General features: G+C 37.4%; 4 protein-coding genes across 6 annotated transcripts; 1 reads left to right on the top strand and 3 right to left on the bottom strand.

Moving 5' to 3' along the window:
- The first annotated feature begins 31,559 nt into the window (after nt 1-31,559).
- On the top strand, nt 31,560-46,532 carry LOC137238060 (estradiol 17-beta-dehydrogenase 11). 2 transcript variants are annotated; one of them, XM_067762625.1, is made up of 6 exons: nt 31,563-31,834; nt 44,019-44,174; nt 45,580-45,756; nt 45,838-45,910; nt 45,980-46,286; nt 46,360-46,532. In XM_067762625.1, the coding sequence occupies exons 1-6, from the start codon at nt 31,676-31,678 to the stop codon at nt 46,454-46,456; spliced, it is 969 nt and encodes a 322-aa protein (XP_067618726.1). In that variant the 5' UTR covers nt 31,563-31,675; the 3' UTR covers nt 46,457-46,532. The 2 variants fall into 2 exon arrangements, with proteins under 2 accessions (XP_067618727.1, XP_067618726.1); XM_067762626.1 differs by lacking the exon at nt 44,019-44,174 and having other exon boundaries at nt 31,560-31,834.
- A 31,881-nt stretch (nt 46,533-78,413) lies between these two features.
- Nucleotides 78,414-80,045, bottom strand: LOC137244681 (uncharacterized). Its single transcript, XM_067774051.1, has 2 exons — nt 79,085-80,045; nt 78,414-79,022 (listed from the first exon to the last, which is right to left on the bottom strand). Exons 1-2 carry the CDS (start codon nt 79,862-79,864, stop codon nt 78,807-78,809), a joined length of 996 nt encoding a protein of 331 aa, XP_067630152.1. The 5' UTR covers nt 79,865-80,045; the 3' UTR covers nt 78,414-78,806.
- A 3,650-nt stretch (nt 80,046-83,695) lies between these two features.
- On the bottom strand, nt 83,696-142,182 carry LOC137238059 (estradiol 17-beta-dehydrogenase 11). Of its 2 annotated transcripts, XM_067762623.1 has the most exons (7): nt 141,002-142,163; nt 98,581-98,736; nt 94,796-94,972; nt 94,654-94,726; nt 91,813-91,990; nt 88,113-88,238; nt 83,696-84,229 (listed from the first exon to the last, which is right to left on the bottom strand). In XM_067762623.1, the coding sequence occupies exons 1-7, from the start codon at nt 141,374-141,376 to the stop codon at nt 84,142-84,144; spliced, it is 1,173 nt and encodes a 390-aa protein (XP_067618724.1). In that variant the 5' UTR covers nt 141,377-142,163; the 3' UTR covers nt 83,696-84,141. The 2 variants fall into 2 exon arrangements, with proteins under 2 accessions (XP_067618724.1, XP_067618725.1); XM_067762624.1 differs by lacking the exon at nt 88,113-88,238 and having other exon boundaries at nt 141,002-142,182.
- On the bottom strand, nt 114,105-115,759 carry LOC137244675 (uncharacterized). The gene is made up of 3 exons (XM_067774037.1): nt 115,513-115,759; nt 114,936; nt 114,105-114,622 (listed from the first exon to the last, which is right to left on the bottom strand). The coding sequence occupies exons 1-3, from the start codon at nt 115,699-115,701 to the stop codon at nt 114,105-114,107; spliced, it is 708 nt and encodes a 235-aa protein (XP_067630138.1). The 5' UTR covers nt 115,702-115,759.
- Nucleotides 142,183-144,179: the final 1,997 nt, after the last annotated feature.

Genomic DNA, 144,179 nt, shown 5'->3' with positions numbered 1-144,179 from the left:
ATTGAAAATTTATCGATTTATTATCGAATATTAATCCATTGTTTTAGCAAAAATTAAACGATATTTTGTCAAAATGTTATCAATTTGTTATAGACGCATTACCAATTTGTTGTTTATATGTTATCGACGTGTTATCGATTTGTTATCAAAACATCTACTTTCGATTTGTTAACGTCGGCCCGTGTGCAACATCCGGCTTCGTATTAGGCCAAGCCCACTTTTTTGTAGAGATTGGGGCTTAGATAGACAAAGTACTATCTCCATTTTTTAAAGTTATCCTCCAAAAAATAGATATTGTTTTCGAAGTTCGAAATTCTACATTTCGAAATTTAATTTTTTTTTGCGTTCAGCAAATTAAAAAAGTAAAAATCTGGTCGTGGTCCGCCCATTTACACCACATACTCTGCAACAATTGCAAGGGTTCAACGTAATTTCATTCGATTTTCCCTCCTACCTGTTCATTTTGCTAATCCCCTACCACCCTATATAAGCAAGTGCATGCTTATAAACGTTATGCCACTGCATGCCAGACGTTCAGTACAACATTTAATGTTTATTTACGATATTATCTCTGGTACTATTGATTGCTCAGCTCTGTTGGGGCAGTTAAATTTTCTTGTTCCTAGTAGATCTCTAAGCTCCCATAATATATTCTATCTTGAAGCACTGAGAACCAATTACCTTAGCTTTGCCCCTCTCATAAGAGACCACGAAGATTTAAATTTCTAGAAGGACAAATCTTGACTTTACAATGCCCAGGCCTTTGTTTAAGTTACGTATTGGGTCTTACTGTCGAGAAAATTTACCTTATCCTTGAAATAATTTTAGTTATTTAGTACGAAGTTAATTTGTAAACTTGTAAATCTAGTCAGTAAGGTTTCTGGCATTGACTCAATAAATATGAATATGAATATGAACCTCATATTTCCGAATGTTCGCAAGCCATACAAAAATTTTTAATATTGCTATGAAGGTGGTTAAATGACCTTTATTTTGATGTGCATATCTTTAAACTTTATGAAGAAAAATTTGGCAAAACCCTTGTTTAAGCGAAAAAGGTCCTTTTTTTACCAAACATTCATTTTAACCAACACAATTTCCAGCTGGTAAAACTACTGAATATTAAACAAATCATAAACTTACATTAAATGTGCTATTTTCAAATCAAAGCTCTGCGTTTTTATACTTATTAGCTCTTAACAGTACTTATGTCCACTGTGCTTCCCTACAAATGATGGTCATCAAGTCTGCGATGTTTTACAATAAGTAAATGAGAATAGCATCAATTATCCGGACACTCGAAAGATGATAAAAAGCGAACAAAAACCTTAGATACTAATGCTGCGATTGCTTGGGTGCGTTAAAGATTGTTATTACACTAAGGTTCTTGGAAATCAGCGTGATGGCAATTTTCGAGAGTATGTCAACAACCTATGGGAGGCGTTTTCAAAAACACACGTTCATATGTCTTAAAAGTGCTTTTGATGCATGCTCATCTCGACTGGTTAGAGAGACAACTTTCTACCGAATCCCATGAACAAGGAGAACGCTCCCACCAAACAGCTATACGAATGCAGTCTCGATGCAAAAGCAAAAAGCTAAACGCCATGATAGCTGATATATGTTGGTGGGTTAAGATTGCTGAGGAAAGCTTGGACGAGGACGAGAACGAAATTGATGGTGACCAAGGCCATAGTACAGGTTTACAAATATGATATGTATGAGAAGGAAACAATTCCTTAATCTTTCTAACACACTGCCGTTTGACACTTCCGTCAGGGTTGCTGTCGTGGAAAGCGACGCAGGGAAACAAAAAAAGGAGCGGTTATCAGATATGGGTTGCTGTGATGGTAAATTTTTTTGAACGAATTTAGTATGAAAATGTAGTACGCCTATATGGGTCCTACAGAAAATATATAAAAGTCTTGAATATAGGTATCTGAGGACGCGTAGTTATTCCAGTATTAAGAATACAAACACGGGTGCTAAGTTTTTCTACCCGTTCAAAAGTTCTCCGCGAAAAACAGTTTGGAACCGAGGTCGACGGCAATAACCCGTCCACAAATGTGGAAAGAGAAATGAAAAGACGCGTTTTGTCCTATTATCAATAGTCCAAAGGCGAAAAAGTATTCGAATAATAAAGGCCATTTAACCTCCTTCACAGCTATACTAAGAGTTTTGATATGTGTAGCGAAAATTCGGAAATATCAGGTTTTTCATATTTTCTAAGTCTGACTTTTCCCCTCGTATAACAGCTGTTATACTAAATTTCTCAAAAAAAGAATTCTGCCCTTCAAAGGAGGGACAAGAGCGGACCACGACCACATTTTGACTTTTTTAATCTACTGAACGCGTTAACAACAAAAAAAAAATTTCGAAATGTAGAATTTCGAACTTCGAGGAGGCTAACTTTGGAAAACGAAGATAGTACTTTTTATACTAAAGCCTCAATCTCCTCAAAAAAGGTGGTTTTTTCCAATACCCAGAAAAAATTGATTTTGCCGCATAGTGTATGTTATGAAATGAATACTGGTGAAACCACGATATAAAATCGATGAAAAATCTGTAATCCGTCGATAAAAGGCCAATAAGATGCCGATAACAAGCCCAAAGAAACCGATGAATCAGCGATAACAAACCGAAGGAAACCGATAACTCAGCGATTATAATTCGTTTTTGATAATAAGTATATATTCCAATTTTACCATACGTTCATCGCAATCTTATGCATGTCAGCAACATCGCCACAATCACGCAAGATGTTGCATTTGTGAATACAAAGAAACTTCAGACTGAGCAATTGAAGTTTATTTCGCCTTGCCTATTCACATACAAAATTTCGCGAAACACTGTTACAAACATTCTCACTATACAAGAAAAATACTTGCTAACATATTTTGTATTCTATTCATTTGTTAAATTGCAGCTTTTATTTGTGAAAAATTTTTGGAAAACTACCAACAAGTGGGAAAAATAATTTCACTTGCAAAGTGTGTAAGCACCCTTAACCAAATCAAAGTCTTCTTCTTATGATTTGCTTGCAACAAAAGTTGGCAGATGGCGCTGGTGGCGCTCGATCTGCCGTTCTCCATAAAATGACGTTCAATCTACTCATAGTGCATAACATTGTGTTAAACGCATCTATATGAAAAACTGTTTATGTGACGCGGCTTTAACTTACCTTTTTGTGGGTCCAATGAAAATGCCAGCTTACGAGAAGCAAATTCCCTTTAGAATCATATTCCTATCCGGACAAAATACATATTAATGGCTCAGTTTATGTTACCCAACCGAAACTCACATAAGAAAAGTTCAAATTATTACTCGAAACATTCCTAAAAATTCTATAAAACTTTTTATATGCATTAAGAAAAGTCGCTTAAAAATGTAGACTTTCAAAAATTTCCCACTCCTTCAATAACCAAAAAGATGATAAAAAAATTTTAAGGACTACCTTTATATAAATGGACCAAAAAATAGAAGGCAATATTTCCTTTAATACAGACATAGTCTTGTCGAATTTTGACTAAAAAACTTTATTAACTTTAACCCAAAATTCTTTTACAAGAGCTATTGTTAAAGTTTTTAGTCAAAATTTAACAAGACTATATCTGTATTAAAGGAAAAATTGCCTTCTATTTTTTGGTCCATTTATATAACGGTAGTCCTTAAAATTTTTTATCATCTTTTTATTTTCAATTTTTTAGTAGTGCCTACAAAAAGGCAATTGCAACTTTGATTAGTAATTTAAGTAATTCCTAAGTGAAAATTCTTGTCTTTATTTATTTGTTCAAATAGCAAGATTTAATAGAATTAGTGGAATTTTCGCTTACAACACTGGCAAAAACAACAGACATCGCATCATAACAAGAGAATTCCACCTCGTTTGTCAGCTACGTAATTTGCACAACTCAAAATCGTGGGGAAATTCGCATTCGCCTGAAAGTCTAAAAGAATCGTGGTGAAAGTCGCGAACGCCTAAAAGTATACAAGGACGGGCATTGAGTTGGGCCTTCAACGAGGTGGAATTCTACAACGCCTGCAACACTCAGGAGGCTAGCCATGAAGGTATGGCTTAATCTTCCAAATAGTTCGACTTGTGCCTTACGTAGCTCAAATTTTTTGATCAAACATTGCACTGTCACCGAGTTTTAAACTATATTTCAGGTTTGAAGTCTCCAGGAAGATTCCCAATTTAAAACTATATATCTAATATATAAAACTCAATATCTCGATCCATGCGCCACCTAGTGGAATTTGTTTAATAAAATATTGCTTTGTCACCGGGTTCTGATTTACGGCTCAAGTTTCATATCTCCAGCTCACCGGGAAGTTACTCAAAAATCGATTGCAAGATTCCCCTCGTTTTTCAAGGATTTGTAGTTATCTTACTTAGCGCGCCGCCTAGCAGAATTTTGTTTTCTGTAAATTGTCACCTGGTCTCGAACTATGTGCTAAGTTACAAGTCTCTAGGTAACCGGGAAGTTAGATAAAAATGGATGGAAATATTCCCAAATTAAAATAAATTTTCCTAACCTATCCCCCGATTTACACGGTACTTGTTTTACACGATTTCGCTTTTACACGGTTCATAAATCAGCAAAATTTGAAAAACTCCGAAGATTCACAAATCATTAAAAACCTTTTTGAGTCCCCTTGGCAACACTGATTGCAATATTGAGGGATTCCCCTTATTGTGAATATGTATGTACATAACCAAACACAGAGTAGATATGTAGTTCATGTGGAAGGAAAATCGCTTGATGAAAATTTTAACAAAAAGCCATAATTTTTACTATTATTGCGAGTTTTTTTGGTTTGAACTGGTAAGTTATCGATTGAAATATCTTTTCGTGAACCTTCATTAAGATGTATTAGTTTTGTTTTATTTAAATAAATGACTGAATTGGGTAGTTTTTTCACTTTACACGGTTTTTGTATAGGAAAACGAAGATTTGACTTTACACGGTTTTGTCTGGAACCGATCTTCCGTGTAAATAGGGGGATTGGTGTATCTCGATCCATGCGCCACCTAACGGCATTTTTTTTTTTTTTTGATCAAATGTTGCATTGTCACCGAGTTCAGACCCACGGCCCAAGCTTCAAGTCTCTAGTTCACCGGCAAGTTACTCAAAAATCGATCGCAAAATTCCCCTCGTTTTTCAGGGATTTGTAGCTATCTCAATTAGCGTGCCACCTAGCGGAACTTTGTTTTCTATAAATTACATTGTTACTGGGTCTCGAACTATATGCGATGCTACAAGTCTCTAGGTAATCGGGAAGTTAGTTAAAAATGGATTGAAAAATTCCCAAATTAAAATTAATTTTCGTAATATCTCGATCCATTCGCTACCTAGCGGACTGTTTTTGATAAAATATTGCATTGTCACCGGTTCTGACCCTCAGCCCAAGTTTCAATTCTCTAGCTCACCGAGAAGTTACTTAAAAATCGATTGCAAGATTCCCTGCGTTTTATCAGGGATATTTTCGTTTATCTCGCTTCGTCTGCCACCTGGCGGCATTTTGTTTTCCACGAATTGTAGTGCCATCGACTCGCAAGCTTTGTGCTAAGCTTCAAGTTTCTATATCACCGAGAAGTTAGTTAAAAGTCGATCGCAAAATTTCCATTTTAAAATTAATTTTCTATATATCTCGATCCGGCCCCACCTAGCGGATTTTTTTTTTTTTTTCACTTGCATTGTAATGTCTCTCAGATCTGAACTATGTTCTAAGTATCAAGTGTCTAGCTCAACGGGAAATTACCGAAAAAGACTTTTCCGTGGGTCAAAAATTCGTATGGAAATGACGGGACAAACATGAAAGCGACTTAATATAAAGGTAATAATAAAAAAAATCATTTTTTGTTTAACTTTCACTTTTTCTACGTATTTGTTTTTTCTTATATATGTGAAAGTGTATATTTCCCTTTTCGTTTGTCCCCGCCCTCTTCATTACCCATCCCAAATGACGCATTTCGGAAGCCACGGTTTGATTATAATCTCATTTCGTGTTTGACTTACCGCTTCACTGACAAGCTGAGTGATCACCGCGTTTGGCTGTTTTTATGGGTTTTGTGTACTTTCACACCAAAGTATCAACCCTTCTTGCATTAGTTGTCATTCAACAAGAAAGTTCGTTGTTGTTGTTTTTTGCTGATTAACATCGGTGGCACAATGGGCGTTTCTGGTTTGCGTGCGGGTTTGACTCATTTTACTTGCACATTTCTCAATCGATATTTACGCGCGCGCTGACAAACAAGACATTTCCGCTCGCAAGCACCCCTAATCAATCGGAAAGGAGTTAATTACTGCCACACTAACACAACAAATGGGAACTAAGTAAATAATTATTTGTTTACAAGCAAAATGCAAGAGGAATTTCTATAAAGCTATAAAATGAGTAGGGATTGATTGGCGTGAGAAAGTGTCAACAATGCTTAATTAGCTGCCAGACAATGGACTCCAAAAGATTATAATCCCCAATGTATGCACAAAGTTATAAGCAATACAAACAAGCAGCCGAGAATTCTTCAGAAATGCCTTGGATTCTTAAGCCTTAATATACTTGAGTACTTATGCAAATACATAACAAAAGTCATTTACAATATTTACTTAAATTATACGCATATGTACTTACATACATATGGAGTATTATTGACCGATTCCCACCTTAACACAGGAGACTTTATTTTATATAATTGTTTCATAGAAGAAGTCGTTAATATTTTATTCTACTTATTAATTAACATATTTTGGGAATTCGTTGCGCATATTAAATTATAGGGACTTAAATTGATTTTCGATACGATACGATGCATATCGCTAATTTTTCGGTGTGCGAATGAGGGAGGTTTTGGCCACTTGACCTCCAGAACGTATAACGAGCGAACACGTTTTAATATTAGAGATGTTTAGTTTTTTGAACCTAATTATCGAAGTGAGTGAACGAATTTTGTTGTTGTTGTTGCTATTGCTGTAGCGATGAAGACACTAGCCGAAGGTTTTGGGGAGTGTTATTCATGTTGATGGTTGTATTCCGGTGCGTTCCAGTAACAAGCACAATTAAGATACAAGCCCGCCCATCTCGGGAACGATTTAATATGGCCATATGGAACCTTCTAGGTCATCCCTCCCCCTCCCCCCACCGCCTAGTTCCATGAAACTTGTGGTCGCCAGAACCTTGGTTGCTAAAGAAACAGGATTCGCTACGGGTAGGTGAGTTTGACTATTGGGTTCGAGAAGCTATAAATTGCGCTGGCAACCTTTTGAAAGGTTGCGCTACTCAACCACTCTAATCACTTGGGTATTTAAGTCGCCTCTTATGATAGGCATACCTGCCGCGGGTATATCCTAAGCTTCATAATCTGCTGGGGTAACGAACTTTGAAGTTGTAAGGAATAAGTTGGACACGCGAGCAAATGACCTAAGAAAAAATGAGGATTACGAACCACCTCAAAAATCGAAGCGACTTGGCTTACGAACTACCTTGGTAAAACTTGAAACGGTTCACGAGCCGTTTTCTTGGTACCTCTTAATTGCTAAACCAGTTCGTTTTGGCGGCCGTCGTGGTGTGATGGGAGCGTGCTCCGCCTACCACACCGAAGATCCGGCAAAGCAGCATCAATATTTTAGAAACAAGGTTTTTCATTTAGAAGAAAATGTCTCTAAACGGTGTCGCCCCTCGACAGTGTTTGGCAAGCACTCCGAGTGTATTTCTACCTTGAAAAGCTCTCAGTGAAAACTCATCTGCCTTTTTGATGCCGTTCGGAGTCGGCATAAAACGAATAGGTCCCATCCCGCCAATTTGTAGGAAAAATTAAAAATTAACCACTGCGATTTCTTATGGCAAATATTGTACCCAAATGACTCACTGTTACAAAAGTACCTTGGAATGCAATTCCTCAGATATAAGATAACATTACCGGGGCTTTCAATAATGCCACTAAATGGGCGATAACTTCATCAAAGTACGTCCAGCTAGATGGATCGGCATAGAAATTACTTCACAATGAAAACTGCATTACGCAAAGAAATTAGTTTTTAGAAGTACGCCGCAGGGTAGGGTGTTATTACCTCTGCTGAGGACGCTGGTTATCACAACTGCGCAGAGGGTTTGGCGAGGGATCCCTCAAATTTATGTAAATGATGTTTCAGTTGTTGTAAGTGGATAATATCTTCCAACTATAATACACCTGAGGTGTATAATGTATCGGATTGGCTCAAGCTAGGAGAACCTTCTTCAAGAAATTAGAGATGGTTTGTAGGCAACAAATTTTAAGCATAACAATAGGGTTGCAAACAACCAAACCGATCCTTGATCTTGTTTACTAAGGTGCATAGTGTTCCGAAATGGCCCAATCAGTGCTAAGCATAACGATAGGATTGCAAACAATGGCTGCTGGAGCGCAGATGCCACATATGTCAGCAACATATGGACGAAGAGACAACCTGATCCTATACCTGCATTTTTTTGGGGGATTCAATAGTTAGAAGACTGGCGCAAAGACGCTCAAATGGCGGACGAAGCGGTACAGTTTACATTTATGGCTCCAAGATAGTGGCAGGGGAGGGTCTGCGGGATACTCTGCTGATTCAGAGAAAGTGGGGGCCTCTGTGAGTAGAGAAAAGCAATAGGGCAATGACTTTATCGCACTTCTTGTTTTAAATTATCTTCAAGTATCGCTTAGCATGCAGAACTGGCTTTGTCCTGTGGAATCAAAAAAAGGTCTTTGTGATTAACCGGCAATTAATGAAAGTGGCGTAAGATGATTTTTGTTCAATGATAGACAACTTTTCTTCTCAATTCCTTACTCACTACTGTTTTTCGAATAGACAATGTCCTCTACGTCCACCACCTCTTCAATTGTCACAAGCCCTTTGTAATCCCATATATCCACTCCAAGGTAGGCTGGTTTTGAGTTGTCCGAACTTATTTCCCAGCCTCCAGTTATAGATATCGCGCGAAATGACAGCAAATGGCCTGTAAAGATATTTTCTAACTGTGATGAAGCTGGTGGTTCTGATAATAAATAAGAAAGTGGCACACGTTTAATTTCTTTTCTCGAAGTATTCCCCAAAGTCCAAAATGGTTTCATAGTGGAAGACTTTTTATAAAAAATATCTAGGTGTTCCACTGTTTGTAAATTTAGCACAAAATTATTTGTTCTACACAGTCTCCCATTACAAGCTTCTGAGTAGATTTACGCTTTTGGAATGATGATGCTGAAATGATTCTACTGGAACCTTATGGGGTCTGTGCAAACATGTCATTAACCCGGCTACCTTTAACTGTGGCACGTTATATTTCAATCAGTGATGGCAAAATGAAAAATCTACTTCCTTAATGAAGTAGCGATTTGAGCCTTATCATTCATCATAAACTGGCGCCTAAACGATTTTGGCCGTTTCGTAACAAGTCACGCTATTAATGAAGACAATTAAGAGCACCAAGGCAGGTAGAGTCTTCCTCCACTTGTCACCCCCAACTCAGTGAAGGTTTCTCCATTCCTCAGTATCTAAACTGCGTTATCGACTCAAATACTTCATGCGGATTTTCCTTGTCCATTGCCATAACATGATCTGCTAAACGAAGCCTATGGGTTTTTATTCGCTTCATTATTATCATATCTGCGTAGAACCCACTCAGCTCGTCATCATACCTCCTTCGATACTCAGCGTCGGTATTACGGTGAGAAACATAAATCTTCCGGAGAACTTTTCTCTCAAACACTCCAAAAGCCATTTCATCTTCTCTCCACAGCGTCCATGATTTTGAGCTATATTACATCAGAAGAGGTATGATGAGCGACTTGAAGATCCGGGTTTTACTTTTCGATTGCCTACTTAGCCCAAAGTAGCACCTGTTGACAAGATTTATTCCCCTTTTGATTTCTAAGCTGACATTGTTTTTGTTGTTAATGCTCGTTTCTAAAAGGACGAAATCTTTCACAATCTCGAATTGATATCCATCAACAGTGAAGTGGTTGCCAAGGCGCGAATAGGCCGAGTCTTTATTGGATGAGAACAAGTACTTCGTCCTTTCTGGCCGACTTTATTGCTTCTTTATCTAATCCCGAGAAGGCAGACCTCCAATAATATCAATTCCATCACTCCAAATGCCAATAATTGTACGCTTTTATAATACTTAGATTGTATCAACACCGTTGTGTTCTGGGGTTAGAATTATCTTCTTAAGCACTATGTTAAAGAAATCGAAAGAGAGTCGCCTTGCCTGAAACCTTGTTTGGCTTTGAATGGCTCGTAGAGGTCCTTCGCAATCCTTATGGAGCTGTTGGTGTTGCTCAACGTCTTTTGGCAAACCCTTATTAGTTTTGCAATGAACTTAAATTCAGACACAGCAGAATACAGCGACTTGAACCTACCATAAACTATTGTGGACCCTGTCGGTCGCGTGATCATTTGGATATTTAAAATTCATTATGAACAAAATTGTGGTAGCCCCATTGGATATAAACATTTTAGTATGATAATTGGGTAAGTAGGTACATACATACTTACATATTTATTACAAAAAGTTTAAATGTAAATTCATTGAAGAGTATTTTGCATATTTTCCTCCAGCAGCTGCTGTCGGGTTGCAATAAAATTTATATTTATTTAAATAAAGTTTTGGTTGTTACAATTGCTGAAAAATATTCAGAGTGATTTCAAAACGAACATTCAGCGCATTTTAAGCGTGTTTTTCTTCGTTGGAACGGCAAAGATAACACAGTCTCAATTGTTCATATATGTACCTATGTAGATATGAGCTTTGCATATTTGCAGCCATATGTACATATGCACTACAAACGCACACACACATACGTATACATATGTACGTAGTTGGCGCACTCAATTGGAGTACAAAACATTTGCGAAATTAAAATTTCTGCACTCTCAACTAACCGCCAAAATGAACATATTGTATTGTTCTTACATATCCTTTTGCGACGACGACACCCACACATTTTACAACTACAAAAAATGCAGCTCCGACAGTTGGCTCGGAAATTTTACTTGCATTAATTTTCGCTAAATGAACTAACTGCATGCATAACATTAGCGCTGAGCAAAATTTTGCGAAAAGTGTGTATGGGGGCGACTGAAATATTTTCCTAGCCGGAAAGTCTTCGTATAATATGACCTAGCCAGTGAGGGCTTTTATTTTCTGCAGTATCCTCATATCCGCCTAAAGCTCATACAGCTTATGATTATACATATTTCGCTACTCGCCATCGGCATCACGATCAAGATCATAAATCTTCCCAAGAACTTTTCTCTCGCACACTCCAAGAGCCATTTCATCTTCTCTCGACAATGTCCATGATTCTGAGCCATACAACCGGACAGGTATGATGAGCGACTTTTAGAGCGGGATTTTTGGTCGTAGAGAGTTGAATCTAATTTTATGTTACCTACTCAGCCCAAAGTAACACGTGTTGGTCATAGTTATTCTCCGTTTTAAATCTAAGTTGGCATTGTTTTCGCTGTTGATGCAGCTTTACAGAAAGTCCTACACCGATCCATTCCTGGATGACAGCATGTAATCGTTCTCGTCTTCGCTTACCGCCAAATATATTCTAGGGAAAGCTGAACTCTCGGCGCGGTCAGTAATATTAATTTAATCAGCATACGCCAGCAGCTGTACGCTCTTATAATAGAATGTGCCATCAAGGTTTAGTTCTGCTACTAGAATTATCTTCTCCAACATTAGGTTAAAGAAATCGCATGAAGGAGAGTTGCCTTGTTTGAATCGCTCGGAAAATGGCTTTTCAATCCTTACGGAGCTGCTCAACGTCATTTGGCAAAACCTTATAACTTTGCAAAGAACTTAAGTCCAGATATAGCAGCATTGTCAAATGCTGCTTTGAAGTCGACGAGATCATTTATTAGGTAAAATATCTGAAAAATAAAACACTAATTAAGGCTGCTTTTGGTGAAAATTGTGCATTTCCAATCAAACATTTTATATTAGAACATCCCTAGTATGTACATATCTCTACGTATGACTATTAGCGGTTTGATAAGCGCGAATGCTCGTAATGTTTTTGCCTGTTAAAGTTTTTTACCGTTCTTTGTTCTCTATCTGGCCACATCCGCACAGTGGTACCAAATTGGACTTAATAATCCACTAGGGATTTTATTTCATGTGATTTGATATATGAGTTTTTTATACTCAGTTGAGCAGAGCTCACAGAGTATATTAAGTTTGATTGGATAACGGTTGGTTGTACATATATAAAGGAATCGAGATAGATATAGACTTCCATATATCAAAATAATCAGGATCGAAAAAAATTTTGATTGAGCCATGTCCGTCCGTCCGTCCGTCCGTCCGTTAACACGATAACTTGAGTAAATTTTGAGGTATCTTGATGAAATTCGGTATGTAGGTTCCTAAGCACTCATCTCAGATCGCTATTTAAAATGAACGATATTGGACTATAACCACGCCCACTTTTTCGATATCGAAAATTTCGAAAAACCGAAAAATTGCGATAATTCATTACAAAAGACAGATAAAGCGACGAAACTTGGTAGATGAGTTGAACTTATGACGCAAAATAGAAAATTAGTAAAATTTTGGACAATGGGCGTGGCACCGCCCACTTTTAAAATAAGGTAATTTAAAACTTTTGCAAGCTGTAATTTGGCAGTCGTTGAAGATATCATGATGAAATTTGGCAGGAACGTTACTCCTATTACTATATGTATGCTTGATAAAAATTAGCAAAATCGGAGGAGGACCACGCCCACTTTTAAAAAAAAAAATTTTTTGAGTAAAATTTTAACAAAAAATTTAATATCTTTACAGTATATAAGTAAATTATGTCAACATTCAACTCCAGTAATGATATAGTGCAACAAAATACAAAAATAAAAGAAAATTTCAAAATGGGCGTGGCTCCGCCCTTTTTCATTTAATTTGTCTAGGATACTTTTAACGCCATAAGTCGAACAAAAATTAACCAATCCTTTTGAAATTTGGTAGGGGCATAGATTTTATGACGTTAACTCTTTTCTGTGAAAATGGGCGAAATCGGTTGATGCCACGCCCAGTTTTTATACACAGTCGTCCGTCTGTCCTTCCGCATGGCCGTTAACTCGATAACTTGAGCAAAAATCGACATATCTTTAATGAACTTAGTTCACGTGCTTACTTGAACGCATTTTATCTTGGTATGAAAAATGAACGAAATCCGCCTATGACCACGCCCACTTTTTCGATATCGAAAATTACGAAAAATGAAAGAAATTCCATAATTCTATACCAAATACGAAAAAGGGATGAAACATGGTAAGGTAATTGGACTGTTTTATTGAAGCGAAATATAACTTTAGAAAAAACTTTATAAAATGGTTGTGACACCTACCATATTAAGTAGAAGAAAATGAAAAATTTCTGCAGGGCGAAATAAAAAACCCTTAAAATCTTGGCAGGTATTACATATATAAATAAATTAGCGGTATCCAACAGATGATGTTCTGGGTCACCCTGGTCCACATTTTGGTCGATATCTGGAAAACGCCTTCACATATACAACTAACACCACTCCCTTTTAAAATACTCATTAACTCCTTTCGTTTGATACCCATATTGCACAAACGAATTCTAGAGTCACCCCTGGTCCACCTTTATGGCGATATCTCGAAACGGCGTCCACCTATGGAACTAAGGATTACTCCCTTTTAAAATACTTATTAACACCTTTCTTTTGCTACCCATATTGTACAAACAAATTCTAGAGTCACCCCTGGTCCACCTTTATGGCGATATTTCGAAAATGCGACCACCTATACAACAACCACCAATCCATTTTAAAACCCTCATTAATACCTTTAATTTGATACCCATATCGTACAAACACATTCTAGAGTCACCCCTGGCCCACCTTTATGACGATATTTCGAAACGGCGTCCACCTATAGAACTAAGGCCCACTCCCTTTTAAAATACTCATTAGCACCTTTCATTTGATACCCATATCGTACAAACATATTCTAAAGTCACCCCTGGTCCACCTTTATTGCGATATCTCGAAAAGGCGAACACCTATAGAACGAAGGCCCACTCCCTTTTAAAAATACTCATTAACATGTTTCATTTGATGCCCATATCGTACTAACAAAGTTTAGAGTCACCCCTGGCCCACCTTTATGACGATATCTCGAAACGGCGTCCACCTATGGAACTAAGGATTACTCCCTTTTAAAATACTCATTAACACCTTTCTTTTGATACCCATATTGTACAAACAAATTCTAGAGTCACCCCTGGTCCACATTTATGACGATATTTCGAAAATGCGACCACCTATACAACAACCACCACTCCCTTTTAAAACCCTCATTAATACCTTTAATTTGATACCCATATCGTACAAACACATTCTAGAGTCACCCCTGGTCCACCTTTATGGCGATATTTTGAAACGGCGTCCACCAATAGAATTAAGGCCCACTCCCTTTTAAAATACTCATTAGCACCTTTCGTTTGATGCCCATATTGTACAAACAAATTCTAGGGTCACCCATGGTCCACCTTTATGGCGATATCTCGAAACGGCGTCCACCTATGGGACTAAGGATTACTCCCTTTTAAAATACTTATTAACACCTTTCTTTTGATACCCATATTGTACAAACAAATTCTAGGGTCACCCCTGGTCCACTTTTATGGCGATATCTCGAAACGGCGTCCACCTATGGGACTAAGGATTACTCCCTTTTAAAATACTCATTAACACCTTTCATTTGATACCCATATCGTACAAACGCATTCTAGAGTCACCCCTGGTCCACCTTTCTGGCGATATCTCGAAACGGCGTCCACCTATGGGACTAAGGATTATTCCCTTTTAAAATACTCATTAACACCTTTCATTTGATACCCATATCGTACAAACGCATTCTAGAGTCACCCCTGTTCCACCTTTATGGCGATATCTCGAAAAGGCGACCACCTATACAACTACCACCACTCCCTTTTAAAACCCTCATTAATACCTTTAAAATGATACCCATATCGTACAAACACATTCTAGAGTCAACCCTGGTCCACCTTTATGGCGATATTTAGAAAGCGCATCCACCTATAAAACTAAGGCCCACTCCCTTTTAAAATACTTATTAACACCATTCGTTTGATGCCCATATTGTACAAACAAATTCTAGGGTCACCCCTGGTCCACCTTTGTGGCGATATCTCGAAACGGCGTCCACCTATGGAACTAAGGATTACTCCCTTTTAAAATACTCATTAACACCTTTAATTTGATACCCATATCGTACAAACGCATTCTAGAGTCAACCCTGATCCACCTTTATGGCTATATCCCTAAATGGCATCCACCTATAGAACTATGGCCCACTCCCTCATAAAATACCCTTTAATGCCTTTCATTTGATACACATGTCATACAAACACATTCCAGGGTTTCCCTCGGTTCATTTTCCTACATGGTTATTTTCCCTTATGTTGTCGCCATAGCTCTCAACTGAGTATGTAATGTTCGGTTACACCCGAACTTAACCTTCCTTACTTGTTTTCTTTACATGTTAATTTTTACGCAAAGTGTACAGAAATGAGTTTTAAGAATAAATGTTTTTACTGTAGGAAAATGACCTAGAGAGGGGGATGAAAACAGAGAATGAAAGGAAGGGTAGGAAAAAGACAGATGAGGGAAATAGACGCCGAGAGAATGAAGAAAAGGAAAGAGGTGAAAATGGAGGGAGGGAGCGAGAGAGGGCGATACAGAGAGATTAAGAGATAAAAATCTCTTTGAAACTTTGCATTTATATTTAAGTTAGGACAGAACAACGTTTGTCGAGTTTGCTAGGGCAAGCATACGAAGAGAGCCCATTTCACAAAACTGCAAGTCTTGTGATAAAGTAAATTTGTTCTGAAAAATTTACCTTTTTAAAAGAAATCTACTTGTACTACAGGACTTTTATGCCATGTGAAATGTTGACAAGGTATTGCTTTGTTTTAAATTGTAGCACAAAAGAATCTATGCGGTTTATCGGTTAATTTGCCTAAGAAAATTTGTGTGTGTTACTAAAAATTTAATTACAATGATGAACACGTGTACTAGAACGTTTGGTTTACAACGAACAAACACACAAACTATTTTTCTTTCGCAAACTCAATTTTTCCTTAACAGTTTTGGTAACGTTAGAAATGTTTTGGTTTTAGAACGAAATCACTTATTTTCCAAGTTAATTGCAAATAAGAAATATTTCAATCGAGTTATTCGGTTTTGATTTTTAGCCATGTAAGCAACAATTTTTTGATTTTGCATCACATTATGGTAAATTTCCACACCCTTTTTATCACCTCTTCACCATTTTTAAAAAAATTTGCGTAACAAATAGCTAAGCTTTAAAATGGAAATAATGGCTTTAAAACCGGAGCTCTGTGTATTACACCAAAAACTTATTTAGTAACTCTACTTTCTTAGATTCGAGGTGCGGGGATTAATGGAACATGCAATTTTACTTCAGTAAAGTGTACGACTAAAGACTGAGTGGGAGCCAAGAAGTGTCTGAAATATCTTGGACTAAACATTTGTTTTGAGTACGTAAGTTATACCTCGGCGTAAGCTCCTCTATTATAAGCTGCCACTTCTGTCATTTAAAATTAAATCTTTGAAATGGGATTTCCAATGCATGTAAACGGTTGCTGGCTATTTGCTTTGCTGTCCGGATACTAGCTGTTTGCTGTTTTCAGTCGTGTAATTCCGTGCTCGGTGTAAACCATTTGGTTCGTCAATGAACCTGTTGATATCTTTGACGGAGCGTTTGGCCACTTCCTGAAGTCCCGACTGTACGTAACTGCCAATAGTTTGAAACCTAGTGTGTGCTTGAGCTGGGCATTCTCGAATGACTGTTTCTTTGCTACACTACTCGCCGCATTTCTTGCAAATGGTAATAAAAGGCATCCTTATTCTGTCAACATGCAGACCAAGCAGCTAATTTCCAATGATTGTGGCAGTGATTCAAAAGATTTATTTTCTTGAAATTTTTCTGGTCTTCTGTTTTTCTACCATCGTAAGTTGGGATGTTGTATTAAAGATAGAAACCAACCTGGCTCACGCCGGTTTGAAGTCAGATCATGTAGGAATTTAAAAGTCGAACAGACTTATCATTTAAACAACTACACCTAAACTATATCTTAATCCAATATCGAGGTCTGCTGGTGATCGCTATATCCTGGAAATTGCTTTGTATGTTACTTTCAATAACGAGAGTGGATGATGCGTCTCAACTGCCCGCTGCAGTATCCACCCGCAGCCATTCCAAGTTTGGCTGCCTTCTCGTTGCCTTATGACTAGGAACCCATATAAGTGTTATATTAGTTAGCAGCGGCTTCAAGCGACCTCTTGCAGTTTCTGGCGGCCTTAGACGATGTGATGAGGGAGTTGAGCGCCATAAGCGCTACTTGAATGCTTGAGTAAATGCACACGCCATGCTCTCTTACTGTGCTCTCCGACGGGGAGAATAGGCCGTATCTATACACAGAACGTGTGAAGGTCCAGAGATAGCTAATTTAGGAGCACATTTAGTGCTTCTGATTTAATGGTACTTAGCATATTTACACTCCAATCCAATAATATGATCAAGTAACTTGTTTTTTGTTGAATATTTTTTTTTAATATTTAGAGTTTGCTTTCTGTTTTTATACCCAGCGTCCTTTGCACACTGAGTATATTAACTTTGATTGGATAACGGTTGGTTGTACAGGTATAAAGGAATCGAGATAGATATAGGCTTCCATTTATCAAAATCATCAGTGTCGAAAAAAAATTTGATTGAGCTATGTCCGTCCGTCCGTCCGTCTGTCCGTTAACACGATAAAAAAAAATAAAAAATAAAAAAATAACACGATAACTTGAGTAAATATTGAGATATCTTCACCAAATTTGGTACACGATCTTATTTGCATTCAGAATAGATTGGTGTTGAAAATTAGCGAAATCGGATGATAATCTGGCCCACTTTTTATATATATAACATTTTTAAAAACACAAAAAACTTGAGTATTTAGTAAATAATACACCTAGCATTTTGAAATTTGACATGTGGACTGATATTGAAATATATTGAATTTTTAAAAATTTGTTTAAAACGGGCGTGGCACCGCCCACTTGTGATAAAATCAATTTTACAAATATTATTAATCAAAAATCGTTAAACCTATCGTAACAAAATTCGGCAGAGAGGTTGCCTTTACTGTAAGGAATGCTTTGAAGAAAAATTAACGAAATCGGTTAAGGACCACACCCACTTTTATATAAAAGATTATTAAAAGGGTCGTGGATGAATAAAATAAGCTATATCTTTGCAAAAAAGAGCTTTGTACCAATGGTACTTCATTTCCCAAGTTGATTTGTAACAATTATTAAGAAAAACTTCAAATTCAAAATATGGGCGTGGGACCGCCCCGTTTATGACTAAGCAATTTTCTTTGTTTTGGGAGCCATAATTCGAAGAACAATTAACGAATTGTAATAAAATTTGGTACACAAATTTTCCCTATAGCAGGAAATATTTCTAGAAAAAATGGACGAGATCGGTGAAAGACGATGGCAACTTAGATATAAAACAAGTTTAAAAGGGTCGTAGACTAGAATAATAAGCTATAACTTAGCAAAAAATAGTTTCCAATTAATGATATTTCACTTATCAAGTTTTATTGTAAGAGGAAATGGGAAGAATTTTTTTTTAAAACGGGCGGTGCCACGTGTTATGTAGAAAAGTAATTTATCTGAAATGAAATGTGGAATTGAAGCTCACGCTGAGTATATAATGTTCGGTTACACCCGAACTTAGCCACCTTTACTTGTTTTTTTTCGTGTTGGAATAACGGTAAAAGTGTTTCGAAAAAGTTTTTTTTGTCTATTTTATTCAAAGAAGCATAAATATAAATTCGTGCCTAAACTAAGTTCCTCTGAATATCAAAAGGCTTAATAAAAAACGTCAAGAACGGATTATGCTTTAGTGGATTATGAACTGTAAATGCCCATTTGGTACCACTGTGCGCCACGGCGCAGCATTTAGCGTGCTTACCTTACATACCAGCGATCTTGGGGTCGAACTATTAGGCTAGAAAGGTCGAGGAAAAGTTGCAGCATGAAACTGCTGCTGAAGCTCGGCCTAAAACTGGTTGGAATTAAGTCTGTGCAAAACTATTACTATTATTACTTTCCTTCAATTTTTTTTCAGGTATCTATTCCTTAAAATAGCTTGGGCTTTAAAGATTTCTTGGCATTCCTTTATTGCGTATACTTCTATACTAATAACTTGTTGTTGTCTGCAAAAACCAGCTGTTTAATTTAAGATTTTAAGTTGATTGTAATGGTATTAACGAGTTACATAACAATTTATAAAATTACTATAAAACTTGAATAATTTTTTTAGATATTTTATTGAAATTTGTTTTGGCTTTTTACTTGTATACCAAATCGCCAATACTTCATCAATGTATCACCAGATAAGTCGCCAACAAAATTCTGATGAAAACTAAACCTAAAAACTAATTTTACCTTCATAATATCAATGGCGATTTAAAGCGTGAGTTTAGGTTAAAACTACATTTTATTATAGTAGCGTACACGACAGACGTTGTCCTGCCTACAGTTGAAAAGTTAACCTCCCTTTCCCTTATAACTCTCTACATTAGTGTTAGAATACTAATTTTTATTTTATTTATCCTTCTTATTCCTTTCCTTACCTTATTCCCCCATCTCCATTGCATTCTATTTCTTCTTCTCTCTCCCACTCCTAAACCCATTCCTACTTCCACTCCCACCCCCACTGACCCCACACTCACTACCGATTTTATTCCTGCTCCCACTCTCACCCTTATTTTTATTCCCACGTCAACTCACTCTTCATTACCCACCTGAATCAACACATATAAGGGATCTATATACCAAACATTGGATGCCACCCGCAAATAATTAAGGAGACATAGCGGATTAAATTTCCTGCTCCCACTTCTGCGCCCTTTACTTCTCCCACTCATACATGGAATTTATATACTACATAGCAAATTTTAAATTTTGTTTCACTCCCGCTTTCATCCTCACTTCACTTCCACTCTCATTTCCTTTTCTTCTACCTCACCCACCTCAACTGTCTCATATATGGAATCTACATATAAAAAAGGTTACTCCTAAATATAATTACGGAGATATAGCGAATTTAATTTGCTTCACTCCCACTCTCATTCCACTGTCACTTAAATTTTCATTCACACTTTTACTCCCTCTGCCTTTTATATAGCTTTTTTCTGACAATTGTAAGACTGTGTACGAGCTTTTTCAAAATGTGGGACGATGTCGGTGCCAATTCCAGACTATTTTCGTATTGTTTTTGGCGTAACTGCTGCATAATATTTTGAATCATATGTGATTCATATCGGGAATTATACATAATACCGCTGCTAAAGCCTGGACAACCAACCAACATAGGAGAATCTTATCATCCGATATCTTTCCTACCCCAAGTATCCAAGAAACTTGAAGTCGTTCTGCTTCCCTTTGTTTTGCAAATTTTCGTCTTGACAACTATCAGCATGGCTTTCGAAAACTACATAGCACTACCACCGCGCTAAACGCCATCAACCCGCAGATAAATTGAGGATGGAATCAAAAACCCCACCACAGAACAGCACTCGCAACGCTAGACTTATCAAAAGCTTTTGATACAGTCAACCACTGCACGTTACTACAAGACTTGGAGGGGTCCTCCCTTCCTCCGAGTCTCAAAAGGTGGACAGCAAATTATCTGTATGGTCGGCAACCATCGGTGCAATTCAGGAACGCAACATCTAAACACAGAAGAATTAAACAAAGGGTACCACAGGATGGTGTCTTATCCCCGCTTTTGTTTAAGTTCTACGTATCGAAGCTCCCTTCGCCACCAGAAGGAGACACCATTGCATGCTACGTCGATGACTGCACGATAATGGTTACAAGTCTCGGCCCACCCATTGATGAGCTATGAAATAAAATAAATAGCTATCTCCCTCTGGATACTGTAACAGGTTAAACTCTCTATCCAGAATCTGCTACGACATACATAAAGTATGACCTGCTTGCAATGTGTCCCCATATGACACAACCATCTGTTGAATTGTAATGTGGAACCAACGCCTCTAACACTCCTCTCACTCTGGTCCGCCCCTGTTTAAACTGTAAGTTTCCTTGGACTCCCTTTAGAAAATATTGATGACAATTTATGAGTGGTCGCACCTATTGGATGGGGCGAAGCACTGCTACAAGTGGAATAGAAGCTCGGCCCAAAAACTCTTTGGAGGTTATTGCGCTGCATTTATTTATTTTTTCCACCTGATGACGGTCTCGATAAGTGACATTCAGAGTATGATTTTCACCTTCTTCGTCCAAACTAGTCTTTATGGCATTTTTGTTTGTGTTAATGCCAGTTAGCAAAAAAACAAAGTATTTTACTATTTCGTAATTATGGCTGCCAACATTGGCGTAATTTCGTTATTTTTTTTATTCGTTTTCCTGTTTGAAATAAGAAGAACTTATGGTACCATAGAATCGGAGAGGATTTTCTCAATTCTGCCTGAATTGATAGTCTTGCTCAAAATCATTTTGCACAGCCCTATAAGTTTTACGGGGAAACTGAGTTCAGACGTAGCTACATATGGGTAGCTCCCTTCCGTGCTGTCGACGTCGGCTTAAAAATTGACGAACATTTGATGTGTGTCAATAGTTTTTTTGCCGGTTTTTTCCTAATAGCGTTTTCTTTTCTAGCTATAGTGTTAAGCTTTTTGTACGCCGCGAAAGGGTTGTTGTTCTATTCTAAAAAACGGGCAACGCCTTTACGGGGTATTTCGTTCTTTTGTGAAAATTGTTGCCTGCTCGCAACGCAAAAGCGTTGCACTTATACCCTGTATAAAGCTGTATTCATTGGTGCCGTTTGTCGTATCGCTGTAGTCGTATCCCTAACGTAATCAGCTGTTTATCGTTACGACGGTAAACCAAAAACCAATTGGTTGGCTACGATACGGTTACGACCTTAAGCGCCAAATACACGACACGAACATTTCCGCGAACATTCCGCAATCTTGTTTGCAGCTCTGGCCATACACCATACGAACTTTTGGCCGAACATTAGTTCCCTTTCAGACAGCGATGAATACGGACAACAATTGTGCTGCAGCAATATTGCTCGCTGTGGCAATTAAGCGTAAAAAAAAAGAGAGAAGATCGCAAAAAAAGAATTTTGTGCAAAGAATGGTTTAAAAAACCAACACCAGACTTCAAACTATCTCTCTTTTTTTTTTTTGATTCACGCCGGTATTCCGCCCGCAAACTACTTATTTTTTTTATAACTGTAATCATTATTCTTTTTAATTCTATTAAAATAATCGTTGCTTTTTACTTGCCACATTGATGGCAAAGATTTATACATTTCAATAAATTCACTCAGAAATTTTTTATTGTCCATTTTACTTTTCCGCGCACGTCAGTTCCGTTCAGAAATTACTACGATTATGAGCTATTTCGCCATACACGCACGAACAGTTCGCGCAAATGTTCGCCAAAAATCAAAATATTTTAATTTTTGGCGAACATTTGCGCGAACTGGCAAACACCACCATACACGACAGAAAAGGTCGCAGAAACATGACATAACGGACGTCAGTTCCGTTCAGAATTTACTACGATTATGAGCTATTTCGCCATACACGCACGAACAGTTCGCGCAAATGTTCGCCAAAAATCAAAATATTTTAATTTTTGGCGAACATTTGCGCGAACTGGCAAACACCACCATACACGACAGAAAAAGTCGCAGAAACATGACATAACGGGAATGTTCGCGGAAATGTTCGTGTCGTGTATTTGGCGCTTTAGCAGCACCAATAATCGATTGCATTGATTCTCATAAGGTTGGTCGAATCTGCTGGTATAATGTTACCGATACTGTTACCGATAAAGCACCAATGTCTGCAGTTTAAAATGGCGGTGTGGCAGTGCAACTCTGTGAAACACTCAATTCGCTCTTGAGTTCCACATATACTCTGTTAATATGACTGTAGCTCAACTACCAGATTGCGCATTCACGAGTTCAAAATTGCTTCGTTCTGCGCAGCTACGTCACAGTTGACTGTTTGAGCGAATGAAAGAAAGAGAGAAAAAACAAGAGGTAAAGAAAGATGACGTAAGAATTGCCCATAAAAAAGAGATGATCTAATGTTTACATGCGCAATGCGCAATCTTCTTGTGTGATTTGTGATATGTGTGAATATGGTGAGATCAAATGTTCTTTGTATCCACTATAAATGTTGACAATTTTCTGGGGTAGGAGTAACACTATTAAGGCTTTACCATTTACTTAGGCAACAATTTATTTCAGAAAAGAAAACGCTATAAGTTTTTTATAAAAGGGCCGAAACAAGAGAACAAGGAATACATGTAATGTAATCCCGAAAATCCCGGTAGACCAAACTCGAATAAAATAGCATCCCATACGTATTCAATATTAAAGTATCAAATTGAAGCAAATTTTATGCATATCAACTAAAAAATATTCTTATTAAAAGCTGTGTTTTTTTAAATATTCATAGTTTGATAATGCCTGAATATTAGTTTTAGTCAATGAGTCTTATCTATCGCATCACAAATTGTTCTAAAAGAGTTTCTAATAAGTATCTGATGTGGATGAGGATTGGCATGGATTCATTTATAATATTTTCAGTATTATAATACAACTGGTTGAAGTCATCATCAGGGACATATGGATATGTGTGATCGACAGTAAATTGAATTCGAAATATCGACCAAATAAATTATAAATGAAAATAAGCACAAAAAAAAATAAGTTTTATTCATCTGTGAAGCCTTATAGCTCAACAAATCTAACAATTTAAATAATATAATTTTAGGGATTTGCAACTAATTGTTGAGATTATTTCCATTGAGGCAAAGATGTAATCCCTCACACCTAGTGACAATTTATTAAATTACGGGAAAAATTCCAACATAAGATGAAAAACGGTCTGTATGGGGAAGCACGGATCATAGTGTTTAAAAAAATTTTTACAGAAGGCTGAATAGTGAGCTAACTTTTTAAGATACTTCCCATTGAGCTGCAAATTGTATACATAGTTCAGATAACCGAGACACGAAAAAAAGGTGAAAAAAGTCCGCAATGTGGAGCACGGCTCAACATAACTAGAAAATTCGTAACTTGGAATTTTGTGACCGATTTTGATGGAAAAAGAGAGTCGAGTAAATATCGCAAAAAGTTCCTCGAGGGGGCTCGCGGATCAATGTATTTAGAAAACTCTAACCCAAGGGAATGAAGATAAAAAACATTTTTAATTAGTATTAGGGATGAAAGCTTACCAAATTTCAAAAGTATGCAAACCTGATTTAGGCCGGGTTTGTCAGTTAAACTACGCTTAAACTTATGCTGCAGTTTTTTCAGTCACTTTAACTATAGTTTAAGCTGATATTAAGTGGCCGATCTGACTACACCTGTCAGAACTCTAGTTAACCTATCGGTGATTTGCGTTCGTTCGAATTGGCGTCGAATATACTCTACAAGCATTTGGGTTTGAGTGCCATTAGAGCTCATGTCGATAACTAGTATACCTCTAAAATCTCAAGAGCTATTATGAAACAGTGGCTCAACTTGAGGATCATAAGACATCATCCCGTCGCAAAGATCCTGACCCAGATAAATAAATTTGAATGCAAATACAACAACAACGATTTGAGCCAGAAAAATCTATATAGAAGTCTGGTTCAATTTGTGAGCCAGATGATTTGATAATTTCTAGTCTTTAGTTTGGCAACGCTAACTTTCATAAACCTACTTTTTCAAAAATAGATGTCACTGCTCAGCTTTTCGCCGTATGAGTTAAATGAAACACGGCGGCGATATCTGTCTATAACAACTCATGTGTACAAAAAATCACGCCCTCTGCTTCTCAAGTCTCTCAATGTTCGTCAGCATTCCCGTTAAAATTAAGCGTGACACGGAGCTAAAAAACTCACTGCATGATGACTATAGTGTACTCAGCAAAAGAGGAAATCTTCTATCTTAAATCTTATAAAATAAAGTAACTAAATGCCATGTATGCACATAACTTAACACAGAATGCTCCGATTTTACAACGGTTTTTTGCATTTGAAAGCTTAGCTACGTGACATGGTACAGTTAATATAATTTGAAGGTATATATTATAGGGGCGTTGCAAATTGCCAAAATGTAGTAAAAAATCATAAAATTTCTGTTTACACAGCTATAAATCATAAACGGATGGATAAATTTAAAAAATTCTACTTTTCAGTAAAACTTTGAAATATTTACCTTCGATCTACATCAAAAAAAAATTCTTGATTCCTTTCTTATATCAGCCAAATTGTTTAAACAAAAGTAACATTTTTATCAAAAAATGCGTATGTGTGTTTGTTCGCGCTAATTGCTTTTGAGTGAGGCTTGATGCGACACATACATACGTACATATATAGCATTCGCTGCGTTATTTAACTTCGAGCGTAGGTTTATAGGTATGTATGGATGTACATCACTACATAACATAAAACAAAGTCGCTTTTTCTGTCCCTATGTCCCTTTGAATGCTTAAACCTTTAAAAATACGCAACGGATTTTGATGCGCTTTTTTTAATAGATAAAGAGTGATTGAAGAGGAAGTAACGTGGACAGACATAGGCTAATTTTATCCCGTTCTTGATAGGGTCTTGAGATCAAAACGTGGACCTGGGTAATCCTGGGATATGTTTGTGCAATATGGGTATCTAATGTAAGCTGTTTATGAGTACTTTGATACGGGGTATTTTTCGTACACGCGGGTAGCTAGGGTCTCGAGATATAAGCGAAAACGTGGACGCTGATACCCCTAGAATGTTTTTATAGAATATGGATAACAAATGAAAGCAGAGTTAGACGGAAAAAGCTTATTAAAATTTATGTAGATAGACCAAATTTAGGATTGAACAACGTCTGACGGTTCTGCTAGTTTTTTATAAAACGAAAAATGCTATTACTTAAGTTGAAAAATGGTAGTTCCCAACTTGTTGTTATTTGATTGGGCTCAAGTGTAAGATACCAAGACTATAGTATTTTCAAGAAAGTAAAATAAAATATATACGATTTTTTTTCTTAAATTAAGCTATGAATCAGGTATTTATTTTTCACAATAAATACTGTTTGCTTTGTACATTTCCGAAAATCTCTTAAAGGTTGGATAATAATTTATTAAATTTTAATGAGCTCGAGGCAGTTTAAAAAATTGAAACACAGTTTAAATTTTTATATTTCAATTTTATTTGGTCGATATTTCGATCTCATTCTGAGATCATCCTCAGGAAACAATTGAATATGTTTTACCGGTAAACATATTCAATTGTTTCCTGAGGATGATCTCAGAATGAGATCGAAATATCGACCAAATAAAATTGAAATATAAAAATTTAAACTGTGTTTCAATTTTTTAAACTGCCTCGAGCTCATTAAAATTTAATAAATTATAATATTTGAAGGCAAATAAAAATATTTTTAAAATGTTGGATAATAATTTGATAATGATAATAACGTTGGAGGTCAACTCGGGAGCTCTAAAGTTTACAAAATTTCTCAAAGGTTGGATAGTGATAAAGTTGGATATCACCTCTGGAACTAGTAATATGTTTCGATAGAGAAATATTTTTTCCATGTTTGTTGGGTAAACAAAATCCAGCTGTTGCCGTATCTACAAATTATCTAGATAATAACAAACCAATGTTGCCGTATAAAAAAGCCTACCCCCAAGGCGGCCTTAAACTGTGACTGAAAATTTCTCAGTGGTTTAACTGGAGTTAAAATTTGACTAGAGTTTAAACAAACTTAGTTTAAGCTTAGCTTAACCAACTACTGAAAAACCAGGCCTTAGTATTAGTATGAATAAATACGTCGAAATACCTACCCTAAAGAGGGATCACCCTTATGTGAAGTGGTAAATACAATAAGCAAATAACAGATAAAAAAACTTATTGACACACATTTTTATTTACCGTGTAAACTAAAACAAAATCAGAATAGTCATGTAAATGTTTAAATGCATCGTAATTATGTAAACCTCTTAAATGTGATTTTTGTTTACACGGTTTATAAGCATCACGATGCACTTAAGAGCTTAACATACTAATACCCTGCACATACTCATAAAAAACAAGTAAGGAAGGCTAAGTTCGGGTGTAACCGAACATTACATACTCAGCTGAGAGCTTTGGAGACAAAATTAGGGAAAATCACCACTTAGCAAAATTAACCTATGGTAACCCTGGAATGTGTTTGTATGACATGGGTTTCAAATGGAAGGTATTAAAGAGTATTTTAAAAGGGAGTGGGCCATAGTTCTATAGGCGGATGCCATTTCAGGATATCGCCATAAAGGTGGACCAGGGGTGACTGTAGAATATGTGTTGTACGATATGGGAATGAAAGGTGTTAAAGAGTATTTTAAAAGGGAGTGGACCTTAGTTCTATAGGTGGACGCCTTTTCGAGATATCGCCATAAAGGTGGACAAGGGTTACTCTAGAATGTGTTTGTACGATATGGGTATCAGATTAAAGGTATTAATGAGGGTTTTAAAAGGGAGTTGCCCTTAGTAGTATATCTGAAGGCTTTTTCGAGATGTCGACCAAAATGTGGACCAGGGTGACCCAGAACATCATCTGTCGGGTACCGCTAATTTATTTATATATGTAATACCAAGAACAGTATTCCTGCCAAGATTCCAAGGGCGTTTGATTTCGCCCTGCAGAACTTTTTTCATTTTCTTCTACTTAATATGGTAGGTGTCACACCCATTTTACAAAGTTTTTTTTTAAGTAACATTTTGCGTCAATAAACCAATCCAATTACCATGTTTCATCTCTTTTTTCATATTTGGTACAGAATTATGGCATTTTTTTCATTTTTCGTAATTTTCGATATCGAAAAATTGGGCGTGGTCATAGTCTGATTTCGGCCATTTTTTATACCAAGATAAAGTGAGGAAAATTTTTGTTCGACTTATGGCATTAAAAGTATCCTAGACAAAGTAAATGAAAAAGGGCGGAGCCACGCCCATTTGGAAATTTTCTTTAATTTTTGTATTTTGTTGCACCATATCATTACTGCAGTTGAATGGTGACATAATTTAATTATATACTGTAAAAATATTAAATGTTTTGTTAAAATTTGACTTAAAAAAAATTTTTTAAGTGGGCGTGGTCGTTCTCCGATTTTAGTAATTTTTATTAGGCATACATACAGTAATAGGAGTAACGTTCCTGCCATTTTTCATCATGATATCTTCAACGACTACCAAATTACAGCTTGCAAAACTTATAAATTACCTTCTTTTAAAAGTGGGCGGTGCTACGCCCCTTTTCCAAAATTTTACTAATTTTCTATTCTGCGTCATAAGTTCAACTCATCTACCAAGTTTCATCGCTTTATCCGTCTTTTGTAATGAATTATCGCACTTTTTGTGTTTTTCGAAATTTTCGATATCGCAAAAGTGGGCGTGGTTATAGTCCGATTTCCTTCATTTTAAATAGCGATCTGAGAGGAGTGCCCAGGAACCTACGTACCGAATTTCATCAAGATACCTCAAAATTTACTCAAGTTATCGTGTTAACGGACGGACGGACGGACGGACATGGCTCAATAAAATTTTTTTTCGATACTGATGATTTTGATATATGGAAGTCTATATCTATCTCGATTCCTTTATACCTGTACAACCAACCGTTATCCAAACAAAGTTAATATACTCTGTGAGCTCTGCTCAACTGAGTATAAAAATACAAATACGAGCGTGCTTTTACAATATGAAGTGTTTCCATAATTATAAAATACAGTAATATTAATTATAAAATTTACAATAATCATTAATTGGGTCTACCATTTAGATGTCGCACGATATACCACATATTGTTTTTTTGAGATAACTGGTGTATTAAGGTAAGTAGCGAGGCATATTACGCCTTGATCCGACTAAACTTTAAAGCCTAATCACAATATATGTATTTTTTAAAACGACCCATAAGCGAAATGTATAAAGATTGCGCATGTTGCCCAGAGTGCATAAATGAAGCGAGAGTTGGGATCGAGGATACCTGAGCTTTTGGTGCAACCACACTCATGCAAAATTTAGCCGTTAAATTAAAAATGTTTCCAACAATTTTTACTCCAAACACAAACTTCCGAAAAGACATACAAAAATACTGTAAGACAGTGAAATTATACTCTTTTCGAGTCACGTCAATGGTGGATCGGATTGATTTATTGTATTTATTTTTTTTTAATGTTTGACAGTTTAATATTGATCGTTTGAGTGAAAAAAAGTTTTCCCTAGGTAGTCGTAAAGTACGATTCCGCCCCTGCATACCTAGAATTTTGAATGCACCCTCAAAATTCGGAGTAAGGGGACAATAGTTATAATTTTTTTTTTAATTTTTCCTTTTGAATAACCGTTTTCGGTTTACCAGTGTACATAACATTAAAGAATCGAACTCCTCGTCGCCGTGTTTGAATAGCTCCGCAGCTGCGCGCAGGCAATCCATTAGCGCCCGCGGCCTTTTTTTTTTAATGAGGTTATTGCTATTCTGACTTCATCATAATCGGGTGGGGGGACATGTATTCCATCATCATCGACTTCGGGGTCGGATACGTCATCCATGTGCGATAAATCGCTGTCTCCAGTTAGGAGAGCAGAGAAGTGTTCCCCCCATAATCTAAGTACTCTCTAGACATCGGTTACAAGGTCGCCATGTTCATTCTTACAAGAGTTTGTCCCGGGCTTAAAACCTTCTCTCTGTCGCCGAATTTTTGGTAAAATTTTCGGGCTTTATTCTTGGTGACTAGCAGCTCAAGCTCCTCACACTCTCGCCTTTCTGCCTCTGCTTTTTTCTTCCTGAATAGGCGCCTCGCTCCCCTTTTCAACTCACGATAGCGTTCATACGCTGCTCCTGTTGCGCTTGCCTTTAACGCAGCCGTGTAGAGAGGGTATTTTCTTTCGGTTGTAACGCGGCATTCTTCATAGTACCAGTTGTGTTTTCGTGGTCGCCGGTTGCCAATTCTTTCCTCGGCGGTAGCTTTTCGACCTCTGCCTTTCCTAGTGTTTTTTGTTCTTTGGTCTTAGCCGCGCAGAGGCGGGCGCATATATTGGCTGCGACGAGATAATGGTCCGAGTCGCTGGAGGCATGCCGTCGGTCTATCACAACCTGGTCTATCTGATTGCGAATATTTCGATCGGGGGCAGCCATGTAGTTTGATGTATCTATTAATGCATGAACCTCGTGCTGGAGAAGTTAGGATAAGTTTCGTTGTGTAGGCTGAACTTTCCGACTGTGGGACCAAAAACACCTTCTTTGCCCACCCATGCATTAAAGTCGCCAAGCACAAGTTTTTTATAATGGTAGGGGCAGCGATCGCATGTGCTTTTATTCGGATAGCGGCGAGACGTTCGTCCACAGGTCACTCCAATAGATGTCACAATTTTTAATCTTCTTTCTTCTTTGCTTAATCCAAGGCATTTCTTGGATGACAGTGATGTCAGATTTTGCTTTGACGAGGACATCAACCAGCTGGGCATCTTCACCAATCCCATTTAGGGTGCGGACGTTCTAGTTGCATACCCTCAAATGATCCTCTTTCAAACGTTTGCCATGCTTGGTTTTTCCTTTTATTGGAATGTGGTTTGACGTGGTGGGTCCCAGGCCCACCGCACAACTCGCTCAGCTGGGATGAACATATTATTTGCACGTGATCCAAGACAGACACGCACTTGCAGCCCCAGCTAGCCCTTAAACCATGTATGTCAGAGTGGCCTAGCCAGGTTGTCGCCTTCTCACATTGTATATGTAAGGCGCGATAACCTCCGAAGGGATCTAAGGCCGAGCTTCTCTTCCAATTTGCGTCGTGCTCCTCTTGATTTTCTCTACAAATTGGCCGGGCGGGACCTACATGTTTTATGCCTACCCCGAACGGCATCTGCAAGGCAGATGAGTTTTCACTGAGAGCTTTTCATGGCAGAAATATACCCGTAGCGCTTGCCAAACACTGCCGATGGGCGACCCCGCTTAGAAAAATTTTCTCCGAATTGAAAAACCTTATTTCTAAAATTTTGATGTTGCTTTGCGCGGGGTGTGAACCTAGGGCATATGATGTGGTAGGCGGAGCACGCTACCAGCAAACCACGTTGCCCACCTTCTCACATTAGCTCACCACTAAACAGATGTTCAGTACCTACCCAGAGGATACTTGGCCGCAAGCGACCGGAAATAGCTGCTTGAACCGCATGCAAAAGAATCGCTCTGGTCATTCCCAGGTGAATGGCGGTTCCCAGGTGAATGGCGGTCAAAATCTTTCCACACTTTCGTGGAATTCTTCACACGGTTCCACCCTCCTAATAATAATTTAATTAAAATAAAATCAAACCAATGCCCCACAATGACCTACACCAGAACGTGTTTTTGTTTAATTAGCGCTTGAAAAGGCAAAATATAATTTTTTTGCAGTATCAACGCTCATTATTAGATGAGCTCTAGGAGCGTTAAGTGCAACGATTAACTGTGTTGTTAAGCTAGTAGTAGTAGTATAATTATTTTTTTATTTCTAACTAAGAATTTTTGAAATAATGCCTAGCGAAATGTATATCAAAGTGCGCGCATTGCTTTACAATATTCTAATTGTCTTATTATGTCCACTAATAGTCACAGTTTTCGCTTTAAAATATCTCTATGAGACTTTTATAAAGAAAAACGAGTTAAAAAATATTGCCGGTGAAGTAGCTGTGGTAAATGCATGTGTTTAGATTACAACGTATCTATCTGATACTACCTTATTAAGCTTTGGAAAACGGGAAAAAATTGTTCAACACTGTAAAATCAAAGAAAGTGGATATAGGAAAAAGAAGGTGTCATGAAACAGTCGTAAAAATGTCTCAATCGGCTATGGCAGTTTTTCCACAGAATTTGTATGTTCCCAAACAATCGATATTAAGGGGCATATTATTTATAAAGTAACGAGTCATATTTTCTCGTGTGAACAAGAATTCGTAGCATATAAGAGCAATAATTCACATCAGTGATTGACAGTTAACCTTGAGTACCTAGTATTATATAGTGGTGACGGCATAATACATACACAATCTGGCCCTACATTTGTAGCTAATCCCCTTCTCGATATAAGTAATTACATATTTATAGCCAGATATTGTGATTAAACTTTTGTGCACTGCGATCTGATTTATATATACGTGCTTTTAACGTGCCCAGTACCTGCTTTTTTATGCTCAACTTCACGGTGTTAAACACAATTATTCTAATTGCATTAACAGTGGCCCAACGAACGGTTCCCTGTTCCTACCCCAAAACAGTTGATTGCACGACCGTTTTGGTGCCAAACAAGTTTGTAATCGGTTGTACAATTCCAAGGTCTTATATTGGTAAGATTTTAGCAAGGCATCTCGACCTTGAGTTTCATTACCACTTGGGACAGCGCCAGATACGTGATACAATTCCACAATTTTAACAAAGGTATTATGGAATGTGAACAACCTTTTCTGAGTACTAATTAAGAGATGTAATTACAACCTTTTCTATCACAATAAATGAATATTCGTTCGAGTATACTACCTTAAGCCTCAACTACCAACCTAATACACACATATCCGATACGGCATAGAATAACGCAGTTTCTAACATTTCAAACAGAAGAGTGAGCAAATATCAGCTGTTGTCAGCATTTACTCGAAAGGTATACTCTGGGGTTACAATTTAGGAAAGTGATCTGCAGCAGAATCTGCGAAAAATGTATGCTTATGTTAGAAGAAGACTGCATTACTCTGAAGAGAATGCTTTATTGTCAACTTTGAAAGCTGAAAAGACCGCTAGAGCAGAGCATTCCAGAGAATATTAAACGGTATTTCACCGTCAATTTCGCAAAAGCGATAGGTTTGTAACTCCGATTGGTTAAACCTTCTTAAGGTAATTTTCACCTTTTCTAGTCAAGTTAGAATTTATCTGGAGGCAGATATCTTCATTTGACATTTTTTTTTAGAAAACAAATCACAAAAATATACTTGTTGCGTTCCAATGGAGCGTGATCCAGATACGGATAGAGATTTAACATGCAAATGCAAAAACAATGTGATCAATATGAATCAATTTGTTGTCACATTTGCATGTTAAATTTCTATCCATATCTGGATAACGCTTCATTGGACCGCGAGGATTGTGAACACAAGAAAACCAATAAAGCAGCTGACTTTTGTTTACACTTTTGGCTTGCACTTAACTGATTTAATTCGCATCGAGAAAACCAAAAATACATAGTGACTAACTGAAGATGGTGAAAACGGTCCTTAGGTAATATTGTATTTTTGACCCACATTGCCCCCTTCCGAGTAATGCCCAACTCTGGAGTGGATAGCCATGGTATTTTGATCGCATTTTAGAATCGGTATAACTAGCGCGAGCATATTCTATACACCTAACCCGCAGAGGGACGGAGTCATTAAAAGCTTCTCAGCAAAAATTCTATCCTGCACATTATGTTCGGATTCGGAAAGCGAAGCTCGGCCTAAAATTTCCTCGAATTGTATATGTATTATTTGTACATCCATACGAACACTATAAATATCAATAAAAATATGATTAAAAAAAATTATAAATTAATCTCTCGAAAATTTATTGAATGAACCATTGAACCGCGGGAAAAATTTGCTCCTTTTGCGGTTCAGATAAAACAATTGTGGACGATTTTGATTCGGTTACCGATTCAGTTAACAGTGTTTAACAGGAAAAATCGGGATTCCGCTTCCAATCCGCTTCGTTTAAAAACCGGTTATAAACAATGAAACTTTTTTCAATATTTAAAAAGTTGTGTGCTCAATTGAGGAAAAAGTTCTGTAGCGATAACTTAATCCATTTTGACATGTTCTGTATAAATTTTATTGAGTGCACTGAAATAAAAAATTTAATTGAAGAAGTTATAGGCTAAAAATAAAATTACTTTGTTTAACAGTGTGTTAAAAACAAAATATATGTATCTAAGTATTCTAGCCCTGGAGCAACATTTTAAGTATCTTCAGGATACGGTCTAATGTAGTTGCCTACCTACTTACATGCATAATGTTAATGTTATATATTTAAAACATTCACGTCTGTATAAACAATTGATAAAGTGATAATAAGGAAACTATTTTTAATTTGCTCTATTAACATGCAAAATATTATTAGAAATATTCTGAATGCAAAATTTATTTATACTCGCACACTAACCATGGATCGCTGATAATGCATGCTTTTATAATATTTACGTATACGTAAATATGTTTTAAATATTTGTGTTTCTTTTTCCATAAAACCATTTTACACTGTTAATAATTGTTTTTTCTTTGGTATGTTAAGACTACAAAATTGTGCATTCGAAATTGAATTCAAGGCCGTACCAATACTTTCTTTGCGATAGTTATTGTTTTGGTAAAATTTTACTAATTAATTTTGTTTCTTAAATTATATTGGCAAACAGAAATGTTTAGACAATAATTCGCTTTTTTCGTGAGTCCTTAACCGTAACTCATTAAAGCGCTTTAGTTCCGCTGTGTCAACCATTTGATTATCTTAAAGCCGGTTTGTGCGTCTGCCAAACTCCTACGTATATCTATCCTGTTCACCTACTATTTTTACACAAGGTTAAGACACCTGTTGTAAAGACCATTGTGAACGAGGTTCAGAGAATACATTAGAGATTACACCAAAAAAATACGGAACCCAAACATTATACCCGAGTCTAACGTCGCGAATCACATGGTCGAGAATGATTGCTCGCCAGCAAACATCAATAAAACAGTTAGGGTTCTTCACAAACAAGCAAAAGGCCGACGTCTCAACGTACTCGAATACATGGAAATCTACAAACAGAAAACATTCGACAGTAGAATAATAAACGAACAGATAAACACAATTTCTGACACAATATTCCAGCCTTTAAAACTTGTTTACAAGAAACAAAGTAATCACACAGGTAAAACAGACAAACACACAACAACAAATAACCACAAAACGATTAACACACCAAAGCAATACGGATTTTTACCTGCCCCAGTCAGCCACACAAATCGATCAGTAAAAACCACCCTCGGTTCTGAATGAAAACACAGCCATACACATAACTAAATATACCCAAGCATCAATTTTGACAATACCTGCTCATGTGCCTACGAACTATAAATACAGGACAAACGACAACAACAGATCAGAACGAAAATCGACACTGATGACGGCACAACGCCGAAACCGGTTTGTCTCAAAACCAAATTTGACAAGGGATGACGGAAAATCGTTCCAATATACATCACTTAAATGTAATTTGATAATTTCACCAAATATCCTATTTTTGGTTCGAAAATGGCGGCCGCCGTTGTGTGATGGTAGCGTGCTCCTCCTACCACACCCAAGATCCGGTTTCACGCCCCGGGCAAAGCAACATCAAAATTTTGGAAACAAGTTTTTTCAATTATAAAAAAATGTTCCTAAGCCCTTCGTGTGTTTGGTGTTCGACAAGCAGTCCGAGTATATTCCTGCCATGAAAAGCTCTCAGTGAAAACTCATGCTTGCAGATGCCGTTCGGAGTCGGCGTAAAGCAAGTAGGTCCCGTCACGCCAATTTGTATGAAAGATTAAAAGAAGCGCGAGGCAAATTGGAAGAGAAGCTCAGCCTAAAATCTCTTCGGAGGTTATCGCGCCTAACATTTGGTTCGAAGTCGGACTATGCAAAATTATTTCTTTATTTGACTTGAAAGAAATCGAATATACAATTGCGAAAACGAAAATAGCAATGCAAATTATTACCGAATTTCGTCGATTAAATTATAATTCTTTTTTATAGTTTCGGAAAACACTTCCATAAATTTAAAATTTTGTATGTAGAGTTTTCAGAATTTTTTTAAGAAATCAATTCAAGTACAAATTGGAGTTTTAAAAATCCGTCTTAATTTTTGAAAATTGACTTTCGAAGAGTGTTTAAAACATTCTTCCATATAAAAATCAAGTTATGCGACCTTCGTATGGAATAAAATTGTCAAAAATGAACAGAATTTTGAGAGACTTGTTTTTAATGAAAATAAAATTTATTGGTTTAAAAAACTGTAAACTCAAAAAAATTCTAAAAAATGTATATAAAAAATTTTAAATTAAAATCTGGGGCGAACTTTTGCGACCTCTTTATTTTGTACTGAAACCAGCCCAGTCTAATTTACATACAGAAAACATATTTGAAAATTTTTGACTTGGTTTTAGTTGCTAATAGACACTTCCCCATATACATATACATATGTGAACTCTGCAGGCCTAGGTACTATTTATAGCTAAAACTAAAGTCAATAACGGGTTGTGTTATATTCCCAGCTGTACTAGTAAACAAGTCATTATAACATAAAATCTTCCGAATAACGTTCCTTTCGAACGCTCTCCATCTTTTCTCGACACCATCCACGATTCCCAGCCATATACACATCGGGACAGATATGATGAGCGACTTGTAGAGCATGATTTTTGTTCGTCGAGAGAGAACTTTACTTGTCATTTGGCTACTCAGTACAAAGTAGCATTTGTGGGCAAGAGTTATTCTCCGTTTGATTTCTAGGCTGACATTGTTTTTGTTGTTATTGCTTTTTCTAAAATATCCCAAATTATTCACAGTGCCGAATTTATATCCGTCAACAGTGACGTGGCTGCCAAAGCGCAAATGCGCGGATTCTTGGCTGACGGCAAGTACTTCGCCTAGTCCTTATTAGACCCAAGATCCTCTTTTTTGCTTTTTTATATGATCCCGAGAAAGCAGAACTCCCAGTACGTTTGGTCACGCCAATAATATCTGTTTTTTTACATATTTATACAATTTCAAAACTTTTAAATTTACTAGTTAAAGAGAAATTGCTTAGGCCCACTTGCACAAGGGCAAGTTGAATTTTTAACTCAGTGTTAAGCTGACATGAGAGGTTAAACTCATACATTTTCGAAAAGTTTTTAAATTTACTCTGAGGTAAAAAAATAACCAGCCATTCTGCTTAAAGTCTTAAAGTTACTAAAGAATAACCCCATATTTATAAGTTGTACATTTCAGCTTTCATATCATTTAATGATCCTAACATTTCCCTTTAAATCAATCCAGCTTTGTGGGTATATAATGTTCGGTTTGGCCCAAAACTCACACTTCCTTACTATATTAAAGCTACTAGCATTGCGAATTCATTCATAGAAGCTCACAATCTCCCCTAGTTTTTTACTTGATCGATTCCTTACTTACAAAGCACCCTGTAAAATTAAACATATTCACGTAGGTGCAAGTTTAAAGTGCAAGTTACCACTTTTGAATGACAAAGATATGGGACATGTAAATCTTAAACAATACAATATTATTACCGTTACTGTATATTAATTATAATGGGATTTGAACTTTATATCTACAAATCAGTATCGTTTAATATTTTTATGGCCATAAATAGTCTCCATTTAACAAATAACTAGAAAAACCAGTCACTCTTTGCTGTAGCTAATTGAAAAGCAAATATAATAATAAGTATAAATTGAACACAGCATTAAACAAACAAACATAAATATGTAAAACTGAGCCCGAGTTTACAAAGCTTCTCATTCGCAATGAAAATTAAACTTAAAAAACAAATCTACATAACACACAAATTAATATAGAGTAGAGTTGTCACGAATATTCGGCAACTATTCGGTATTCGGCCTATTCGGCCACTTTTTTGCTATTCAAATCATGTAAAAAAGACACGTTATATTACTCAAAATTATGTATTTATTTCCAAATTACAACACTTTAGTATTTAAAATTCATCAGTGGATATGATGATATGATGGATATGATGGATAAAAACAAGCTTTTCAGCATTTTTGGGTAGCAAACGATTACGCTTTTCATCGCAAATTGTACCAGCCTCAGAAAATAACCTCTCACTATACACGCTACTTCCAGGAGAAGAAAGATAAACTTTAGCAAATTTCGAAAAGTTTGGGTATTGTTTTTCCGATCTAGGCGAATAAAAATCCAACTCGTTTGCGACAGCATTCTTCTCCACGTCCTCCTCATCATTAGCATTTCACATATTATCTGTAGCGACTTCCTCAAAGCAGTTCCAGAAACTGTCGTGTATTTCAGTAGTCCTATCATTTTCATTTAAGTTTCTTTTCTTATGAACTGGAGAAGAATCCTCATCGGTACTACTAGATTCATCACAACTAAGATTCATCATAACTAACTCGCCCCGACAAGCATCTATTTCGTGCCGAATATTCGGCGGCTTAATATTCGGCGCTTCGGCCGACAGCGTTGCCGAATATTAGGTATTCGGTATTCGGCCAATTCACTATTCGTGGCATCTCTAATATAGAGACAGAATGTCCCAATTGTGTTGTTAGTGTAGAAATTAGACAAACTGAATTAAGCAAGGAAACAAATTCAAGCAGCACGGTGTGCCTGAAGCAAGTTTAATTGAAGGGTAAAAGCACAACCGATTTTCTCGTGGATTCTTATTTTATGGACCAAATTAAGTCATAATCCAAAATTTAAGCTTTTTGTACAGAGCCGTTTTTGAGAAAATTCGATTTAAATTTTGAAAATTACAAAAAATCAGTACTAACTTTTTTGATATAAGATCAATGGATTTTGTGTTTGTGTCACATAATTGTCATATGAACTGTCTGTACCTTAATAGTCTTGTCTACGTAAATAATTTTCTAGAATAAATTCCTTTGTTTACACATTTCGATTCTCGGAAAAGTTTCTATGTTCAGTGTATGAGAATTATATATTCAGTCCACATTACCTCCAAAATCTCAAGAACATTTAGTAGTCGATTTGATGAAAAATATTACTTTGAATTCGAATAATAATGTGCAAAAAAACCGTGGTGCTGAAATTACTTTATCTCAAAAGGTCGGTCGACCACTAAGGGTAACCTTCAATAATAAAACTGAAAATAAACAAAAACCTATTAAAAGTGAAGATGTTTTGAAAATCGGGACAGAATTTGGACTTTCAAATAATATTGTTGTTGGCGTAGCCTCAGCGTTGCGTAGAACTACCAGAAATAGAAAAATGTTCGCGCCACAAATGAGAGATAAACTGCGTACTATGAGACACTCATTGGACAACTATTTTATGGTAAAGGAGTGCAATGTCATTCGTGCAAAAGAGAATAATAAGAAGATTAAGAGTACAGAAACATTAGCGTATTGTAGTAGCATTGATGGGTTTTTAGACGTGATTCGTGAAAAGAGAGGTGTAAATGAAACGCATTTGAACTTTGTACAAGGTAGCTGGTATTCCATTCAAGTTTAAGGATACTGGCGTAAAGAAATTGTTTTTGCTTGGAATTGTCGCTCATACTGAAGAAAATTATGAAAACGTAGATATGTTGTGGTCATTACTACAGATAGGTGGATATGAGGCGACTATAGCAACGGACTTGAAATTGGCGAACATTCTCACAGGAATTGCGTCCCATTCTAGTTCTTTCCCGTGTACATGGTGTTCTGCTCACAAGGACCACCTAGATATTTGCGGAGAATACAGAACTGTAGAAACTTGTGCTAAAAATTATACTGCTTGGCGGGAGAGTGGTAGTTAGAAAGTTCAAGCAAAAAACCATGAAAATTGTGTGCATGTACCCATTATTTCTAGTAAAAAAGATACACAAATAATAGACATTATTCCTCCACCTGAACTTCATTTAATGTTAGGAGTCGTCAACACACTTTAAAAGCATATGAGCAAGGAGTTCAAAAAAGATGCTGCGGAATGGGTTAAAAAATGTAATGTTAGCCAGCAGTTTATTCATGGCGGATACGGCTTTGCAGAAAACGCGTGTCGAACACTTTTGAAGAAAGTGGATATCTTGCGTAGCTCTTGTTCTTTGGGATGCTTGAAATATGTTTGCTGCTTTGCCGACTTCAATAATGTAATAACTTCATGTTTTTCCACTGATCTCAAAACAACTTATGAAGAAGATATAAAAAATTCGCAAAAAGCTACAAAGATTTGGCGATTTCTGTCACTCCTAAGGTTCATGCTGTCGTTTTTCATGTTCCTGAGTTTTGTAAAAGAACACAGCAAGGTCTTGGATTTTATAGCGAGCAAGCTATGGAATCAGTACACGCTGATTTCAAAACGATTTGGAAAAATTACAAGGATCCAAAAGACCATACAGATTATGGAAGAAGACTACTCCAAGCAGTGCGAGAGTATAATTCAAGGCACATATAATAATGTAATGTTCCCTGTAGTTAAAGTCATTGCTTTTTTTCTTAAGATTTCTAAACAATTCTAATAAAAGGATATAATTTATGAATTTCTTATGGACACATGGTTCCAGAAAAAATTAATTATTTACATACTTTTACGTTTTCACATTAAAAAAAAATTGGTAAAAATGATAGAATCCATGGATCTTATATCAAAAAAGTTAGTACTGATTTTTTGCTATTTTCAAAATTTAAATCGAATTTTCTCAAAAACGGCTCTGTAGAAAAAGCTTAAATTTTGGATTCTGACTTAATTTGGTCCATAAAATAAGAATCCACGAGAAAATCGGTTGTGCTTTGACCCTTCAATTAAACTTGCTTCAGGCACATCGTGGCAGGATAGCCTAGTGGTTAAGACAACTGCAGTTTCACCGTGTGATTCGCGGTTCGACTCGGTGAAATCTTTGATAATAGTACGAAATTGCCCGATAATGATTACGTGGCGGTTTTCGAAATGGTACCACCGCAATATGCCAGTAAACGTTTCTTTCTTCCTTTTCAGTTTCTCTTAGAATAACATAATAATTGAATATTCAGTTATTATAAGCCGGTGTTAAGCTCATGAATTCTTAAATAATAAGTATATATTGAACAAACCATTAAACAAACAAACATAGAAAAGCAATCACATCCAGTAGATATATATGTATATACTTACTTAGTTACTTACTTAGCGATCTAAACAGTCAAGACTGCCCCACACAGCAAGCCAGTCCCTTATTTTCCGCGATACCTGTCGCCAATTGGAAACACGAAGAGAATTGAAATCGCTTTCTAAAATTTCGTTCCGATCGAGTGGGAGCATCTCCCTTCCGCTGCTTCCATAGTCGAGTGCCGGATCAACTTTATCTATTTCAACACATATCCTAACCAACGCTGTCACTGGGTTTCGATTGATTGAAATATATCAATGTCTGTGTAAAACTGATATAGACCATTAAATCTTTCTCGTTACTCACCAAAATAAACGCGTAGAAGTTAATAGATCTTTTATCAAAATTATCAGCATCGAAAAAGATTTTTAATTGGGACATGTCCATCCGTCCGCCCGTTGTTAACACGATAACTTTAGTAAAAGATTAGAAATGTTCACAAAATTTTGTATACTGGCTAATCTGGTTCCAGAATAGAAGGCATTGTGAATGGGTGAAATCAATCTATAACCGCGCCTTAGATATCTAATATTTCGAAAACTAGAAAAATTGTGATAATTCATTATCAATGACCTATGAATTTATCGAACTTCATATTTGACTTGACTTTACGACGGCGACCACCGTGGTGTGATGGTAGCGTGCTCCGCCTACCACACCGTATGCCCTGGGTTCACACCCCGGGCAAAGCAAATGAAAAGCTCTCAGTGAAAACTCATCTGCCTTGTAGATGCCGTTCGGAGTCATCATAAAACAAGTAGGTCCCGTCCGGCCAATTTGTAGGGAAAATACAATAGGAGCACGACGCAAAATTGGAAGAGAAGCCCGGCCTTAGATCTCTTTGGAGGTTATCGCGCCTTACATTTTTATTTTTTTATGACGCAAAATAGAAAATTGGTAAAGTTTTTCAAAACAAGCTTTTAGAAGAAAACAACTACGGAAGTCTAAGTTCGGGTGAAACCGAACATTACATACCCAGCTGTACACTTGAAATACTGTTGTTGCTTGTTTTGCGTGCTTAATATTGTTACAAGGCTGCGCAATAATACATATACATATGGTTCTATTCTGAACTAATTTGTCTTCGAGTTATGGCTCCCGAAACATAGAAAATTGCTTATTCATAAAAGGGGTGGTGCCACGCCCATTTTTTTAAATTTGAGGTTTTTCCTATTTTTTGTTATAAATCTGCTTGGGGAAATGAAATACCATTGATATAAAGCTCTTTTTTGCAAAGATATAGTTTATTCTATTCGTCCACGACCCTTTTAAAAATATTTTATATAAAAGTGGGCGTGGTCTTTAACTGATTTCGTTAATTTTTTTCAAAGAATTCCTTATAGTAAAGGTAACCTCTCTGCCGAATTTTGTTTTGTAGGTTTAACGAGTTTTGATTTATGATTAATAATATTTGTAAAATTGATTTTATCACAAGTGGGCAGTGCCACGCCCATTTTACATTTTTTGTCAAATTTTTATCGAGAGTCTCAATATCAGTCCACATGACGAATTTCAACATTCTAGGTGGATTATTTACTAAATAATCAGGTTTTTTGTGTTTTCCAAAATGTTATATATATAAAAAGTGGGCGTGGTTATCATCCGATTTCTCTCATTTTCAATACCAATCTATTCTGGGTCCAGATAAGCTCGTGCACCAAATTTGGTGAAGATATCTCAATATTTACTCAAGTTATCGAATTAACGGACAGACGGGCGGACGGACATGGCTTAATCAAATTTGTTTTCGATACTGATGATTTTGTTATATGGAGGTCTATATCTATCTCGATTCCTTTATACCTGTACAATCAACCGTTATCCAATCAAAGTTATAATACCCTGTGTACAAGTACAGCTGGGTATAAAAATGTTAATTTTTACATGCTGTAAATCAAAATCCATTAAAGATATGTTGAAATAGGGCAGGAATGTTTTCTCATCTATTTAATATATGTATATGGGGTATTCCATCCCATTTCGACCAATTTTGAACCCGAACCCTTTAGAATTGGCTGAAAGTTTTTCTTCTTTTTCTAGCTTACGAAAGACGTTTTTCAGAATTTTTTAAAATTTTTTTATTCAACTCAAAAAAAGTTATGAATTTAAAAAAAAACACCGTTTTTTTTTTTCAAAATACTTTAACTTTTTCAAAAATTGACCGTTTGGGATCTTTTTTTTTTTAATTTGCATTTTAAATGTACTTTTCGGAAAAAATACAAAATAATATATAAAGAAAAGAATACTTAAAAATCATTTTCTTACATTTTTTTGTTATATAAATAAAATTGATAAAAAAATTTTTATTTTTGAAATTTTTTTTTCAATTAAATAAAAAAAAATGTAAAAAAAAATCGGCCCACTCCGGGATTAGTGGGGATGATTGCGGAATTGATTGAAGTTTTTTATGAGAAAAAAAAAATGGCGAAATTCGAAAAATCTCGAAAAACTGAAAAATTAAAAAAAAAACTTTAAAAATTTTTTTGTATTTTTTCCGAAAAGTACATTTAAAACCAAATTTAAAAAAAAAAAAAAGATCCCAAATGATCAATTTTTGAAAAAGGTATAGCATTTTGAAAAAAAACGGTGTTTTTTTTTAAATTCATAACTTTTTTTGAGTTGGATGAAAAAATTTTAAAAAATTCTGAAAAACGTCTTTCGTAAGCTAGAAAAAGAAGAAAAACTTTCAGGCAATTCTAAAGGGGTCGGGTTCAAAATTGGTCGAAATGGGATGGAATACCCCATATATATATACTAACGGATTTAACCGGCCATAATAGTTTAAACGGCTAGCGCCAATTAAGTAATTAAGTAAGTTATGGATTGAACCGAACGGCACCTGCCAAAGCAGATGGGATATAGTTAATAGATACCCTCAAAGGGCTCCCTGACCGTTTCCGAATGTCAGCCGCTGTTGGAAAATACGTTCTAACTAAATTTAATGCAAACTTTAAAACTTATCACTGATTTTCCCTCTCGTTTTCTCTTTAACTAAGGTCACTGGAGCAGCTGGTGGACTTGGTAAATGTATTGCTGTGGAATTGGCAGCGAAAGGATGTCATGTCGCAATATGTGATATCAATTATGCATTGGCAGAGTCTACAGCAAAAGAAATCGCCAGTAAATATGGTGTTACGGCGAAGGCTTATCAGGTAAATACATGTATATATAGATCTAAGGGGCGACTAACCCAAATACACTTCCATCAGAAAACGTGAAAGCTGACTGAATCTTCCATACGCGGTAGGGTTAAAAAATTTCACAAAGGGTCTCTCTTAAGTGGGTAGCTTATGATAAGAAGAGGTTCTGTGAACAAAAATGTTCTTTATCCTTTTCAATACGCTTAAATTATTTTTTATCGTGGCTAAGTTATTTGAAATGCGGGTTTTAAATTGCAACATATATTTTCGTTTGCAAGAACTCAGTAATTCCGTCCAATGTTTTCGTTGACCTCTTCAGTCCTTTTTATATAGTAGCGAATTGCACCAGTCCTGGGGCAGAATTATGCGTTTAACTGATATTTTAAATATTGTTATATCCAACAAATGCCAAGACCGGTAACATTTGCAGACTTTAGTCGCGTTCTAAACTAGCCCACTCCAAGGTGGTTCCGAGATATTCGCAGCCTTTGAAAGATTAATTTAAATACCCCGCAGAAAAATGGGATATAGTTACGCAAAGCGACAGTACACACACTACGGGATAGTTGGCAGACCAACAGCGCAGAGGTCTTAGCTCTATCTATTGAAATTAATTAATACAAGGTTGCGGCTATTTCAAAACCTCCTGATTAGGAAGTAGTTAAGAACCAGGTCAAATGGTATATTCACAATCTCCTAGGACATCACAATATTAAAAGTGTCGATTGAAAGTATGCACTGCGAATGGACAGAACTCGAACTGGTTGCGTCTCTTAATGCGATAGTCCTGCAAGGTAGATATAGCTCAGATTTAAGTGCTGTTGGTACAAGTGTGCCTGTCAACTGTCCCGCTGTTCATCCGATTTGCGTCAGTTCGCAGGTAGTCGATAGTCATTAACCTATAGTGCGATACTGTGGCTTAGCTTGACTGTTTCTCATTTTTTTTTTTGGAGTTTGGAGAAAAGATGAGCCTACAACTCATTTAGTGCTACTAAAAATAGCACAATGCAAAGAACTGTTCACAAAAACGTAGCCATCACCATTTGATATCTTCCATTGCATATAAACAAATACACAAAGTATGTCTGTACGAAAGAATACAGCACAAGACAATCGGGATAAAAGTGTACAACAACAAAGATGCGTCTTTGGCCGAACCTGTTTTTAAGCAGATCTATCATATAAGGAACTCAGGTCCGAATCCTACTCCCGGGGTAAAAGTCTCTCAAGAGATTTACAAGGTAATATCTAAGCAACTGTCGTATTGTCCGTCTGACTGTCGCGTTGGTTAAATTTTTTGCAAATATTTAACGATATAAAAACTCGTTTCGAAACTCTCCTAAACATAACGGTGGCGGCTAATATTCAGTAGATCTACGTTTTTACAAAAAAACAAAAATGTCTTATATCTTTTTAGGTAGATGTCACTAAGAACAAGGATATTGAGGAGCTCAATGAAAAATTAACGAAAGATATAGGCGCAGCCACAATTTTAGTCAACAATGCGGGCATACTTTTACACTCAGATCCGTTTAATCCACGTGTAGAAGATTTACAACTAATGGTGAATGTGAATTTTATGTCACATTTCTTGGTAAGTGAAGAACGCTTTATGATATACGTACATGATGACATGCTAATCTAACAAAATCGGTTTGAATAAAAAAATTTCTAGACAAATCGCGTGTTCATGAAAAATATGAAGGAAGCAAAAAGAGGGCATATTGTTGCAATCAGCTCTGTGTCAGGTACACATTTTTCAATTAAATAGCATATTCATTTATTAATTCTTTATTTTTCTTACTTAATACTTCAAGGCCTAGTCATACTGCCTTTTAGCGAACCCTATTGCAGTTGCAAAACTGGTGTACGCACCCTAATGCGCAGCTTACGTGCCGAATTGATGATTGAAAATATGAAGTACATCGATTGCACTACGGTGTTTCCTTACTTCCTAGATACGCATGGTACTGTTAAGCAATTGGCTGCTGATAGTGGATTCGCAGATGTGTATCCAGCTTTAAAAGGTGAAGAGGTTGCCAAGAGAGTAGTACAAGGTATGTTACGCCGTGAAGTGGAGATTACGATTCCAGGTTTAATGATGCTCACCTATCGTCTAGTAGGGTAGGTAAAATGCATTGAGAGAATATAAAAGTAATTATGAATTTTCGTACTTATTAAACTATTCTGTTTGCAGACTTTTGCCAGCTAAAGCTCAGGACTGGTTGTTGTATATGTGGTGTAGCAATATTTCTTCTTATAGTCGCGTTATTCAAGCATTGAAAAAGGAATAGGGAACTTCTTTCATGTTGAAATGTGAAATCTAAAATGAAAGTCATTAAATAAATATAGTTCTCTTTATTTTTCTTATCCCGTTTGTTAATTGCTGGTGTAAAAGCTTCTGTAAAACCAGAAATGGGGATTAATTTTGAGGTTATGAAATAAAGCATATTTACTTTGACTTTGAAAGTGATTTCCAGCTCGTAATTCTCTAGCAAAGATTTAAGACTAATAATATCACTCGTCGTTGCTTTGTAAATTTTTACGGCGAATGATTAATTGGTATATATCGTTCAGCGAAAATGCGAAGCTGTCACGTAGAGCACCAGTTTCGCACTACAGGTTTAATGACTACCTACGAATTGGTGCTAATCAGATGAAGAATGAAATAACTGTTCTTGTAGCAACAGCGCTTAAGTCTGAGTTAAAGTATTTTGATTAATTATTCAAATGCAGTGACTGCTTCAAAACCACCCACTATTGAATCAGTTAAGAACGCGTTCAAATGATCTGTAAGGGGAGACAATTGCCATATCGCAGGGCATCACAATACTAAAAGTGTCAGTTGAAAGCACTGCGAGGAAACAGAATTAAAACTACCACCGTCTCTTAGTGAATAGGTGCGCGCTAGATCGGAACAAGTCCGCTTCGCTGCAGGGTAATGTAAAGGTTTCATCGGAATCTATTGTCGGATTTTCAACATCTCTTTTGCAAACTGATATTCCTACTCACTCGATATCTGAGCAATACAAAGTGGGTTTCTTAACACATGAAATGAGCCTTTAATAAAAAATTGGCTACCGGAAGATCTCTGGTAGCATGAGGGCTCAAAATTTCTTCAATTCAGTGCATTCAAAACATTTTAAACTCCAGCTACAACCCCAGTTAGGATAAAAGTAACAGGGTTTGTAGCACCAAATGGGTCAATGACCAAGCAATACTGTTCGATTACAGGATTAATATAAAGGCCAGAGCTAAGGAGACATCATTCGCCTCTCGCCCTCGCCATTGGTTGTGCACCACTTTTAAGCTCGTAACGTGATAATTGTATAAGGTATTGGTCTAATAGAGTGCATTAACTATGACTAACTCTGCCAAGCACTTAGAAATCATGCAACATACTCTACTGTGACATGAGTCACGCCCCATGACTAAATAAAGCATGAAATTTGCGCTTGCCAACTAGTGGAATTCCAGCATTCTTGGTAGCGTGCAAAGCAGATTACTGTATCCCGTGCGCTTAATCATGAACGTAGGAGCAGGAAGGTATGAAGCTCAGCGAGGTCGAAGCTGGATGGTGAGAATTGGGATGAGCCATACTACGTTTAGTGCTCGAGGTAACCCGTAGGTTCCGTAGGTGTAATTACTGTTGCCTGCCTGCTTAAAAGGATGACATTAAGGAACAACGTATGCGACGCGATCCGATGCTGTTAAGGTCACAATATATACTCAGGCAGAAGCGATAAAATCACCATATCAACTAAGGAAGTCTAAGAATTGGGCTGGGGTGGGCCACACGACGCCCTAAATAAATGTCATCTCTTGATCAGAATTGATACCTGCGTGCTAGGCATTGCAAACGACAGGAAATTTCTTGGGTCACGTGTTGTATATTTTTTGTTGAGGCAATTAAGGGACCTTTGCCAAGGTGGCGAAATTTGTCTGAGCAGCTGCTCACCCGAGCACGGTTATCTGAGATAAATTGGTTTTAAGAAAACCTAATTAACTCGTAACAAATATTAACGAGTTATAAGTGCTATGAAGTCTTTTCGATTTTTAATAATCGACACTAACCCGAAACTGTTTGGTATCGGCTTTTTACCGAATCGCTATAACCATGTTTGTTAACGAAAACAAAGTTTTATATATGAACTATCAGGTTGTTATCGATGGGTTACGGGCACGTTATCAATTAGTTATCGCCGTGTTTTCGGATTGTTTTTGAAGAGGTTACGCTTTGTTATCGGCTTCTTATGGATTTGTTATCGAGATGATATCGGTTTTCTTGAGATGAGTTCGACAACCGTTTTTAGGGGTAACAAATCGAAACACGCCGGAATCTAACCGGTTTCCCATCGATAACAAGTCAATGTCAAGTTGATAACATGCCGATAACAAATCAACAACGCGAAGATAACACTTCGATATCAGTCTGATAACTCATCGATAACAAACAGATAACCCTGACTACCTACGCAGCCAAGGTACAAAACGCAATCGAGACGTTACTGATTTGCTATGCTATGGTGAAAAAATATGCTACAGTTTTTGATGTTGCGTATATGGAATAACGTAGCAAATGCTTACTCGTATATGTTAGTTGTATAAATATACTACACTACTTTGCAAACGTAATGATGCTCGACCATTTCCACAAAATCTTGAAACCCCTAATATAGTTTTTTTTTTTAAATGCTCTAGCATTTACTCTGAAAGAAATATACTTGGTCAAATCTAACAGAAAAATTTGCCCACATTTGCATTTTTCTTGAAGTGTATTTTTGAATCCAAAGTGCGATTACCTTAAACAAATACAAAACGGCCCAAGTCACATCAAAAAACACAAATCCTGCATTAGAGGTCAGAGACCCTCAACACAACATAAAAAACTAGAAGGCAAAAAAAATAACAACAAATCAACCAGCAAACAACAGTTGAAGCCATCCACGCACGTACCTACTTTGCTGTTGCTATTTTTGGCTACAAAGAAACGGTTGCGCATGAGCCCTGCAGCATAAATTCACATTACAAATCGAGTGCAATAACGCATATAAAATATGCACACACTCATACATATGTAAATAGAAATAGATGGAGCGAGGGAGACGATTATGTTGAACCACTGCTATAAAGCGCATAAACGTCAGGTGCCGTTACCATCACAGATGCTGGAGCTACGAGATTGTTGGAGCTGCTGATGGTGTTGTTGTCGTAACCGTTGCCGTTGCCGTTGCCTATTATATACGAGTACACTAATTGTCATTTACTAGCGCTGGGGGTCTTTTGAAAAAGCAGCTATTTGATTTACCAATACGAATCCAAATGTCATAATTGTAATTAGAATTTCAGTGAGTCGGGAGTTGAGTGCGTCCACAAGTGCAACTTTGGGGATGTAAGCGTATGCACATATGAATACCATAATAATACGTTGAAGAAGTTTATGTAGATACTTACTAATATGTATATTAGGGTAGGTCAGTTTGCATAAAACCATTTTGCATCTTTTCTAGAATAAAACTCCATGCATGTTTGTCAGACTTTGCTTCAATGACTCCACCGATATCCTATATATTTTTCACAAACCTTCAGCTTTTACTTGTAATTTCAATACCCAGCATTTTTAACGTCAATGGCGATGCTCTGACACCCGCACTAATTTTGTCGGCCGCTGTGCCTGCCTCAATGGCTAATAAAGAAAGTTGCCTAGTCTCGTGTAATGCTCCTCGGCAATACGTTATTACGTTATTACGCAGACGGTTGAAGGGAAGGGAGTACAAATATGTTGATGACGGAGGCTCCCACGGACATTCTTAAAATTCGATTGTATTAATATAAATGTTGAAAATAAACTGCATTTGCTCATTTTTATCAACCTTATCCTAATCTGAGAGAAAAGATTCCCTATGGAAGCTCAAACAGGTTTGACTGTGCAATATCATACACCCACCGTTTTTTTGGCGTCAGTTAGAAATATCAAGAGAACTGGAATCGTTTTCAGTTCTGTTTTTCATACTACGCACTATATATATCCAACGGTTCCCTTTTCAAAAAAAGGGAGGAATAAAAAGATAGGGAGCTCGCTCAGACACATTAAAAATAATTTGCGGAAAAGCCGCGGGAGTCTTTCAACGTCAACACTATGAGTTTTACCGGCTTGACAAGTGTGTTTCAAAGGTTTTCGCTATTCGGGTGGCATTTAAAGCATAACTGAATACAAATGGTACCGAAAACAGTGACGATTTCTTTCCCGATAACCAGGTGACTCTTCGTCAGAGGGTGACCCATGGAGCGAGCTGGCGAGCTGATTATCGGATTTGGGTCGTCGAAACATACTGGGCAACGAAATGGCCGATGAGCTAGTACGGCGTGGATTAACTCTAGATATCGCAGGTGAAAAAGAAGCCTTCCCACTCTTGTGACTGACCAATAGTCTCATCCCCCAGTAAAGGTTCAGCGAGGATAACTATATGTAGGTGTAAACGTTTGCAGTACCGTAGAGTTCCAGAAGCATCTGTACATTTTACAAAGAAAAACAATGCTAAGCCATACTTAAGGTGCACATAAGGAATATATCAACATTAGTTGCGGTACTCACTAGCCTCTCGCCAAATGGATTTCAGGAGCAGGCATGGAACGGGAGCGCGAATAGTGCACAATACCTCATATTGCAGCAGCAATAAGAAAGGGGCGTTCACTCTCTTCTATTTCAGTGAAAAGTCAACTCGCTTCCCTTTCAAACTCGCAGAAAAGTTCTTATTATTCTGTCAGACGGCAGAAGTATGCAGCACATTTTGAAGAGAAGCTCGCAGCTTGTAGTTTGTTGCAATTGGTAGTGATCCGAGTGTACATATAACGCACTGGAGGTATGCCGCCCGTCTACCGTTGCGTAGACCGATGAATCTGTTTATACCCAGTTGAGCAGAGCTCACAGAGTATATTAACTTTGATTGGAAAACGGTTGGTTGTACAGGTATAAAGGAATCGAGATAGATATAGAATTCCATATATCAAAATCATCAGTATCGAAAAAAAATTTGATTGAGCCATGTCCGTCCGTCCGTCTGTCCGTAAACACGATAACTTGAGTAAATTTTGAGTTATCTTGATGAAATTTGATATGCAGGTTCCACTCATCTCAGATCGCTATTTAAAATGAACGATATCGGACTATAACCACGCCCACTTTTTCGATATCGAAAATTTCGAAAAACCGAAAAAGTGTGATAATTCATTACCAAAGACGGATAAAGCGATGAAACTTGGTAGGTGAGTTGAACTTATAACGGAGAATAGAAAATTAGTAAAATTTTGGACAATGGGCGTAGCACCGCCCACTTTTAAAAGAAGGTAATTTAGAAGTTTTGCAAGCTGTAATTTCGCAGTCGTTGAAGATATCATGATGAAATTTGGCAGAAACGTTACTCCTATTACCATATGTATGCTTAATAAAAATGAGCAAAATCGGAGAACGACCACGCCCACTTTAAAAAAAAAAAAATTTTAATTCAAATTTTAACAAAAAATTTAATATCTTTACAGTGTATAAGTAAATTATGTCAACATTCAACTCCAGTAATAATATGGTGCAACAAAATACAAAAATAAAAGAAAATTTAAAAATGAGCGTGGCTCCGCCCTTTTTCATTTAATTTGTCTAGGATACTTTTAATTCCATAAGTCGAACAAACATTCACCAACCAGTGTGAAATTTGGCAGGGGCTTAGATCCTAGGACGGTACCTGTTTTCTGTGAAAAAGGGCGAAATCGGTTGAAGGCACGCCCAGTTTTTATACACAGTCGGCCGTCTGTCCTTCCGCTCGGCCGTTAACACGGTAACTTTAGCAAAAATTGATATATCTTAACTAAACTTAGTTCATGTACTTATATGAAGTCACTTTATCTTGGTATAAAATATGGCTGAAAGCCGACTATGACCACGCCCCCTTTTCCGATATCGAAAATTACGAAAAATGAAAAAAATGCCATAATTCAATACCAAACACGAAAAAAGAGATGAAACATGGTAACTGATTGCTTTTTGACGCAAAATATAACTTTAGAAAAAACTTTGTAAAATGGGCGTGACACCTACCATATTAAGTAGAAGAAAATGAAAAAGTTCTGCAGGGCGAAATCAAAAGCCCTTAGAATCTTAGCAGGAATACTCTTGGTGGTATTACATATATAAATAAATTAGCGGTACCCGACAGATGATGTTCTCGGTCACCCTGGTCCACATTTTGGTCGATATCTCGAAAACGCCTTCACATATACAACTACCACCACTCTCTTTTAAAATACTCATTAATACCTTTCATTTGATGCCCATATCGTACCAACAAATTCTAGGGTCACCCCAGGTCCACCTTTATAGCGATATCTCGAAAAGGCGTCCACCTATAGAACTAAGGGCCATGCCCTTTTAAAATACTCATTATCACCTTTCGTTTCACACCCATATTGCACAAACGCATTCTAGAGTCACCCCTGGTCTACCTTTATGGCGATATCTCGAAAAGGCGTCTACCTACAGAACTAAGGCCCACTCCCTTTTAAAATACCCATCGACACCTTTCATTTGATACCCATATCGGTCATACAAATTCTAGAGTCACCCCTGGTCCACCTTTATGACGATTTCTCGAAAAGGCGTCCACCTATAGAACTATGGCCCACTCCCTCTTAAAATACTCTTTAATACCTTCCATTTGATACACATGTCATACAACCACTTTCCAGGGTTACCCTAGGTTCTTTTTCCTACATGGTGATTTTCCCTTATTTTGTCTCCATAGATCCCAGCTGAGTATGTAATGTTCGGTTACACCCGAACTTAGCCTTCCTTACTTGTTATGTCTAACTTTGATGCTAGGCCCACCCTATTATAGATATCAATAAATAATTCCTGTTTCAGTTCAATGTCCATAGCCACTTGCACAAGCTGTTTATATTAGGGGGGCTATAGGCATATTGCATGTCTTTTGATATGACAAGTGTATTTGAAATGTACCTTTACGTCATCGTTCCACTTTTTTGTTGTTAGCTCCAATTACTCCTATAGTAGTAGTATCTTCTAATAATTCCAGCGCTTTTTATAGGTTTCCTATTAAGTATTTTATTAATTACAAAAAACTAGAGAAAACTGCTAACGCACTATGTGCGACCGGGGGGTCTCCTTCGCTGGAAACTCATTCAAGTTTTTTTTTACAACCAATAATAAGTTTACGTTATTGATTTATGCATTCGGTACATATGCGGCATTGCGACGTGTACTACAGTTGCCATAAGAGCAAAAGTCCAATTTAGTTCCAAGGTGTTGGTTTCATGGTTGGAAAGAAACTTCGGCACCAAGTACTATGCTTCACGGCTCTGAACAAGCAAAACTCCACGATCCGCATCACGGAAAGTTTGTTTTTGTCTATAAAGCAATTATACTACAATGTTTACGACAACGATAAGACCCCTTCTAGCAGCAGGTATGAACCGCGACGGTACAATCTATTGTAAGATCATACAATTGCTAGCGTATGCTGATTGCATTGATATCTTTGGCCTTAACAAACGTGCCGTTAGTTCTGCCTTTCCTTGATTTAATAAAGAGGAAAACAAACAGGTCTTGTGGTAAATTAGGGAGAAACTCTTTTGCTGGTCCAATCCACGCCTCTGTTGACAGATGTCTATATCTTCTCTCTGGAATCAACATTAACAGCGAAAACAATGTCAGCTTAGAAACCAAACGGAGAATAACTCTTGCCAACGAGTTCTTTTCGGAAAAGGTATACAATTATTCTATTGACAAAAAAAATGTTTGATGTACTGCTCGAAATAATGGAATTTGTCGAGAAGAGGATGTTGGAGTGTTTGAAAGAAAAGTTCTCCAGGAAACTTTCGACAGTGTCCGTTATGCCAACGGCGACTATCGAGTGAAGTATTAAGATCAGATATCTGAGCTTCATGGAGATACGTGCAACGAATTAAAATTTAAAGGTCATATTATGCTAATGGACGAAGACTCTATCGAGATCCGTATTTTAAAAGCAGAGAAAAGAAGAGACCTCCCCGGAGTTGAGGGGCATAGATTGAGAAGGACTTCATCCCCCTTGGTGCTCCCAACTAGCGTAAGCTATCACGAAACAAAAATGACTGGTGTGATTTGTTCTAAAATGGCTAAAATCACCTATGAGGTTAAGGGTCAATTAATGATGATAATCAAAAAATGCTTCTCTTTATTATGCTCAGCTCTGTACAAGGTATATTAATGTTATGCACCTAACGGTACGTTTTAACGGCAAAAACGAATTGAAAACAAGTAAAGGTGTCTAAGTTCGGGTGTAACCGAACATTATATACTCTACGTGAGCTTCAATGGTACATTTCATTTCAGATAAATTACTTTTCTACATAACACGTGGCATCGCCCGTTTAAAAAAAAATTCTTCCCATTTCCTTTTTACAGTAAAAATTGATAAGTAAAATATCATTGATTCAAAACTATTTTTTGCTAAGTTATAGCTTATTATTCTAGTCTACGACCCTTTAAAACTTGTTTTATATCTAAGTTGTCATGGTCTTTAACCGATCCCGTCCATTTTTACTAGAAATACTTCCTGCTATAAGGAAAATATGTATGTGTACCCAATTTTGTTACGATATGTAAACTTTTCTTCGAATTATAGCTCCCGAAACATAATTTGAATTTTTTACTATTTATTGTTATAAATCCACTTGGGATATGATGCAAAGCTATAAGCTTATTTTATTCGTCCACGACCCTTTTAAAAATCTTTTATATAAAAGTGGGCGTGGTCCTAAACCGATTCCGTTAATTTTTCTTCATAGCATTCCTTATAGTAAAGGCAACCTCTCAGCCGAATTTTGTAACGATAGGTTTAACGATTTTTGATTAATAATATTTGTAAAATTGATTTTATCACAAGTGGGCTGTGCCACGGCCGTTTTAAATTTTTTTTTTAAATTCACTATATTTCAATATCAGTCCACATGTCAAATTTCAACATTCTAGGTATATTGTTTACTAAATACTCAGGTTTTTTGTGTTTTCCAAAATGTTATATATATAAACGTATTATAGAACATCATACTTAAACTTCTAAACCAATCTTTCTGAAATTTTGTAGACTTATTTTTAAGAGCTTGGCGAAGGACACTGTGTCTTGTAGCCGTTACGACGTTATCACCTATTTGAATTTTTAAAAAAATTATTTAATATTTGCCAATGTGAGTATAAACTTAAAACTTCGTGGTTATTATCCGATTTCGCTCATTTTCACCACCAATCTATTCTGGGTGCAGATAAGATCGTGTACCAAATTTGATGAAGATATCTCAATATTTACTCAAGTTATCGTGTTAACGAACATGGCTCAATCAAATTTTTTTTCGACATTGATGATTTTGATATATGGAAGTCTATATCTATCTCTATTCCTTTATACCTGTACAACCAACCGTTATCCAATCAAAGTTAATATACTCTGTGAGTTCTGCTCAACTGAGTATAAAAAGATTCATCGGTCTACGCAACGGTAGACGGGCGGCATACCTCCAGTGCGTTAGATGTACACTCGGACACTACCAATTTCAACAAACTACAAGCTACGAGCTTCTCTTCAAAATTTTCTTCGTACAAAGTATTTAGGAGTTATAATAGATAGTAAGTTGTTGTGGATACTCCATGTGGAAGAGAGAGCGAGGAAAGACTCCACGGCATTGTGCAGGCAAGAGGGTGATAAAATGCACGTGGGACCTTTCACCCAAACTCTTTATTTCGGTATTTGCCCATATTTTACTATGGAGCTCTTGTTTGATGGATATACACACAAAAAAGTATGTATACCAAAACATTTAAAACCTACCTCGGCAACAGCATTCTACACGCCTGCAGACCCAATGGCCGAAAACATCGCGTTTATATATTAGGGGACTCTTTGGGGACTCTCGATACATGGTTTAAAGTTTGTTTTCATGATTTTTTCGGCAAGAATATCGGAAGAACTGCCGCCACATCTGTTCGTTGTTTTCGAAATTATTTCAAGATCATTGAAAAAAAAGTATTTCAGGTCCCTACTTACTTTAGAAATCCATAATATACATCCTTCTGTTTATCACTTTGTGCCTATCTCCGCAAAATATTTCCCAATTTGTTCAGACTATTTCAAAATTATTTTCTGGACGGTCTCGGTACTATTTTCAAGATCATATTTCGGCATATAGTGTAAACTGGGGCGCGGGTATACGAATATGTGAAAGATGAACATACGCTTAAATCTATAAAAAATTGACGTCTCATTAACATTTAACGCAAGATCTTAATTACGTCAGCAGTTTGGCAGTAGATACAACTAATTAAGTGTACCTTATTGTACTTTTCTATGGAAATATCATTTTAAAAAGCTTTATAAGCCATTTGTATTTGCTGTCAATATGTATTTCAATTAGTTTTAGCAGGCTATTATGAACCGAGTGAAAAACAAGTAAGGAAGGTTAAGTTCGGGTGTAACCGAACATTACATACTCAGTTGAGAGCTATGGTGACAACATAAGGGAAAATAACCATGTAGGAAAATGAACCGAGGGAAACCGTGGAATGTGTTTGTATGACATGTGTATCAAATGAAAGACATTAAAGAGTATTTTATGACGGAGTGGGCCATAGTTCTATAGGTGGACGCCGTTTCGAAATATCGCCATAAAGGTGGACCAGGGGTGACCCTAGAATTTGTTTGTACAATATGGATATCAAAAGAAAGGTGTTAATGAGTATTTTAAAAGGGAGTAATCCTTAGTTCCATAGGTGGACGCCGTTTCGAGATATCGCCATAAAGGTGGACCAGGGGTGACCCTAGAATTTGTTTGTACAATATGGGTATCAAAAGAAATGTGTTAATGAGTATTTTAAAAGGGAGTAATCCTTAGTTCCATAGGTGGACGCCGTTTCGAGATATCGCCATAAAGGTGGACCAGGGGTGACCCTAGAAATTGTTTGTACAATATGGGTATCAAAAGAAAGGTGTTAATGAGTATTTTAAAAGGGAGTAATCCTTAGTTCCATAGGTGGACGCTGTTTCGAGATATCGCCATAAAGGTGGACCAGGGGTGACCCTAGAATTTGTTTGTACAATATGGGTACCAAAAGAAAGGTGTTAATGAGTATTTTAAAAGGGAGTAATCCTTAGTTCCATAGGTGGACGCCGTTTCGAGATATCGCCATAAAGGTGGACCAGGGGTGACCCTAGAATTTGTTTGTACAATATGGGTATCAAAAGAAAGGTGTTAATGAGTATTTTAAAAGGGAGTAATCCTTAGTTCCATAGGTGGACGCCGTTTCAAGATATCGCCATAAAGGTGGACCAGGGGTGACCCTAGAATTTGTTTGTACAATATGGGCATCAAACGAAAGGTGTTAATGAGTATTTTAAAAGGGAGTGGGCCTTAGTTCTATAGGTGGACGCCGTTTCGAAATATCGCCATAAAGGTGAACCAGGGGTGACCCTAGAATTTGTTTGTACAATATGGGTATCAAAAGAAAGGTGTTAATGAGTATTTTAAAAGGGAGTAATCCTTAGTTCCATAGGTGGACGCCGTTTCGAGATATCGCCATAAAGGTGGACCAGGGGTGACCCTAGAATTTGTTTGTACAATATGGGTATCAAAAGAAAGGTGTTAATGAGTATTTTAAAAGGGAGTAATCCTTAGTTCCATAGGTGGACGCCGTTTCGAGATATCGCCATAAAGGTGGAGCAGGGGTGACCCTAGAATTTGTTTGTACAATATGGGTATCAAAAGAAAGATATTAATGAGTATTTTAAAAGGGAGTAATCCTTAGTTCCATAGGTGGACGCCGTTTCGAGATATCGCCATAAAGGTGGACCAGGGGTGACCCTAGAATTTGTTTGTACAATATGGGTATCAAAAGAAAGGTGTTAATGAGTATTTTAAAAGGGAGTAATCCTTAGTTCCATAGGTGGACGCCGTTTCGAGATATCGCCATAAAGGTGGACCAGGGGTGACCCTAGAATTTGTTTGTACAATATGGGTATCAAAAGAAAGGTGTTAATGAGTATTTTAAAAGGGAGTAATCCTTAGTTCCATAGGTGGACGCCGTTTCGAGATATCGCCATAAAGGTGGACCAGGGGTGACCCTAGAATTTGTTTGTACAATATGGGTATCAAAAGAAAGGTGTTAATGAGTATTTTAAAAGGGAGTAATCCTTAGTTCCATAGGTGGACGCCGTTTCGAGATATCGCCATAAAGGTGGACCAGGGGTGACCCTAGAATTTGTTTGTACAATATGGGTATCAAAAGAAAGGTGTTAATGAGTATTTTAAAAGGGAGTAATCCTTAGTTCCATAGGTGGACGCCGTTTCGAGATATCGCCATAAAGGTGGACCAGGGGTGACCCTAGAATTTGTTTGTACAATATGGGCATCAAACGAAAGGTGTTAATGAGTATTTTAAAAGGGAGTGGGCCTTAGTTCTATAGGTGGACGCCGTTTCGAAATATCGCCATAAAGGTGAACCAGGGGTGACCCTAGAATTTGTTTGTACAATATGGGTATCAAAAGAAAGGTGTTAATGAGTATTTTAAAAGGGAGTAATCCTTAGTTCCATAGGTGGACGCCGTTTCGAGATATCGCCATAAAGGTGGACCAGGGGTGACCCTAGAATTTGTTTGTACAATATGGGTATCAAAAGAAAGGTGTTAATGAGTATTTTAAAAGGGAGTAATCCTTAGTTCCATAGGTGGACGCCGTTTCGAGATATCGCCATAAAGGTGGAGCAGGGGTGACCCTAGAATTTGTTTGTACAATATGGGTATCAAAAGAAAGATATTAATGAGTATTTTAAAAGGGAGTAATCCTTAGTTCCATAGGTGGACGCCGTTTCGAGATATCGCCATAAAGGTGGACCAGGGGTGACCCTAGAATTTGTTTGTACAATATGGGTATCAAAAGAAAGGTGTTAATGAGTATTTTAAAAGGGAGTAATCCTTAGTTCCATAGGTGGACGCCGTTTCGAGATATCGCCATAAAGGTGGACCAGGGGTGACCCTAGAATTTGTTTGTACAATATGGGTATCAAAAGAAAGGTGTTAATGAGTATTTTAAAAGGGAGTAATCCTTAGTTCCATAGGTGGACGCCGTTTCGAGATATCGCCATAAAGGTGGACCAGGGGTGACCCTAGAATTTGTTTGTACAATATGGGTATCAAAAGAAAGGTGTTAATGAGTATTTTAAAAGGGAGTAATCCTTAGTTCCATAGGTGGACGCCGTTTCGAGATATCGCCATAAAGGTGGACCAGGGGTGACCCTAGAATTTGTTTGTACAATATGGGTATCAAAAGAAAGGTGTTAATGAGTATTTTAAAAGGGAGTAATCCTTAGTTCCATAGGTGGACGCCGTTTCGAGATATCGCCATAAAGGTGGACCAGGGGTGACCCTAGAATTTGTTTGTACAATATGGGTATCCAAAGAAAGAAAGGTGTTAATGAGTATTTTAAAAGGGAGTAATCCTTAGTTCCATAGGTGGACGCCGTTTCGAGATATCGCCATAAAGGTGGACCAGGGGTGACCCTAGAATTTGTTTGTACAATATGGGCATCAAACGAAAAGTGTTAATGAGTATTTTAAAAGGGAGTGGGCCGCAGTTCCATAGGTGGACGCCGTTTCGAAATATCGCCATAAAGGTGGACCAGGGGTGACTCTAGAATGTGTTTGCATGATATGGGTATCAAATTAGAGGTATTAATTAGGGTTCTAAAAGGGAGTGGTGGTTGTTGTATAGGTGGTCGCATGTGGTGGACCAGGGGTGACCCTAGAATTTGTTTGTACAATATGGGTACCAAAAGAAAGGAGTTAATGAGTATTTTAAAAGGGAGTAATCCTTAGTTCCATAGGTGGACGCCGTTTCGAGATATCGCCATAAAGGTGGAGCAGAGGTGACCCTAGAATTTGTTTGTACAATATGGGTATCAAAAGAAAGGTATTAATGAGTATTTTAAAAGGGAGTAATCCTTAGTTCCATAGGTGGACGCCGTTTCGAGATACCGCTATAAAGGTGGACCAGAGGTGACTCTAGAATTCGTTTATGCAATATGGGTATCAAACGAAAGGTGTTAATGAGTATTTTAAAAGGGAGAGGGCCTTAGTTCTATAGGTGTTCGCCTTTTCGAGATATCGCCATAAAGGTGGACCAGGCGTGACTCTAGACTTTGTTTGTACGATATGGGTATCAAATGAAAGGTGTTAATGAGTATTTTTAAAAGGGAGTGGGCCTTCGTTCTATAGGTGTTCGCCTTTTCGAGATATCGCCATAAAGGTGGACCAGGTGTGACTCTAGACTTTGTTATACGATATGGGTATCAAATGAAAGGTGTTAATGAGTATTTTTAAAAGGGAGTGGGCCTTCGTTCTATAGTTGTTCGCCTTTTCGAGATATCGCCATAAAGGTGGACCAGGGGTGACTCTAGAATGTGTTTGTACGATATGGGTATCAAATTAAAGGTATTAATGAGAGTTTTAAAAGGGAGTGGTGGTAGTTATATATTTGAAGGCGTTTTCCAGATATCGACCAAAATGTGGACCAGGGTGACCCAGAATATCATCTGTTGGATACCGCTAATTTATTTATATATGTAATACCTGCCACGATTTTAAGGGTTTTTTATTTCGCCCTGCAGAACTTTTTTTCTTCTACTTAATATGGTAGGTGTCACAACCATTTTATAAAGTTTTTTCTAAAGTTATATTTCGCGTCAATAAACCAATCCAATTACCTCACCATGTTTCATCCCTTTTTTCGTATTTGGTATAGAATTATGGCATTTTTTTAATTTTTCGTAATTTTCGATATCGAAAAAGTGGGCGTGGTCATTGTCGGATTTCGTTCATTTTTCAAACCAAGATAAAGTGAGTTCAAGTAAGTATGTAACTAAGTTCATTAAAGATATGTCGATTTTTGCTCAAGTTATCGTGTTAACGGGCATGCGGAAGGACAGACGAACGACTGTGTATAAAAAATGGGCGTGGCATCAACCGATTTCGCCCGTTTTCACAGAAAACAGTTAACATCATAAAATCTATGCCCCTACCAAATTTCAAAAGGATTGGTTAATTTTTGTTCGACTTATGGCGTTAAAAGTATCCTAGACAAATTAAATGAAAAAGGGCGGAGCCACGCCCATTTTGAAATTTTCTTTTATTTTTGTATTTTTTTGCACCATATCGTTAATGGAGTTGAAGGTTGACATAATTTACTTATATACTGTGAAGATATTAAATTTTTTGTTAAAATTTTACTTTAAAAATTTTTTTTTTTTTAAAAGTGGGCGTGGTCCTTCTCCGATTTTGCTAATTTTTATTAGGCGTACATATAGTAATAGGAGTAATGTCCCTGCCAAATTTCATCATGATATCTTCAACGACTGACAAATTACAGCTTGCAAAACTTATAAATTACCTTCTTTAAAAGTGGGCGGTGCCACGCCCATTGTCCAAAATTTTACTAGTTTTCTATTCCGCGTCATAAATTCAACTTATCTACCAAGTTTCGTCGCTTTATCTGTCTTTTTTAATGAATTATCGCACTTTTTCGGTTTTTCGAAATTGTCGATATCGAAAAAGTGGGCGTGGTTATAGTCCGATATCGTTCATTTTAAATAGCGATCTGAGATGAGTGCTCAGGAACCTGCATACCAAATTTCAGCAAGATACCTCAAAATTTACTCAAGTTATCGTGTTAACGGACGGACGGACGGACGGACATGGCTCAATCAAATTTTTTTTCGATCCTGATTATTTTGATATATGGAAGTCTATATATATCTCGATTCCTTTATATATGTACAACCAACCGTTATCCAATCAAACTTAATATACTCTGTGAACTCTGCTCAACTGAGTATAACAAACAAGATTTTCTTTGTATAGCTTTTATTTAAATTAAGATGTAGGTAGTCTACATCCGCAAAGCAACATCAAAATTTTGGAAACAAGTCTTTTTTTTTTTAATTAGAAGAAAATTCTTCTAATGGGGTCGCCACTCAGCGGTGTTTGGCAAGCAGTCCGAGTGTATTTCTGCCATAAAAATCTCTCAGTGGAAACTCATCTGCCCTGCAGATGCCATTCGGAGTTGGCATAAAACAAGTAGATCCAGTTCAGCCGCTTTGTAGGAAAAATTAAAAAGGAGCACGACGCAAATAGGAAGAGAAGCTCGGCCTAAAATCTCTTCGGAGGTTATTGCGCCTTGCATTTATTTATTTATTTTTTTTTTTTTTATTATAGACCGAGTGTTTGCTTATTTTTTAGTCACATGACTCAATTAGGTATAAATGGGGCCCACAAAATTGATCTCGGTATACTTTATAGTTAAAAAGTGGTGCAAAAGGTGTTAAAATAAAATGAATTCTCGAATTCATTTAGCTATCCTGTTTTTCGGGCTAATTTGCCAACTGACCTTTGCTGATGCGCAGTTTCGCATTAAAAATGGTGCAAATACAGAAATAGAACAGAGCGCACATTCGGTAGCCATATATGTTTGTTGCAAGTATACTTGCGTTGGTTCCTTAGTGAGTCCGCAATTTGTGATTACTGCTGCGCACTGCGTAGTACACCAAGAGGAAAAACTGGGGAACATCAAGCTTCGTGCAGGTGTAGCCGATATCAAGACAAGTGCGGGGCAACGACGCGATGTGGCGTATATACGTTATGATGGTGGTTATGATAAACAAACAGAATTCATGGATATAGCCGTGGTTAAAGCGGCTAAAAGGTTTGACCTGAATGTTCACGTAGATCCTATTGGTTTTTGCGATGCCGATTTAAAATCGGGAACAACGCTACGACTTAGTGGTTGGGGTGCGGAAATTGGTTTTAATAATGTTCTCCAAACTGCTGAAATGCCTATAGTAGAAATTGAAGATTGCAAAAGTATTTATGCGAATAAACCCGACCCCGAAATTGTACCAGAAACAATCATTTGTGCTGGACTTGGTGTAAGTGATGTGTGCCCAGGAGATTCTGGAGCAGGCGCTCTTGTAAATGGACGACTTTGTGCGGTGGTAATAAGTGGTTGCTTTAGCCCCACTATTCCGAGCTTATTTATAGATATAACAAATGAAAGAGTTCAAGACTTTCTAAAAAGAGAATTGAGGGGTTTAGTTATAAATTGAATGTTGAGTGGAATATCACCCTAATCCGCCTGAACGCCGAATTTCGAAATATTTTGAGATATGGCGTATTCGAAACAGTAGTGGAGATATGGTAATATTCCACTCAGCAGTCGAAATGGTGGTATTTTTTTTCTTGTATTATGTACAAATAAATTGTTATTATTGCGATTAAATATTTTTGATTATATGCAATGAAAGTGTGACGCATGTAAAAGACTTAAGTTATGAGGCCAAACTTTGATCACAACTTTAAAGTTCCCTTGTGTATGAACAGATCATGTGATATTAAAAAAAATATCGGCATAACTACTTAAAGGCCCTGGCAAACTCCGTGTAAGATAGCTGATCCAACCAACCTTCTAGAAATCTATGTAATCGGTTCTTGAAGCCATAGAATAAGGCGTTGCTCATAACGATGCGGTAGCCAAGCAATTAGGTTTGGTTTTTCGGCATTCCATAATCCATAAATTTTTGCGTTGTACTTAAAAACAAATACTTGGCGTTATTATACTCCAAGGAGATGTAAGGGTAACCTTAGCTTACATTTGGGTTGTGCTTCTTTTTAGAAATACTCTCGAAGCGTTTACAAAACCACTGCTGAGAGGCGACGTCGCTTAGAAGAGCTTGTTGTCTAATTGAAACAACGCTATAATTTCTAAGTTGTTGAAGTTGCTTTGGCGGGACTGTAGCCCAAAAACATCAGTGTGTTTGGCGGAGCACGCAAGCTATCACCATCTCAGCAAACACAGTTTCTAACTTTAGAGAAATATTTTGATTTTATAACTCATCAAAAGTTTTTAATATAATTAAACAATCCCAATTGAATAGATTTGAAATAATTGCATTTAATTGTGCTCCAATTGAAAATTCGCACTTGAAACCAATTAGAAATTGACGTTACAATTCGATTAGAATTTTAACACTTTTCTCGATATCGAGAACAAAGTCCGCGTAAAGGTCCATAAATCTTTCGAAGAACTTACCTTTCGAACACTCCCAGAGCCGCTTTATCTGATGTTGTCATGGTCCATGCTTCTGTACCTGGACTTGTAGAGCATGATTTTCGTTTGCCGAGAGAGGACTTTACTTTTCAATTGCCTTCCTAGTCCAAAGTAGTATTTATTGGCAAGAGTGATTATTCGCTGGATTTCAGGGATGATGTTGTTGCTAGTGTTGATGCTGGTTCCCAAATAAACAAAGTATTTTGCTATTTCGAAATTATGGCTGCCAACAGTAGCGTGGTTGCCAAGGCCCATATACGCTGACTCTTTGCTCGATCACAGCAGGTACTTCGTTTTGTCCTCATTCACCACCAAACCCATCTTTACCGTTTCTTTTTCCAGTTTGGAGTAAACAGAACTAACGGCGCGTGTGTTTAGGCCGATGATATCAATGTCATCAGCATATGCCAGTAATTGTACGCTTTTATAGAATATTGTTCCAGAGCGGTTAAATTCTGCAGCTAGTATAATTTTCTCCAGCATCAAATTAAAGAAATCGCCTGATAGGTGGTTACCCTGTCTGAAGCCTCGTTTAGTTTCGAACGGCTCGGTCCTTCCTAATTCTGACTGAGCTGATGGTGTTGATCAATGTCAATTTGCACAGCCGTATAAGTTTTGTGGGGAAACCAAATTCAGACATAGCGACATATAGGCAGCTCCTTTTCGTGCTGTCGAAGGCGGCTTAGTCCAGCGAATTAAGACGCAGCGCTGGCTAGGCCATGTTATGCGAATGAAAAATGACGCTCCCGCCAAGAAAGTGTTTCTATCGGAACCCGCCCATGGAAGCAGAGGTAAAGGGCGGCCTCCACTCCGCTGAAAGGGCCAGGTGGAAAACTATTTACATTCCAATGGTGTGAGCAATTGGCGCTATAAGGCAAATATGTGTACACAATTTCATTACGATATGTTAATTTTTCTTTGAGTTATGGCTCCCGAAATATAGAAAATTGCTTAATCATAAAAGGGGCGGTGCCGCGCCCATTTTTTCAAATTTGAAGCTTGTGCTATTTATAGTTATAAATCCACCTGGGAAATCAAATATCATTGATATAAAGCTCTTTTTTGCAAAGATATAATTTATTTTATTCGTCCACGACCCTTTTACAATATTTTATATAAAAGTAGGCGTGGTCCTTAACCGATTTCGTTAATTTTTCTTCAAAGCATTCCTTATAGTAAGGGCAACCTCTCTGCCGAATTTTGTTACGATAGGTTTAACGATTTTTGTTTAATGATTAATAATATTTGTAAAATTGATTTTATCACAAGCGGGCGGTGCCACGCCCGTTTTAAAAAATGTTTTCACATTTTTATCAAGAGTCTTCTAATTGAAAAACCTTGTTTCTAAAATTGTAATGTTGCTTTGTCCGGGTTGTCAACCCAGGATCTTCGGTGCGGTGGGCGGAGCACGCTACCATCACACAACTGTGCACGTGAATATACATTTATGTTCATGAGAAAGTATTTTTTATCGCAACCCGCCTATGAAGAGAAGAAGACGGCGGCCCCTACTCCACTGGAAGGACCAAGTGGAAAAAGGTTTAAATTATATTGGTGTGACAAAAGGGCGCCAGTAAACCCAGCGAAGTAGAGACTGGCGTGCCTCGTCAGACGATCATAACCGTTTAAACGGTTAAGCGCTAAATAAGTGAATAAGTAGTGAGAGTCTTACCAAATTGTTCTTAATTTTTGCTGCTACCCAGTGTGTTGCGTACACAAGGGTAGGGTATCACTATGAAATTGATGAAAAAATTATAAATATGTATAGTAGTTATCGGTAGGTTCAATGAAACGGCTAATGATCGGCCTATACAGACAATGCCGATCCACTGGGTAATGCTTTAAGCCGTTGTTGTAGCGATAAGGTTGCTCCCCGAAGGCTATGGAGAATGTTGTCGATGTGATGGTCCTTGGCTTTTAAGGTGCTAGCCCGACCATCTCGGGAACGATTTAAATGGCCACATTAAACCTTCAGGCCATCCCTCCCTCCTCACCCCCAAGTTCCATGAGGAGCTTGGGTAGCCAGAGCCTCGTCTGTTAGTGAAACAGGATTCGCCGCGGATAGGTGAGGTTGGCAATTGGGTTTGGAGCTTTTAGTTCGTACTAACCGATGCTTATTATCCAGCCGGGTCCTGTTATGTATGTAAGAAAGTGAGTATCTATGCACTATCCAATTTGAGCTTTAGGTTGCCATGCAATATTGCAACTGTAAAATATGTCAAACAAACACCCCTACACATAGACAAAGGATTGCTGTGTTGACTTCCGCTTTTGGTTAAATTAAAATTTTAATTAACAATACATAAATATGCAGCCTTTTTGCGCTATCACATATAAGTTGATGCATATGGCTATGTACACGTACACAGAGATACATTTATATCTACATAAATGCATAAGTTGAATATGGATACTCCAAATGTGTCCATGTATAAATGTGAAAATGAATATGTATGAATTTACCTCTCACATCGCCATCGCTATGGCATGCATAACTAAAATAAAAGTTGTTACGCAAATTTTCACCTCTCTGATGGATAGAAATTGTCAAAGGTGAATGAGTTTGACAGCCATTTTGCAGCACATTCATTAGAATATTGAAATCGATTTTGCCTTGTTTCTAACATAAATTGAGCTTAGTAGTGCAAAAAATCTACGTTTTGAAATACATAAATTGTTTATGTAGTATACTAGAGTGGTACGTTCAATACGAGGATATTACAATAGCTCTTTTAGCCAGCTGCTGATTTGACTGGTACTGAGTTTGGTTTCAATGAAGTGATTATAACCAGATATCTCAAACTTAGTTATCTTTTGAAGATAAGTTTTACAATAGTATCACATTTCTTAAAAAATGCTACGAATTTCTAACTACTTATATCGCCAACAAATGCGACTCAGTACACAATTGAAAACAAAAAAAATTATAATTCAATTCAATATAAAATTTATTTATAGTACGGACCAACTAGAAGGCAGAAGCTTTTCTCTTGCGCAGTCGCCGAGCCGCTTCATATGATCCCATATATCATTCGAAGAACTTTTCCCACGAACACTCTTCTAGCCGCCTCCTCTGATGTTGTTATCATCCATACTTCTGTACTATATACCATAACGGTACGCTAAGTGAGAAAGGACTTCACTTTTAAATTGTCTACGAAGTCAAAAGTAGATTTATTGACAAAAGTGATTCTCCGCTGGATTTCCAGACCTACGTTGTTATCTTATTTGTGCTAAATCAGTTGCCCAAATAACTGAAGTCATGTTTCGTTTTGTGTTGATTTTCCGGCAGGATAGTTAATCGATGTATATTGGAACGATTTTTCGTCATCCCTCGCAAATTTGTTTTGGAGAAAAACATCGAGACTGATGATAGCGCAACGCCGAAACCGGTTTGTTACCAAACCAAATTTGACCAGGGATGACGGAAAATTGTTCAATATACCTGAAGTCTTGTACTTTGCTCGCTTTGCTGTATTTTGTATTTTAGAGTAACTCCAGTTTTATTCCTAACAGCTTGACTTTTTTTCCACTGAACACAAGGCTTTTTTTCCCGACTTTGTAGGTATACGAGAAATTTTATTGTGCTTTCCTGTCTAAATTTTTCTTGACCAACCAAGAGACCTACATAAATTATACAGAAACCTTTTTTTTGCATGTTTATTACATTAGGCCTTTTTTAGTTTTTAGGTAGGATAATTAACATTGTTACTATGAAAGTTGTGATTAGATAAAGTTTTTCCTAACACTCGCAATGGCTCATGCTCACTCGGTTTTGCCCAGGGATTGTAACTTTTTTATTTAAACTCAAATGTAAACAAGTAAGGAAGGTTAAGTTCGGGTGTAGCCGAACATTACATACTCAGTTGAGAGCTATGGTGACAACATAAGGGAAAATAACCATGTAGGAAAATGAGGGAAACCCTGGAATGTTTTTGAATGACATGTTTATCAAATGAAAGGTATTAAAGAGTATTTTATGAGGGAGTGGGCCATAGTTCTATAGGTGGACGCCATTTAGGGATATCGCCATAAAGGTGGATCAGGGTTGACTCTAGGATTTGTTTGCAAGATATGGGTATCAAATTAAAGGTATTAATGAGGGTTTTAAAAGGGAGTGGTGGTAGTTGTATAGGTGGTCGCCTTTTCGTGATATCGCCATAAAGGTGGACCAGGGATGACTCTAGAATACGTTTGTACAATATGGGTATCAAACGAAAGGTGTTAATGAGTATTTTTAAAAGGGAGTGGGCCTTTATTCCATAGGTGGACGCCGTTTCGACATATCGCCATAAAGGTGGACCAGGGGTGACTCTAGAATGTGTTTGTACGATATTGGTATCAAATTAAAGGTATTAATGAGAGTTTTAAAAGGGAGTGGTGGTATTTGTATTTGTGAAGGCGTTTTCCAGATATCGACCAAAATGTGGACCAGGGTGACCCAGAACATCATCTGTTGGATACCGCTAATTTATTTATATATGTAATACCTGCCAAGATTTCAAGGGTGTTTTATTTCGCCCTGCAGAACTTTTTCATTTTCTTCTACTTAATATGGTATGTGTCACAACCATTTTACAATGTTTTTTCTAAAGTTATATTTCGCGTCAATAAACCAATCCAATTGCCATATTTCATCCCTTTTTTCTTATTTGGTATAGAATTATGGCATTTTTCCATTTTTCGTAATTTTCGATATCGAAAAAGTGGGCGTGGTTATAGTCGGATTTCGTTCATTTTTTATACCAAGATAAAGTGAGTTCCGTTAAGTAAGTGAACTAAGTTCAGTAAAGATATGTCGATTTTTGCTCAGGTTATCGTGTGAACGGCCATGCGGAAGGACAGACGGACGACTGTGTATAAAAACTGGGCGTGGCTTTAACCGATTTCGCCCATTTTCACAGAAAACAGTTAACGTCATAAAATCTATGCCCCCTCCCAAATTTCAAAAGGATTGGTACATTTTTGTTCGACCTATGGCATTAAAAGTATCCTAGAGAAATTAAATGAAAAAGGGCGGAGCCACGCTCATTTTGAAATTTTATTTTATTTTTGTATTTTGTTGCACCATATCATTACTGGAGTTGAATGTTGACATAATTTGTAAAGATATTAAATTTTTTGTTAAAATTTTACTTTAAAAAAAAATTTTTTTAAAGTGGGCGTGGTCCTTCTCCGATTTTGTTAATTTTTATTAAGCGTACATATAGTAATAGGGGTAACTTTCCTGCCAAATTTCATCATGATATCTTCAACGACTGCCAAATTACAGCTTGCAAAATTTTTAAATTACTTTCTTTTAAAAGTGGGCGGTGTCACGCCCATTGTCCAAAATTTTACAAATTTTCTATTCTGTGGCATAAGTTCAACTCACCTACCAAGTTTCATCGCTTTATCTGTCTTTGGTAATGAATTATTGCACTTTTTCGGTTTTTCGAAATTTTCGATATCGAAAAAGTGGGCGTGGTTATAGTCCGATATCGTTCATTTTAAATAACGATTTGATATGAGTGCTCAGGAACCTACGTACCAAATTTCACCAAGATACCTCAGAATTTACTCAAGTTATCGTGTTAACGGGCGGACGGACGGACGGACATGGCTCAATCAAATTTTTTTCGATCCTGATGATTTTGATATATGGAAGTCTATATCTATCTCGATTCATTTATACCTGTACAACCAACCGTTATCCAATCAAACTTAATATACTCTGTGAGCTCTGCTCAACTGAGTATAAAAAACAGTTTTACTGTGTGACTTTTATTTAAAATATAAGTTAAAAGCAATAGTTAAAATTTTGACTTTTCCACTCGGGACTATCAATCGGTACTGTTGAGTGATCATTCTAGGACCATTTTGGACCTGTTATCAGTATCCCACCGGGACTATTTAAGGAACTAGTATTTCGGGATCAATTTGGGATTGATATATGGGTTAATTCAGGACCCTTTCGAAATCATATGAGAACTATTTCTGAATTACTCCAGGAAGATTTCTTCGCTGTTTTAGGATTGTTTTCGGGTTTATTTCGGAATAATTCCAGAACCGTTTCGAAAATTTCAGCGTCATTTCGGCTTCATTTTGAGATCAATTCGGCACTCTGGCACACTGATGTCTTCGGGGCTGTTTCGAAATCGCTTTAGTTCCATTTCGGGATCGTTTTCGGTATCAATTTGTAAATATTTCGGGATCATATGAATGAAATGAAGGAATGGAATTATTTCAGTACTTTTTCGGAATTATTTATGCATAAATTGGAAGCCACCACAATCCCATTTCGGCATACGTTTAGGAGATCGATTCGATGACGGAAGAACGGGAGCTGGCATTTATGGGCCTAACTTCAAGAAATTGGTACCAATGGGATGGTACCCCAGCATATTTCAGGCAGAGATCTATGCAATAGAAGGCTGTGGTAGAGAATCTCTGAAGAGCCCTTTTGTGGACTTACAAAAGCACATACCAAAGAAACTATTAATTACATGGGAAACTAAATAATTCAGACGTCACTGGATTGACTGCCCAGGGCAAAAACTGTTTACACTTCTGGCGATGAAAGTATCAGCCAAACTCATTAATCTAAGCAGAGAGTACCTAAGAACTCTCACTGGGTACTATACGCGACACTGTGGTCTACGATATCACCTTAGTAAGTTAAATCTATCCGATACCCAAATTTGTCGTTTCTGTGAGCTGGAGCATGAAACGCCGGTTCTTATTCTCTGCGAATGCGTCGCTCTGGCTAGGCAGAGGCTCTCCTATCTAGGTGGCGTGACTCTTCATCCCTATGTGATATGTAGCAAAAAGCCTGAAGAGGTACTTGGATGCATCAAAAGCCTCCACATACAAAATTTGGCTGAAAGGTCATACACAATAGATCTGCACAAAGGTCTCAGTGCTTCCAGACCTGGTAATAATAATAATCAAGCATATGCAGAATATTCGTAAAAGCCAACAATTGGGACTTTGGACTCAGATATGTGGCTCGAAAGATATACAAACGCAAAATTGTTCCACCAATAGGTGGTATCGTACCCACTTATATCAAACTTCCTTTATAAAAGTTAAGTACCCAGGATAATTTGACAAAGTTATATTTGCTTCTATGGATATTTTCATGTTTACTTTTGATAAGAATTCCGAATTCATCCCATTAATAATACCTTAATTACCAGTGCCGATGTGACTCTTAAATCAATTTCCCAACGGTTCTGGAATGATCACCAAAACTGTTGTGAAAACAATGTCAAAGTGTTACTGAAATAGTTTAAAAAATAATCTACAAATCATTCCAAAATGATACTGACATAGACCTCAATTGTTACGAAAGTGCATCTAATTAACCCAAAAAAAAAACTCCCAGAATTATTCTAATATAGTCAGGAAATGATCCCAACATTTGTTTACTACTTAGATCTGAACTTTAAAGCCCCGAAAATAATCGACTTTTGGATCGTTTCGGCGTTGCCGTCACTTTGCAATAACGTATGTTGGAAACTTCTCTGCCACAATGAGTTTGAAAACAAAAAAAAAAAACATTGCAATTTTTGTCATGATGAGAAATGAAAATAAAAAACTTCCAAATTCTTAAAGAAAGATATTTAGGCTGCTCATTGTGCCTCTTATTTGGCTTGGGTAATTTACTAAGTGGTAAAATTTAGACATTTTATCACACTGTAAATTTTTTTAATCACTTTGCATGGAAATCAAAAATACCACTTTTGCTTATGTTTATTTCACTGACTAATTTGGAAAAACTTAAAAGCCGACTGAAATAGAACAACACAAATTAAATTCTTAAGTAATTTAACTAACTTAAAATTTATATAATGAACAAATAAAATCATAAAAATTATGTAGTTTTTATAAATTGTGAATAACAAAACATTTACAAATATAGGGATGCTCACAATCTTAATTTGGTAATTTGGATAGTTTAACAATTTTTATACACAGCGTGCTTTGCACACAGAGTATATTAACTTTGGTATATTACGGTTGATTGTAACGGCATAAACGACTCGAGATAAATATAGACTTCTATATATCAAAATGCTTAGGATGAAAAAAAGGAAATGATATACTCATGTCCGTCCGTCCGTCTCTCCGTAATCACAATAACATGAGTAATTATTGAGATATCTTATTGATTGGTATATGGCTTCTTTGACACCCATCACCCCCATCGCTTTTTAAAATGAGCAAAATTGGATGATAACCACGCCCACTTTTTATATGTATAACATTTTGGAAAGCACGAAAACCCTGATTATTAAGTAAATGATACACCTAGAATGCTGAAATTTGATGTGTGAACTGATATTGAGACTATTGATAATAATTTGAAAACATTTTTGAAAATACGCGTGGCACCGCCCATTTGTGATAAAATCAATTCGAAAAATATTATTAATCATAATTCAAAAACCGTTAAACATTTCATAACAAAATTCGACAGAGAGGTTGCCCTTACTATAAGGAATGCTTCGAAGAAAAATTTACGAAATAGGTAAAAGACCACGCCCACTTTTATACAAAACAAGTAAGGAAGGCTAAGTTCGGGTGTAACCGAACATTACATACTCAGCTGAGAGCTGTGGAGACAAAATAAGGGAAAATCACCAAGTAGGAAAATGAACCTAGGGTAACCCTGGAATGTGTTTTTATGGCATGTGTATCAAATGGAAGCTATTAAAGATTATTTTAAGAGGGAGTAGGCCATAGTTCTATGGATGGGCGCCATTTAGGGATATCGCCATAAAGGTGGACCAGGGGTGACTCTAGAATGCGTTTGTAAGATATGGGTATCAAATGAAAGTTGTTAAGGAGTATTTTAAAACGGAGTGGTGGTAGTTGTATATGTGAAGGCGTTTTCGAGATATTGACCAAAATGTGGACCAGGGTGACCCAGAACATCATCTGTGGGGTACCGCTAATTTATTTATATATTTAATACCACGAACAGCATTCCTGCCAAGATTCCAAGGGCTTTTGATTTCGCCCTGCAGAACTTTTCATTTTCTCCTACTTAATATGGTAGGTGTCACACCCATTTTGCAAAGTTTTTTTCTAAAGTTATATTTTGCGTCATACTCTAATCCAATTACCATGTTTCATACCTTTTTTCGTATTTGGTATAGAATTATGGCATTTTTTTCATTTTTCGTAATTTTCGATATCGGAAAAGTGGGCGTGGTCATATTCGGATTTCGGCCATATTTTACACCAAGTGACATCAGATAAGTACTTGAACTAAGTTTAGTTAAGATATATTGTTTTTTGCGCAAGTTATCGTGTTAACGGCCGAGCGGAAGGACAGACGGTCGACTGTGTATAAAAAATGGGCGCGGCTTCAACCGATTTCGCCCATTTTCACAGAAAACAGTTACCGTTATAGAATCTATGCCCACGCCAAATTTCACAAAGATTGTTAAATTTTTGTTCGACTAATGGCATTAAAAGTATTCTAGACGAATTAAATGAAAAAGGGCGGAGTTACGCCCATTTTGAAATTTTCCTTTATATTTGTAATTTGTTGCACCATATCATTACTGGAGTCGAATGTTGACATAATTTACTTTTATACTGTAAAGATATTAAATTTTTTGTTAAAGTTTCACTTTAAAAAAAATTTTTTTTTAAAAGTGGGTGAGTTCGTCATCCGATTTCGCTAATTTTTATTTAACACACATATAGTAATAGGAGTAACGTGCCTACCAAATTTCATCATGATATCTTCAACGACTGCCAAATTACAGCTTACAAAACTTTTAAATTACCTTCTTTTAAAAGTGGGCGGTGCCATGCCCATTGTCCAAAATTTTTCTAATTTTCTATTTTGCGTCATAAGGTCAACGCACCTACCAAGTTTCGTCGCTTTACCCGTCTTTGGTAATGAATTATCCTACTTTTTCTGTTTTTCGAAATTTTCGATATCGAAAAAGTGGGCGTGGTTGTAGTCCGATTTCGTTCATTTTAAGTAACGATCTGAGATGAGCGCCAGGAATCTACGTACTAAATTTCATCAAGATACCTCAAAATTTACTCAAGTTATCGTGTTTACAGACGGACGGACATGGCTAAACGAATTTCTTTTTTCAACCCAGATCATTTTGATATATAGAAGTCTATATCTATCTCGATTAGTTTATGCCGTTACGGTTTACCGTTATGCGAACAAAGTTAATATACTCTGTCAGCCCTGCTGAGCTGAGTTAGGCTTGGCAGCGCCCCTTTTATGACTAAGCAATTTTCTATGTTCCGGTAGCTATAACTCGAGCTTAATATCAATAGTATTTTACTTGCTAAATGAAATTATAACAAAATTTTTGAAAATATTAAAATTTTTGAAAATGGTCGTGGCACTGTCCCTTTTTTGACAAGCAAGTTTCTATTTTTCCGGAGCCATAACTCGATGAAAAAATGATATATCGTAATAAAATTGGGAATACATACTTTCTTTATAGCAGGAAATATTTCTAGTAAAGACCACACCCACTTCTATATAAAAATTGTTTAAAAGGGTAGTAGACTAGAATAATAAGCTATATCTTAGCAAAAAATAGTTTTGTGCAAATGATATTTCAGGTACAAAGTTTTATTTTAAGAGGAAATTTGGAGAATTTTTTTTTAAATGGGCGGTGCCACGCCCTTACATCGATCTAGCATTATACAACATTTCTATAACCTCAAAAAAAAACTACCTCGTAACAAAATTGGAAAAAGTTATTTATCTGAAATGAACTGTACAATTGAAACTCACGCTGAGTATATAATGTTCGGTTACACCCGAACTTAGACACCCTTTCTTGTTGATATTAAAAAGCGACTTTGAGTACCCTATTTAATTCCAATTGAACATTGTAGGTTGGAAATGAACCTTACTTTTCCCTATTTGAAGAATCCCTAAAAACCAACTGACAACGCAAATGAAAACGTAAGTTTTTGAGTTTTTTGTGTTGCTTTGGCATTGTCGTTGCGTTTGCTGAAGATTAAGAACAAAGCCATTAAGGCGTGTATGTTCGACGCCAAAGTCGGTTGTGTTTGGGGCTTAAAATTTATCTGCCTTATAAACATGAGATTTGTTCAAAAAAAGTTTTTAAAAGTGCGTTGGAACATAGTTTAAAGTCATAATAGTTTAGAAAAAATCGAACTTATTGAAACAAATAACAATAAATAATCAATTCAACGATTACGTTCGTTCACTTGTTCACGTCCATCATAATGTCGAATATGGTTCAAGTAGTACGATTACGTATGTAATATTCCGAAAACCGAGTCGTATGATCACGGATGTTACGATTTGGCCCCAAGTCAAAATATATTGAGTTTATGTGTAGATAGGAGATTTTTAGAATAAGGTGTGTTTTCTAACAGGCGATATAGTGCATGGAATATCCACTCATCATTAGATATTTTACGATTACATATGTTTATTTTATTCACAAAAATGAATATTTATTTTATTTTGCTGTCTGGAAATATCAAAAATAGTTATTATAGCTCTCTTTAGAAATTAACTATTAAGTACGCGACCTGCTTTTGTGAAATTACTTATCAGAAGTTGCAACCACTTAAGAGTTCGGTATGCAAAATTCTTCCACACTTATTGATATCAGAGGCCGAGGTGATTATGAGTTTTGTTAAGAAAATCAAAATTTTAGAATTATTTTTTAAATTATATGATAACATGAGTAAGGAAGTCTAAGTTCGGGCGTAACCGGACATTACATACTCAGCTGAGAGCTTTGGAGACAAAATAAGGGGAAAAAACCATGTAAGAAAATGAACCTAGGGTAACCCTGGAATGTGTTTGTATGATATGGGTATAAAATGGAAGGTATTAGAGAGTATTTTAAGAGGGTGTGGGCCACGTGGACGCTTTTTCGAGATATCGACATTAAGGTCGACCAGGGGTGACTCTAGAATGTGTTTGTACGATATGGGTATCAAACGAAATGTGTTAATGAGTATTTTAAAAGGAAGTGGGTCTTAGTTCTATAGGTGGACGCCTTTTCGAGATATGGCCATAAAGGTGGACCAGGGGTGACTCTAGAATGTGTTTGTGCGATATGGGTATCAAATGAAACGTGTTAATGAGTATTTAAAAAGGGAGTAGCCCTTATTTGCATATGTGAAGGCGTTTTCGAGATATCGACCAAAATGTGGACCAGGGTGACCCAGAACATCATCTGCCGGGTACCGCAAATTTATTTATATATGTAATACCACGAACAGTATTCCTGCCATCATTCCAAGGGCTTTTGATTTCGCCTTGCAGAACTTTTTCATTTTCTTCTACTTGATATGGTATGTTTTACACCCATTTTACAAAGTTTTTTCTAAAGTTATGTACACTTTGCGTCAAAAAACCAATCCAGTCACCATTTTTCATCGCTTTTTTCGTATTTGGTATTGAATTTAATACCAAGATAAAGTGAGTTCAGATAAGTACGTGAACTAAGTTTAGTAAAGATATATCGATTTTTGCTCAAGTTATTGTATTACCGGCCGAGCGGAAGGGCAGACGGTGGACTGTGTATAAAAACTGGGCATAGCTTTAACCGATTTTCACAGAAAGCAGTTATCGTCATAGAAGTTATGTCCTAACCAAATTTCATAAGGATTGGTAAATTTTTGTTCGACTTTTGGCATTAAAAGTATCCTAGACAAATTAAATGAAAAAGGGCGGACCCACGCCCATTTTGAAATTTTCTTTTATTTTTGTATTTTGTTGCACCATATCATTACTGGAGTTGAATGTTGACATAATTTACTTATATACTGTAAAGATATTCAATTTTTTGTTAAAATTTGACTTAAATTTTTTTTTTAAGTGGGCGTGTTCGTCATCCAATTTTACAAATTTTTATTTATATGTATGTGATAGGAGTAACGCTCCTGCCAAATTTGATCATGATATCCTCAACGACTGCCAAATTACAGCTTGCAAAACTTTTAAATTACCTCCTTTTGAAAGTGGGCGGTGCCACTCCCATTGTCCAAAATTTTACTAATTTTCTATTCTGCGTCATAAGGTCCACCCACCTACCAAGCTTCATGGCTTTATCCGTCTTTGGTAATGAATTATCGCACTTTTTCGGTTCTTGGAAATTTTCGATTTTGCAAAAGTGGGCGTGGTTATAGTCCGATTTCATTCATTTTAAATAGAAATTTGAGATGAGTACCCAGGAACCTACATACCAAATTTCATTAAGATACCTCCAAATTTACTCAAGTTATCGTGTTAACGGACGGACGGACATGTCTAAATGAATTTCTTTTCCCGCCCAGATCATTTTGATATATAGAAGTCTATATAGTCTTTACTTTTATATAAGCATTGTATAGTTTTGAATTTTCTTTTTGCTGTTTTCTTATGAGGAATTCTGTAAACTTAGCTTTTGTATTCTTTCTTCAAATTGTTTCATGACTTAATTTAGTCAATTTATTTTTGAAATATCTTATTCTCATTTTAAATAAATTTTTTTATATATATCTTGTATTCTTTTTTTTTTGTGTACACCCCACTACTACTATTTATACAATGGAATTTGTTAAAACATGATGTGACATACAACACTATTTTTATTATATAAAATAGACATGTAAAATTAAGATATCGAATATGTACATACGCCTATGAGAATAATGAAATAAATAATAATCTAATCTAATAATCTATCTCGATTAGTTTATGCCGTTACTGGGTACCGTTATGCGAACAAAGTTAATATACTCTGTGAGCTCTGCACAGCTGAGTATAAAAATAATATAAATAACAATTATGTTAGACAAATATAGTTTAGCTCCTGGTGTTACTTTTATGCAGGGCTGTTCAAAATTGTTTATATTGAAGTGCAAATCACAATACATATAAAAAATTATATGTAAATATATGAAACTTTTTTAAATTCACAAAAAAAAAAATATTTTAAATGTTTAGAAATGTTGGTGGTCCTTTTAATGAATAAATTTGGAATTAAAGTTTTTCTCAGTGCTACAATATTTTTGAAAAAAATTTTGTTGTCGATTTGTTAGTGTAAATTTTAATATCATACCGAAGTACCTTGGTTTTATATGGAAGTGCTTTTTCTTTGCACTTTCATATGAATTTCAGGCATTTTCATATGAATCGAATTTATATGTATGTGAGGGCTTATGGGAGTCTATGGATTTTTTTTTTTTTTATTCAAAGTGTGAATTTGTATCTGTGCCTATTCTTCAGGGCAAAACAAAAGTTCTATAAGTGTATAGGTCCCTGATTAACATTTTTGAATATTCACTCGCAGATTTCGCTTTGATATTCTTCAGATTATTGCGACAGCATGTAATTAAGATAGGCGTTTTTGTCGATTCATACGTAAACAAAAAAGAAACAAAAAAATGATAACAAATTTTTTATTCAATTCTTAGTGAAAGAATAATATTCCTCCACGAGCTTGTTAACTAATTGACCATTGTTTGTGCGGTTGCATGAGTAAAGCATTTAGCCTGTGAACGATGAACGCAGCTACGACGCTCATAGTGCCAGGTAAAATGCAAAGGGCATTGTAAGATTATCAGGTAACCATTGGAACAGTAGTAATAATAGCTGCAATTACGTGAATGTGGTATATAGTCAAAGACACCGGGATTACAAATCAAGCGTACTTGCTGATGGTACTGAAAATAAAATAAAATATTATTAGACACTGACGACGCGTTTCCGTGATTTAACGACTCACTGGACAATAGGGGTTAAGCTGGCGTTCACAACGAGATAACGTTTGATTAAAGTAAGTATACTGCGGACAAATCATCGGTATAGCAATGCCATTGTAACAGGTGTAGTATGAAGAGCAAGATTGGGTGTTGGGTAAGTAGCTAATGTTGTCGGATCCGTAGCGTAGTGGACATCGTGGTGGTAGAGCGTACGTTGCTATATTAGCGCCCGTATAACCCATATCAATGGCACTTAGTGCCAAGCCTGTTACAATTTCACCAAACACGGCGGATTTTGGTGGTTGCTTTTTAACTTGCTGCTGAGCAACCAAGGCATTCAACTTGATATTAATATTATTATTGGGATTGTTTGGTGCATTTTTGTTAATGTTGTTTTTGTTATTGGTATTTTTAATGTCATTTATGTTTGAGATATTTTGTTTCAAATGTGCTCCATCTAACGCGACTACTTGAGTCTCTAAATCACTCTGACTATCTGAATTTTCTTTACTATCCGTACCGCTGGTCACTTCTGTCGGCTTATCAATGCTGCATACAACCGCTGACGGTTCGTCACATTTTCCTGCTTTAATATTGAAATAGTAATCACCTAGGCACTCACCATCAAAAGAATAATCGCCATCACAATAAATATATTTAGCGCAGTTTTCGTAGCTTACTACGAACTTTTGGTTTTTGTCATCTCCATCACATTCACGATATAATTCGCCGCTCACTAAATATATGATAATTACGATGTGAACAAAGAATATTGCTTTAAGTTTGCATTTATTCAAAAGCATTGTCTTGTGGTTGTCTAAATTATATGTCAAGATTTGCTAAAACTAAACCGCTTTATAAAAGACAAACTTGTAGTCTTCACTTCATGAGTGTCGCCAGAAAACTGAAACACCTAACAAAATTTTCAAAAAAAAATTTTATTTCCACGTTTCACTACCTTTATATTCCTTAATTTGTTGCTTGTAAGTACAAATGTTATACCGAAATTTGTACACATAAGTCATCATGATTATATCGAAAGACACACAAATTAGCGAAACTATCTAAAATATTCATTCTTCAACAATGCACGAAACATTGTTCCATTTTTATTACCATTTATAAAATAAGAATATCATCCTCTAGGGCAGAAGTTACACTTTATTTTACATATGTTTTCGGATATTGTTGCCCCACAGACTTACGAATGTACGTATCAGTAATTGCTGAGCTGCGCATTCGTCTTCAAACAGTACTAATCCTAAATGATGTCCAGCTAAAACACTGTTCACTTGGACAGTTTCGTAGACCGTTGTGTTACCACATTAGCGAGAGATGTTACTGGCTTCCATTCATTTACCAAATAACTTCATGCCAACAACAAAGTTGCGAATGATCTATATCGCTTATTTTCTCCAGACTGTAGCATTAGTTACCACTGAGATATTTACGACTTGTCCTCACAAAGGCTGAACCCCCAGCGGGTTAGGGGCTTAGAATATACCCGCAGCAGATATGCCTGTCGTAAGAGGCGACTGAAATACCAAATTGATTCAAGAGATTGTGTAGCGCCATTTATAGCTTCTCCAACCTCACCTACCCGTGACGAATCCTGTTTCTTTAGCAACCGAGGCTCTGGCAAGCCCAATTTCCGCATGGATCTAGGGGGTTGGAAGGCGGAATGGTCTAGAAAGTGTCAAGTGGTCGTATTAAGAATAGTTCCCGAGATGGTCGAGCTAGTACATTAATGGTTATTGTTACCGGAACGTACCAGATCTGCATCCGGCAAAGGACCATCAGCTTGCCAAAATCACCAAAACCTTTGGAAAGTGCTCTTATCTCTACAACAACGATCTCAATATAAAGTGACTTGATTATTCCTCCACATAGCTAACACAGATGGGACTGTCGACTTATAAAATCATATTAGAACATGCGGTTTCTCATTGCATACTCCAGTCAATTTAACACACCAACTGCCATCGCTAGATGAACTTTAATAAAGAAAACCTTTCACTGAATCATAAATAAACTGGTTAGAAATACCTTTACAGATGGCAAAGAGCCATGGGAAATCTAAAGTCCCTTACTGCCCAGAATATCAGCGTCACAATTGCCAGGGGGTTTTCCATGCCCCGATACCCAGTTAATAGTAAGTTCGGTTCTACCGTTTACCCGGAGCTTCTGGTAAAGGCCCCCCTTCTTTTCTTACCATACTTGTTCCAGCCGTGACCAAGATCATCGGACTTCCACCTCATAATACATCCTTAGCGGTATAGGAATAGGGAATCTAGGAAAGTGAGCGAAGCCAGCTCAAAGTAGTCCATATTGCTGGTGATGAAGTCGAAGCCGATAGTCACCGTGGATTGGGGGTAGCGTGCTCGCTTTCCAACCCGACGATCCTGCGTTTTGAGGCCAGCTGTTTCAATCAGAAAACATTTTTTATAAGCTGGGTCGCTCTTTGGCAGTGATTTGACAAACACAGTGAATGTATTTCTGTCAGAAAGACGTCTCAGAGAAAATGCATCTGCTTGCAGATGCCGTTCGGAATCGGTATAAAATATGTAGGTCCCGTTCCGCCAATTATTAGGGAAATTTAAATAGGAACACGATGCAAATTGAAAGAGAAGCTCGGCCTAAATTTCTTTGTATTTTTTTAATTTTTTTTTTGTTGCCTACTGTCCTTCGCTTAAAGATTTTCTGTAGAGTGCCATTGGGCTAACTTTTAGGTAGCTTGCAAAATCCAGTTAATTTTGCTTGATCAGAAACAATCCGACGTTCTTCCTTGGTGCTGAAATTTCGAAGCTATACAATGGTGGTTTCCCCCGTTTTCCTTGGTCAAGAGGACAGGTCAGCTTAACAAGACTCTGTGTTCACGTCTACTGCTTCGTAAATATTTAGCGACGAGCTTAACTTGCGAGGAATGCTTACTCAGTTTTCTTGTAGAAATGTTTCGACCCATCCCATAGGTATGATAAGATGACCAAAGGAAAGTTGTGGTTTCAATTGGGTTCTACCAAAGAAACATGGGAAATACATTGCGTATGTCAGGGTTGATTCTGGATAAGTAAGAGTTTAACTTATTACAGTATCCAGATCGAAGTTGCGCCAGAGTGACACGCCGTCTCCATGTGAAGTATGCTTTCTTCTACTGTTAGTTTCGTTTGTCTCTGAGAACGGGGTTCGCCGGTTATTTATCGGCATACGATTTTGCCGACTCATTGTGGATAGCGATGAAGGCCTGGTTATGCCCATCTGATTGAAACGGCTTGAGTCCAGATTTTTTGTAGTTCTCGGAGAGATGCTTATAATCGTAATCCATGAAAAATTATTATCGGAAATCAGAGCTAATTTTGATATACATAGTACACACATGTGTATTTTCATCATAAATATATAATAATAAACATGGTTCAACTAAATGATTGGCTCATCAGTACAGAAATAAAATATGTTAGTTCAGATTGTCAAAATCTGCGTGTTGGTGTTATGCGAATGGAATGGTATGAAAACATAAAACTTAGCAGTTTTTGTATGTTGTAAGAAAATGTTGCCAATGTGTTGGTTACATTTTGAGTTTGCCATCTCCTTTTGACAATCCCATCGACCATGCAATGACAAAAATGAAATCAGCTGATGAGATGAACTAACCATATAATTGAGCCATGAATAATAAATAAGAAATTTTTCAGAATTGTTTTAATTATTAGCACTTACAAATTAATATTGTATGCCAGTTTTCTAACAACGCTGTTTTAATCCTTGACATTTTTCGTCTGTTGTTGATGTTTTTGTTGTAGCGATAAAGACACTCCCCGAAGGTTGTAGTGAGTGTTATCAATGCGGTACGTTTCGGTGACAAGAACCATTAAGCTACATGCCCGAACGTCTTGGTAACGATTGAATATGACCACATTAAGCCTTCTATTCAATTCCAACCCCACTCCCTAGTTCTCATTGATGAGCAAACACCGCCCATGGGCTTAAGGAGTCATCTACGTAAGCATTATAAGAAAATACAGCACCTGACTACACAGCCGTATGAAGCCAAAACACACAAGCAGGTCCTCTCTGAACTCCACAAACAGGCATCGGACCGCTATGTTAGGAATTGCCCGGTGAATCCTGTACTCAGAAAAGAATACCCTCATCTTACAGAAGAGGAACGCACACTCCCTAGGGAAACGCGAGTCAGTCTAGCTCAACTTCGATCCGGATACTGTAACAGGTTAAACTCTTACCTATCCAGAATCAACCCCGGCATACAAAATGTATGCCCTGTTTGCAATGTGTCCCCACATGACACCAACCATCTCTTTAATTGTAATTTGGAATCAACGCCTCTAACACCCCTCTCATTATGGTCCACTCCTGATGAAACAGCAAGTTTCCTTGGACTCCCGTTAGAGGATATTGATGACAATTTCGGATCGGTCACACCTATTGGATGGGGCGATGCACTGTTACAACAACAACAACAAAATCTACACTGATGATGGCACAACGCCGAAACCGTGTTGTCACGAAACCAAATTTGACAAGGGGTGACGGAAAATCGTTGCAATATACATACATCACGTCTTGGTAGATATATGCCTTTTTATCTCTTTTTTAAGCAATAATTGCCTTAGTAGTCTAGTATGTTTATGTATAAATCTATTTATTTAACTTTTATGACTAAGATTGTGCTCAACAAAAATATTTTACAATACACGAATGAATCAAGAAAGTTAAAAAATATAATTATAAATACTATAGAATTTATCTAAATTTGTACGAGTTATGTATGTAATAATCAGAAAATCTTTTAAATATAAAGAAAAATATATATAGAAATAAATGCGTAATTTTGTGACGCAGCGCCAAAGGTGTGACCGCAAAGCGTTGAGAAACCACTTTTTCCCCAAACACGCTCTAGTTGTTGATCATTGTTCTTAGCCTGAGGCACAGCCATCATTCCCCTCATCAACCGGCATGAACCTAGCTTGTATGTAAGTTTGTGGTATGTACAAGAACACTTTCGTTGTACGTACATATATATGTATTTTACTCTGCTGGACCACCATCACGGCCGTTTGTTTTATTTCCAGTAGAAGAGGTGAGAGCTGCGTACATCGAAATGGTAGAAACGCAGGAACATATAATCCTGCCATTTGGTGGGCAACAATCTGTTAACCAGTAGAAAAATAAGAAAGACAAAAACAACAAGTTAATGAGAAATGCAGTAAAGTGAATTAAAATGAAATAAAAGCGAAAATTACAACGGCAACGCTTTTCGCAATTGCAACATAATTAAATAATAACTGTAAAGTGGCGCATTCTTTCGACGGTTTGTGTACTTCCTTTTTTGCTTTATTTTTCTTTTTATTTTTTCACCAATCTTCTTAATTGAATTTAATTATTTGCAGTGTTTGTAAAAATGACCGAACATTCCCTTACACTTTGCGCACACTTTGCGTCTACCCGTATATGCAACAAGTATTAATAGAATAGCACATAATACTGCTTTAGGGTTATACAAAAATATATGTCCAGTTTCCTCATAGAATTGAAGTGAATTTAATAGAAAAAGCCGACCATTTCTTATCAGCTATATTAGCTCTCATCCAGTGTGTTTTCTAGCTCAGAATCGGGGTCAATTCTAACGGGAATTCTCTGGATCATGAGCTGTTATAGGCAGATGTCGCTGTTGTATTTCACTTAAAGCTAAAGATACACTGAGCGGCGCGTTATGTAGCGGCACCGGCGCTTCACTTATTTGTTTATTAGATCAACATTAGTCGTGTTTTTTTAGACGTATATACGTCTACATTTGCGCGTAAAAAAAGCGCGTACTTCACTTAGATAATGCTTAGGATTCCCTTCTAGCGGCAACTAGCTATAGAACATTTTGTAAAGCGTAGACACAACCCTCTCTTGTATGTCTGTGTATAACCTATTGCTGAATCGGTTGATGTGAATAGTGGACACACACCATTTGTAGAGGTGATTCATAGAATTAGTGTAGAGGTGAAACATAGACACATATTTCAATTGCATCTGTGTATAATACGTATTGAAATTTAGGAATACTAATTTTATGCGCAGCAACTTCAGAAGAGTAGATAAAGCTTAACGCTTAAGGCCGCGGCACAATGACATTTTTCATATAGATGCGTTTAACACAAGCTTATGCATTCCAATACCATCGCCGCAAACAACCAAGATGTTGCGTTTGTAAATATGAAGGAACTTCAGACTTGGTAATTGAAGTTTATTACGCCTTGCCCATTCACATACAAAATTTCGCGAAGTACTGTTATAAAAATTCTCCTTATACAACAAAAATACTTGCTAACATATTTTGTGTCGTATTGGATTGTTATATTGCAGTTTTTAATTGCTAAAAATGTTAAATTTACCAACCAGCCGCTGGATATGCATTGCTCTATAAGAATACACGCAAAGAATATTTTGCCGCGTAGTGAAGTGCAGCAGCTCAAGGTGTATTTAGCTTAACACCATACGGCTAAAAACCAAGCAGCGACATATATTCTTGAAAAAGTAGGTTTTATTAAGGCAGTGTTGCCAAATTTAAAACAAGAAATTAACAAACTATCTGGCTCAAATATTTGTACCAGACTTCTATCTAAATTTATTTGGCACAAATCATTGTTGTTGCATTTACATGCTAACTTGTTTATCTTGCACCGAATCTTTTCGACGGCATGATGACTATTATTATTTCTAACGTTAGGGGGACTCGCTCCATTACTGATACTTAGCATAGACTTGACTTGACTTGGCGTAAACTTGGTAACTTAGCCTTGATTATACTCCACTTAGCGCATACAATCTGGCATCATAATCAATAAATGTCTATTTGTATGACAAACTGTCAAAATGAAATTGAAACTAACAAATGGCATCTCAAAATGTAAACGTCACTTAGAACTTACATAGAAAATCAAAATTCAACAGACTTCTAAGTCAAGTTAAGTGTTGCTAAGTTTTGAGTAATCAGTAACATGCAATGTTCATTTAACAGAACTGTAAGTGACAGTTCTCAAGCCAAGACAAGCCTATGCTAAGTATCAGTAATGGGGCCTTTAATCTTGCAAACAATGCGCGTCTGTATGGAATGCACGGAAGTCACAATAAAATATGAACCAATATGATATATGTACAAAGCTCTAATCTTTTTATGTTTTGATGGGACGATGTGTGTGAAGTGAATTTTCAACTCTTCCAACCAGTGGAGGTCTACCCTCTATTTTTTTCCAAATGCGGGTGTTGAATGCAACCATACATCTTTCAGATAACTTTTCACTCGAACACTGCAATAGCCATCTCATCTTCTCTCGACACCGTCCATGGTTCCGAGCCATACATCCAGAACGGTATGATGAACATCTTGTGGAGCGTTACTTTTAAATTGCCTCCTCAGTCCATAGTAACACTTGTTGGTAAGAGTTACTCTCGATATGATTTTCGTGCTCATATTGTGTTCGCTGGTTAATGCTGCTTACCAGATAGCTGAAGTCTGTCACAGCCTCGACAGCGTCAACAATGACGTGGCTGGAAAGGCGCGAATGTGCTGACTCTTTCTTAGATGGCAGTAGGTGCCTTCTCTTGATAAGGCAGAATTTAAGGCGCGTTTGTTAAGACTAATGATCTCACTAGCATAGCATACGCCAACAATTGTACGCTCGTATAATAGATTGTACCAGCGCGGTTTATATCTGCTCGAGAAGATCTTTACCAATCCTTACTGATCTGGCGGTGTATATGAACACCATTAAGCAAAGTCTTTATTGCATTTTCGCGCTGTCAAAGTCTGCTTTAAGTCGACAAAGAATGGCGAGTGTCCATTCTCTTATCAAGAGTCATCTTCAGAATCTGGCGTATCATAAAGATCTACCTAGTCTGAAGCCTCACTGATTATTTCCAATCAATTTGTCGAATTAGGCTTCATTCCAGACAAACCTTAGTCGCGATATTAAGTTGGCTGGTTTAGCGGGATCGCCTTTCCTGTCGGAAGAGGTAGAGCACACTTAAAATTATTTGAAGACATGCGCACGCCTGACCATATTTTGAAAATCATCACCTCTCCCCCTCCGTGTTTGATAACCTCGGCTGGTCTGCGACTCTCACTTCGGCATATTTGGGTGCCGGAACGTATTTTTCGTCATCAGAGGTTGGGATATCGGGCTCGTATTCCCCCACAAGCTGGCAATGAGAATGAGTGCTCCCTCCTCAACTTGAGCGTACTCTGTACGTCAACTACCAGGTCGAGATTATCATTCCTGCAGAAATTTAACCCGGGCCATCTATCATTCATCGAATTTTTTGGAATAATTTATAGGCATTATTCCTGTCCGCCATTAAAAAGAGAGGACTGTAGACTCATGACGGGTATTCTGACTGGACACTGCCTTCTGGCGTCACATGCCTTTAAATTAGGCTTGGTCAGCGATAGCAGATGTAGGAAGTGCGGATTGCAGGAGGCAACGATCGAGCACGTTCTGTGCTCGTGCCCTGCGCTTGTCAGGCTAAGACTCCAGACATTGGGAGTGGTACAGCTGTCAGATCTAGAAGCAGCAAGTGCCTTAAGTCCTAGGAAGCTTCTAGTATTTGCCAAGAGGACGGAGTTATTTTATATATATATATAAAAAATATGTCCTGGTTTTTAATAAGGTTTTTCAGTTTGGTCGTTAATACAAACTTTTGGTAACACTACGGACCCATTAAGTCTATGTGATTGTTTTTCCAACATAACATCTTATGTGTCTAAAAATTATATGTATCCAGTGTATTTTGTTTTTGGAAGATGTGTAAAAAATTGTGCTACATATGCAGATAAGCTGATAACCACCGTCCTTGAATACCGCAAATATTTTATCAGATTGATAAAAGTGATATATTTTAATTTTCACTTGGCTGTATGATGTTTCATTACAAGTGGAGTTATGCCTGTTTACTTTTTACTTTAAGAAAACGAAATATTCAAAAAATTCCCCTTTTAGAACCACCTTAAAAAAAACATGCATACATACACACAGATTCACTCACCTGAGCAGCCACACGGTGAGCGCAAATATTTTCGGCACGTAAACCATACGCTCGTTGAACAGGATACCGCGAACGATCTTCTCGGCGACGTAGGTCGTTGGCAATCCAGGATAACTGGCCATTATGCTGGTTTATGACGGGTGTAGAGACGGGAGAGGCACACACGCATACAAACATGCAACGCGTTAGTTTTACACGATTTGAGGTTGATCCAATTAAGGGGCCAAGCGTTATTGGTATTACAGATGGTAATTGTCATAAAAATTACAATATAAAATAATTACAGATTCAATAAAGGTAGGTATCAAGGCGTGCATACATATGTACATACATACACACAAATAAATATTTTTATATGCGGATATTATTGTATTAATGAAAGAAGAAACAAATAAGGACGGGACTGTCTTCGGCTATGCCGAAGACTTCATACCTTTCATGAATGGGGCTGAACAATAATCTTATCCCATTCGTAATCTCCGAATAATCGGATGTATAAGATAAGAAATATATAGTGAACAGATCTACATACCTAAACGATTTCTAAGATAAATATAAAATAAAAATAGGTGGGTACTTTGTGTGAGGATGCAAAGTTTCAGGTTTTTTGTGGTCTGCGTGTAAAAGCTATGACTACGAATCACGTATTTCAAAAATATATGACGTAAACGTAACTATTTGATGAAATTTGATGAATTTTGAAGCTTCTATCCGTAAAAAAGGGGCAAAAATGACAGTTTATATGAAGTATATAATATATATACCACCGATCTCTATGATTTTTTCAGACAAAAATATATGCTATATACGTAAGCATTTGGTGAAATTTGAAGCTTCTAGCTGTTAAAATGGGGCCGAAACCGCAAAAAAAAAAAAAAAATATATATATACTATATATATATACTATATATACCATCATATATATATATATATCACCGACAATATGTGCAATATACAAAATTATATGGTGAAGTTTGAAGCTTCAATCTGTTAAATTGAGTAAGATATTACAAAAATCCTCTTTTTCTGAAAAATCGGTTGTATGGAGGATATATGCTATAGTGGTCCGATCCGGCCGATTCCGACAAATGTCTAATCGGACACCCAAATACACCCGCTCCCCAAATTTTATCAAGATATCTCAAAAATTGAGGGACTAGTTTGCATACAAACAGACAGACGGACAGACGGACATGGCTAAATCAACTCAGCTCTTCAACCTGATTATTTCGGTATATTTAATGGTGGGTCTATCTATTTTCCTTTAAGGACTTACAGTTTTCGGTTTCGTGACGAAATTAATATACCATTTCATTTTCATGAAAGGTATAAAAAATCGACAAGAAATTAAGAACATGCCATGCGGCAGCGTTGTGTTGCAGGTTTGCTGCTGGGATATCTATGATAGTATGAATGTAGGCATGGCGGATTATTTGCCGATAAAGCCGCATAATGTAGATAGGTACATACATATATGGATACCAACATTTGCATAACTACGTGTAAGCACTTTTGATTATTAAATTCTTCGACAAAGCATATGCACTCAGTTATCATATGCGTATAATGGTTGTATTTAGCATTTTCGCCATCCATGCCGCATAGCATTATTAATTGGTTTTCTCATCATTTCACATAACAATTTGTAATATGTCGGGCAAAACATATTTGTAATCGCTTATGTAATTATGTACCTACATAAAAAGGTTAAGTGCAATTATGTCAATGGAATTAAAGTCAATTGACATTAGTTCTCTTTTGAATAGGATTAAAATCAATGGCATTGATTCGCAACACAAATCATGTTGGAATTAACTTGTTTGTCATTAATTCTCTTTACAATTGTTAATTAATGAAAAATGATTTTCACGCCACAAGCGAAAATTTCATGCGAATTTCAATTCGCTTAAATTTAAAATTGCGCAATTTTTTATAAAAAACTCTTTTTTTACTTTCTAGAAACTTAATATTTTAGAGTAAAACTAAAATATATTTTTAATTCTTATATCCGAATCAACGCCAGTAACTTCAGCTAAAATATTTTTTGCAGGTCTAATAACCGCAACGCTATTCACGGCTAAGCACGGTAAAAAAAAATCAGTGTCAAAGCGTCTTAAAATCAATTGACATTAATTTTTTACGGGTTGCAAAATAATGCCAATAGCACTTAATTTCATTGACATTATTGCACGTCACGAAAATACACACGTTTGTAAAACCACTTAATTAGGCTGGGTCGACTTTTATTTCTATAGTGAGTATAGTAAAACGGAATCTATGAAACATATTAACAGACTTGCTCTTTATGTACGGACCCGTTTCGAGAGTTGCCAAACCCCTCATCGGCAACATTTTGCCCTCGCTGTAGGACCAAACAACAAAACTTGGTGCACCTAAGGGGCTGCTTCACTAAAATGAGAAGTGTGGCCCCTTCATTTCTCTAAGAGTGTCAAGTAAGTTTTGCGATTTCAACTCTGTCAGTAGCCGGGTGCTTGGATTTCAATATCGCACACAGGGCCTGGTACTGGTTGTTGTTGTTGTAGCAATAAAGACACTCCCCGAAAGTTTTGAGCAGTGTTACCGATGTTCATGGCTCGTTGTGGTAACAGACATAAATTAGGTACTAGCCGGCCATCTCAGAAGCGATTTAATATGACCACATCCCTGAAGATTTTGGGTAGTGTTATCGATGTTCATGGTCCATGCCGATACATATATAACGAACGTTCCGGTAACAGGCACTACTAAGATACTAGCCTAACTATCTTAGGAGCAATTTAATATGACCACATTGAACCTTCTAGGCCATTCTTCCCCAACCCGAGTAGTTGTGGTTGACAATTGAATTACGGAAGTTGGGAATCTATAAAGCTTTGTATTGCTCTTATCAGCCCCTTGAATAAAATTATTTGCGTGTGATCTCGAGAGGTATTGATAACACTCATTTTTTTGATCTAATGAGTAAGATACCGCCTTGCTTGGCTCTCACTCAAACTGTTAAGAAAGCATACGGAAATGACTCAAGGGTTGTGCCCTTGTCCTTCCATTCGCCTTTCCTCCCATATCACCGGGGACCCAATATAGAAGTAAGTTTCCCTCTATGCCAACACATTCTAGTTTGAGAGATTTTTGTCTTAATGCAGTGTTCTCGCTGTTTCAATTACAGCTATTCTAGCTGAAAAACATAAATCTGGCAGCTTTTAGGATCCATTTACAACGGAATCATTCATGCTACAGCCTGATCTCGCAGTTGTACTATACTCATGGCTGTTACGTTTCTAGCTGGGATACTCATAACAGCATGCAATGCTTCTGTCGGAGTGTGTCTGTTTTCTGTTTCTTGATCATCGATAACCCCTTGAAACCCCTAATTGAGCAGTTTTTGGATGGCTTTCCACAAAATAGGGACTCCATAGAAAGGAATACGATTGGGGATCGTTGCAAAGTGACGGGGAAGTTTTGCAGAAATAAAAGTAACGAATGTATTCATTTGTGATATCATCAGTGAAATTTTTGCGTACGTTGCTCCCTTTGGCCAGCTTATGTTATCTTAACGGATTTTTATTGAAAAACAAACTTTGGAACGTTCCATTTAGTTCGTTTTTGCTATACAGATTTTTAGCATTTTTTTCACCCAGCCAAGTTGACCAACGCTAATGCGGTATGCATACATACATACATATACTCAATACACACTCACCCAGCATCGCTTAGTAGCGGTAAATCGCCACTTGTCTTCATTAGATAGGTATTTGCTACGGTTGTACGTATGTAATCACAATCGGAGAGGCGCAACTCGCAACGCAGAGCTTCCATGAATCCCATAATTCCATATTTTGTAGCCGTGTAAATACCCGCACCCGGCAATGGTACCAGACCTACAAATAATGAAATTCCAATATTTGATTAGTTATGTGAAGATATTTAAGGCAGCAATTAATCGATGGTGAATGATTTAGTAAATTCTGTAATTTGAAATTGATAGCAAACCGTATTTATTAGATTATGCGGATTATGCATGTAAGTGAGGAGTTACAATAACAATACCAGCTTTTCTAGGAGCGAATAGCTTATTATTAAAAAGGTTTATTTTGATTTAGTTAAGAGGGAGTGTATGGGATTCTTATACTCTTTAATTTTCATTAGGAGTGCTCTTTATGAGTACATTCGCCTGGTCAATTATGTCTCATTTATTCTAAATTATACAATCAAACTAGTTGCTTTTACGTGTGCACTTCATAAGGATGCACAGATAAACCCTCTTCCGGCACGCCGGCTTATCGGGTGCGTGAGCATGTGCGCTAAAATATGACTCACTTTTTCAGCGGGAGGTATGTCATCGACTCATCCAATTGCTCATCATCTTGGCAGCATCTGTAGCGGAAGCTTTTTGGTATACGCCTCCGTTGGATCATAGTTAGGGGAAACCTGTATATATCCTTACTGCCAATATATATTGTTTGAAAAATAAGCTACTTATTTATTTCTTTTAATCACAAGAGTATAACCCGTAATTTTTCTTAGGTGGGTGAAAACAGGGCTCGCTTAAATTGGTTTCAGTGCCTTCTACGGACATCTTTTCCGCTAAATCTTTCTCCTTGGCTTAGCTATGACAGAGAATCCAGCAAAACATTGATATTACTGTCAGGAACTTCTCCATTAGGTTGGGCTGGGCCTGATATTTTCAAGGACCAACCTTCATTGCTTATTAAAGCTCAGAAAGCTATACTACACCCAATAGCTTGCACCTTTATATAGAAAGCGCTTGACACGAACTCATTATAAGCTCAACCGTTTTTGCCTTGGGGAATGGGGCGTAATTTTATTGCTTTTGGTGCTTTGGCATCGCCCTATAATACTGCCTTGAATCACTACTATCTTCGCCTTTTAGTGTGAATACTAACTTTGACAATGTAGTCAATTTTAAGGACTGCCACATAATTTTTACACTTTGCCGCTCGTCTTTCTAAGTAATTGGTTGAATGTGTCCACAACAGTTAGCTTAGGTAAGGTTGAGTGGTAACCCCGAAAAGGAAAGCTCACTTAGATCCGAGTTAAGTTAACGACTACGTAAGCCATAACTACTGAGAGAATCGTTGCATGACGGTGGTTTCAAAATAAAAACCTGGCGCGATTTATCTCCAAGGAGATTTTATGCCGAACTTCTCTTCCAATTTGCATTGTAATGCTTTCTAACTTTCCCTACAAAATATGCGGACTCCAAATGCGAAGCAGATTAATTTTCAAGCTTTTCATTGAAGAAATACACTCGAAGTGTTTTCCAAACCACTTCCGAGGGGCGACACGCTTCGAAAAAACATTTTTCTAATTGAAACAACTTTTTCTTTTAACTTTTTATGTTTTTTCCCGGGACTTGGACCCAAAAGCTTCGACGTGGTATTTGGAGCACGCTACCACAACACTACGGTGGCCCCTGACAAGTCCTCCGGGGTTCTGAGTGAGCCTAGAACGGTATACTTTCGCTTATTTCAGGCAAAATTTGGACAGTGATGCATGAAATAACCCTATGATTCCACTTCATCATCCTACAACATTAATAGATAAGCCTTGGATAAGCATCTAGCTACCCTGTAAGCGCTAGTGCGCTCAGCGGTTGCATTGTTTGCTTAATTTTCACAAAACCTGGACACCCTAGCAAACAACTGCTTTATCTAACCCCGCCTTCAAAATGATTAAAGGAAAATCGCCAAAATCTCCATCTATGAGGAGATCCAGTATCTTCCTACACGGCCGTTTGATCCAGATAAGCATAACAAGGTCCTAGGCAAAAGTCACACAGAATTGGTAAACGCCTTCGCTTGGATGCGTCCGCTGATCCCGTCATCAATTTACACTATTATACCCTGGCAGAAGAAGAAATCATATAAACAAGGCCCGGCTTCGTTCTGGATACTATAACAGGTTAAACTCTCATTTTTTCAAAACCAACCCCGACATGAGTATTCTATGTCGCATGCGATTTGACCCCACAAGGCACCAACTATCTTCTCAATTGTAATGTGAAACCTACGCCTCTAACACTAAGTTCCCTTTGGTCCACCCCCTTGAAATTGCTAGTTTCCTCGGACTCCCGTAAGAGAACTTTGATAACAATTGAATGGGTCAAAGCACTATTTACACAACAATAACATGTCCGCATGAAAAAATTCGATGAAGCTCTCTCAGCCCTATTAATAGAAGTACCTGTCCTTTAAGAAGGCTCCACTCTTTGCTTTTTCGCTGCACTGGAAAGCACAGTTACATGCCGTTATTAGGGCTATAATATGATATTATTGCTTTCCACCTGCTCCTCAACAGTGACAACCACTTTGAGTAGTCTACGTTTTATTTCTACATATTGCTGAAATTTGACACAGCCCATTTTTCCTAGAACTTTTAAAGGTCCTTTCCTTCTCTATATATTTAGGGGATGCCGAAGATTATATATACCTAAAACAAATGGACTGTCAAGGCCCTCTAGACATATCTCGAGATACCATCTCAAGAACTTAATATCAAGGTCTCTTTTTTTTAAACTTACCTGCTAAAGCCGCCACCGCAACAACATGTCCTGATTTCCTCGCTACCATTTTCGGTAAAAACTCTTTAACGGTCTGTAACATTTAATTTTCAATATTATTCATGTATGCATACAATTTTTATAAAAGTTTTATTATACTCACCATAATATACGAGCCCAAATTAACGGTCAGTATAGTTTCAATTTCGTCGCTGGTCAAGTGTGGGGTTGACGTCATAGGCATTAAGGAGGCATTGTTGGCTAAAATCTCAACAGGACCCAATTCTTTTTCAACTTTCACAGCCATTAGCTGCAATTCACGTGGTGAAGAAACATCGGTCTATCCAAAAATTAATTGGAAATTTTATATTACGTATTCTTACAAGAAAAGTGCCTCTTTTGAATAAAGCTTAATAGGAGGTACTTATAGTTAGTAAATGATTTTAAAGAAACCCCTTATTTAATTGAAATCATACTTTTAAATCCAACCATATGCAAATAAGAATTCAAGTGTCTAAACAGATTATAATTGCCTTACATACAATATGCAAATAAAAGTAGGAAGCTTTTGATGCACACTTGCACATAAATGTAACCGCCTGACCGTATATCACCCTGCAGGAAAGTCTAGCTTGGAACTGATATAGGTGGATATGGCTGGTTAAGTAGGTACGAATGACAGCACGCACCAATTTTTAAGGGGGTCACATTTCTAAGAATTCTCTTCCCATAATCTTATCATGGGCGTTTAGACGTAAGAAAGCTACGAACCCTCCCAAGCGTTATCTGACATTAATTGGAAACATAATTTTCCAGAGCTCAGTGGCATCCTACTGCTGCCAGAGGCAGGTGTAGATAGATATGCTTTACGGACCAGAGAAACATATTCCTTTCGCACATCATGATCTTGCCAATGAAGCCGTTGGAGTTTAATGTACTGCTCTATATTCACCAATGAGTAAGTAAACTTTTTCAAATTCTCAGCAGTTGTTATCTTTTGACAGTGTGAATAAATCCCACCCGTAATCGTGATTGGTACGAAATGTCTTTACATCGCAATGTCGTACTCGGTCTAAGGTTGTACTTGTTGCCAAAGGCTGGCATTTGCGGGAGATACCAATGCTAGGGGTGAGGTACTTTTGGCTTTTATTTTAAACTGGGGTTTATATTTCTCTGGTGTCTAAAGACCTGAGTTTCGTGGTATGAGGCTGAAGCATTCTCTCTGAGCATTTCATTTCATGTGGTGCATACAGCACTTTATTATCGAGTCACGTCACAATAAAATTTTTTTTAGAAATATCAGACGAACTAACTGATAATTGGTAGGGCAGTAGGACCGGTGCGTTCTGAAACCGCTGTGGATGTGCTTTTTTCTCTCCTGTCTACTGAAAACTCAAGAGGATGCAGGTGTAAACCTCCAAGGTGAACGGATGCACTTATAGAACTGAGGGCTCACAATAGGCGTTTTTTCAGCAAGCTCAAGAGGAGTAAACTACCTACGGTCTGAGAGAATTTTTAAATATAAATTTCCTGTCTAAGCTTCTGCGAAAACATAGTAGGGTGTGATAAGTCTACGAGACTCAGAAATATCTCCCCGAAGGATTTCGCTCGATTGAGTGACATGGGCGATATGAATGGAAACTTTGCAATGAGTGGTAAGAAATCAATTGGATTTCCAATGGCCGCTTGTTTTTCAGATATTTCAGTAGAGCAGGAATCTGCTTCACTGTCAGCGACTACCAGCCAAAGAGGAATGCCATCCAGTCACCAACTTGCATTGACCATTAAGGCCCGGTTTTTCAGTAGTTGGTTAAGCCAAGCTTAAACTAAGTTTGCTTAAATTGTAGTCAAATTTAAACTCTAGTTAAACTACTGAGCAGTTTTTCAGTCACAGTTTAAGGCCGCGTTTGGGGGTAGGCTTTTTGTACGGCAACACTGTTTTTTTTTTTTATTGTCTAGATAATTTGTAGATACGGTAACACTTGGATTTTATTTACCCAAAAAACATGGAAAAAAATTTCTCTAGCCTTAAGAAATAAATATCTAGTTTCAGAGCTGATATCCAACTTCATTCTCCAATCACTATCCAACCTTTGAGAAATTTTTTAAAATGTATAGTTCTCGAGTTGACCTCCAACGTCATTCTCAAATTATTTTTTCGAGTTTTGAGAGATTTTGTGAAATGCGCAGCTTTCAAATGCATATCCAATACATTTCTCCAGTTTATATCCTACTTTGGATATCGAGTTGAGGCGGGTTGAAAAAAAATCTTCCCCGCGGTGGTACCACCAAAGCCAACAGCTGTTTATTGTGAGAAATAAACACCTGGCTGATAGCAGCAAAGAAGCGCTATTAATTAAAAATAAGTTATACATATTTTATTTTCATGAAAATAATGTAGCATTGTAATCTTACATTTGAGTCCAGTGAGAGAACCATGCATAAATACAAGTTGGGAACTATATTTTTTTAACTTAAGTAATAGCATTTTTTGCTTTATACAAAATTTCCGCTCAGCTTAAACTTCAGTTAAAATAGACTGAAAAACTATAGAATAAGTTTAAGTGCAGTTTAACTGAAAAACTGCGTTGAACTTGTACTGAAAGCCCGGGCCTAAATCTTTCAAGCTCTATAAGACTACGGGCCGGATACCATAATTCCTGCGAAACTTCGGAGAGCTTTGGGGATTTCCTGCAGCTGACTCAGCAAACTCTTCGAAATTTGGCATAACGATCACAGCGGAGGTGAAGTGCCGGCTTACAGAAAGAGAAGAATGGTCATGATACAAAAGGACGGTATTATTTTCTTGCTTTTCGTCGTGAACTTGATAGTAGGGGAAGCTTAATGTCCTAAGCAGATGACTTGGTAATCCTTGTATGGGGTATACACTGAAGGGCGTTTTACAGAGATAGCTGGGTATCCTGGCCATGTGGTCTGATTTTTGCCGATTAGGTTTCAACCTGGCAAAACAGATCTGGTTTTATTCACGAAGAAGTTCAAGATCGCCGATTTAGACCATAATGTTTCTGGTGCTGTTGACAGAACAGATGAGTTATGCACGCTTTTTATTGAAGCTTAATATAGAAGATAGTACTAAAACGCTAGTGCTGCCTTGTGTTGCTATCAGGGATCGGTTGTTAACCCCTAGGGGCTCTCTTCAAGGATGTACATTGGATTTATGTAATGATAGTTCTGCCGATCCTCTTCTATGTGGTGGACACTTAGTACACTGGCACTACCCGCAATGCTGAATTTGTCGATATCGGGGATTCAAGTTTGGAAATCATATTCACTCGGACACTAAATAGTTTTAACTTCGTTCCTAGCGGGGCAGCCTACTGTTTGCCGGCTTCCGTCCCTTGTTGCTGAGACCGCCACTCATGCTCCCTCTCGGGAAGAATGAAGTGGTGAACTTCTTTACATATTGTTCGAAATTGACGGGAGGGTTGAGGACATTATTTTGCAAGGATCAAGGAATTGGACAGATATTCTGGCTTCCGCATTATTACAACGTCTTTTAATCGGAGGTCTCCGATATTAACCACGCGGATATCTATTGTCGAGCGACACTTGCGTACTCAACGACGCTGTCAATACAGGTTACGGGATTCCAATGGCCGCTTGCTCTATGAAAGTTTTAAAATCATAGGATGAAATAGAACTTTGAAATATACTAAAATTTGGTTTAATTTAAAAGTTGCTTAAACAATGACAAAATAAAAATATGCATGAGATCGCAAATAGAAACCGAGGTAAACATTTTAATTGATAGCAGGATAAACTGAGGTGGTGCGATTGAATCCTCCTTAATACAGTAATTGGGTATCAATACATATTCCTGCGGGGCGTGTATATAAGAACGTAAATATGCATATGAACATATAAACAGAGTACTAGCCAATTCTGTATGTCGATCTTGCATCACAATTGCACTACGGTTATGCCTACCTTATATGCCTTGGCTACTGCGCTTGGTATTTTGGTAATGAGGTCAACTGTTTCATAGCAGCCTTTTGAGTGTACATCCACAATGGCCAATTTGCAACCCTTTCGGGCTAATTCAATGGCGATTTCCCTTCCAAGGCCATTACCTGCACCAGTCACCTAAAACGAAAAGGAGAAAATAGTAAACAAGTGGCTTAAAACTGTATTTTAAACAAACATGATAAATGATGAAATAAAATAGACCATGGTTTAATTGGATTAAGACTATTTATATAAGTTAGTTTAGGATTTTAATAATTGCAGATAAAATTCTGAAAGTGTATTTTTTGCAAAGCTCTAGTCCTTACATATAAAACTAATTTTACTTCGTGGACTCAGCGCTTGACCGCCTTGGCGTTTTGGCCATCTCATAAGAAGTCACCTGTTTCGCGATAGCTGATGCCAATTAGAAGCAGCAAGGGAGATCAAATCATCCTCCGCCTGCCTTTTCCAACCCAGCGAAGACCGAAGGCCTCGCTTTTTCTCTGCTTCAAAATAGGGGTGTCGATAAAAAACTTTCTTGGCAAAAGTGACTTCATCCATTCGTATAACAGGAATAATCCAACGGAGTTTTATTTCTGCGTAAGAGTCATATACCTCATCATTGTTTATGCCTCATTGGATATTAGCTTCCAGTATCAGTGACAGGACCACTTCTTCCGAATACTCCAAGGACGATCTTTTCTTCTCTCGATAACGTCCATGAATCCGAGCCGTACAACAGGGAAGGTATGATGAGTGACTTGTAAGTTGACACTGACATTGTTATTGCTGTGAATCCTGGCTCCCAGATAATCGAAGTACTTTACAGTATCAAATTGTTATCCATCAAAAGTGACATGGCCGCCAAAGTGCTTTGTTTGAAGTTTCTTTTGCTTTCAAACTGCTTGGGGAGTTCCTTTCCAGTCCTTACTGAGTTGTATTAATAGTGCTACGCCCCATTCAATAGGTGCGATCATTCACAAATTGGCATCAAAGTCCTATTAAGGGAGTCCAAAAAAACTAGAAGGTTCAACAAGTGTGAACCATAGGAAAATTATTGTAAGAGGCGTAGGTTCCACATTATAATTGAAAAGAAATACTGTGTCATATTGTGTCGATATGTCGGTGTTCATTCTGGACAACCACCTGTTTCAGTATGCCGAACGAAGTTTGGCCAGAGTGACTCAAGTCTCCCAATGGTAATCTGCTTTCTTCTTTTGCAAGGGTTGAATATTGATAACATAGTTCACCGGGCGCGACCTAGCAAAGGTGTTTACGGATTTTGTGTGGATTGGGCTTAGGTTATTCTTATGCTTATCTGGATGGATCAAACGGCTGCGTAGGCAGATGCCGGATGTCATCATAGTGCTTTCGAATATGTTTCCTTATCCCTCTTAGAGGCGGAGCTAGATCAAACAGTTGGTTGCTATGTTGTCTCGGTTGCTGACCTTATGGTATTATTAAGCGTCATTTGATAACTCCCCAGTCGAGAATTGAGATATTTTGAAAATTTTCATGAAAAGTGTAATCTTGCATTCGGTCTTGAAGTAACTTGTGAAGTGAAAACACAGCTCGGAGCTTCTGTCAATGTATGCGAAACAAAAATGTGTCTCTAGAGTTCTAAATAACTTTGAGAACTAGCTGATAGAAAACAATTTAGCAATGAAATATTTTTTTCTCATTTGTCATTGTCCGATGAGGACTTATCTAGTGGAAGAAGCCGTCTTGCTATACTTACAGCAAAAGCATCCCCACTATATCCCTTTCATTTTTATTGAATGGTTAATAATGAATTCTTGTTCTGCCGATGCCAAAATGAAACCAGAAAACACAAGAATGCAGAGAAAAATCACAAACGTGCATTGCTAACCTAATTAATGCGCTTCATTGTTAAAATGGTACTCGTACGTCTGCCTCATACAACAACAACAACCCACAAATAGACATCCAGCTTGACCAACTGCACACACTTGTGTAATAATCATTAGCAACATTAACATTATCATTATTATCATCATTGGTAGTATAATTATCATCAATTTCACTGAATAGACAAACGGCAGTCAGCAGCCAGCCAAGTCGAGTCATTAAATACTCACTGTGTGTAGTCTTCCAACTCAAAGCAATGAATAAAATCAAAAGGTTTTTTTTGTTCTCCAGCTACTTACAAGTGACATACATTTGTATAAATTGACATATTTACATCGATATGTAACGAGTGAGATAATTGGTTTATTGTTTTCGCATTACTCATACGCCACAGTGTGCGGTCAATCGAAATCACTCAAAAACTTATACATACGAATGAGTAAAAAATAATCATAAAATCAATTATTCTTAACTAAAAACAATTTTAGATGAAAAGATATTTTTACACACATATGCATGTATGTATGTATGAAAACTTGCTTGACATGTTATTTATTAATGGGGTGCTGAGACCTTTGCCACCGACCTCTGCTAGCCCATATGAGCGTCATGTAGTGATGTGCGCTTAGCTCAGTCACTGCCATTGTGTTTGGGTAAGTTTTATTGTACAATATGTAGTGTGGTTTTTGATTATTTGACATACTATGTCTAAATATTATTTTCCAGTAATTGAAAAATGTCAGTATAAAAAACATGGCTTTTAACATTGCAAATATCTCTTAAAATAAAAACTTTGTGCAAAGTGACCCCGTAATACTCCAAAGTCGCCACTTTCAGTTCAGACATTTCTACTCTTACTACATATTGACAATTGAGTCAGTTGCCGCACAATCTGCATATATCTTTGGAAAACGCTCTATAGCAGAGTTGGAGTTAACAACATCCAATATCAAAACTTAACTGTTTGGAAAATTTATCGTCTCAACATAAATGTGACTTGCTTATTTTGAGCTAATATAGAGTGGTTTTAAAACCAATTCTGAGATAGCACGATGATCCAACTAATTTTCAAAATTGGGTATTTCTTGGCATATAGTGAAAACATAATTTTCGAGCTGGCAGACAAAATAGGCGACTTTCCACCAACACGCTAGATTAGGTTAGGTTGAACTGGTTGAAAATAAAGACCTTATATAGACTGAATATGACCATAGTGTTACCAGAATTTGTTTGAAGGCCAAACGCAAAAACTCAATTAGGCACCATATATTATAGAATAACTTGATGTATCAAACAAGATAGAATAACTTCGTTCTTTTGGCAAATACTAGGAGTTTTCTAGCGCTTAACTTAATTGCTGCTTCGAGATCTTGCAACTCTGCTGCCCCTACTAGTTGGAGCCCAGCACACGAACGCAAAACATGTTCAAACGTTTCTTCCTGCAGCGCGCATTTCCTCATCGGCTGTTACTGACGAGGCTTAACTTATAAGCATGTGACGCCAGAAGGTAGTGTCCAGTAAGTATGCTCATCGTGAGTCTTGTGTCTTGTCTTTTAATAGACATGAGTAACTTTGTGAGTTTAATGTTCATGCCTTTCCTGCTTAATGGATGATATGCCACTCTTGTCTTCATTTGATTTCTCCCTAAAGGATTGGGACATTTACCGTCAACTCATCAAGTGCTGCACCCTCCTTTGCCAACTCATCGGCATTTTCGTTGCCGTCTATCCCTATATGACAGGGAACCCAGTACAGATGTTCCATCGGCCTGAGCGAAGACTTTAGCATGCTTCTTTGTATTTTAGGACATTTCTTAAAGAAGTACTGCGTGAGATTATTGCCTTGATCACCGCCTGACTATTAACACATATATTACCTGACTGCAGCTTAAGCACGCTTTCTGCAGAATTTCTGCTGATTTCTTCATGACTACAATTTCCGCCTGAGATATTGCAGTGATCTGGCAGCCTCCACAGCACAACTGATCCCTTCCGTTAATTTGGAACCATCGCTATAAACGCTATAGTATGTTCTGCCATTTCCTCACCCTTGCGCTAACCTTGCGGTTCTGTTGTGACCTCCAGATCTTTTTATTTTCAGACACGGAACTATGTAGTCCGTTCGCTCTATATTTAATGGCGCTACGCTGCTGTAACGAAATGTCATGCACTTCAGCGCACCGAGGCCTTAAGCCTTCTTGAAGTTCCTTGCGATATGTTTCTGGCTTTAGGTCAGTTGGTGTGATGTACAGAATGGCATGCAATGCTGTTGTCGAGTTAGTTTTCAGGCTCCCGCTATGCTAAATTCATAATCTGCAAACTCTCTCAAGTTTTTTTGGGAAACGTACATTTTTCTGTTCCTGTCCACCAAACTAGGACCCCGTGGTATAGTATGGGTTTGACAACTGTCGTAAATGTGGGAGTTTTGGGCGGGAGACCCCATGTGCATCCTAGCATCTTCTTGCACGCATACAGTGTCACGAAGATATACCGTGAGTTTTACTGGTCGTTTGTCGAAGCGCCTAAGCAAGTGACTGATGACTAGCGTCCACAGCATTGGTACCTCACTTTGCGGCGTTCCTCTGTTTACGGATTGTGGGGACTCTAATAGAACCCAATGCCGCGGCATCATTCTGCAGCTTAACATAGAGCCGATATATTTTGTTAAGGCCGTATTTACTTCAATCGAGTTGAGACTGTCGATGCATTCTCGCCTCAATACATTGTTGAATACCTGGGCAATGTCCAGAAAACCACCTAAGGCATACTCCTGGTATTCCAGGTCTTTCTCTATGTTCCTAGCCACCCAATTCATTGCAGTATCAACTGATTTTGTTTGGGGTGAGCATGTTGTACTTTTGAAATGAACGTCGCACTCTCTTTTTATGTAATTTCTCTAAAATTGTTTATGTCATAAAAATCATCATGAAAATTTACCGCTTCTAACGAAATTTTGTAAGAGTATTGTTTACAGTAATGTTTCTTGTACAGATTGGCTGGTTAAAGCCACGCCCACTCTCCATACCCAGCCTCCTGTATATCATGCCGATCGTTCGTTAACAGATTGAGTAAAAATTGAGAAATCCCTATCAAATTTAGTACACATGCCTGACTGAATCCAAAATATATTAGTGTCGAAAATTGGTAACATTTTTTAAAAAAGTGAAAATTTAAATAAAACTCGTTTGATTTATTAATGACAACCCTAATGTATATATATGTATGGTTTACTAATGTTTCAGAAAATTTAAAATTTTATCTCGATTTCCGATTAGCATAAGTCATATTCAGTGACACGTTTGACAATTTTCGTTAAATTAATTTTCATTTAAATATTCTTAGCTGACTGCTTGAAAAATCATTACGGGAACGCGTGCCAGCCCTAGGGAGGTGGGGTGGCAGTATTCGACGCAGTACAAGTGGAAGTAAGATTAGTGGAACATATGTAATAATTTTATTAAAAAAAGTCGAGTTTCCATTTTTATTGCAACTAAATTTTCTATCTGCCGTGCATCAGATTTTATTATTGAAACCCCAATTTCGCCAGCATTTCCAAATCAGTCGTGTAATACACCCTAATATACAAAATTGGCTTAAACGAATATTGACAGCCGCCAATCAGCACAACGTGCTTGTGATCGTAAACAAATGGCAAACGCTTTTTGAATACAAAATTCGCATATTTTCGTTTAATTAGATAACTTTTGTTAGTTTTTCGCATTTTTCTATATTTCTCACATTTGCATGTTATTTTACTATGTGTGACTGCGTTAATAAAAAAATTGTTTTTTTTAGTATGTATATATTAGAGATATACGCCGCCGCCACCGATTTCGGCGTTTTTTGCACGCCGCCGCCGTATGTCAAAAATAGCGGCGCGGCGGCGGCGGCGGCGGCGTCCGGCGCGATAATATATTTTCTACTCAGTTAAGACTGTCTAGGCCATTTATTGTTCATGTCGAAAATTGGACGGGCACATATATTTACCAAGTGAGGCTTTGTTCTTCGCAAGAACACTAAATGTGGTGAAGCCAAAGTTTTCCCCAGACAGTAGAACAAATGACCGGGTGTGCTACTGGTCTAACGTAGTGGGTAGTCTGAAAACTGAAGCCGTTATTTATAATGAATTCTTGTATCAAAGGCCCGGACAACAACATTTTGAACTGAGCGTATAAACATAACATCTTTCAACTTAAAATCGGTCGACTTTCATTCTAAAATATCGTTTTGGGTTAGCGAAGACTATTGAAATCGATGTTGTGAACACAAACGTCTGCAAGTTTTAGTCTACATTAAAAAAAAAAAGGTATTCACGGTACTTGCAAATTTTAAATTATGTAGGATTATACTATTTTCACCCATGAGTTACGCAATAATATCCACTTGGACTGCTTATGATTTCGAGGGCGGCATCCCTGGCCGAATAGTTATTCCCTAACGTTTCAAGGTGTTTCTCTGGTAGTGCTCGGCAGTTTAAAATAAAAAATAAAAAATAAAACCTCCGAAGAGATTTTAGGCCGAGCTTCTCTTCCAATTTACGTCGTGCTCCTTTTTTTAATTTTTCCTACAAATTGGCGGGACGGGACCTACTTGTTTTATGCCGACTCCGAACGGCATCTGCGAGGCAGATGAGTTTTCACTGAGAGCTTTTCATGGCAGAAATACACTGCCGAGGGACGACCCCGCCCAGAAAAATTTTCTTCTAATTGAAAAACCTTATTTCAAAAATTTTGATGTTGCTTTTCCCGTGGTGTGAACCCAGGGCATCCGGTGTGGTAGGCGGAGCACGCTACCATCACACCACGGTGGCCGCCATGAGTTCCAGTTCGCAGTCCTATAGCTTCTGTGCTGGCATGTTGTATGAGGGCCAGGAGGCGTGGTAGTGACTGGTAGTGGACAGGATTGCTACTGTTCGTACTTCGGGAATTATAGCTCTTAAAACAGCCGAAAAAACTAGATACCCCCTTTGGCGCGATTAACAATAGACCAGCGTTGGTGCTCATCGTTAAAACTGTGCCATGAGTATTAAAAGACCATTAATAGCAACCGTAAGTCGCCTTTGTGCGTGACCAGCAGGTGGTCAGAAATAACTTAAAGAAATCGTTTCAATATCGAGTATTAGAAGTTAGACCAGAACATCTCCTTCGGTGAAACTACGCTTTGTAGAGATATACAGACAAAAGTGTGACCATTTTAAGTACTTCAATTTTTTTCGGAAGACGCAGGCTAGGGGCTAGGTTCGAAGCCTCCCTGGAGTAAGTGAATGAAGGACAGTCCCTCCGCAAGGAGCTGCTCTTGAAATTTTTTTAACGATCCGCGAGACTTTGAGGATCTCTCCGAAATTGCCAATACGTTGATTCCCTTAAATACATACAAACAAAACCCTTCCTAAATATTATTTTTTTAAATAGAAAAAAGCTTTTTAAAGCAAGAACACCGGCGTACACCGGCGCGCCGCCCACGCCGCCGCCGCCGATATAGTGATCGGCGTAAACCTCTAGTACATATGTGCTTTGTTTCTAACATTAAGATTTTGAATGCCATTTTTATTTGTTATTAAAATTAATTGGATACTAACCGTTTTGTTTTAAATTACGATTTGAGATATACTAAATACCTATAATATAAAAAAACTCGTTCAATTTAAGTTTTAAATATATTTAATGTTTCGTTTGTGACCAATAAACGTTTTAAATTCCTGACATTTAATTTAATTTGATTACTTGATTTAATTGAACACGTACAGGGCTTACCACAAATGTCAGAACAGCTTACAAATGAATTAGGTTATTAAAATTACACTGAACAGCACTGGAACACTGGATTAAAAAGCAAAATATAATTGGTTTTCGAGTTAGCAGCCAAAACATAGATATTATTTTAATTTTTTATTTAAAAAACCAAAAAAGTAACAATGTGGGCATAGTCTGCCTTAGTTGTTATTTGAGTTTTATAGACTTTTTTAATTATAAGTTTAAATATGTGTAAACAGTGATGAACAAGAAAAAAACCAATTCAAAGTCTGGGACCAAACTCTCTGTCATTGTGGATATGACCATAGACGTCAAATTTACAAATAGAATGAATCACCTGCTTTTGAAAGTGACTATCGTGCTCTCATCCTGTATCTCCTTCTTACACCGCTGAAGATAGGCCTTATTGAACATCCTGTTAAAACGCTAAAAAGTAGCCATTTTTCACATCCTGTCAGGCAGTTGTCAGACAAGACCTCACACTTGTTTTATCCACAATGCTCTCTAACGTGATGTAAAATAAAATGCAATTCAAAAGCTGCCAAAACAATTTTATTAAAAAATGTTGATCTCAAAAAAGTGCCTTTTTTTAGAATTTTTAAGCAACTTCGCGAAAAAGTTAAAGAACCAACCTGTTATAGCCATGATTAAAGTATTAAAAGGTAAAACCATTCTCTTTTCGGCGGCCATATTGTTTTTTTTTTTTTTTTTGATTTAAAAACAAAAATTAAATCACTCTCCAAAATTTTTTACAAGGCCAATCAAAAGAAATGAACAAAAATATTTGAACCAAGGCGAATTCATACCGGGTGGTGGCAAAACGAATTCAACCAATTCGCCGCTCAGAAGAATGTCAAGTCAAAAGAAAATTTTCATTGATTTCGAATAACTGCCATATTGTTGTACAAGGCGTTGTATGGAAAACAATCAAGAAGAAGCAATCAGATGTTGGGATAACAACACCTGGTACTGAATTCGCCTTGATTTGAACGCTTGACTTTTTCAAATGATTTGTTTTTTTTTTTTTGATTTATTATAAATCAAACGGAAATTTTTTTTAAATTTTTACAATTCGGTTTCCTTGTGTGGACTTGGAGGCAGTTACTTCTCCGCAGCTTAACTTACCTGTCTGGTGATGATGACAAGTAGCGCCGATGTTGCTGGTCCTGCTAATGTTAGCAAATAAGCTGCCTGATGTTATGTGAAAATTGTAACCAACGTGTAAAGCTCTGTGATCCCAACGTGTAAAGACACTGTTGCCCTTGATAGGTATGTAGTGTTGCACCGATGATTATCCCTAAGCTGTTTCAGCCGGCCCATATTTTCATCCCTCAAGTAATATTCACAAACACTGAGCCAATCTTAATATATGTATGTATACTAGGACTGGGATTGAGACTCGGAGTGGGACTGGAACAAAATACATACCACCCTCTGCGACAGGCAATAAGGAATGAAGAAGAATGAGAACAACGTGAGAGAAGAGAAAAGAGAGAAGGAGACTGAGAAAGAAATAGAATGAGACAAACATGGAGGGATATGAAGCGAAAAAGACGTAGGGTGGAGTGAATAAAAGGATCAGGAAAAAGTGAAGAGGGGTGGGCGGAGGGCAGAGTTAGACGGAAAAAGCTTATTAAAATGTATGCAGATAGGCCAAATTTAGGGCAGAACAACGCCTGCCGGGTCTGCTAGTATATGTATATAAATTTCGTGTCACGTTGTTTGTCCGCGATAGACTCCTAAACTATTTAACCGATTTTAATCAAATTTGCACACCGTGTGCAGTTTGATTCAACTTGAAAGATAGGAGAGCGTTCATGTTTGCTTCTGGGAACCAGGAACCGATCTATTCGAAAAATTTGGTATATAGGTTTGCCTAGATAAGTATTTACGACACCTTTTTTCCGAGAAGAGCACTAGAGCCCGATCAATTCGAACGAATTCTATTCATGGTTCGATTTGCCTGAAATTTGGTATATAGGTAGCATTTTCCCTATATAAGTATTTACGACATTTTTTTTTTTTTGGGAAATGGAGCAGGGACCGACTGGGACGAAGATAGATAGATAGGTATAGATCGAGCAAAAACAAGTGACGGAAAAGACAGAGAGGGAGAGGGAAATGCATGAAAAGAGAAAGGCAGAGGGAACAGTGAATAAAAAGATAAGGAAAGGCGCAGGCAGAGTAAGAAGTAAAAACTGCTTAAAAGTTATGCAGATAGACCAAAGCTGGGCAGAACAACTTCTGCCGGGTCTGCTAGTATATTATATAAACATTGACGCACTACTGTCCGTCATCACCAGATAGGTAAATTAAGCTGCGCAGAAATAGCTGCCTCCAAGTCCACACAAGGAACCCGAATGGCAAAGAATTAAAAAAAATTTCGGTTGATTTATAAATCAAATATATTTTATCTGGCATTTGAAAAAGTCAAGCATTCAATATTTTTGTTCCTTTCTTTTGGTTTGGCATTTCTAAAATAAATTTGAGATTGTTTTTACAATTTTTTTAAAAATCAAAAAAAAATTATGGCTTTACCTTGTAATATTTTTATCAATTTTCATTTCATATTTTTCAAAAATTTTGAATCCTGCAGCGAATCGCAATAGTTCCGAACTAGCGCCAAACTATCGCATAAAGAGACACTACTGGCTCTAATTCTGCCCCTCGCAGTGTTTTCAACTGACACTTTTGCTTTTGTGATGTCCTACGAAATAGCAATTGCCTCTTCTTGCGACCTTTTGACCTTCTGTTTCTCAGGCATGCCCTAAAAAGTCATAAATCTAAAAAATATTTTCGAATATTTTTTTAAACGTTTTTGAGACTAGTTGTCATAGTCTCAAACTCGAAATCCTTATAAGTTTTTCCTAATTATCGAAGATAAAACAACAGAACCATAAGCTTTGCTAGTCGAGAAGTCATTTTTATTTTCATACATTTTACAAGCTTCAAACGTTTTTGGCACTCTGACTTTTTTAAAAATTTCCATAAGAAATAGTTTTCATACCTTTCTTCTATATATATAAAAATGAATGTCCGTTTGTGAGAGGCTTATAGAATCAAAAACTAGCCGGTTGATTTTGTTCAATCTTTCACATAAGTTGCGTACACCTCACGTGGTGGTTTGCACTAGAGGTTTACGCCGGTCACCTAATCGGTGGCGGCGGCATAGGCTCTATTATATTCCGACGGCGGCGGCGTGGTCGTCGCGCAGACAAAGCGATCGGCGTAAACCTATGAATTGAATGGCTGTACTTCAGAGTATCACATTGTCCACAACTAATGAATATGGAAACATACTGCTGACGTCAATGGTATGTTTGACGATCTGGAACAATATCATTATCTTACGGATGAGTATCTGGGAGGCATGTAATGTTTTTTTATATATATTTAAGGACGTTTCGGCCATTTCGGAAAGATTCGCGGTTTTTGCCTCAAAATCTCGCAGATCGTTAACAAATTTCTGGAGTAGCTCCTTGCAGAGAGAGGGGGAAATACTTAAAATGGTCACACTTTTGTAGCGTAGTTTCACCGAAGGAGATATTCTGAACTAACTCTAATACCCGTCGTCGGCACAATTTCTTTAAACCATTTGTGGCTATGTGTGGATCATGACTATCGTGGCACAGTTTTAACGATTAACATCAATGCTAGCAATCCCGACCACCATTCGCTACCACGCATTTTGGCCCTTATACCATATGCCAGCACAGAAGCTATAGGACTGCGACTTCGAACTCATACCTTCGTCGACGTTACTTTCCTAGAAGTTCTATGTGTAGATCCGAAGACTTTCTGACGGATGTGTTTTGTCGCGATATGCTTCCGAGCTACACCAAAAAAAAACACATTGAAACGTTAGGGAGTAACTATTCGGCCAAGGATGCCGCCCTCGAAATCATAAGCAATCTAAGTGCGTTCTCATGGGTGAAAATCGTATAATCCTTGGCGCATCTACATAATTTAAACTTTATAAGGACCGTGGATAAAAGTTGTAGACCTAAATTTGCAGACGTTTGTGTTCGATACATTGACTTCAGTAGTGTTCGTTTCCGGCCTTATGATATAAGAGCTCATTATGGATGACCAACTTCAGTTTTCAGACTAGTTCGACAATCCCCTGCGTTAGGGTAGTAGAACACCCGGTCATTTGTTGGACTGTCTTGAGAAAGCTTTTGCTTCACCACTTTGAGTGTTCTTGCGAAGGACAAAACCTAACCTGGTTAAAAAATGTGCCTACGTATTCACATTTATATAGGAGCCGTCACGCGTAGGTCATATTTAAACATGGTTGATAGGCTATATCCAATGTGATTCACTCCAAGGGACTAGTTGGGGATAGGGCCGGCAACTTTAGGAAATGTCAAACCGAGAGACTTGGGTGTGGAATGATGAGGTGTGGAAATCAAAATTAAAATTTCAGACGATATTTTATAGTTAAGCAAATAAAGTGATTTTTCAAACCCTTCTCATACGTGTGGAAGATATATGCAACTTAACCCTCCGATAGATTGTGGCGTCTGGCCAGACGAGAAGTCTTTATTTTCGTGAATAACTTTACTGCTACCCACCCGATCATGAAAAGCTTTAGTGTCTTTTTAAGTTTAGAGGCGGTGTTTATAATAATTCCGAAATCGATATTTTTTTCTTTTTATTTTATCTGATTTTTTGTACCAAAGTTGATTATGTCACATTTTAGCGTTGTCGTCTGGCTAGGCGAACATAGCTTATAAGACCTCATAGTTCGTATTAATTTCAAAATTTATCAATAAAAATTCAAACTTATTTCTGGGTAGTCACAGTGTACGACGAGTTTCTTCAAAATTTTAGTAAAAATTCAAATATTTGTGGATTTTGTTTTATCTTTTTTTGTACCAAATTTGATTATGTCACTTTTTAGCGTTGTCGTCTGGCCAGACGAACATATTTTTAAGCCTATATATCCTCATAGATCGAATTCATTTCAAAATTGATCATTAACAATTCAAACTTATCTTCAAAATTCAAATATTTGTGGATAAAGTTCTAAGTGTAAAATTTCGTCTGGCCAGACGACAACGCTAAGATGTGTTGAATTTATTCACCGCTAATCGGAGGGTTAAGTATGAGCTGAGAATCATTTCAAAGGAGAATTTAAAACACTGGAGCCTACTAAAAAATTTTGCATCACTGATTTCGCTTATTCTTTCAGCCAATCGGGATATAAAATTCAAAATCTCGATCTCGACTTAGGACATTTTATTTAAATTCAATGATCTTTATTAATTTTTTGAAAAAATTATGCGAAGTGATCATTCAAATTTATTATATAACTTTTCTTTAAGTGTTTTTATTTTATAACTTGGTGAATTCGGTAATGCGAAATCCGTGTTAAGCTGGCACTGAAAGCGCCTGTTTTCTCAAATCACTTTTGAACGGTTAGAAAGTGTTAAATTACGTAATTGAATTTTTATAACTAGCACTGCTGCGCATCCCTTGATACCCCTTTCGGTCATATCGGATCAATTTTCGAGATGAACAATAAATGGCCCAGACAGCCTTAGAAAAGTAGAAAATATAGTAACGCGCCGAACGCCGCCGCCACCGCCGCCGCGCCGATTTTTTTGACATTCGCGGCGGCGGCAGCGTTTATTGGCGGCGTATGTCCTAGTTTGCACATAGGTTTGGTTACGATCGACGCACAGGGTCTCGAGATAGAGGCCAAAACGTGGACCCGGGTATCCCTAGAATGTGGTTATAGAATATGGATAACAAATGAAAGCTGTTGATGAGGGCTTTAGTAGAGGGTAATTTTCATATCCCTGGGTGAGTAGGGTCTCGAGATATATCCCAAAACGTGGGCCTGTTAACGCCTAGACAGTATTTTTACATTATGGGTATCAAATTGAAGCTGTTGATGAGTGCTTCAGTACAGGGTAGTTTTCATACCTATTGCTGACTAGGGTCTCGAGATATATGCCAAAACGTGGATCAGGATAACACTAGGATGTGTTTTACATTATGGGTATCAAATTGAAGCTGTTGATGTGGGCTTTAGTACAGAGTAAGTTTTATGCCGCTGGGTGACTATGGTCTCGAGATATAGGCCAAAACGTGGACCCGGATACTCTAGAACGTGTGTGTAATATGGATATCAAATGAAAGCTGTTGCATCAACCTGGCAAAACTGAGTTAGACGGAAAAAGCCTTTTTAAAATGTATGCAGGTATACCAAATTTAGGGCAGAACAACGTATGTCGGGTCTGTTAGTTCTTTATATTATAGCAATGCATCTCGCTTCCACTCTGTCGTTAGCCCTAATTCACAAAATCTAATAAAAGCTGCCACTGCTATTTTCGTTTTCGCTGACATACATATATATCCAGTATACATATATTCCTTGGAGTTTTTTACCTGTTGAAATTACTAAAAAATTACGAAAGCCCGCTTAATCGATTCGGCCGGTTCCGACAAATTATTAATCGGACATCAAAATGTACCCATTCACCATATTGGGGGACTAATTGGCGTTCAGCTTGTCATCCTTATAATTTCGGTAAACTTATTGGTGGGTCAAACTCTTCTTGTTTGGGGACTTACAATTTTCGAGGACAGGCCCAACTTTATGTTCCATTTCAATTCTATGAAAGGTATACAAATTTTATGAGTGTATCAGGTCAAATTTATGCAAGTTAATGCGCATATAAACATTAGTCATGTCAATTACACAGTTAAGGTGTTTTTTTGAATAACGCTGAAAAATGTAAATCTAATTGACAAAATATGCACATCATCAATATAAATTAACACGCTTTTAAGATACAAATCTTAAATTTGCTGAACGAATATCCACATACATACATACATAAGTACCCTCTAGTCAATCCAACTATTTGACACTACTTTATGCCAACTTGTCAGCCAAAAATGTTTTTTCCATAAAGTAAATTGGTATTTTTGACCTGTGGATGTCTTACATGCCAACCTAATAAAACCGCACTGCGGTTTTTTAACGCACGCAAACAACCGGCGTTTTTTGCCGTAACCCAAATAAGCATGCGTTGCGACAATGTAAGGCATGTGTGCAAACGTCAAATCTAAATGTCACGCAGAACAAAAATTGGAAATCGAGTTAGGTTTTCACGCAGCAAATTCAATTTGGGTTGCTCTCATACAAGTTGTATGTGCATGAGACATTTTTGACAGAAAATGACTTGCGTGCGTTTATATTAGGTTGGCATGTTAAGCGCCAAATACACGACACGAACATTTCCGCGAACATTCCGCAATCTTGTTCGCAGCTTTGGCCATACACCATACGAACTTTTGGCCGAACATTAGTTCTCTTTCAGACGGCGATGAATACGGACAACAATTGTGCTGCAGCAATATTGCTCGCTGTGGCAATTAAGCGTAAAAAAAAGAGAGAAAATCGCAAAAAAAGAATTTGGTGCAAAGAATGGTTTAAAAAACGAGCAGTTCTTGGACAAAGTGAGCTTACTAAAGAACTGGAATTCACGTCACAAAATGATTTTAAAAATTACGTTCGTATGAGCAAGGCAACATTTGACCAACTTTTACAAAAAATGTTGCCACACATAACGAAACGGGATACAATAATGAGAGAAGCGATTCCCCCTCATCACCGCCTTGCTTTAACTTTGCGCTTTCTAGATAGTGGCAATAGCTTTGAAGACTTAAAATTTTTGACAGCAATTGCGCCCCAAACGATTGGGAAAATAGTTACAGAGACTTGTGATGCTATAATAAGTCAATTGAAAGATTTTATTAAGGTAATTATTTATTGATTAAATTATTTGTTTTCGACTAAACAAGAAAAGTTTCATGTGTACATATGTGTGTCTGAAAATTATTGGTTTTTTGAAGTAAAAAGAAAAATAAATTATTCGTCCGTTTCAAACGATTCAAAGAAATTTTGTAAGTTTTCTACCGAGCTCGAATTAATGGATGATGTATCTTCAAGGATTCGTACGTTTTGTGCGACTTGAGGTGACATTCTACTACTGTTTATGGACGAGCCGCTACTTAAAGGAGTTGGAACTCTTATTGTATAATTCTGCATGTGTTGGGGCACCGCGTAGTTAAGTTGCGTAGACGTGCGCATTGGGTATTGCGGAATGACATTTGGTGTTAATATTTGACTTGGGTTAAAAACATTTTGGATTTGAATCGCGTGTCTAAATTCCAATGCTCCCAAGCAACCTTGAAATAAAACATCTGATATGATTTTTCGCGCAATCGTTTTCTGGGAGGCCTCCATTTCACTATATTGCGAAGCCCACGATTGAGCCAAGGAGTCACCTTCTGTGGGTTCGCGGCTGTTGGCAAGTCTCTCGCATGCAATTTTAATAAGTTTATCTTCTTCAGAAACTTTTCTTTTGCTTGGTCGAACAGTGAATTCTTAAAAAGAAAGATTTATAAGTTTTACATTACTTTTCAACTTCCACAAACAGAAAAAGATTGGTAGGTAGAAGCGAAAAATTTTGATGCACGCTGGAACTTCCCAAATTGTATCGGCGCAATTGATGGAAAACACGTCAATATAACAAAGCCACCTGTCCATTTGTCCATCATTTTAATGGCAGTGGTTAATGCTAATTACGAATTTTTGATGGTGGATGTTGGCACAAATGGAAGAGCGTCTGATACCGGTCTTTTTAGCGAAACAAAATTTTTTTCATCTCTAAAAAATAAAACATTGAAAATTCCTGACCCTCAGCCGCTTCCAAACTGCGAAGAAAAACTACCATTTGTATTCGTAGCTGACGATGCTTTTCCCCTGTTAGAAAATATCATGAAGCCATTTAGCCACAACACACTCAAGGAAGAAGAAATAATTTTTAACTACAGGCTTTCTCGGGCGAGCAGAATTGTTGAAAACTGTTTTGGCATTTTAGCATCAAGATTTAGAATTCTCCTACAAACTATTAATTTATCACCAGAAAAAGTCACGAAAATTGTGTTAACCTGTTGCTACTTGCATAAATGAGGAGACGTATTTTGAAGGTGGATTCGATGTTGAAGAAACAGATCCCGGAGCGATAGAATACGCCGATTGGCATAATGACCATGGACTTACAGCTCTTCAAGCTTCAAGTGAAAAGAATGCATCCAATTTAGCAAAAACTACTCGAGAAAAATATTGTAATTATTTTAATACAGTGGGAGCAATTCCGTGGCAGAACAATATATTAAATATAAGAAAGTGAATCATTTACGGAATAAAAACAAAATGAATGTTTGTGTTCACAAAAAAAAAGAAACAATAAAATTTTGACTTTTTTTCTTACCTCAAATGTGTTTGTATTTTCATCCTGCATTGTGGTAATGCCTGCCAAAAGTTCTTCTTGATCTTTCAAAAAGCATTGCAAATCATTCTTTTTAATTCTATTACAATAGTCTTTGCTTTTTACTTGCCACAATGATGGCAAAGATTTATACATTTCAATAAATTCACTCAGAAATTTTTTATTGTCCATTTTACTTTTCCGCTCACGTCTGTTCCGTTCAGAAATTACTACGATTATGAGCTATTTCGCCATACACGCACGAACAGTTCGCGCAAATGTTCGCCAAAAATTAAAATATTTTGATTTTTGGCGAACATTTGCGCGAACTGGCAAACACCACCATACACGACAGAAAAGGTCGCAGAAACATGACATATCGGGAATGTTCGCGGAAATGTTCTTGTCGTGTATTTGGCGCTTTAGGAGTGTCAAACGAGTTCAAAACAAGTAAGGACTGAAATATACGGGGCTGAGCATTAACCTTATTCCATTCGTAATATCCGAATAATAGGCTGTATAAGGTAAGTTATACATGTGGAACAGATTTATGTACATAAGCGACATTTTCGAAAAATATCAATTAAATACTAGATCAGTAATCCACACAAAAAGCTTCACGTTTCTTATTGTCTGCATGAGATAGCAATGACCAAGAATTTCTTATCTAAACAACAGATCGTATGGGATATGCACTATATATATGACCGATCCCTGCGATTTTTTCAGACCTCATTATATGCAGCATACGTAAGCATTTGTTGAAATTCAAGGGGAGCAGCTGTTAAAATGAGGCAGCATTAGAAAAGCTTCTTATCATAACAATGGGTAGTATGCGATATAAACTATATACGACGGATCTCTACGATTTTTTCAGACGACAATAAATTTTAAGCCTTGAAGCTAGACAGAAAATGCGAAGATCTTCTTACCTGAATAATCAGATGCAAGGGATATTACTATATCTATGATCTCTATGATTTTTTTCAGACAAACAATACGTGCCATATACGAAAACATCTGGTGATTTTGAGTCTTAAAAAAAACATATTGGCACAATTTATCTTCGAGGATATTTAGGCCGAGCTTCTCTTCAAATTTGCGTCGTACTTCTTTTAATTCTCCCTGCAAATTGGTAGAACGTGATCTACATATTTTATGTCGACTCCGAACGGCATTCGCAAGGCTCATGAGTTTCCCCTGAGAAGCTTTTTCATGGTAGAGATACAGTCGGGGTGCTTGCCAAATCACTGCCGAGTGGCGACCCTGATTGTATCTAATTAAAAAAAAAAAACATTTTTACAGACAGACGGACAGACGTTGATGGCTAAATCAAACCAGATTGTCAACCTGATCAATTCGGTATGCTTGTTGGTGGGTCTATCTCTTCTCCTTTATGGACTTCCAATTTTGAGATTATTGACAATCTTAATATATGTACCATTTCATTTCCTTGTAATGTGTAGAAACAAAAACATAATAAAACAGCCAGGGCACTCAGAATAATTTAAACAGAAAAATTAATAAAGACAATCTATTCAGATTTTTTAAACCTGTAGACACTCAAATATATTTTTCAGATTAATTTGTTAGAGTACCACTAAGATCAAAATAGTTTAGAAAATGTTTGTAAACGTGTTCACCCTCGGTAGTGGTCATGACAGCCCTTCGAGTGCAAAAAAACTTACTCCAAACACCTTGCTTATTCGCGTTATTTTATATTTAGTCGGTACATAATGCTTCGCTAATGGATGAGTATTCAATTTGACAATGAGAGGTTCAGCGTCCTGCAAGATGTGGGTCTATCATGAACTACCCTTTAAACCTGTTATTCTTTAACTTTAAACATTTCCCACTCGTTTTGAAGTTGATATTCGGGCATATCATGTTATGGCAGTTCTGCAGTTTTTACAGCGTATGTTCTGATAGATTAATCGTACAGTTGGTGGTTCTAAAATCAAAAATTGTCCTCAGGTAAATAAAATAAAATGATTGAAATATGGTCTAACAAGAAAGATATATCCTACAAAATTTTTAAACAAAGTTCAGTGTACGGACCGTGTCGACTTGGAACACGTACCAACAACAAATTTTGTCCATTACCCCACCCCAGTAAATCGGACCCTGGTTATAGCATCTGTGTACGCAGGTAATAATGTACAGCTCATACTCAGCATTATCCTTGAAATAAAGACTACGAAGTGCTAATCCAACACTGGATGCATACATTTAACACATCAACAGCCTGATTCTAATGTGGTAACAACTTTCTTCACCACGGCAACTTTCTTCATGTGGTAACTTTTGTACCCTTTTGGTATTCTGCCCACGAAAGTAACCGGATAATAGTTTACCCACTAAAATAGGTGGTAACATCGATGTAACCACACAAAAGCTGTTGTTTAGAAAAAGGCAATAATAGTAAAAAAGTGTTGCCTCTTGCTATACATATTTGTTTCCATCTTCTTTCACAGTATGTATTACAATATAGCTATGTAAAAACGTATGCATGTATGCACATATGTATATACACATCGTCCCGTTTATTCGTTAACATCGTATCTACGAGTGACACATTTTCGGTAAAGCCATGGCGGAACCATACACGGTGGCAACAAACATAAATAAAAATTCCATGTACTTCGTTTTTGTAAATTCGATGGACAAATGTCAAAATCGTACTGCGCCGGAAGTTGATGTATCAAATTAAATAAAAAAAGTTTATATTCAGCTGTCCCATGCTGCCACCTTGTATCGTCCCGCCATGGGTAAAGCGAAGAAAACCAACTTTTAAATTTCACCACAGACACTGGTGAGTTTTTCGGTGATGACAGCGTTACCACTTTGGTCAGAATCGCGAATAAAACAACTGGTAACGATTTTCGGTTACATAATGTTCTGGGTACTATTTTACCGGTAACGCTAAGAATCGGGCCGCAAGTGACGAGTGTTTTAAAGATGTCATCAACTGGATATGCAACTACGTTGAAATAATGCTCATTGGCAAATGGCCAATGTACTCCACCAGAATAAATGCATACACATATTGAAAATTATATTATAGAAGAACGATTGAGAATAACCTCAGCAAAAACTTGCTTAAGTTGTTGGAAGCAATAAGGAATAATGGTTTCACTCCTGACAGATAAACCTAAACTAAATAAAGCTTTTCCCTTAGATGAAATAAAAAATTAAAAAATTAATGTTGCCTAAATTTAGAGGATACATGATAAATAGAACCTATCTCTAGTCCAAGGCGAATTCAGTACCAGATGTTGTTATCCCAACGCCGTGTACATCAATATGTCAGTTAATCGAAATTAATCAAAATTTTCTTTTGACTTGACATTCTTCAGCTCAGCGAATTGATTGATTTCGCTTTGCCATCACCTTGCTCTAGTCGATAAGTTTTCGTAATATTTTAAAGAAACTCGTTTTCTTTTCTTATGGCATGCTATTCCTCATTGTACCGGCTTCATAAAACTTATAATCATTTTTATTATATAAAAGTCCTAATACAGCAAGTAGCATTTTAAAATAAAACCTTATGTAGGCACTATTTTATTTGGTCCATAAGCCTTATATTCTCCCTAATGGCTTATAATAATTCCTTAACTAATATTTATATTACATGAGGTATAAGTATTATACATAACCTTATCTTTCAGATAATATTTATACCTGATAATATATTTCCAGAAAAATAAGAAGTATTATAAGGTATATATATATATATATTATAAGTATTATAAGCAATTAGGGCCTGTTGCCATAATACTTTATACTATATGTAATAAGCCTTATATAAGGCTCAAATTTGTTGGTGGGAGTTCCGATTCCTATCTTTGATTGATTTATAGAGAGCATGAAAGGCTAGCATATTTGGCGCAAAATGTTCATGCGATTATGTATGTATGTAGCTATAAAACGAGTTTTCAATTATGCTCAAAAAATGAGTATCATCAAGAGAGCTTGCTAAAGCTAACAATAGAAAACGAATGCAAATCATATGTATAATACGTCTATATCAATACCTTCCTATCTTCCTAATGTGCAAATTTTCTGTTAATCATTATTTGCTGAAACTGTGCAAATGTATGTTCTGCGCATGCGCGAGCTTTCTTAGTGTGAGTGAATTGTAGTAGCGTGTGTAAAAAATGTATTAAAGGGATTCCAACGGGTCACCATCCCCTTTACCTAACTTCTGCATACTAATTGTTATAAAATCTCAGTTTAGTCGATTAAACAGTGAAAAGGCCAACAAATACAATACAATGATTGATGTATTTATTATTTAAACATGGGCTGCAGCCATACAAAGTACATTATTTACATAAATAGTAAGTAAAAAAAACAAGGCGAAGAATTTATATTTTTGAAATGAAAAAAATTCAAATATACATGTATAAAAATATACTTATACATACATCTCAACAAGCATTTCTCTAAACAATTCAACGTGTCGCAAGGCTTATAAAGTACGGCTTAAATAAGGGGCCATAGTTAAAGTTCGCTCCTAATCGAGTACACATACTTGAATTTAAATACGCGCCATCAAACGTCAAGAACACACTTTCACTCCGGTGGAACTCAACATATAAAGGGATTCTTTCAATTAGGTGGGTCGTTGCTCACAAGTCAAAGATCGTTTTAGGAAGTTTCCAATTGGAACTTTCCAATGATCATTCAACGAGATAGCTATTATTACAAGAGCACTATTAACAGTAGGAGCCGAGTCGCACTCTGCAGCATTATTCGCTGTTCCCGTATTTACACACCCCTCAAATCCTCGACGATTGTAAATTTTCTTCTCTCTAACGACCATTTCGTCAAGCACTACATTCACTATTACGGGCTTTGAGTCTTTAACAGGCATTGTTATGGCTTCTGGTGCTTGCTTTGTGAACCGTAGTGAGCCGTCAATATTTTGGTACCATTTGCGAAGCATTGAAGGATGTGGTAGCATATCTTTCCACGTTTGGCGGAAATAACGTAAATTCTTGATGAATAGAAATGCAGTGTAAGAGCAAAACTTCTTATTTCTTTTATACACCATTTTAACCGTTCATTTTTCTAGAAACCATTGCTTTAACATTTTCTGGTAAAAACTCCTATCAAAAATACAACGTAAGTAACAATATTTTGATTTAAAAAAAGCGATTTTACCATCATCATTTCAGTATCTGCGTCTATTACCTTCACCAATTCTTCTAAAGAGGTAACTCTGATTTTCAAATATCGTTTTTTTCACGCAGGTTTTTTATAATTTTTTTTTTCTCAAACCATCTTTTATATATATAGATATTCCTGTCTCAAAAGTATTAAATATACTTACATGAAGAGCGCACATTTCGGCTGGAAATACAAACGTCTATTGAAGGAAATGCGCCTTTCATTGCTACAAATACGCATATTTTTCAAATTATCACTTGTGGTTAGACCGTATGCCTCAACCCATTTTTCGCAAGTTTCTGCATCTTTTGGAAAGCTGGGGTTTAAATGAAAAGCCCAATGAAAAGTTAACACAAAAGTTGCACAATTTAACTAATTCACTTTCTGCAAAATACTCACGAATGCAAACATATATTATTAAATTTTTCTCTCTTTTTATCACACAAAAACAACGCTTCGACATTTTTGATATTAAATTTACTTATAACGGCTGAAAATCTTACGACCGCTAACTAGATTTGTTTTCAATTTATGCCATTCGTGGCTAAGGGTTCATTTACATACCTGCGCACTCAGCACTAATCGGTAATGCTATTCTGCGGAGTTCTTAAAACAATACAAATTTTATAATACTAATGGAAAACAAAATCTTACTTTTTCATTTGGAGAACGAAATAGCCAAATGTACAATATTGATAGAAGCAAGACGGCTTGTTGAAATATACATATATTTACGTCCCTTTTTTACAAAAATTTAACGACACCCTTGAGATTTTATCTCCTTCTCTCGTTGTATATCTGTACTGTAATGTTTGACAGGCTGCACAGTTCAGTAGTAGTGATATAGAAGTATTACATATATGATGCAAATATGTGTATGTTTACGGCTAAAGTACGTGTTTACCTGGCTGCCCATTCGCCGACGCCGGCCTTGAGTATATGGAGCATTTTTTCAGTTTTAGATCTTTACTAAGGACAAACTATAACTTTTTCAGATAAACTATTCACTGTATTAATATTAATATTTGACTGTATTAATATTGTATATATTCTATATTGAAAAATTTATGGGTGGTTATCATTAACTCCCGCTTACAGCTCCGACACATAAGCAGTTTTTCATATAGATGAGTTTAATACATGCTTATGCATTATGAGTAGATTGCATGTATTTTTATGGAGAATGGTAGAATGAGCGATACTAGCGCCATCTGACATTGAAAAGTAGCCAACTCCCCAACTTTGTTCCAAGCAAATCATAAGAAGAAGAATTTGACATTTGCTTTGGCTAAGGGTGTTGGCATACTTTGCAAGTGAAATTATTTTTCCCACTTGTTGGTAAATTTTCTAACATTTTTCACAATTAAAAACTGCAATATAACAATCGAATACGACACAAAATATGTTAGCAAGTATTTTTGTTGTATAGGGAGAGTGTTTACAACAGTGCTTCGCGAAATTTTGTATGTGAATGGGCAAGGCGTAATAAACTTCAATTACCAGGTTTGTAGTTCCTTCATATTTACAAACGCAACATCTTGGTTGTTTGCGGCGATGGTATTGGAATGAATAAGCTTGTGTTAAACTCATCTATATGAAAAATGTCATTGTTCCACCGCATTTACTTATATTACACTCATTGAGCATTCTGAATTCTTCTAGCTTTTAATATACAGAAATAAAAGCGAGTGTTCCTAAAGAAACAAGAGTTGGTGCTGGTTTGCACACAGAGTATATTACCTTGGGAAACATAACGGTTGATCGTAACGACATAAACGAATCGAGATAAACATAGACTTCCGTGTATCAAAATGCTCAGAATGAAAGAACGGAATTGATTTAGCCATGTCCGTGCGTCCGTCCCTCTGCCTGTGCACACGACAAATTGAGTAACTATTCATTACCTCTTATTGAAATTTGGCATATGGGTGCCTTGGCACTTATCTCCCATCGCTTTTTCAATTAGCGAAATCGGATGATAACCACGCCCACTTTTTACGTGTATAACATTTTGGAAGACAAAAAAAACCTGATTATTTAGTATTTAAATAATACTCCTAGAATGTTGAAATTTGATGTGTGAACTAACATTGAGACTCATGATAAAAATTTGAAATTTTGTTTTTAAATAGACACTTGTGATAAAATAAATTTTAAAAATAATGATCATAAATCGAAACCGTTAAGCCTATCATAACGAAATTCGACAAAGAGATTGCCTTTACTGTAAAAAGGCCCGTGGATGAATAGAGAAGCTATATCGTTCCAAAAAAAAGCGTATATCAATGATGTTTCATTTCCAAAGTGGAATTATAACAAGAAAAGAAAAATTCTAATTTTTAAAAATGGGCATGCCCCTGTTTTACTAAGCAATTTTCTATGTTTCGGGAGCCAAGCTTTCTTTACAGCAGGAAATATTTCTATTAAAAATGGACGTGATCGGTTAAAGACCACGCCCACTTTTATATAAAAGATTTTAAAAATGTCCTAGACTAAAATAATAAGCTATATCTTAGCGAAAAATAGTTTTGTATCAATGATATTTCACTTACCAACTTTTTATGTAAGAGGAAATGGGGATACATTTTGTTTTTTTAATGGGCGGTGCCACGTCCCTATTCCGATCAAGCATTACACAACATTTCTAGAGCCTCAAAAAAATAAATCCATCGTAACAAAATTCGAAAAAGTAAATAATTTATCTTAAAGGAACTGTACAATTCAAAATCACGCTGAGTATATAATGTTCGGTAGCAGGCGAACTTAGACACCCTTACTTATTTTTTATATTCTTGGTCTGCCACTTTTTCTTTTGCAAATTTTTTTTTTGGGCTGATACTAATTTTAAATTCTTCTTCTTGGTACATTGAGGAGTGATACATTTAGAATATTTAGAATAGAAAATGTGAAGAGCAATTCGAAATTCGGCAAAAATATACATTTTTAAATAAACCACATTTAAATTCAATAATTTTCCGGGGTTCTGCACATTTAACTCATTTAGGGCCGAACAGAAGAAAAAGTTATAATAAAAACTAGCAGACACGGCAGATATTGTTCTGCTCTAACTTTACTCTAGCTGCATATCTTTTAATAACTGTTTACCTCTTACTATCCCCAGTGGCGTAGTGAGGTTTTCTTGTGCCCGGGGTTGAATATTTGTCTAGTGTCGATCCAGAAATAAGGAGATCCTACAGGCTGCCAGTTTACTACAGCGTCTTGCAGGCGGAAATTATAGTCGTTAAGAAGGAAGCAGAAATTCTGGAGGAAGCATGCTTAAGCTGCAATAGCGTCAATATATATATTGATAGTCAGGCAGCGATTAAGGCGATGATTTCACACAGTACTACATCAATTTGTGTCCCGGAATGCAAAAAAGCATTGCTGGGTACCTGATCATAAAGGGATAGAAGGTAACGAAAAGACCGATGAGTTGGCCAAGGAGGGTACAGCACTTGCTGAAGCTATGGTAAACGTCCCAATGCGTTTGGGAAAAATCAAAAGGAGACAGGAGTTGCATATGATCCATCAAGCAGGAAATGTGTGGACATATGTAAGTGCGGGCCCGAAAAATTCCTAAGATAATGTGTACATACGACGATATTAGACTCATAAAGTCCCTCATTTCTCTGAAGAGAGAAGACTTAGGCTCGGGATGGGCATACTAACTGGACACTGCCTTCTGGCTTCACATGCTTATAATCTAGGCCTTTGTCAGTACAAGCAGATGTAGAAAGAAACGGCGGAGCCCGTTCGGTGTATGTGTCCTGCATTCGCCAGGTCAAGGCTCCAGCTATAAGGGCTTCAGAGTTGACAGGTCTCGAGGAAGGAATTGTGCTAGATCCTAGAAAATGTCTTGTATGTATTTGCCAAGAGGAGGGAGTTATGCTTTAACATAATTCCCGGCACCTGATTGGATTTCTTACGTTTGGTTGTCAAACGAATTCTGGTAACACTAAGGACACATTCAGACTACGTGAATTCTTAATTGACCGGCCGGTTCAATCCAACCTATCCAACAACCAATCAATAAAAATAAGGTACGAAAACCGGGGTTTTTCTCGTAACTCACATATTACGGATGTCCGGGGAAAATCTTATACGCTATTATTCGGACGAGTTCATGTCCTACGATTGGAAAATAAGTGTTCTTTGCCCAGTCCACAAGGAGTTACTGCGCCAACTATCGCGGAATCAGCCTTGTTAATATATAGCATATAAGGTCCTGTCAAGTGTATTGTGCGAAAGGTTGAAGCCCACCGTGAACGGCTGATTGGACCTTATCAGTGCGGCTTCAGACCTGCTAAATCTACCATCGACTTCCCCCTGCGGGTTAGGGGGTCAGAATATACCCGCGGTAGGTATGCCTGTCGTAAGAGGCGACTAAAATACCAGATTCAAGGGGCTATGTAGCGCAACCCTTTCAGGTTGCCAGCGTAATATATAGCTTCTCCAAACCCAATTGTCAACCTCACCTATCCGCGGCGAATCCTGTTTCACTAACAGATGAGGCTCTGGCGACCCCAAGCTCTTCATGGAACTTGGTGGTGGGGAGGGAGAGAATAGCCTGAGGTTTAATTAGGCCACATAAATCGTTCCCGAGGTGGTCGGGCTAGCACCTTAATGGTGCTGTGATACCGGAGCGTACCGGATCTGTATCCGGCAAAGGACCATCACATCGATAACACTCCCCAAAGCCTTCGGAGAGCAACCTTATCGCTACAACAACAACATAACATCAGGCTCTGACTAAGAAAGCGTTTTTATCGGAACCCGCCTATGGAAGCAGAGGAATAGGGCGGCCTCCACTCCGCTGGAAAGACTAGGTGGAAAACGATTTAAACTTCCTTGGCGTGACCAATTGGCGGCAAATGGCAGAACGAAGAAGCGACTGGCGCGCATTGCTGGACGGCCTTAATCGTTTTAACGGTTAAGCGACAATTAAGTAAGTAAGTAAAAGCTAGAGACTCGAAAATCTCGCTAGAAGTCGATTTTACGTATTTCTTTTTTATTTCCTACGAGAGTGTGCTGTATTTTTACATTATTTCGTTTACGAAAATAAAACAATAAATGAGTGTTCTGCAGAAAAGTAGTTTCGATTGGAAATTAGGCATAGCAGCTTTTATCGCTGTGGTGACGATATTATAATTACGGCGGATTATAAAAATAAACAATAAACAATTTATTAAGGCAAAGCTAATTGGCAACTATCGCAATCATTAGATTTAACAAACTAAAAAATAAAAAAAATTATATACTAATACGTTGTTGCCGATATATTTGTCTATAATCTGTCATGATGCGTTTCTTAATGAATTTATAAAAACAAATGCTTGTATAGAAGAAATAAATAAATATTCGCATTTGAAATTTTTTGAAGTGATACTTCTATAGGCGCGTTATGAAAAATGAGAGTGAAAATTTAAAAATCTAACACGAAAGTCGCAGTTTGAAAATGCAGCTCGTGTGTATGTTCGTTGTGAATTGTACGAGCAAACTTGCTTTGAGTGGGATGTATATTAGGCTGGGTCGATTTATTAACCGATATCGCGCAATCGATTTTTCGATATGATTTGGGCTCAGGAAAAAAAGTTCCACTACGCATACCCAAAAAAAATTATTTTCGATCCTGCGGAAAAAAAATGGCGAAAGGGTAAATTTTTCGATCAAAACACTCCCCAAAATCCAAAAAATATCAATTTCAATTTTCAAAAAACTGTTGTAAAAACGTTGGCGATAACAGCATATGGGTGTATGTACATATGTATGTGTTTGAAAAGAACCCAGCATTTGCTAACATTATTTAACTTCGGGAGTGCGTTTATGCGTATGGATGCGTGTATGTATGTATTTTCACTTCATATCAGCTTAACATATGTATATATGTACATATTCATGCGTGTTAATGGCTAAGAATGCATAGGACATCTTTTGTAAACTAGTCGTTATTTAAAACTCTTTAACAAAAGTTCTATTTTTGGTATGCTTGTTTGTATGTATGTACATATGTATCTGCACGTATACTAATATTTGTTTACCAAGGAGATTTAATCCATCTATAGCTGATTTTTTTTTTTGCAAGCTAGTGGAGATAAAACGCTTGGTAGATCAGCGAATTGGATATAAAGCTACAACCAACACACAGTAAGTTATACAGTCGATAAGTGCTTACAGGAGTCCCTGTCTTCGTAGACCTACCTCCGGTGTAAAACACAGATCAATGCCCGTTGAACTTCGGCCCAACAAGTTGGTACCAATCGGTGAGCTGGGGTGTTCAAGTCAACCAGCCTTGGTTTGGCCGAGGAGGACTATCCATCCTCCCCTTCCATTTTCGGGTAATGGTACCCGGTTGCACGGCAACTCCACCGCGAGTTCCGTGCTTGCCTCAGTTTCCCTCTTTCATTGATTTTATAATCTCGGGTATTTGATTGTCAGGTCAATCAGATCGAGATTTGTGTTTTTGTCGCAATTTAGGAATGTGACCAACCTTTTCTGTCCTGCAGTGTTACAACAATGTATAATACATTGTTAACGACGGAGCTGATTTTGCCCAGACATTACTTGAGGGCGGCACTTCCCTCCAACGCTATGCACCACATGTTATGATCAATAACGCCCGTTCGCCGTGAACTAACTACCGATGTAATCTATCAGCGCAAGGGTCTTTCCTCACGAATAGCTACTTAAATGTTCTATAGAGTAAGAGGGTCATATAATTCCTTGTGAATAAAACTGTCTGATGTGGCAACAACAGACAGTGATGCTCACAAGTACTTACGACACAAACACTTGCAAGATACATCTTCACTAATCATGTTACTAAACCACTTGCGCAACAAGACACATCTCGCTAGTCACAGGTACTTGTGCGTTTAAGATCATGTTGCAACTGAACCCAGCTAAACGTTCTATTCAGTTTTATGCAACTTTGTTCTGCATTATTTGCTACTTTATATATGCCCACATATTCATCGTTATTTGCTACTGTGGTATACAACTTCCAATAACTCGCTTCGTTGTATAATCTTCCTCATTATTCTTCAAATTACGCTCCGTTTTATTCCACAATTTAGGGCTGTGGCCAACCTTTTCAACCATAGACCTGTGTTGGGGGGCTTTCCCGCCCCAGCAATATCTTTGCATTAGCAGCTCGCCACACTGCAGTGATCCAACAACGTTAAATCTGCCACATTTTTGGATGTGGCCATCCATTCTGCGAACGCCTCCTATTCGCCACGCAGTCTAAAGCAGCCTCAAACATCTCAAAAGACGAGATGAGCACCGGCCCACTCGTACAATTATCGAATGTTTTTCGGCTGACGATAGACATACGTTTCTTCTTCACCATCTTTCTTCCGTGTTTCATCATATTACCGGCATCTCCGGATGCCACAATTATGGGATGTGACCAACCTTTCATCTGCCCCTCAGGGTCAGCTTCTCAATGAAATTGGGTATACTGTGACAAGCAAGAGACCGAATTCACTTGGGTCCTAGGCCTCCCAAGGGAAAACAAGTCTACTCAGAGCGTGTCATAAAGTGAACTCTTATTTGAAACCACAGCCACCGCGATGCTCCCACAAGGGGGCCATCCCAGGACAGGAGGTGAGACCTGAATACAAAGCATCGTTCGATGCCGTGCATCAGATCACACTGGCTTCTCCTGCTTCCGCGGTAGCAGTTTTTATAAAGACCTTGCCTAGGGTCCCACAGGGTGATACCCGCGTCCACCCTGATACCTTTCGAGTAAAACACCTTACTCATGGATTGGGTACCCATGGTATTATGGTCGCCTTTTACGACCGGTATACCTACCGTGGGTATATTCTTTCCCCTAGCCCACAGGGGTAGTAAGTTATACAGTTGGCTAAGCAGTTTAAAATGAAATCGCTTAAGCAACATTCGACCAAAAATGGGCACTATTGTGAACGAGCGATAGATAGCTCCGCCACTGTGGAACTGTTAAGCTAGTTGAAGCGTTTTTTTTCAAACTCGCTTGCTAAAGAAAGCAACTTATGTATATAAAGAAGAATGTACATTTGTGCGTATGCAGTTTTTGCACTCTGAAGCCCCTCTGCCGATTTTGTTCAAATTTGCTGGATAGCTTGACAGCAACCCGTGGGGTGTTCTGGTGAAGGTTTTTTTCGGGAGATGGACGATCCATTCGAGCAAATTCTATTCGCGGTTCGCTTTGCCTCCAATTTGCTATATATGTAGGTAGCCTTTTTAACACGCTTATATTAGCTTTACTTGTATGTATGCTTGTTTGTGACTCTCTATGTTGAGCTCACAAGAGAGAATTATACCCATTTAGCTGCAATTATTAAAGTGGTTAAATAACGGGTACAAAACGAGTTGTTCTTAATAGCGGAGAGACGAACCTCGGTGCTACGGTGCTATCAACATCAAATATTTAAGTGGATTGTAGATAACCAACTGCACCATATTTGCGTGTTTTTTATATTTTTTTTAAACTATATCTATATTATTTATCATAAGCCACTGATAACTGATGTTCCGATTCAGTCATTACCGGAAGATGCTATGGCAGTTGTCATAATTTAAAAATAATAACATTTTATACACTTTATGTAAAAAAATAAATACTTATTTATTTAATTTTTCAAGTTTAAACTGAACTTAGTCCAGTCCAGTCCTTATATTGTTTTATTGTAATTATTTATTTGCATACAATACAATTTTTAATGATGACAAAGAAGTATAACTTCTCCCACGCGTACATAAGTACAAGCACCCATTTTTTTTTTCTTTTTGCTTGACTCTGCTGGACCACACCCAAATCACTACAAATATAAACAATTGTGGTATGAATATTTGTTTGGAAGTTTGCTAAAACGCGCTTCATAAATCACTAAATAATGTTGTTTTACAAAAGCATGACCAGGCGCACGACACACCAATACTTGTAAATACATATGTATAAAGTAATTTTCTGTCTAAAATTCGTTTAAAAGAAAAATATGCTTATGGAGATATTCATATGTAAATTGCTGTATCGGCGGAAACTTTGTTTATATGTTATATGTATACATACACATGTAAACAAGTACATATTGTATACGCATACACCACAAGTATGTACATACATATTTATTTATAACTTAGATATAGTTCCATACGTATAAACTCAATAGACCGGTCCAAATAAGTCTTCTTTTTACGTTGTACTCGATACCTGTAGTCATACAAAAAGATCGAAAAAAGTGGTCGATAGCAAAGCATATGTATATCGAGAAAAACTACTCGATACTTACTCGTATCGTACTCATTAAAAAGCTCAGCATAACTTATGAAAATTAATCCATTAATTACATATATAAGCAACTCACTCAAAGTCAGACCTGGAAAATCTACTATCGATCAGATCACTTTGTGAGTCTAATATCATAGGATTTTCGCATGATCTTAGAACCTTTGCAGCCCTACGCTTCTGTCCACGCCTTTCCCGCTTGATAGTTCATATGCAATGACATTGATATCATCGGCCTAAACACCCGCGCTGTTAGTTCTGCTTACTCCAAGCTGGAAAAAGAAGCGGTAAAGATGGGTTTGATGGTGAATGAGGACAAAACGAAGTACCTGCTGTCATCGAGCAAAGAGTCAGCGCATATGCGTCTTGGCAACCACGCTACTGTTGGCAGCCATAATTTCGAAATAGTAAAAGACTTCGTTTATTTGGGAACCAGCATCAACATTAGCAACAACATCAGCACTGAAATCCAGCGAAGAATCAATCTTGCCAATAAATGCTACTTTGGACTAGGTAGGCAATTGAAAAGTAAAGTGCTCTCTCGGCGAACGAAAATCATACTCTACAAGTCACTTATCGTACCCGTCCTGCTATACGGGGCAGAAGCATGGACCATGACAACAGCAGATGAAGCGGCTTTGGGAGTGTTCGAGAGAAAAGTTCTTCGAAAGATTTATGGACCTCTACGCGTTGGCGATGGCGAGTACCGAAGAAGATTTAATGATGAGCTGTACGAGCTATACGCAGACATCAACATAGTCCAGCGAATTAAAACGCAGCGGCTGCGCTGGCTAGGCCATGTTATGCGAATGAAAGATGATGCTCCGGCCAAGAAAGTGTTTCTATCGGAACCCGCCTATGGAAGCAGAGGTAGAGGGCGGCCCCCACTCCGTTGGAAGGACCAGGTGGAAAACGATTTAAACTCCCTTGGTGTGACCAATTGGCGCCGGTTGGCGGAGCGAAGGAGCGACTGGCGCGCCTTGTTGGACGGCCATAACCGTTTAGACGGTTAAGCGCCAATTAAGTAAGTAAGTAAGTTCATATGCAACTCTTGTCTCCTTTTGATTTCTCCCAAACGGATTGGGATGTTTACAGTCGCTTCAGCAAGTGCTGCACTCTCATTTGCCAACTCATCGGTTTTCTCGTTACCTTCCATCCCTTTATGATCGCGAACCCAGTACAGATGTATGGTTCGGCCTGAGCGCAATTTTGTCAATGCTCACTTGTATTCCAGAACACTTCTTGATGAAGTACTGTGTGAGATTATCGTCTTAATCGCCGCCTGACTATCAATATATATTGTAACGAATTTACTTGCAAATCCTCTTATTTGCAATCCTCTGCTAAGTTCGAATCACTAAACTGTTGAATAAATAACTCCAATTTGTAGTAATGCAAAATGGCCTTTATTAAAGTACTTCACAATAACACTCCAACTGTACAACGAATAGCTTAATAACCAAACTGATAGCTTAAAGGAAACTGACTTTCAAAATAATAGTGCTATTGCTCGCTAGATATCGTCTTACTCGTAACTGCTTGACAATTCAAATCAAACTGAATTACTTCTTACTCGCTGGCGCCGCTTTTATAGTTTACGCTGCATACTTCTAGGCTCTTCGATTTCCAGAAGTTACTAGTTGTTTCGGCTACAAAATCGCCAGCCACAACTACGTGCACAAATTATTGCTCTCTCTTGTGACAACTCAGATAAGATATATGCATGTATTTGTGCATTGCCGCTCAGATGTTCGTATACGTACATATGTGTAGACGCAACTATTTATTCGTTTATGTAGATATATAATGATGAATTATTGATGTGCATTCACGTCACTGGTTAGCATCGCTTAGAGACGATAGCATCGCTCAGTGCTGCTAACATTCGTTACACTGCCCTCCACCTAAGTCTGATCGTCCCGATCAGACAAATCTCTCGATCTAAACGCCGCTAGCATCTCCAAATGAACCACCTTTCTATTTCGTGGTTTCCCAATGGTTTGTATGCGGTAGATGGAATTACTGATCTTCTTCACAACCTTGTACGGGCCTTCCCAAATGCACCGAATTTTGGCTGGAACACCTTTCCGCCGGAGAGGGTTGTTTAACAGTACCAAATCTCCCTCCAAGAACCCTTCCGAATTATTGTTCTCATGGTACCTGTGTTTCATCGTACCACTCAATACCCTGGTTCGTTCCTTTACACTCTGTTGTTTGGCCGATGAACTACTTCGTAGAGCTTGCGCTGGACGGATTTGCTTTGCATAATCAGTATCGTTCCCACGTTTCCCCACAGTAGTGCGCTCTGGATTGAAACTACCCTCGCATTCCTTCTCGAAAATTCGTTGTTTCATTTTCCTGCGTCTTTTAGGTTTTGTCAATGCTAGTGTTTCTCTCGCAGGTACTTTTGATTTTGATTTATTTGGCCCATTCGATCTATCAACCTTTGCCTTCGACTTTCGTGGTCTTTGTCGAGTCTTTTCCACCAGTACCCGATTACTGCTGAACCCTTTTTCCAAACTAAAGTTAAGTGGCACATCTTGGTTCTCATAACGCATCACCCTTCTCTGCATATCGATCTTGATGTCATGGTCAACCAAGAAATCTACTCCCAATATAACTTCATCAACAATCTTCGCCACAACAAATTTGTGTAGGACCATGACCTTCCCAATCAATACTTCACATATCACTTCTCCCTGAACTTGGTTATACTCGCCAGTGACCGTACGCAACTTTGCTCCAGGTAACGGTTTTACTCTCCTGTTGACCAAGTCAGATCGGATCAAGGAATGAGATGCGCCCGTATCTACAGTCAGTATTCGTTCTTTGCCATCCACATTCCCTCTGACGGTAAGACTGCTTGATTTCCTTCCAATTTGCGACACAGATATCACAGGGCATTCAATAGCTGGATCTAGCTCTCTACCTCTTACTCGCTCTTGCTCATCTCCTCCAGCTTTGCGTTTACGGCCACCCACATTGTTGGAACTATTAGGACCAAGATCGCAATGACGTGCAATGTGACCTGGGTTGCCGCACTTGAGACATTTAATAACTCCGGCATTCTTCTGTTGAGATCCCTTCAGTGCTTCCAAAATTGTTTCTACCCACTCTGGCCTTTCTACTTCCACACGGCGTGCTTTGAAAACTGGCTTACACAGAAGCGACGCTGTTTCCTGAATCAGAGCTTGTGACACCGTTTCTGCGAATGTTGGCTTTGGGTTTGCGTATGTAGCTCGCTTTGTTTCGACGTCCCGTATGCCATTTATAAAGCTCTGAATCTTTACCCTTTCAGTGTATTCCACGGGTGCGTCCGCATTTGCAAGATGAGCCAATCTTTCAATATCTGAAGCAAACTCCTGCAATGTCTCATTTGCTTTTTGGTAGCGGTTTTGCAACTCAATTTGGAATATCTGTTTCCTATGCTCGCTTCCGTAACGTCTCTCTAAAGCGCTCATCAATGTTTCGTAATGGTTCCGCTCGTACTCTGGGATGGTCTGTAAGATTTCCGCGGCAGGCCCTTTCAGTGCCACGAACAGAGCTGCAACTTTATCTTCAGCATTCCATTGGTTCACTGCTGCGGTCTTCTCAAACTGTAGCTTAAAGACCTGAAAAGGAACAGAACCGTCAAAGGATGGTGTCTTTACCTTTGGATTACTCGCTGAAACAGCTGGGCGATTTAGTTGTAACTGCTCCATACGACCTTTTAAATCATCTACTTCTGCCTGAAATTGAGCCATTTTTGCATCCTGCGCTTCCAGTTTTGATGATACCTGTTCCAAAATTTCTGCCGAAATTTCAGACATACGTGCCTCTTGCGCTTCCAATTGAGATGCCATATATGTCTTTTGGTCTTCCAGTTGAGATGACACTTGCGACGTCATTTCTGAAATACGTGCCTCCTGTGATTCCAGTTGGGATGCCATATATGTCTTCTGCTCTGCCAGTTGAGTTTCCATCTTGGATGTAATACGTGTCTCCTGTGATTCCAGTTGAGATGACATATACGTTTTCTGTTCTTCCAGTTGAGATGACATATACGTTTTTTGTTCTTCCAGTTGTGATGCCATATATGTCTTCTGCTCTTCCAGTTGTGATGACATTTGTGACGACATTGATGCTACAGTCGATGTTTGTGCAGATATTGCAGCCAATATCATGTTCAAGTCTGTGCTGGTAACCGTCTGCGATGTTTCGTTTTTCTCTTCAATTTTTGTTACTTCCTCGCCATCAAGATGAAAGTCATACTCTTCCACATCAATTCCTTCCGCTTCCATTGCCTCTCGTAGCCGTGCCTGAAGTTCAAGTTTAACGCCGCTTGTATTCAATCCACGGCTCTCCAACTCCTTCTTTAGTTGCTGGATCTTCAATTCACTGAACTTTGCCATGTCCTTGTTGTCCTCCGGAATTTATTCAACAATTCCTCTTCTGACACCAATTGTAACGAATTTACTTGCAAATCCTCTTATTTGCAATCCTCTGCTAAGTTCGAATCACTAAACTGTTGAATAAATAACTCCAATTTGTAGTAATGCAAAATGGCCTTTATTAAAGTACTTCACAATAACACTCCAACTGTACAACGAATAGCTTAATAACCAAACTGATAGCTTAAAGGAAACTGACTTTCAAAATAATAGTGCTATTGCTCGCTAGATATCGTCTTACTCGTAACTGCTTGACAATTCAAATCAAACTGAATTACTTCTTACTCGCTGGCGCCGCTTTTATAGTTTACGCTGCATACTTCTAGGCTCTTCGATTTCCAGAAGTTACTAGTTGTTTCGGCTACAAAATCGCCAGCCACAACTACGTGCACAAATTATTGCTCTCTCTTGTGACAACTCAGATAAGATATATGCATGTATTTGTGCATTGCCGCTCAGATGTTCGTATACGTACATATGTGTAGACGCAACTATTTATTCGTTTATGTAGATACATAATGATGAATTATTGATGTGCATTCACGTCACTGGTTAGCATCGCTTAGAGACGATAGCATCGCTCAGTGCTGCTAACATTCGTTACAATATGTTGACGCGACTGTAGCTTAAGCAAGCTTCCTACAGAATTTCTGCTGCTATAATTTGCACTTAAGCTGCAGACATTGGTGCTTTATCGGTATCCTTATAACAGCTGATTCGACCAACCTTATGAGAATCAATGCAATCGATTATTGGTGCCGCTAAGGTCGTAACCGTATCGTAGCCAACCAATTGGTTTTTGGTTTAACGTCGTAACAATAAACAGCTGATTACGTTAGGGATACGACTACAGCGATACGACATACGGCACCAATGACTCCCGCTTTAAAGTCGCTGCAGTAATCTGGCAGCCTGTACTACTTATTTCTGAATAGACACAGTAAACAACAAACCCGACCCTTTGCGTTAATGTATAACATGTTCTACCATTTTTACACCCTAGCACCAACCCTCGGGCTCAATTGTGGCCCTACAACCCCTTCGAAGCTCAGGCATGGAACCATATGTTCCGTTTGCCTGATATTAGATGTGGTTGTACCGCTATGGCGATACGGCCTACGCACAAGCTGCCTCGACGCCTTGTTGCAGTGACCAATGCGATATATTTAGCTATTAGGTCTGCGGCGGTATGTGTAGAATGGCACGCAGTGCTGCCAGTTTTTTAGGCTCCCGTTATTCTAATCATTGATAATCTGCATATCCCCTCTAGTTTTTTGATATACGTATTTTGTTTGTGTGGCTGTCCACCAAACAAGGTTCCCATAGTGAAGTATGGGTTTGACAACTGTCGTAAATATCCAATGGGAGAGTCTGGTTGATAGGCCCCACGTGCATCCTAGCATCCTCTTGCATGCATACATTGCAGCGGAGGCTTTCTTGGCTCGCTATTCCATATGGAGTTTCGTCGTGGATGACACCTAGATATTTTACCCCTCCAAGCTTAGGCTTTGTCCAAATAGGGACCTTATATTTCCTAGTAAATAATACTAGATTGGTTTTTTCCGCGTTGGCGGTTAACCCAACTCCAGATGCCCAGGCATGTACATCCCGAAGTGCTCATCCCATCTGAGAGCTAATTCTTGTTAGGCATGGGATGCTTATGATGACTGAAACGTTTTCTACATATGCCGTAAGTTTGAATGTTCCTCCATCTGCGGCTTTCCTCTGTTTACAGATCCTGAAGAAGACGCAGAAACTATTCCTGTCGGCATCTTTATTCGGAAGCAGAGGGCTTGTGTATTGACTTTTTACAATGTCGAATGGACAAAATCCAAAAAAACAAAAATGTTGAGGGAATTGTGAGAACAAAACATACAAAAGTACTGAGGCGTTATTTGATTTGAGTAATTGATACCTCGTTTCTGTGACCTCGTACTGGATACCTAAGAAGCTACTTGTGCGCGGTAATCGCCTACGAAAAATACCGGGTACTTAAGCAAAGTACTCGAGCATGTAGTTACTCGTATCGAAATAACACTAATACCACGTAAGTGCTCAAATCCGTATACATATAGAATTCTTCAGAAAATTCCGGAAAACCTTACAATTTTTATAAATCGCAGCCTTTTATACTGATTCAAATGTTTTCATCGAGATCATCTTCAAGCATCAATGCTATAGGTATCTTTTCATATTGGTAAATTTCATACGCATCTGCTCATTATGTGGGGCTTTGTGATCTTTAACAAGGTCTAATGGGATTTACGAAATTCTTGACGAAGCACCCGTAGTCCCTAGGACATGTGGAATAAGCAGGAATATTCTACACATGGCCGCAAAACGCTTTTATTTCTTCATTTAAAATTGAGCAGAATGTCTTATGTCTTATTAGGAGAAACACGCTTTGGACCTTAAAATAAACGAAATGCCTTTTTTGGCCGGTCTATTGGCTACACTATTTTTCCAACATTATTCTATAAGAGGGCTATTTTTTATGTTTTAAGATGCACGTAGTCTCATGATAGTACTACCAGTAGTTAAATATCGAACCGATGGACATTAAATAATTTATTTTAGTTGGAGCCCGAACATAACTCAATCAGAATTTTTAGAGACCTACAACGTGTATTTCGTTAGGCTAAATTGATTGGGCTAAAAACTGCACACCCAAAAAAGATCAGGGAGCTCTAAATAGAAATGTTAGACATTTTCTAGAATTTTCGCTTAATAATTTTTAAATAATCCGCATATCACCAATCTATATAAGTATTTTCTACTTCTTTGATTACCATCGTATGCCTTCGATTAGCGCTGACGTCTGTATGCCTCACCTTTAAGGGGATAAATTTCAAATATCATACTTTTCTACAAGGCTTCCCAATATTCTCCCAATTTTTAATGCTTAGCGTCAAATATCCATACAACTGACTCTGAAAGGAGTCATGTAAGAAGTAAATTATGAGCTGCTTATAAGCGTAATGGTTTGACTCCTATTTTTGGATCTTATCGGACTCCTATTCAGAAGTCTTATCGGACTCCTCTTTGGCTCACACAATGTATGAAATAAGGCTCACATTGGACGATCATTGCAAGAAGGGAAATACACTAATTTCGTGCTCTTAAATAAGCTCATAATGAGTGCAAACGCTCCGATTAAGGTGTCTTTTATGACTCTTTTCTAATATTAGTTTCTCTGAAATTTATACTGACTAGAGTTTGCCTAATGATAGTTTTTCCTGACAAAACTTATGGTATCTCGTCTAGTTTAAAGGTTGAAATGGTCACAAGGTGTCTTCGGCCATGTGAGCAAAATCCTGAAAAGTTTAAGCTTTGGTTCCTAAGAAATATTCGCATAAAATAAGTTACATTCCATTTTAACACTTGGAAATTCCATCATTTTTCCTACCGCCACTATTTCACATTTTTCCAGGAGGAATCAAAAAATTAATACGTTTTGAAGCAAAATGTTGTGGAGAGTTGAAGTGTTAGTAAATGAAATGTTAAATTTTTAGAGAAACTCTTCCAAATTTTTTACAACTTGACCAAAGATCTCTTGATCCCCTTCAGACGTACTAAACTAAAAGTCTTTTCAGCGAAAATAATCGTCGGATGTTCATTTAGTTACTTGTCTAACTTCCAAGAAAACACCAATCACTACGCTGCTAATAAATAAATGCTGCACAACATCAGGAAAGCGAGCAGAGAATATTTGACATATATGTACACAGTAATAAATAGTGCATATGGTCCTACATAAACTGCAGATATACATGTATGTAGCCAAAGCAAATATGAGATACAGAAACGAGAAATAAATAAGCAACTATTCGACACGGCTGTTAGCGAAACGTCTAGACCCTGGGAGAAATATGTGAACGAGGCGAACTGAGAGCGGTCCAAACGATGATCAATCGGTTAGATTTCATCACGCTATAGTGAAGTACGCAAGTAATTTAATTGTGAAATACTACTACCGTAGTATTATTGTAAATAAAGAACATTTTGCAATACTGAATATTTAAGTTACTTATTCCACGGTTCTGCGATTCGAACTATAACATAAGGTGCAGAATAAAGAATGAAGAATAAAGAGTTTCCTAAAATGCATTGCCATACCTTTGCTAATGTGAATATATCCAGGAACAAAAGCATATACACCCTCAGAGCTAAACATAGTATAGTCGTGTTCTGTTAAAGACATAAATCTGAAAACTCAAGAAACAGCCTTCGTAATGTTGTTAGAAAACTTTACGACTGCGTATTAAGTATATTTATGTATATTTGTTGGTGGGAGCGGTTAGTTTCTTGATGATTGTGTGCAGCTGCTCTGAGATTATACGCGCATCAATGCAATGAGTGAGTTCAATGAGTATGATGACGTTATCGCTATTTAAAATGCCCGCTAAAGGCGTTAATAAGAAAACTTGAAATAATCTGTTAGTTACAACCAAGTTTTAAATTGTGAGTAAAATGTATATCATCTGAGAGTGTCGATTTATACACACATATTGAATAAGCGACAGTAAATGAACTATACACAATGATTTTATGGCATGTATCTGGAATGTCTGGACCTTAAATGATTGGCAGATCATTATCATTGTTATAGTTTCTTTCAAAACAAGTAAGAAAGTGCGAGTTTTGGGCTAAAGCGGACATTATATACCTAGTTGTAATTTTTTTTTAAATATTTTAAAGAAGGGAATATTTTTTATTACAATTGCGGGATCGGACCTCTTTCGGTGGTAATCCAAAATTCGTATAATAATGGACGCGCTGACTACCTAATATTACATTGAAACGGCAACGACAAAGATGAAAAATAGGATTGATTAAACCATTCATGGGTCTGTGTGTAGGCACTACAACTTGGGTTAATACCTTAAGAAAACATGATATACGGGCTCCCTAAAATTGGTGAAATCGGATGACTGCAACGTATTTTTATATACACATACTTAGGAGGTAGCTCATCCACTTTTTCATGTCCACCTATTCCCATGTGCCCGGGAGCGAATATAAATGTATTTTTCTTCCTATTCTGATTCGCTCTAGAGATTGCTTAAACTCTAACAAACTTTTAGATGTGGTGTTAAGCGCGATTACAGTTTTAATTCCTACTTGATTGTCAGTATAAAAGTTGACGCATAATTTGGTAGCTTGTAGGATATGTTTATTTCGGAATCATCACAGAATACCGCAGACCATACCCATTCCTTTAGTTTAGAACCATCGGCGTACCGCCTCGTCCAGCATTTCCGTGTGTTTACGTCAACCTTCCAACTATTTGGCTCCAAGATCCCCATCGAAGTGCAGATACGGGATCAGGTAGTGTTTCTGGATCTTAATTTTGAAAAATATTTCGCTAGCTCTCGTGGATAAACATTTTGAAAAGGTGAACATTTGGCCAGCGAGAACACAATACCAGCTCTATCTCGACGACGACATACAAATTACCGATTTCTATCTACACGTCTATCTAGAATATAACTTTGGTAAAAGTCCAAAACAGCGGTCGACTGTTAATACAAATAAATAAATACTTTGCGAAGCTTACCTCCAAGGAGATAAAGACCGAGCTTCTCTTACAATTTACGTCGTACTCCTTTTAATTTTCCTTACAAATTGGCGGAACGGAACCTATATTTTTTAAGCCGACTCCGAACGGTATCTGTAAGGCAGATGAATTTTCCCTGAGAAGCTTTTCAAGGCAGAAATACACGGGAACTTGCAAAATCGCTTCAGAGAGGCGACCCCGATTAGAAAATTGTTCTTCGAAACTTTTGATTTACTTTGCCCTGGAATTGAGCCCAGCACCCTCGATGTGGTAGGGAGAGTACGCTACCACCAGACCGCAGCGACCGCCATGGTGTACCGTGAGAGGTTTCAAAAGACGCGTTTTGATCTCAGTATCTATAATCCGAAGGCGGAAAAAAAATTTGCGTCGTTCAAAAGATATTCACGAAAACCCAAATATGACGTCGTACCACTCCAGGGCGGTATCCATAGTATTTTGCACAGAACACCTTTCTGCGTTGACGGTCTTCAGCCATGCTTATAAGAAATTATCCTAGCCGGTCCACCAAAGGTGTGAGATCAAACTAAATCCGTACAAAGTCTCTTCGTATACAACATTACAACAACCACATGAAAATTTCCAACTTCAACTGCAAATATCTCCAGACAGGGATACAATTTTTATGCGGCGGATTATTGTTGCCGAGGTCAATACGCGTCGTTTGAAACCTCCTGATATTTTTGGACGCGTATTAGCAGTCGATCGCCGTTCTAGACTTTAACCTTAAAGTTTCTGAACGAACAATTTTTTGGAAGTTTTTAGAGCACCATGAACAAATAAAGGCTATGTGTGGTTTTATTTGATCATCCAGTTCAACGTAGGGGTTTTATGTCTTTTACGTATTTCAAATTGTTTTTTATTTATAAAAATCCATTATTGTCATCCTTGCAATACTTTGAAAACTTTTCTTTTCCCCACGCCCCTAACTTTGGATCTGACTACGCCCATGGGAAACATTTAAACAATTGAAAAAGGTACTTAAATTGCTTTAGCTTCACACGTTGCTCACTTGATCGCTTTCTTATTCAAAATATCACTCACCACTGCCACCTTCCCGCGCACATCCTTTTCCTTCACACCCAATGAAAACAGGTAGTCCAGCAGGTGTTTTAGAAATACAGCAAACAGGATCAGTGGTAGAAGCATAAGGCAAATGATCACTTTCAGATTATAAACACCACGAGCAGTTTCGTCATTTCGTCGTACATTTGTTGGCGTTACCGTTGTAGTTGTTATGCTGCCTGCTGTTGGAGTTCCTGTTGTTGTTCTTACTGTTGTTGATGGAGTTATGGGTGTTGTCGCTGGTTGAGAAGCTGTTTGAGAAGTTGGTTGCGAGGTTGGTTGCGTAGCTGGTGGTGTAATAGGTACGGCGGTGGTTGTACGTGTGAAAGTTTTCACTGTTGCCTTTTCAACCATTTTCGCATGAGGAATTTAAATCACTAATTCTACAAAACAAACTTAATATCGCATATTACTTTTCAATCAGATTTTTTGGTTTTTTTTTTTTTTTGCACTTTTAGTAATATGTTTTTTTTTCGATTTCACTTATGTGAACACTGACTTGCAAACTACACTCAAACACCTTCGCTTCTCTACACGAACTGTCACCAGTGATTTTGAAAATTTTGCTTCACCGATCGCGCGTTTCTCTGGTGCTTTTGTTGTTGCTTTGTTAAATAGTTTTAACTCTCGCTTATTATTGATTATTTTCACAATTGCTTTCAGCGGGAATACCTTAACTGTTTTCTAAGTAAAGTCGTTATTGGAGTTGTATGTTAGTGTTGTTGTCGTCACCTATAAATAGCTTAGGTGTGGTGCTACTACGCGCGCGTTTTGAATTTCCTCTATCTCAACTGTTCAAAGTGTAAATCGCAATTGTCGCACGGTTCCCAAGATTTTTTCGTTTCCCCAATGCTTGGAGTGTGCCATTTGTAATGTAAAGATAAAATCGACTCAATTGTTGTTTTGACTCAAAGTTTTTTTTTAATTACTGTGTGCACATATTTTACTTTTTGTATTTCATACTTGCAAATCATACTCAATTCAGAAATATATGTCCACAAGCGGATTCCACTGAACTATCGGTCAGTATGTACGACCATTAAACAGCAACAAATGGCAAGTTCACTTTACTACCCAATCTAAAAGTGCAAATAAAAATGACGCGTTGACGCTGCTTCATCGCCTAGGTGTGTATGTGATGTCGTCTTTATCTTTTTTTTTTAGCTTTCGTTAGAGTTTGTTTGTCGTCTTAACTCTAAACGATTTTATGTAGTATTTGTTTGCTTTTCTGATACCTTGGCCTTATCGTGAAATATAAAACGCCAAAGCCGCAACTACACACTCAGGCATTGATGCTTCGTCGAAGACGTAGTAGGTGAGAGAAAAGAGTAAATATCGTTAAGTACAAGTAGTTTGAGAGAAGCTAACTCCCAATGTTAGTAAAAATGATAAAAGTTGTAGTGTCTGTCAAGTTGTGATCATCGGCATTCCACCGTTGGTATGCACAGTGGCACAAGTCTTATAAAAATCGTAAATGAAATGGAAGCGTTCTTGCCTACTTTGGCCAAGTCTGAAAACATACGTTATAACTCACCCAAAAAGAAGCTAATTCCTTTCTAGTCTGTCGACGGTATTTCTTTTCTTGTTACCGGTGGGATAACAGGTAGTTCTAGACCCAAAGATGTAGCTATTTCTGTATGAGGCAGTGGTGCGACCAGTGCTCACGTATGACACTATCGTATGGTGTGAAGCTCTTAATAAGAACTAAAATCTCAGCAACCTATAAAAAGCTCAGTGCACTGTGTGCGTTGGTGCCATCGGAGCCTGTCGCACCTGCCCTACAGCGGCTTTTGACTCCATAATATACCTGTTTCGGTAGATATGTATATACGCCGGAAATAGCATAGCAGTATTCTTAATTTACTACCGGAGTGATCTTTTTATCCACTCAAAGTACAGTTTGAGGACAGCGTTAATACTATCCTCCCAAGTTGTGGCGATTAATGGAGGGGGCGGTTCCAAATCACTTCTGGTCCGGCACATAACTTGCAGGATACCTTACCTTTTCTGACAGCCAAACAGCATTAAAGGCGCTAGCCGCACCATACATTAGCTCAGAGCTAGTAGGCATGCAGTAAACGCTAAGCTGTATTAACCGACACTCTAAAAATATATGGGTTCTGGATCACAATGAAATGGTTTATGAACTGACACGTAGCGCCTTAGCGTAAAATTTGGGAAATCCGCAATTTTTACGTATGTATACTAAACTGGGCAAAAGTAGAAGAGCACAACGAGCTGTGCAATTTCAAGAACTACATCGCCAGACTAGAAAGAAAGTAGGACAAGGTATCTACTGAGCACATCTAGGATCGGCACCTTAAACTTTATAGCAAAATAGGGACTTTAAATATATCGATGTAGCTCTCAGTAGGTTCAAACGAGTTGCATGGCAGGCATTAAAACGGCCTTTTATTAGTTTTATGTATAACCAGGGTTGCATTCATTATATCTACCTACCAACCTTCCTACCCTAGAGAACTTCGAGCAGCATAAAAAAAATGACATAACCCGATAACACCTGATAACAATGTTTAAGTTAAACGGTTTTATTGAAAATAATACTTACATGAAGTAATAATAATACTAAAAGCTAGAAAATAATTAGGTAGGTCCTAGGTACTAGTCATCATAATCGTATTCAATCTAGGGCGTTGATCGGACAATTAAATAAAAACATTAGGCGCGTGAAATTTCTAAAAATGTGAGGCATAGCATAACCTTATTAAGGTTCAGTTGGTCTTCTATATGACTATCAATAGAAATTTGATGCGTCCAACACTTTTATTTAATTGTCTGATCAACGCCACCATTTAGTGACTCATTATTACAAGGACTATTTCCTGACAATTTGTTACAATCTAAGTCCTTAATACATAATCCTTCCAAAGACTTGATTCGACTCTGCGCCACGTATGCTTGTCCCTCCACCAACTCCAAAATATTTTGATGTCACTTCTACCGGACTGTATGTAAATTTTGTTCCAAATATGAGCCAAGTCGGACATCATAGGTGGCCTTCTATTCATGTATGTATTATGTGTTCCAATATGGACCAAATCGGACCACTAATAAGTTTTTTTTTTTAATATATCGATCTTTGCGCCACCTAACGGCGATTTTTTTTTCATAAGTCGCTTTCTATTCTTGTATGTAT

The sequence above is a fragment of the Eurosta solidaginis genome, chromosome 1, assembly GCF_040869045.1.
Source record: "Eurosta solidaginis isolate ZX-2024a chromosome 1, ASM4086904v1, whole genome shotgun sequence".
Lineage (NCBI taxonomy): Eukaryota > Metazoa > Arthropoda > Insecta > Diptera > Tephritidae > Eurosta > Eurosta solidaginis.
This window is presented reverse-complemented; position numbering and strand designations above follow the sequence as displayed.

Bases quoted from the DNA above. Each gene is read 5' to 3' on its own strand.
- LOC137238059 (XM_067762623.1), bottom strand. From the start codon at position 141,376: ATGGTTGAAAAGGCAACAGTGAAAACTTTCACACGTACAACCACCGCC. The intron at 98,737-141,001 runs GTGAGTGATATT...TTTTCGTTTTAG, and splicing joins TGCGCGGGAAGGTGGCAGTG to GTGACTGGTGCAGGTAATGG. The intron at 94,973-98,580 runs GTAGGCATAACC...ATTTTTGGATAG, and splicing joins CAGTAGCCAAGGCATATAAG to ACCGATGTTTCTTCACCACG.
- LOC137238060 (XM_067762625.1), top strand. From the start codon at position 31,676: ATGCCTAGCGAAATGTATATCAAAGTGCGCGCATTGCTTTACAATATT. The intron at 31,835-44,018 runs GTAAATGCATGT...TCTTTAACTAAG, and splicing joins TTGCCGGTGAAGTAGCTGTG to GTCACTGGAGCAGCTGGTGG. The intron at 44,175-45,579 runs GTAAATACATGT...ATATCTTTTTAG, and splicing joins TTACGGCGAAGGCTTATCAG to GTAGATGTCACTAAGAACAA.
- LOC137244681 (XM_067774051.1), bottom strand. From the start codon at position 79,864: ATGCTTTTGAATAAATGCAAACTTAAAGCAATATTCTTTGTTCACATC. The intron at 79,023-79,084 runs GTGAGTCGTTAA...TTTTATTTTCAG, and splicing joins AGCTTAACCCCTATTGTCCA to TACCATCAGCAAGTACGCTT.
- LOC137244675 (XM_067774037.1), bottom strand. From the start codon at position 115,701: ATGGACAATAAAAAATTTCTGAGTGAATTTATTGAAATGTATAAATCT.